Source organism: Staurois parvus, unplaced genomic scaffold, assembly GCF_062004578.1.
Source record: "Staurois parvus isolate SC_StPar_1 unplaced genomic scaffold, SC_StPar_1.0 ptg000086l, whole genome shotgun sequence".
Classification (NCBI taxonomy): Eukaryota; Metazoa; Chordata; class Amphibia; order Anura; family Ranidae; genus Staurois; species Staurois parvus.
This window is the reverse complement of record NW_028317882.1, coordinates 7,589,330-7,733,508: the sequence shown is the minus strand read 5'-3', so window position 1 is coordinate 7,733,508 and position 144,179 is coordinate 7,589,330. Positions and strand designations below refer to the sequence as shown.

The window sequence follows — 144,179 nt, the reverse complement described above, 5'->3', positions numbered from 1 at the left end:
ACTGCTTGATAGTATTTGCTGATGTCGGGTAAGCCTAGACCACCATTAAGCTTAGGACGGTACAGGGTGGAGCGTGGTATACGAGGACGGGTATTGCCCCATACATAGGAAAAAACAGTGCAGTGTGCGGAGGTAGTGAGGGGGGACTGGGACTGGGAGGACTCTGAATAGATATAGGATTTTTGGGAGGATTGACATCTTGACAACTGTTATTCTGCCTAGCCATGTGAGGGGTAAGGAGGACCATTTGGTCAGGAGGGCAGAGAGGTGGTTTAGCATCGGAAGATAGTTAGCTGCATAAAGGTCTGATAACTTAGGGGTCAGTTTGATTCCCAAGAAAGGGATATGACACTGTGATCAAGGAAATGGTAAAATCTGCTTTAGATGCGTCAACTCTACCGGGGGGAGAGAGTTGTTGAGTGCTGTTGATTTATTGGGGTTTATTACTAGACCAGACAGCAAGCCAAATGCCTCAAAAAGCCGGAGTAAGGAGGGAGAGGAAATCAATGGAGATGTGAGAGAGAGCAAGACGTCATCCGCGAAGAGACATAATTTATGATGTGTGCCTCCTATCTCCAGTCCCCTGACATCCGGATTAGCTCTGATTAAGAGGGCCAAGGGTTCTATAGCCAGGGCAAATAGCAAAGGGGACAGAGGGCAGCCCTGTCTCGTGCCTCTGGAGATCGGGAACTGAGCTGACCTATGTCCCAGGTACCTAATTCTGGCCGAAGGCTCCCGATATAGCGAGAAGACCCAAGTTAAAAAATGTGGGCCGAAACCCCAACGGTGCAATATATATCTAAGGTAAGGCCATAAGACTGTATCGAATGCCTTCCAGATATCCAGGGACAGGAAACAGGCTGGAATATTGCGAGACCTGGCTAAATTAGCCAAAAGAGATGCACGCCTAATGTTATCTCCCGCTTGCCTAGTTGGGATAAAGCCCACTTGATCATTATGAATTAGAGAGCCAATACACAGATTAAGACAGGAAGAGAGAATCTTGGCTAACAGTTTGATGTCAATATTGAGGAGAGAGATTGGCCTATAATTGGACCACTGCATGTCGTCAGAATTCGGCTTTGGGATCATTGATATGTTCGCTTGCACTGTCTCATGGTTGAAGGTTTGGCCAGACAATAAAGCATTAAAAGCATTAGTGAGGATAGGTGTAAGGAGATGAGCAAATTTTTTATAATAAGTGGTCGAGAAGCCACCTGGTCCTGGACGTTTACGTAGTTTTAGATTTTTAATGGCGTCTAAAGTTTCGGCTGGAGAAATGGGTCGCTCCAGTGCCACTAACTGGCACTGTGAAAGTTTCGGGAAGGAAATGGAAGTTAAAAGGGCATCCGCTTCTGTGGGGTCAAAAGGTGTGGAAGAGGAGTAAAGCTGTGATAGGTGTTTATGGAAAGTCTGTAGAATGTGTTCTGGGTTGCTAGTGAGGTTGCCAGAAGAAGTGCGTATCCGGATAGGTCTTGTGAGTTGGTCAAGCCTGCGGAGAGAGAGGGCCAGGAATGTATTGGGTTTATTTGCCCTAGTGTAATATTTATGCCTAGATCTACGGATGGAGAGTTCCGCTTGATCAGTGAGAAAGAGATCTAGAGCCAATCTAGATCTCTCCGGGGCCTCACGGTTGGCAGGTGTGGGAGCCGCCTGGAAGGCTTGATGGGAGCGATCGTAGGCCTGCTCCAGGGAGAGACGTTGTTGCCTTTTGGTTTTATTCAGGAAGGATGCTTTGCTAATGCAAAACCCTCGCAATACCGGTTTATGCGCTTCCCATAATAGGAGAGGAGAAATATCAGGCGATTGGTTAAGAGAGAAATAGTCTTTAAGGGCTGCTTCGATTTCTAGACAGTGAGCTGGGTTTGCAAGCAAGTTGTCATTAATAATTATCCAAGAGGGTTCAGTGGGGGAAGGGGCTAGCGAGGTCATAGCTGTGATTACGGCGCAATGGTCTGACCAGGGGATTGGAATTATTTCAGAGGTCAGGAGCTGGGGGGTAGAGGCGGTTGTAATGAAAATATGATCTATCCTAGAGAATGACTGGTGGGGATGAGAATAAAAGGTGTATTGGCGTTTAGCCGGGTTGAGTTCCCGCCATGTATCTATCAAAGAATAGCGGTGTAGAATGGCTTGAAAAGTTTGTTTAGAGGGAGGGACAGGGGATGGTTGAGGGGATTTGTCGAGAAAGGGATATATTACACTGTTGGAGTCTCCGCTAACAATTAAAGTTCCGCGCTTATGGTGATCTATAACCGAGAGTATGTGGGAAAGGAATGGTAGAGGGTCTTCGTTTGGGGCATAGTATGCAACAACGGTGACATCTACGTCCAGGAGTTGCCCTACTAACAGGAGGTAACGACCCTCTGGATCTTTGATTTCAGTGCATAGCGTGAAAGGCGTTGTGCGGTGGAAGGCAATCAGTACCCCCCTGCGTTTGGTGGCGGCAGAGGCTGTATAGACCTGAGGATATCGAGGACCAAAAAACTTAGGAGTGGAGTTGGGAGTGAAGTGCGTTTCCTGTAAGCAGACCACGTGAGCTTTAAGTGTAGCAAAGGTTCGGAAAGCCTTATTCCGTTTCTGTGGAATATTGAGACCCTGTACATTCAGGGTAAGTATATTTAACGAGCCCATGGATAAAGTGCATAGTGGTTTAAATAGCATGGCACTCCCGCTTGGGATGTAGCCTGGCGATTACTGCAGGGGATGAGAGCATTGCACAGTGTGTTGCGCGGAGTCATGGAGTCATGTTGGAAGGAAGGAGGAGGGGTACAGTATGAGGCTGGTAACAGGAAAGAAGGGGTGTGGAAGGCCATTAGTGGCCTAAGAAGTGGGTTCCCAGGGACACCCTGAATCAGGGTGGGCCAGGGAAAAATAGTAGTGTTAATAAATAACCAATAACACAAGGGCTAGGGTGGAGTGTGCAGGTACGCGGACCGCGAGGGTGACAGCAATATGATGAACAAACGGTGGCGAGGTCCCGGTAAAAAAAAGAAAACCACAGGTACATAAAAAGAACATTCAAGAAAATCAAGGATCCTAGACTCAGGCGGCACTAATAGTGCTGGTAAGACAACACCGGCGCAGGGATGTGGCTTCCCATATCGCCAAAGTCCAGGATCCCAAATATAAACTACAATGTGGCCCAGGAGGGGGGGTGCAGAGCAATCCCCAGGTAGTGGGGCAGCCAAAATTCAACAGGTAGAGGGAGAAAAGATAACAACAGAATTAACTGCCCTGATAACCAAACGAGTACACCGTACGGTGTGTGTGGCAAAAAAGAAAAGGGGAGAAGAGGAAGAATATATGTAGGACAGTGTTCAGTCCATGGTATCTTGTGAAGTTAGTCCTGGAGACGAAAAACACCCCCTCTTGTGAAAATTGGATTGACCTTCGGTTGCACGTGCAGGTAGGGATTTCCGTGGCGAGCAGGATGTGGACCTCCGCTTGGCGCTTTCTGAAGGCGTTGCTGGGGGATGCAGTTGTAGGACCCGTAGGGTATCCAAAAGATCCTCTGGAGTTTTGCAGGTGAAATCTTGGGATTGGTATCGGAATCGCACTGCAAAAGGGAAGCTCCACCTATATTGGATAGCAAGTTGTTGAAGTACTAGTAGGTGGGGTTTCATAGCCCTGCGCTTGGAGATAGTTGTGGGGCATAGGTCTTGGAATAATTGGTAGGGATGACCTTGGAACTGTAGAGATTCTGCATTACGGGCAGCTTGTAGGAGTTGCTCCTTGGTACGGAAAAAGTGTAGCTTGGCTATAATGTTGCGTGGTGGACCATCTGCGCGTCGTGGCGCTAACGCCCTGTGAACTCTATCCAATTCCAATCTGTCGATGGGGATAGCTGGGGCAAGCTCTTGGAACAGAGCTGTTATCGTTGATTGAACATGTTGATTGAACATCAGCGATAGTTTCCGGAAGGCCACGGATACGTAGGTTTGAGCGCCGCGCTCGGTTTTCAAAGTCCTCCAGTCGTGTCAATAGTGTTGCGTTTTCGTCACGCAGAAGATCAAGGTCATCCGTGTGCATCTGAAGCGAGGCGTCAAGACCATCTACCCTCTGTTCTAGGTCTGCAGTGCGCTGTCCTAGTTCACGGATTTCCCTAGATAGCGTGGCAGTGATGCGGTCTGAGGTTTGCTTCAGAGCTTTGTGTAGCATTTTTTCAAAATGTGATAATAGATCAGGAGGTGTAAGGTCAGGCGTCAGGGCTTGTGTAGGGACATCTGTTTCAGTGTCAGACTCACCATCAGACGTGCAGGGATGGCTGGGCTGCGGATCCTGCAGGGCTGCATACGCCCCTGCTGTTTGCTTGCTTCCACTTACTGGGGCGGTGGCCATTTTGGTGGAGGCCTTTGCCTCTTTGATGGTTTTAGTTGATGGGGGGACCTGGTGCCGGGGTGCCCCTCTAACCATTCTTGTCAAGGATGGGGGGCTGTTATAGTGAACTCAGCCCCCCCTGCTCTCTCTCTCTTCAGCCTCGGTGAGCTGTGTGCAGTGGTGAGCTGTGTGCTGTTTGCAGCGGTGGGTGGGCCTGTGCACAGTTCACTGCGGGGATCGAGTCCCCAGTCTGAGTTCTCTGGCCTGTTGTGGAGGATCCGCCACAGACCCGGGAGGATCAGACTCAGGGATGGTTGCCCAGGGGATCGGATCCCCTCTGAGTGTATCACGGGCCGGGACCCGCAGCTTCTGGGTGCCGTCACCCGACGGGAGAGCAGAGCCTCATCGGGACATGTCCGTCCCGCCGGCTGCGCATGCGCACTCCTAGTCCCACTTTAACTTCTAAATTTACTTCTGGACTTTGATATGCTTTAGTACGTCTATGAAACATATAACCTACTGGTTATTTCTTATTTTTATACCCCGTTCCCTACCTGATTAAATAGATTTACATCGCTACCCGTATCACAGCCCAAACAAATTCCTTTTTATATGCTTTGAAAGATATGTTTATTATTTGTATAATTCTTATTTGTATACTTGTGAGATTTGTACTGGATTGGTAATGTTATTTATTGTGGGGAGATGAATTATTTCCGTCCTGACTCCCTGATCAACTCTTAAGCACTGATCCTTTTATTTTGTTATTGTCTTTGTAAGTTTTCATTATAATCTAATAAAATATATTGTTTAACGAAGATCTCACACTGATCCATAAAGATCTCGATGTACATATTGATTTCTTACAAGTGATGGCTGCATTAGTTTTTTTTTAGGCTTTCTTTCTTTTATTTTCACCTGATAATCCTGCCAGGAAGTCTATTTCTTTTGAACAGAGCAAGCTCTCTTACAGATGAAGTAGTTAGAGGGATGAGATTTACCACTGATGAGGGATTTACCACTGACAGGGGTGCTTGCAATGATCAGCTTTTATTTATTCAAGGAAAACATTTCTCCTAAAAGGAAAAAAAAATTGCTGTAACTGCTTGTGTAACTGCAGTGTGAGCTGGAGTTTAGCTTCAATTCGTTAGTGTATCTAAATCTGCTAGTGTATCTAACACTCCCCCCTCCCCCAGACTGATAATGCTGCTGTCTGCTGTGACCCTGTGCTCCTTCATCTAACATGTTGGCACTTTAATACAGGAGATGTTTTACTGGCCAGATCACCAGGTAAAAGCAGAAGGAAAAAAAAGTCTAAAAAAGAAAACTAATGCAGCAACCACACCCAAGAATTGGTAAGCTGCATTACTTTACATTTTTTTACTTTGTTTAATATCTCTTTAAGAGAAGTACTGAGGCAGGGTACCATGATATTTTCAGGAAGCTGTGTACAGCACTCTGCTATACCAGTCATGATCTACCTGCATTGAACAGAGGAGCACGGATATCCAATGATGATATCACTGGATCGGAAATAAGGTATATAGTGAAACAAAAAGGTTTTCTTTTAAATTTTCAATAGCATATTGATGAGGTATGGGAAGGCAGACAAAAAATAAGCAGTTAGACTAAAAAGTAACTAAACTTTATAAACCAAATTATTATGCAAATTCTATTTAAGTGTCACAAAGATTAAATATTTTGTTTTTCAGTTTAACTCATGGATGGCATTGTGTGTCAGGGCTCTTTTGATCACTGAAAACAATCTCAGACACCTCTGATTATTAGATTGGCCGGTGACCCCAATTTAAGGAAAAACTACTAAAGGAGGGTGTTCCACATTATTAAGCAGAGCACCATTTTCAAGCAATGTGGGGAAGAAAAAGGATCTCTCTGCTGCCGAAAAGAGTGAAATAGTTCAATGCCTTGGACGAGGTATGAAAACATTAGATATTTCACGAAAACTTAAGCGTGATCATCGCACTATTAAGAGATTAGTGGCTGATTCAGAGCACAGACGGGTTTGTGCAGATAAAGGCACATTGAGGAAGATTTCTGCCAGATCCATGCATCGGATCAAGAGAGCAGCTGCTAAAATACCATTACATAGCAGCAAACAGATATTTGAAGCTGCTGGTGCCTCTGCAGTCCCACGGACATCAAGGTGTAGAGTCCTCCAGAGTCTTGCAACTGTGCATAAACCTTCTATTCGGCCACCACTAACCAATGCTCACAAGCAGAAACGGCTGCATTGGGCAAAAAAATACATGAAGACTAATTTTCAAACAGTCCTGTTCACTGATGAGTGCCGTGCAACCCTGGATGGTCCAGATGGATAGAGTAGTGGATGGTTGGTGGACGGCCACCCTGTTCCAACAAGGCTGTGATGTCAGCAAGGCGGTGGAGGAGTCATGTTTTGGGCCAGAATCATGGGAACAGAGCTGGTCGGCCCCTTTAGGGTCCCCGAAGGTGTAAAGATGACCTCTGCAAAGTATGTGGAGTTTATGACTGACCACTTTCTTCCCTGGTACAGAAAGAAGAACTATGCTTTCCGTAATAAAATCATCTTCATGCATGACAATGCACCATCTCATGCTGCAAAGAATACCTCTGCATCAATGGCTGTTATGGGGATAAAAGGAGAGAAAGTCATGGTGTGGCCTCCATCCTCCCCTGACCTCAATCCTATTGAGAACCTTTGGAGGATCCTCAAGCAAAAGATCTATGAGGGTGGGAGGGAGTTTACATCCAAACAGCAGCTCTGGGAGGCTATTCTGACATCTTGCTAACAAATTCAAGCAGAAACTGTCCAAAAACTCACAAGTTCAATGGATGCAAGACTTGTGAAGCTGCTATCAAATAAGGGGCCCTATGTTCAAATGTAACCTGACCTGTTAAAATGTTTAAAAAGTTAAAATGTTGTTAAAAGTTTGATTGAAATACCTTTTGATTTCAGTAAATATGCTGCAAACATAACAAATGACAATTTTCAGTTCTTTACAACCTATAAAGTGTTTTGAAACTTACTGTGCGTAATAATATGGAACAGTGCATTGTAAGTTTTTTATGTTTAAAAAAAATACTGTTATCATTAGGAGGTTTGTTCAATAAAATTTGAATTGTACTCTTAATAGTTGATAACATGAGAATTATGCTGACTGTTATTTACATCAATTATTTAGGTAAATGAGAAAAATATAATTTGCATAATAATTTGGAACAGGGTGTAGATCATAAAAACACCATGATAATCATATGCAGTGCCACCCCCGTAAGAGCCGCTGGATAAAATGGGTCCTCTGTTCTTTGCCTCAACCTTCTTAAGAACCTCAGCCCCTCTGACATACCAGGCTGAGTGTACAAACATATTCACTGAATATGAATTCAATGAAAGTAATGCTTAATACTCATTAGTAGTGTTACATCAAAGAAAACAGGCACCAAACCAGGTAGTAAAGACATACTTAATATATTGTCAACCAATATTGTGGGTAACTAGGCAAGCATAAAATGGATCAATAATGGTAATAACACAATTTGGTATACAAAGTGATTAACAGTAAGGACTAGGCAAAAGATATTTGGTATCCAGATCAGTATACACAGTAGCAAGGCCACCTGAAGTGCAGCAGTAATCAGTTTAATCTGCCAAGTGTGGAAGTATACTGCTAGAGTGCATTTATGGCGGCGATGCTTGTGCTAGACAGGTGGGGTGTACACTGTCCTGGAGGAAAAGAGGATGTAGTGAAGGTGGCAGGGGAACAAAGGGGCTTGCAGAATAATTATTACATAAATATTATTATTTATTATTATTGTTATTATACAGTATTTATAAAGCGCCAATAGTTCGCTCAGCGCTGTACATTACAAAGGGGGACAGAACATGTGACAGAACAACAACAATACAATGCAAAACATCGAGGGTTCTGCTCTTTCGAGCTTACAATCTAGGAGGGAGGGGATGGTGGCACAGGAGGAGATAGCTGTGGGGGGATGGGGTGGTAGGAAGAGTGGAGGAGGTTGGCAAGTTAGCAGGGGGTGGAGTAGGCTTCTCTGAAGAGGTGGGTTTTCAGGGTGTGCCTAAAGGAGAGGAGAGTAGGTGATAATCTGATGGGTTGGGGCAGGGAGTTCCAGAGGATGGGTGACACCCTGGAGAAGTCCTGGAGGCGGGCATGGGAGGAGGAGACCAGGGAACTAGAGAGAAGGAGGTCTTGTGAGGAGCGGAGTGTGCGTGCTGGGTGGTACTTGGATATTAGGTCAGTGATGTAGTTCGGGGCAGTATGGTTGACGGCTTTGTATGTCAGTGTTAGGATTTTGAATTTGATCCGTTGCGCAATCGGAAGCCAGTGGAGGGATTGGCAGAGGGGGGTGGCGGAAATGGAGCGGTTGGAAAGGTGAATGAGTCTGGCAGCCGTATTCAGGATCGACTGAAGCAGGGATAGCCAGCGGTGAGGCAGGCCAGTAAAGAGGGAGTTGCAGTAGTCGAGTCGTGATATGATGAGGGAGTGGATGAGCTGTTTAGTGGTTGCTGGGGTTAGGAACGTGCGTATTTTGGTGATGTTGGAGGTGGAGTCTGCACGAGCTTGTTAAAGATTGGACTTGGGGCTGGAAGGATAGGTTGGAGTCCAGAATGACACCAAGTACTCTGGCCTGCGGGGCGGGTTTGATGGTGGCGTTGTTGGATGTGATGGAGAAGTCAATGGGGGGTGGTGTCCGGGCTGGGGGGAAGACAAGAAACTCGGTTTTGGAGAGGTTCAGTTTAAGGAAGTGGAGCGACATCCAGTCTGATATGGTGGGGTAGTTCTTTGGTCTGGTCTTCTGATGGCTATCCTTGGGGCCTGTTAGGAGTGTTGGTGCACTTAACAACAGTCCCAGTTAACCTACATGCAGTATAGGTAACTATGTATAAAAATCCATAACTAAATTTCAGCATTAAAATTACAACTTTAGGGCACAAGCACACAAATGTAGAACTGCCTCTACGGAGATGCAGGTTGAGGTCTGTTGTAATCTATAGCTCCGAAGAACACTTTAGCATGTAGTAACAAACTGGGTGTTTGTTAGCATTTCAGTACTGCATTCCTTTATCACTTTCCAGGCATTGCATTGCACTTGGCTTAATGGATTTATTAGGTTATAACAAGCAAGAATAGATGTTGTATAAATGATGTGCATAAATATTGACACACATTTTCTGATGGAGAAATACACAAAGTGGTTTTGATGATAAATATATTTTATATATCCACTAACGTGCCAGATCCTTACTTCCAGAATCCAAATCCAAAAAATAGCAAAAACTCATCGGACTTTACTGGCACAAATTAGGAATATAGGATATAAACCAATTTTTATTACAAAATCATTTGATAAAATCACAAAAAGAGTGTTTTTATAGGTCATAAAAACAAGACTTACATGCAATCATAAGTTCAGAGACCAACTGTGACTCGTTCACCACAGTGTCATATTGCAGAAATATATATGGTTTTCTGCCCAATTGCTACAGTAGAATATTTTGTGGAAATGAACCGTCATGGGTCAACACGTTTTTCATTTATGCTTCTTCTGGACGCATGGAGGGAAATAGCAGTGGTACCTAAACAAAAAAATTGGAAGGTCATTACCATTATACATAAAAATAATGAAATATAATACATAACCAATTCAACATAATTAATGATCCACACCTCGAACATCTGTGTATGGCTAATGTGCAGGAAACTCCCTGGGCGAGCACCGGGACAACAGGTAGGACCAAAGGTTGGGTCGCAACCAGAACCAAATCAATTTAAATTGAAAATATATAAAATATTTCAACAGAATAAACTATAATAAGTATTCCTGATACAGCTATTTTTTTTTAAGTGTCATCAACCCGGGTCCTTGCGACTTGATGAATGAGAATTCTAAAAAGAAGTCAGTTTTTGTGGTAGTTGGGAGAGATCTTCCAGTGTCATCCCCAGAGCTGTAGTCAATGTATCCAACCATCTAGTAGCTGGTCTCCCTCTGGTGCCTTCGATCTTCCCAAACATTATTTCCCTCTCCAGTTGTCTCTCTCTTCTAACAGTTTGAACAAAATAGGACGATTGTAACGTCATAATTTGGGCTTCTAGTGAGATAGATCAAATGATCTCTCTCTGAAATATCCGTTCTATGGACTATCCATGGCATGCAGAAAATCCTTCTCCAGCACCAAAGCTCAGCTATACTGCTCCCTAAGTATTATTATTATTATTATTATTATATTATTATTATTATACAGGATTTATATAGCATCAACAGTTTTCTCAGCGCTTTACAATATAATGAGAGACAATGCAGCAACAATACAGTTCAATACAAGAGGGTTAGGAGGGCCTGATCCTGGGAGCTTATAATCTAAGTACTCACAATGAAATTGACGCAAGGGTACCTGGTCAATGATATATAGCTGACAAGTGTAGGACAACAGAAGGTACCCAACACAGACATAGTGGCTCATAATATATACACCTAATTAAATAAACATACAGATCATCACTTCAAATTTTAAATAAGTAGATTCAATGCATAATTCAGGGAATCATACTCTGCAGCTTATCTTAAGAATGGGCTTTCAAGCTTCCAGCTAAATGAATTACTGTTGCCTCCCGGGAGAAACTTCTTTACAACTGTAAGATGTACACAACAAAGACCACATTACTCATTACATCCAGTAGATGGCAATATGCCCATTTGCCTATATATCTAACAAATGGGAGCTGCTTACCAATAAGGTATTCCCAAAAAAGCAAACAAGTCCCATAGCCACAATGCATTAGAGGGGTATGCCTTTGTCTCATTTAAAAATGAAAACAACAGAGTTTTGAAGATTGTCAAAACATTTTTCCTTGATTTGGGCAGAGTGGGGAAGGCCTTCCTTATGTTTTTTTGCTATCTGTGTTCAGAGTGAGAGCAAATTTCATCATTAGGGAACATAAAGCAAAAAAAAAAACACTTTGCTTTTATGAGATTGTGGAAGGGCCATTTGTCAGGTCATGGAGATTCTGCTCGATTCCTGTTCTAATTGCAGTAGTCACTGGGATAGGAAATGAGGGAAAATCTAAAGACTCGGTTATGATGCTTTCTTGCCTATCCTCCTCCAAGCTGCCTCTATTCCTCTTGGTATATACCGTATAAGTCGCACTTTTTTCCCCCAAAAAAGGGGGGAAAATGTCAGTGCGTCTTACAGAGCGAATATAAAGCGGCCGGTCCGGTATTTCCGCCGCCACCATGTCAGAATACCGGGCCGGCCGCTCAGCTGTTCTCTGCGACAGGAACTCACCTGTTCCTCGCTCCAGCGCTGTAGTCTTCCCGCGCAGGCTTCTTCCCGCCCCGGCATCTGTGACAGCCGGGTGCCCACTGCGCATGTGTGAGAAGCGCTGCGCTTTGTGAATGGTCCGGTGTCTTCTGGGACACATGACAGGTCCCAAAAGACGTGGGGCCATTCACAAAGCGCAGCGCTTCTCGCACATGTGCAGTGGGCACCCGGCTGTCAAAGTCGGGTGCCCACAGTATAGGAAGGAGAACTCCGCGGAAGTGGGAGCGGGTACCTGTCAAATTCTGGTCCTTCTCCTGTACTATGTCCGCATTCTCTGGTCATCTCTTGCACTGTCTGCAGTCTCTGGTCATCTCCTGTACTGTACCTGCAGTCTCTGGTCATCTCCTGTACTGTGTCCGCAGTCTCTGGTCATCTCCTGTACTGTGTCCGCAGTCTCTGGTCATCTCCTGTACTGTGTCCGCAGTCTCTGGTCATCTCCTGTACTGTGTCCGCAGTCTCTGGTCATCTCCTGTACTATGTCCGCAGTCTCTGGTCATCTCCTGTACTGTGTCTGCAGTCTCTGGTCATCTCCTGTACTGTGTCCGCAGTCTCTGGTCATCTCCTGTACTATGTCCGCAGTCTCTGGTCATCTCCTGTACTGTGTCCGCAGTCTCTGGTCATCTCCTGTACTATGTCTGCAGTCTCTGGTCATCTCCTGTACTATGTCTGCAGTCTCTGGTCATCTCTTGTACTATGTCCACAGTCTCTGGTCATCTCCTGTACTATGTCTGCAGTCCATTGGTTCAGAATATTTTTTTTCTTGGTTTTCTCCTCTAAAACCTAGGCGCGTCTTATGGTCAGGTGCGTCTTATGGAGCAAGAAATACGGTAATACCTATACACATACAGTCCATGCAAGGGTGTTGTCCTGCATTTCTTGGTTATGTTTGGTTAAATACGATTGCAAGATGACAGATTTCCAAGTTAAATGTGTTAAATTATGTTTTTTTACTGCAACAATCAAAATGAAGAACTGCTTTGTATTTATGCCAAGCTATATGTAAAACAAAAAAAAATCAAAACCACAGGTTAATATCCATTGCCAGAGTACTCTGTCGCTGAGGCTGTTCATGAAAATCATACCATCCTGTAACAGCACATATAGCATTAAAGCATTACCCAACCATGTAATGAGAAAGGATTTGTACATTTTCAATGTTGCCCTTGAAGTCCCTTTAACCACTTGCCCTCCTGAGGATTTACCCCCTCTTCCTGACCAGGCCATTTTTTGCATTACGGCACTGCGTTACTTTAACTGACAATTGCACAGTCATGCAACGCTGCACCCAAATGAAATGTACTTCCTTTTTTCCCATGAATTGAGCTTTCTTTCAGTGGTATTTGATCGCCTGTGCATTTATTATTTTTTGCGCTATAAAAAAAAGACAGACAATTTTGAGAAAAAAAGTCTTTGACTTTTTGCTACTAAACATGTCCAGTAAAAAAAATCAAATTTCATCATAAATTTAGGCCAAAATGTATTCTGCTGTGTCTTTGCTAAAAAAATATCCCAATATGTGTAAATTAATTGGTTTACGTGAAAGTTATAGCGTTTACAAATGGCGGTATAGTTACTGGAATTTTTTGTATTTTTACTAGTACTGGCGGCGATCAGCAACTTATAGTGGGACTGCAGGACTGCGGAGGGCATTCTGAAACTGGAGGGAACTGACTTGGTATCACTGACATCCCCAGTGACACCAATACAGTGATCAGTGCTAAAAAAAAGCACTGACACTGTACTAATGGTACTAGACAGGAAGGGGTTAACATGAGGGGCAATCAAAGAGTTAACTGTGTGCTGTGTGCTGTTTTACATAGTGCTGTGACCCTGTGCTTCACTGTAAGCACACTGCTTTGCATGGCTGTGCTGTGCATAGCCATCCAAAGCAGTGTGCACGATCTGACGGGGGAGAGCTGTTTTGTTTACAAGCATTTCTCCTCCCCATCGGAGATAGTCGGCAATCACCGGGCGCCACCGGGTAATCACCGCCTGGTGACTGAATCAAATGGCAGCGCGGGTAGGGCACATGCGCGCCCCCTACCCGGAAATGCTAAATCATGTATATATACGTGATTTTACACACCCGTGCCACCCTGTAGCAGTATATCTGCTATAGGGTGGTTGGGAAGCAGTTAAAATTATTCTCTACCAATTATGCAGTATTGTTTTTTGCATTGGTGCATGGTCCCCCTGGCAGTGTTCAGCTTCACACACCTTTCTTTGACAATAACTTGCCTATTAGCCCTGAAATAGCCGGAATTTCTAAACAGGATTGGCTTCCATTAAATTCAGTTGGATTTGCCACTATGCATAGGTTTGCCAAATTTTAACCAGAATTTGACAAACACTTGGCGAATCAAAACTGAGCAGATTCATATATTCCTAATCTTGAATTTGCTTACTGCTCTGTATTGGTAGAAATAAATGAAAGAACTACTCTGAAAATGTGTCAATCCTTATATTCTATCTAGCTGGACAGCATGGACTAGTTTGCAATGCAGGTGTTTCCCTGCTCAGCCTTCATAGGCTTACCCAGTAATTCCACCCTCCCAAAAAGAACACCTAAAATATCATATTACCTTAGTTTGTAGACTTAGCAATTGATATGGTATGTATATGCTGGTCTCGGGAGATTTTTTTGCTGGATTTACGTATATTATCAGGAGAGGGAAACAACAGTTGTCTGAGGAAGTCACAAAAGATGACCTGCCAACTCATCCTTTTAATTACGGACACATATGGACTATACAGTTATTGTGGCTGTTTAAATGCAAGTAAGGTGCTCAATGAACCTTAAAGTGTCAATTAAACCCAGACTATGAAAAACTCTCATTACATGCTATATAACAGAGTGTGGGTGCTCACAAAGCCACTAAAGTCATTTTGTGTAGAATTAAATATACCTGGCTGAACCTGCTTTTAGCTGCCCCTCTCATCTTCTCTGTGTCCCCATTACAGCCCGAGATTGTGTAGACTAGCTGTTGTCATCTACTGAGCATGCTCCAGTTTCAGTTGCCTTCTAAGCAGTTCATTTCCTCGTTTTTCTTATCTGTGCAACCCATGTGACTATGGTAATTACTATGGTAATTAACACTTCTCTGTTTAGTCTCACTTTAATAATCACATACCCTTCTAACTTAAATAGACCTTCTCAGGTTCCCTTGTCACCTTTTGTCTCATTTACAAAATACTCTCACTCCCTTGTTTCCTTCTTCCTAACTCAATATACTACCTGGTTTTAGCTTACCTGCACTCTTTTCCCCTCACTCTTTTCTTTGCCTTTGGGGGGAATTTACTAAAACGGAGGAATCTGAAATCTGGAGCAGCTGTGCACAATAGTAACCAATCAGCTTCTAACTTCAGCTTGTTCAGTTAAAGTGTCACTAAACCCAGGACCCTGCATTCACTATATCTGGTCTCCCACAGTACACAAAACATGGAAATGCAGTTATTTTAGTAAATATAAAGTGCTAAATACCTTTTCTCATCAGCAGTTAGAGCAGTCTAGTGACTTCAGCAGAGCACTGGTTAAAGCTTGTAGGAGGAGTTTTCTTTCTGCTGTAGGAGGTTGCAGAACCCCTGACCTGCTGATTGACCCTGTGCTGATCACATGCACTCTCCCTAGAAAAAAAATATCTCTAGCAATACACACTAAACTGAGCATGTGCAGAGTGTCTCCACATGATATGTCTTATCAGGAGATAAGAGGGGGGCACTGGAAGAAGGAGAGTATCAGAGAAGTCAGGATCAAACAGCATTTTTACACAATGCAGAGGATTATCCCCTCAGATTCAACAGTGAGTATAACAAACATGTTTTACTGCATATACAGATTGATTTTACTGTTGTGGGTTTAGTAACAATTTGTAAAAACAACATTTCATATTCCTGATTTGTGCCTGCTGTACTTGTATGAAAAAGTATCCTGTTCTCTTTGTATTTCTTTCTTGTATTGTGTGAAATCCCTGGTATTCCTGCCAGTCCCTTTGTTTTCCTATTAAAACTGACCACACTAGGCATGAGAGCACACCGTGGTCAGTTTTCTAGCTATGCTGGGAACTCAGCCCACTCTCCTCCAATGATCAGAGTTCTGCTGACATGCCCCCCCCCCCCCATCCTGCACAGTGTGTCACTGAGAAGATCAGTGTGCTCCTGTTTCTCCTCCCCCAGCTCTCTGAGCACAGAGGGTATATAATAACACAAATGTGTTGCCTTTAATTTCTGTTATAAACTAAATTGGCTGTTTTACAAGGTGAGGGTTTAAAATAATTTTAAGCTCTGGAAATAAAAGCTAGAAGCTGATTGGTTGCTGTGCACAGCTGCTCCAGATCCTCTCTGCTCCAATTATAGTAAATTCCACTTAATATTACTAAGACAGAATAGTGTGATTACTGTAATGAAATGACATGACTGCATTATATTGTTAACAGTAGGTATACCTATGACCTGTCTTCTCATTGGTCACAAGAATACAATACAATTATGTTAAATGGTATTTCCAAACGAACTCACATTTAAGCTTGTGTAATGCCGATTCTGACCACAAGAGGGGGGAGTTCATGAGAGAAGATGCCAGATGAAAGTAAATTTGTCATCACTAATTATACAATATGTTTATTCGACCCTATCCATCTATGCCCAGCTTGCTACATTTTCCCTTTCATGTTGCTCACAGCTTCTTATTTTTGAATATCACAATTTGACAGCAGTTAATATCTGTGATAAGGAGCCCTGTGATTCATTATATAAAGCCTGAAAATATAACTTTGCAGAAGGTATTTATTTAATATACTGGAAAGTCATCCTCTTTTAACAGTAGCTAAAGATATTACACTTTATTTTTGAGAAACTCCAGTGCTAGTTTACATAGCATATAAACTAACTGTTCACATGATTGCAGTGTGTTCCAGATATACAGACAAGCAGGAGAACATGCAATGGAAACATCTCCCCAGAACAGTAAATTGATTTCCACCTTATTCTGAAAGGAAAGTATGCGACTCTCAGACACATCCATCTTGTGTAGCCTAGCAAGATTGATCACCCATAGCATGTCCATAGTTACAGTCATATCCTTAGGAAGGTAGCACCTACATTTCCTCAAAGAAGCCTCGTTAGAAAAGTTTACTTTATTCTCCAGGCTTTTACAATGTAGTATTAAAGCTGAGTAATGGACAGAATGTCAGTAATGGACCCTTTTAAATACTCGGATGCGGTAAGATACCACTTAGTGAATTGTGTCTACAGTGCTAAAAACGTCATAAGTTTTTTCAAAAGGCACATTTCCTTATTGTTGTTGGCTGCAATTGTTTTTTTTACATTACCTTTTTTTTTTTTTTTTTTTTTTTTTAAACCAGGACTTGAAAATAAAGGATCCACACTTTTGAAATCTCCTTACCCCACCAAAGCCTGCAAAGGTGAAAATAAAGCTTCTTCTGATAAAAAAAATATTACATTAAAAATTATTTAAAAAAGAATACTTGTAGGCCTTCCCCTTGGTACATTTCCATGCAGGGATTGTGGATACTGCACATTTACTGATAATACTACACCATATATTCTACATAATGGGGAGACTCTAAAAATGCTGCATTTTGTTTCCTGTCAGACCGTTGGCATTGTATACCTGCTAAGATGCCCATGTAGCTCCTTTTGTGTTGGCAAAACGAGGCATAGAGTTTGAAAAGTATTCATGACCATGTGAAAGATCTAGGGAATGGCGTTCTGGCGAGTACAGTTGCTCGCCATTTCACCAGAAGTCGCAGCTACAGTTTTAGTGGTCTCCGCTTTGTTGCATTGGAAAAAATACATCTCCACCTGAGAGGAGGGTATTTTCACAGGAGCATATTACAAGAAGAAAGTCACTGGATTTACTGTATTCCTTAACCACTAGCCTAGAGGGCACTTATACCCCCTTCCTGCCCAGGCCAATTTCCAGCTTTCAGCGCTCTCACACTTTGAATGACAATTGAGCGGTCATGCAACACTGTACCCATATTAAATTTTTATCATTTTTTTGTGACATATAGAGCTTTATTTTGGTGGTGTTTAATCACCTCTGGGTTTTTTATTTTTTCTTAAACAAACCAAAAACCACTGAAAATTTAAAAAAAAAATGTTTCTTCTTAGTTCTTGTTATAAAATTTTGTAAATACGTGATTTTTCTCCTTCACTGATGTGAGCTAATGAGGCTGTAGTGATGGGCACTGATAGGCTGCACTGATGGACACTGATAGGTGGCACTGATGGGCACCGATGAGGAGGCACTGGTAGGTGGCACTGATGGGCATTGACAGGAATCACTGATGGGCACTGAAAGGCAGCACTCATATATGGCACTGATAGGAGGCACTGATAGGTGGCACTGACTGGCAGTGATAGTTGGCACTGATTTGCAGCACTGATAGGTGGCACTGATTGGCATTGATAGGTGGCACTGACTGGCACTAATGGGTGACACTGAAAGGCAGCTCAGATGGGCACTGATATGTGGCATTAATGTGCACTGGTAGGCACTGAAATGTGGCATTGATGGGCACTGGCAGGTGGCATGGATGAGCACTGACAGCTGGCACTGATGGACACTGACAGGTGGCACTGCTGGGGCTACACACATCATCAGGGCACACTGATCATCAGTGCCCTGATGATCTGTGTACATGTCCCCTCCGAGGAATGCGTGACAGCTCGTGAGGAGAGAAATGCCGATAACCAGCATTTCCCTGTTTACATGTGATCAGCTGTGATTGGACACAGCTGATCACATGACCGAGCCGACATCTTCGGCTCTTTCCATGGATCGGTGATCTGCTGTGTCTGAGGGACACAGCGTATCGCCGATCGCCACGCTGTTCGCTCCCGGAGCCACGCATGCGCAGTTAGAATGGGAGGATGTCATATAACGTCCTCCCAGAATGAGAGAACCGCCTTGCGCCCATCATTGTACTATAAGGCGGGCGGGAGGCGGTTAAAGCATGTAAAAAAATGGGACTGCATGAACAATTAATCCCTTCCTGCCGACCATCCACATATCTGCAGCCTCACAGAACTGGGTTTATTTCCTGTGAGACCGTATATATGCATATCTGTCTTTGGGCTGGAATTCAAAATTGTTTGAATTCACTAAAAAATACTACTAAAATACTGCATGAGTTATTTTATCAAGTCATGTGGTATTTTAGTAGTGAATACCAGGCGTTGTTTCAGCTGTCAGTGGAGTTTCACGCTGACAGCTGAATGTAAAAGAAAGAATTGCCGGCAATTAAAAAATAATTAAAAAAACTGTGTGGGGTCCCCCCTCCATCTGTACCAAGCCATTCGGGCCTGGTAAGGATTGAGGGGAACCCCCACGTCAAAATTTTTAAAAAAATGGCGTGGGGGTCCCCCCTAAAATCCATACCAGACCCTTATCCGAGCATGCAGCGGTAGGTCAGGAAAGGGGGGGGGGATGAGCGAGCGCCCACCTCCTGAACCATACCAGGCCACATGCCCTCAACATGGGAGGGTGCTTTGTGGGGGTGCTCCCCCCCAAAGCACCTTGCCTCCAATGTTGATGGGGATAAGGGCCTCTTCCCCATAACCCTGGCCAGTGATTGTGGGGGTCTGCGGACAGGGGGCTTTCAGAATCTGGAAGCCCCCTTTCACAAGGTAACCACAAGATCCCCCCCATGTGAATGAGTATGGAGTACATGGCACCACTACCCATTCACAAAAAAAAACCTGTAGTGTGAAAAAAGACAGGAGACAGGTGTTGACAAGTCCTTTATTAAAAGAAGGAAAATAAAAGAATGTTCCCCGAAGTAGATCCAACGGCAATCACGATGCCCGCCGCCAACCCAAAAAAGAAAAAAAAAGGCTCTGCTCCCAACGCTGGCTCCCGGCCATCTGACTGCTCCGCTGGCTTGACAGTTCTTAAATATGTAAGGAGCAAGGTCACCCAGTGATCACCCATGTGACCCCGTACCCATGTGACATCATCAACCAGAGTATGCTGGGTCGATGATGTCACACAGGGCGGGGTCACATGAGTGATGTCAACCACAGCCCAGGGTTGTGGGTAAGAGGCCCTTGTCCCCATCAACATGGGGATAAGGTGCTTTGGGGCTTTTAAGCCCCCCTGCCCCAAGGCATCCCCCCCATGTTCTGGTATGGTTCGGGGGGGCGCTCGCTCATCCCCCCCCTTTCCTGACCTGCTGGGCTGCATGCTTGGATGAGGGTCTGGTATGGATTTTGGGGAGGACCCCACGCCATTTTTTTCTTAATTTTGGTGTGGGGGTTCCCCTCAAAATCCAAATCAGACCAGAAGGGCTTGGTATGGATGGAGGGGTGGAGGGGGGGGGGGACTCCACACTGTTTTATTAATTATTTTTTAATTGACGACAATTTTTTTTTTTAGATTCAGCTGTCAGTGATGACTTATAGGTTGTTAAGGACTCCGACGCCACCCATTCCATAACAACCCATGACAGTACTGACAGATACCAGTACATACCGCATGCCTGGACCACTAATTACCGCATGCATTTCATTATTTATTTCCTTTTGTGAATTAACTTTAAGGTCTTTTTATGCGGTATTTACAGAGTGTGTTTGCTATTTTTGGTAAATACCTCATACTAACAATAGTGAATTGACATTTTCAGTATCTCATGCGATATGTGGTCATGTGACTGACTTAACTCATGCAATAAGCTTTAGTGAATTGTGCCTTATATTGCATATGGACAGGGATAGAATGTAAAGAGGCTGCAGGACAACAGAGGATTAAAAAAAAGTAAAAATCCTCCCCTCCCCTACACCTAGGGGAGGGAATACAGCATTTTGCTACCTTCAAGATATTCAGTAAGGGTTACCATTTACTTTTAAAGCAGAACATCACTCTCTTAATCAATATTTACTATTGTTAATCCTTATGCAGCTAGCATTAGTAAACAGATGGCAAAGTATATAATATTGACACTATATAGACAAGAAAAATTGGTGTAGCGCTAGGATAAATACCACTAATAACACATTTCATATAAAATGAATAATTAAATAGTCATGCATAAAACATAACCCCTATCTGGGGCACGTGAATAGATACTAGTGATGGTGACACAAAAACACCATGCAAAGGGATTCATACAGGTGACAAAGGTGCATAGATTACAGTCCACTATACACAAAAACTGCAATCCTTGAACAAGCGTGAAAATGCACACTGGTGCCACTGGTGTCACAATCCAGAAATGGTAAGAGTGCCTCCTCACCTCCCCGCACTGACCACAAGGGCCAATACGCCTTTGCACCTTATAGGTGGAATCCTCAAGTACCAGCCGGTAGGGTCCACACTGGATGCTACCTCAGACGCTGTGCTCCCAAATGCCAAATCCAGCTGCTTTACACTGGTGGTATTAAGCCACCAGATGATGCTCAGAGAAAAAAGAGACTTGCCATAGCGTGATACCGTAATATTTAATAAAATAGTTTTTCTATATTTTTAATGTGGACATGTGAGTGGACATTTTAATTGCTTACTATTTTATTAAATATTACGGTATCACGCTATGGCAAGTCTCTTTTTTCTCTGAGCATCATCTGGTGGCTTAATACCACCAGTGTAAAGCAGCTGGATTTGGCATTTGGGAGCACAGCGTCTGAGGTAGCATCCAGTGTGGACCCTACCGGCTGGTACTTGAGGATTCCACCTATAAGGTGCAAAGGCGTATTGGCCCTTGTGGTCAGTGCGGGGAGGTGAGGAGGCACTCTTACCATTTCTGGATTGTGACACCAGTGGCACCAGTGTGCATTTTCACGCTTGTTCAAGGATTGCAGTTTTTGTGTATAGTGGACTGTAATCTATGCACCTTTGTCACCTGTATGAATCCCTTTGCATGGTGTTTTTGTGTCACCATCACTAGTATCTATTCACGTGCCCCAGATAGGGGTTATGTTTTATGCATGACTATTTAATTATTCATTTTATATGAAATGTGTTATTAGTGGTATTTATCCTAGCGCTACACCAATTTTTCTTGTCTATATATGCACTTTTTGGTTTAAAGGAGGGTGTTGGCAGCTTAGTGTAGGTTTTCTCTTCATCTTAAGCGCAGGAGGTATTAATAAATATTGACACTATATTGCCAAAAATATTGGGACACCTGCCTTTATACACATGAACTTTAATGGCATCCCAGTCTTAGTCTGTACTGTTCAATATTGAGTTGGTCCACCCTTTGCAGCTATAACAGCTTCAACTCTTCTGGGAAGGCTGTCCACAAGGTTTAGGAGTGTGTCTATGGGAATGTTTGACCATTCTTCCAGAAGTGTATTTGTGAGGTCAGGCACTGATGTCAGATGAGAAGGACTGGATCACAGTCTCCACTCTAATTCATCCCAAAGGTGTTCTATCGGGTTGAGGTGAGGACTTTGTGCAGGCCAGTCAAGTTCCTCCACCCCAAACTCTCTCATCCATGTCTTTATGGACCTTGCTTTGTGCATTGGTGCGCAATCATGTTGGCAGAGGAAGGGGCCATCCCCAAATTGTTCCCACAAAGTTGGGAGCATGAAATTGTGCAAAATGTCTTGGTATGCTGACACCTTAAAAGTTCCCTTCACTGGAACTAAGGGGCCAAGCCCAACCCCTGAAAAACAACCCCAGACCATAATCCCCCCTCCAACAAACTTTACACTTGGCACAATGCAGTCAGGCAATTACCGTTCTCCTGGCAACTGCCAAACCCAGGCACGTCCACTGGATTGCCAGACAGAGAAGCGTGATTTATCACTCCACAGAACACGTCTCCACTGCTCTAGAGTCCAGTGGCGGCGTGCTTTATACCACTGCATCTGCCGCTTTGCATTGCATTTGCTTTGCATTGCACACAAAGTTTGGAGGTCTTTAGCTATTGCCTCTGCAGACAGTTGGCGACTTCTGCGCATTTTGTGCTTCAGCATGTGCTGACCCCGCTCTGTAAGTTTACATGGCCTACCACTTCATGGCTGAGTTGCTGTTCCCAGTTGCTTCCACTTTGTTATAATATCACTAACAGTTGACCATGGAATATTTAGTAGCAAGGAAATTTCATGGATGGACTTATCACAACCTTATGCAACCTATCACAGTACCACCCTTGAATTCACTGAGCCCCCTGGAGCGACCCATTCTCTCACAAATGTTTGTAGAAGCAGTCTGCATGCCTAGGTGCTTGATTTTATACACATGTAGCCATGGAGGTGATTGGAACACCTGAATCCAATGATTTGGAGGGGTGTCCCAATACATTTGGCAATATAGTGTACTTGTTTTAAACCTTTTTTTTACATGTCTTAAGTTATTTCCTGGTTTCCAGGCCTAGGGCAAAATACATCATACATCCTAGGTGCCTTTTGGGGGAAGGGGTTTTCTCAGCTAACCACAACCTTCTTCTTGCATGCCTGAGCTAAAGGCAGGTGGATTCCAGGAAGTAAATGCTACATGAATTATCTTCTCTTACTCAAGATGGCCATGGCCAGAAATTCTAGGCGATGTTTTTCAAAGTGATTTCTCAGCAAAATAAAGGATGGATGAGTTTGCTTTGATTATCAAAGTGAATTGTATAGTGTTTTTGGTTTGTGTTGCTCAGGTGCAGTGTAGTTCCACTTTAACAGACCTGCCAATGTCAAGTACACAAGTCCTACACTAGTCTCTCCCTACATGCTTTATTAGCAGCACCCCTTATGCTTTCCTTATCACAGCTAAAGCATATTGTCAATATAGCTGCTGTGACCTGACTCCTTTATACAGAGGAGGTGGATTATCAAAAATCCCCCTTATTAGTCCTTCTAAGCCAGCTAACCTAAGCTCAAGGCAAGGCAAGGCATTTTGGTTACAAATACAGTAATGTGATCTGGTGAATTCCTGTATTCTTTTGCAGGGTTTGCAAACCTCAAACATGCAGGATTTGATGCAAACACATAGTAGCAGTTCTGTGAACCTGAACCTCATCCCTCAACCACTTGCCTACCTTGCACTTTTACCCCCTTCCTGTCCAGGCCAATTTTCAGCTTTCAGCACTGTTCCACTTTGAATGACAATTGCGTGGTCATGTAACACTGCACCCTTATGAAATTTTTAGCAATTTTTTCCCACAATTAGGGCTTTCTTTTGGTGGTATTTAATCACCACTGGGTGTTTTATTTTTTGCCAAACAAATACTGAAAATTTTGAAAAAAAAAAAGGTTTTCTTAGTTTCTATTATAAAATTTAGCAATCAGTAATTTTTTCTCCTTCACTGATGTGAGTTGATTAGGCTGCTATGATGAGGCACTGATAGACAGCACTGATGGGAACTGATGAGACGACACTGATAGGCAGCACTGATGGTCACTGATAGGCAGCACTGACTGGAACTGGATGAACTGGATAACCACGTTGTTGCCATCATTTGGCTATAGAGTAGTCAGGAAGTGGTTAAATAATGTACAAAGGTGGTTTGGAACACCCAAATTTATAGGAGGGTACAAATAGCATTAGGGGTACTACCTTCTGTTGGCATTAGGAAGTACAACTTTCTGTTGGGATCTCCTAGAGATATTTAAAATCAGCAAAATACTAGACCTGTGTGTTTTGTTTCATTACGATTGTATTTTCTGATGAAAAGTTCATTTTTGGAGATTTGGATGTATATGAATCTTTCATTGAACGTAGTAATGAATGTCAACGAATCGGAAAAAAGTTATAACGAAGTTAACAAATGCATTTGTTTCATTCGTCTCAATCGGATGTCATCACGTGTTGCGATAGTAGTTCGGGCACATGGGGAAATAAATTACATTTTCAAATTTGTTGATAATGCAGATAACAAATTGATCTGAATTTCATTCCATTCGTTAATTTGGATGCACATGACGCCAGTCAATATTGTCCAATCTTCTCATGCCATTTTTCTGTGTTGGAATAGCATCTGAAAATATTGAATCCTTCCAATTCGAATCCATCTGATTTGATAATGTATTGAATAATTGGCAGTCTTTCAGAAAATGATGTAGCGCTCAATAACATCAAATATATAAATAAGTGACCACACAGTGATGAACACACAAGTATCAGGTCCTAATATGGACCGAATATGGTGAGTAGTCTAAAATGGGTGACCCCCAATCCACATGGGGATAATATATCTGTGACCCCTTGGTACCCAATGAGGGACATAAACTAATATTAAACCAATATTGAGTGAATCCCTAAAGTGTGATCAGAGAAATATTACAGTGACAATGAAACAATAATACTGGCAAAAAAACAATAATATTAACAAAACAGTCCAGAGATCAGCTGATTTCACGTGCTGCAGCCTGAGGAGTAACAGGAGAGCGTACCAGATATTAAAGCGGTTTTACACTATGGAGAATGTGTTCTTCTCTTGTTTATGGGGAATTGAGCTATGATCCATCCATTTGATCTACTACCTACCGGTCCATAAGGAGATCTAGTAAAGGTGAATATTGATTCCTGGGAAGTCGTTTCAAGCTATCAGTCCTTGAGGAGTGCTGTTTGCTGAGGGGATAAAGTGGTGATACATATATGCTCTGTGGCCCTGCAGGGTCGCAGGGTGGAGGTGAGAGGCCATTGCAGCCATTTTTAGATCACATCCGGGGTGTGTCGGTTCACACACATTCCTCCCTTTATTCATGACCAGAAGGAATGCGACACTGATCACTGGACTGTTTTGTTAATATTATTGTTTTTTTGCCAGTATTATTGTTTCATTCTCACTGTAATATTTCTCTGATCCCACCTTAGGGATTCACTCAATATTGGTTTAATATTAGTTTATGTCCCTCATTGGGTACCAAGGGGGCACAGATACATTATCCCCATGTGGATTGGGGGTCACCCATTTTAGACTACTCACCATATACCGTCCATATTAGGACCTGATCCTTGTGTGTTCATCACTGTGTGGTCACTTATGTATATATTTGATGTTAATGAGCGCTACATCATTTTTATTGCATTTATGTTTTGGGGCCTAATGATATAGGATTAGATGTCAGCTGCTTTTTAGCTTTTTCATTTTTTCTGATATATTACATAAGAGCGCAGGAGGACTCCCTGATTTCAAGTCTTTCAGAAAGCTGCTAAAGTTTTTCAATCCACCCGGACCAACAAATATATGAATGCTGAAGGTACAAAAGAAATCAACATAACAAATATGACAAAACTCTTCAATGAACAAATGCAATGAAAACTAAACAAAAGGAACATTTCTGGCGGGCACATGTCTACAAAATACTTCCAGATTATAATATAACTGAAATAACATTTTGGGGTGACCTGACATTTTAAAGAAAAAAAAAATTGTAAGTTATTAAATGTCTCTTAATCAATATACAGGGATGCAAGACAGCTGTGTCCATTTCTTGTTTGGCAGAAGCAGACATCCAAAACAATGCCTGAAGGCTTTCGAACAACTTGGTGGCAACAGAAACTTATCTAAATTGTTACAGGTGGGCTGGAGATCAGTTGGCACCACATCTCATATAACAGATATCAATCAATATGCAGAGAAAAGGGGATTTTTAAGGTGGTCAAAAAATCTTTAACAATTTGGTGTTATATTAACCGCTTCCAGTCCACCCTATAGCAGAAGTACTGCTACAGGGTGGAACGGGTATATATACGTGATTTTGCATTCTGAGGTAGGGAGCACGCACGTAGCTGTCAATCACCGGGTTACTCGACGCAGCCTGGTTATTGCCGAGCATCTCCAACGGGGGGGGGGGTTTGAGAACAAAACAGTTCCTCTCCTGTCAGCTCCTGCACACTGCTTTGCATTGCTGTGCTTACAGTGAAGCATAAACACACAGCCCACAGTAAAACACACACAGCACACAGTTAACCCTTTGAACACCCCGCGTGTGCCCAGTTCCATTAGTATAGTGTCAGTGTTTTTTATGAGCACTGATCACTGTATTGGTGTCACTGGGGATGTTAGTGACACCAAAGAAGTTCCCCCCAGTATCAGAATTCCCGCCGCACTCCTGCTATAAGTCGCTAATCACCACCATTACTAGTAAAAATAAAAACATTAAAATTAAAAATCCTAATATCTATACCACCATTTGTAAATGCTATAACTTTCACGTAAACCAATTAATTTACACGTATTCTAATTTTTTTTGTATCAAGGACATGTAGCAGAATACATTTTGACCTAAATTTATGACGAAATTAGAGTTTTTAAAATTTTTTTACTGAGCATGTTTATTAGCAAAAAGTTATTTTTTTTCTCAAAATTGTCGGTCTTTTTTTTTTTTATAGCGCAAAAAATAAAAAACACACAGGCGATCAAATACCACCGAAAGAAAGCTCTAGTCATGGGGAACATCATTTTGGTGCAACGTTGCATGACTGCGCAATTGCCAGTTAAAGTAACGCAATAAATGGCCTGGTCAGGAAGAGGGGTAAATCCTCAGAAGGTCAAGTGGTTAAAGTTATAGATGAGCGAATTATTCAAAAATTCGATTCGGCTGATTCGCCGAATTTGCGGGAGAAATTCGATTCGATGCGAATTTATTCGCTGCGAATTTAACTTATTAAAAGGGTTTCTAGGCTTCAGAGAGCCTTTATATTAGTGCAGAACACTGTACCTTTAATTTAAATGCCCTTGGAGTCTGCTGGGGAAGAGAAATAATACTGTCAGTCAGTATGACATGCAGATGAGTGCCGTCGATCTTAGAATCACCGCACACTTCACTCATTTGGGCAGTCACGGGGCACGAAGAAGAAGAAGAAGAAGAATGAAAAGAAGAAGAATGAAAAGAAGAAGAAGAAGAATGAAAAGAAGAATGAAAAGAAGAAGAAGAAGAATGAAAAGAAGAATGAAAAGAAGAATGAGAAGCAGAAGAATGAAAAGAAGAAGAAGAAGAAGAATGAAAAGAAGAAGAAGAATGAAAAGAAGAATGAAAAGAAGAAGAAGAAGAATGAAAAGAAGAATGAAAAGAAGAAGAATGAAAAGAAGAAGAAGAAGAATAAGAAGAAGAATGAAAAGAAGAAGAATGAAAAGAAGAAGAAGCATGAAAAGAAGAAGAATTCCAGTACAGCAAAAAGTGTATCTGCAGAGAGCTCCGCTATTTCTGACAGTTCTCTGACAGTTCCTTCACATTTACAGCGGTTGAAACATTGTATCTATTTGTTTCCGAATAAAAACATCTGTATCCTAAATGGAAACAAATAGATACAATGTTTCAACCGCTGTAAATGTGAAGGAACTGTCAGAGAACTGTCAGAAATAGCGGAGCTCTCTGCAGGGACACTTTTTGCCGGCTGTAGAAGGGATGAAAATCGGCCGATCGGGAAAAATTTGATTCGCGCATCCGAAGTTTGCTAATATTCGGATTCGGTGCGAATCGAATTTTTCCTAATATTCGAAACGAATTCCACTTCGCCAAGTTCGATTCGCTCATCTCTAGTTAAAGTCATACAATATTATATTTATTAGAATATATCACGTAAAAAACTACATCACGTTCATAGGGCGCTCCATGTGGCTCAAATTCACAATGCAACAATTGCCACTCGACATGTTTCGCCATTTTTTTGTTTTCTTCAGGAGATTTACAGATTATTGTATATCATTGCCAGAGATGTATTTCCACTCAAAAGAAAGAATGTAAAAAAGCAAGCATCCACTCTATTATCCCCAGGAGGGTCCACAATGAGTCAAAAGAGGGAAAGGAAGCTGCAACCCACCAATACAGACCTCCCTGCTAACGATCACATTAAGTCCCCTATAAGATGAATAAATATTCATGAACTCATAGGCAACCCCACTTGCCTCAAACAATCCAAAGCTTGTATCACCAAATAAGTACACCGGTGGATACAGGGGAGGACAAGACCAAACAAACCCTTGTTGCTGCACCCAGCTCCCTCCATCAGGGTAATTTAATTGTTTGATACAAGCCTTGGATCGTTTGAGGCGAGTGGGGTCACCTATGAGTTCAGGAATATTTATTCATTCCTTGTTTACTTCTGCTGGCCACAGGCCCTGCTAATATTTGAAGGGCAGTAAACTGCCCTTTGTTTGAAAGTTTAGATCTAAAGCTAGCCATAAATTAATAGATGTATCTTGTTAAAGCGGAGTTCCAGTCGATTTAAAAAAAAAAACTGTAGCTGCTGACTTTTAAAATACAGACACTTATCTGCCCTCGGTCCTGTGGTGTCCTCACCACTGCTGGTTTCACCGGCCATCTTCTCTCCCCGGCGCCGGCATCTTCAGTGTGGGCACCCGGCTGTGACAGCTTACGGCTTCACAGCTGGGTGCCCACTGCGCTTTGTGAATGGTCCCATAGTCTTCTGGGACCTGTCTCGTGTGCCAGAGGACTACGGGGAGGGAGGACAACTTCCACTTCCGATCGCCTTAGGCTCCCCCTCCCTCCCAAAGGTGCCAATCCTTAACGGGGAGCAGGGGACATTGCACTAAAACGGAACTTCCCCTTTTGGGTGGAGCTCTGCTTTAAGCTGCAGACTGTGTGACGATTGTGCACAATAGAGACATGGACGCTGTATGTGACAGCCATCTTGTTAGGTCTCAGCCATGTTGCCTCTCCTCCCTCCTCCCTCTTGAATGGAATTTATAGTTGTAAGTTGAATGGAGGTCAAAAGGGCCTCTTATCCTAAATAAAACACAGCTACAGGACTGTAAACAGCTAATTAGTTTGGTTCAAGGGGTCTGCTTTGAAAACCACTTTCCTCTGCCCGATTATAAAACAATAACTCAGTCAGTCATGACCTGTTAGACCATTAAGGCCAGAGCATGCCATAAAATGTACATTCCACATGTGGACATTTTTCATACAATTCATAACATTCAGCAGGAACTGGGCACATTAATGTTAGGTATATATTTGGATATATCAATTTAATATGAGTCAAACAAGGCCTTACATGACTATATTAGCACCTAGAAGAGAGAAGAAGCAGTCTCCTCCCTCCTGGGTGACAAGGTTACGCTGTGTTTGGTATCCCTGAGTTTGAAATATAATTCTGAATATTTATCTGTCAGTTGCTAGGATTCTACCTGCACCTATTGGAGGTTATTAACATTAATATGAAATTGTAAGGCAACTTGGTCATAACCTTGGTTACCGCTTAACACCCATCCCCAAACTGGATGAGTGGTCATTTGTTCTCAGGCGATGCCCCTTTAATATGGTACAAAAAGACTGACAGGCCTGGAGAAGACAGCTCTCGTTTAACATCAATCAAGAAACATCTAACAGATTTGAGAGCCAAGGCAATCTTTTTGTTTGCACAATGCTTAAACCAGGACTTTTCAAGTATTCTGCCTTCTGAACTCCTTTCTTTTATTTCTCTGTTGTTTTATTGTTCTCTTTATATCTTTGTAACATCTTTTTCTGTAAATATTTTAATTGCACCATTTTGACCATTTTAATAATAAACCCTACTTTGAAAAGTGTTGAAACTGTCTCTAAAGCTTTTAATGCAAACTAAAGCATCCCTGTCTCTTAAAGAGTGCTACTGCATACATCAATCCTCTGAATATCCCTGTCAGTGGTGACAGTGTGCATTACAGACACTTATGCTAATATCATAGTGTTCCTGCTAGGATTTGTGAGTTTCCTCCTTCTCTGTACAAAGGTGGTGGTGGCAGTGTGAAGGGTTAATTGTGTAATTAACCTGACCCAGTAACATTTGCTCTCAAGCTGCTGGCACATAGATTGTGGTCCCGCGAGCTGGAAAATCTTTGTGCAGGGTGCAGCTGAGAGTGGCATTGTTATGCAAGTGACAGCTCAGTGCAAGATCGGCTGGTCCTTTGGTCATGAGTTGGTGAAAAGGGCAGGAGTCGGGTGCCGCATTCCGTCACAAGCTGAACTAAAGAAATCTCACAGATTCCCCCATCTATACAAACTGAGTAGATGGACAAATCCCCCATGGCGGGCTATTATATCCTGACACCTGCTAAAATTTGCTGTCCGAATACCCAAAGAGTGCTTGGAGCTTAGCTGCAGGAGTTGTTTGGATTACAACCCAAATCCTTTGACATACAGTAGATAGATGGAGTACTCAACTTCTTTTGAACCACTCACTGTTAGAATTTCAGCCAAGTCAACAAAATAATTTAGGATTTAGAAGTTTGAATTCATATGAATCGACAAAAAATCCAAAGACCATAGATTAATCAAAATTTGGTTTTGATACATCTTTGGCCATTCCTGTTCTAGAGGAGCTGATCATTAGATCTCGAAAGGAACTGTTGATACATTTTTGTCTGGTTGGCTGCAGCCCTGATCAGTGTATTCTAACAGCTGGACTTTAGAGCAGCAGGGAGGATTCCCCCATCCACTTCACTTGTGTGGATGGGGCTGATAGGAAAAACTGAGTTATCTCTGGCCAGCTTAACAGTGCATGGTCAACTTACTGTAACTTGCAATGATGTTTTATTGCAGGGTCATTACTAACAATTGTGTATTCGACACTACTACATGTTGAAAGTAAAACAAAGAAGTATTTGCTCATTATGGGCAGTCTAGACTTGAGCAATTTGTTTCATTACGAATTGAAATTTGGACAATATTTTCCTTATTTGGAGATTCTGATGTATCTAAATTTCTGAATCAAAATAGTAACAAATTTCTGAAATAAATTATAACAAAACAAATTATCCAAATTTGAATTTGAAAATTTATTTGAATTTGAAAATAAATTTGAATTCGAAATGGAAACACTTTGCATTAAATACAGAAATGTTTAAAAGTGAAATAAGATGATGATTTATAGAACAGAATAGAATACAACAGAATAGACAAGAATAGAATAGAAGAGTATAACACACAACAGAATAGAAAATAAAGGAATAGAATAGAATAAAAAAGAATAGAATAGAGTAGAATAAAACAGAACAGAATAGAATATAACAGAATTGAATAGAAAATAATAGAATATCATAGAAAAGAATAGAAAAAACAGGAAAAAAAAAGGATAGACAAAATAGAATAGAATAGACAAGAATAGATTACAATAGAATAAAATAAAATTAATATAGCCATCTTATTAAATTCGAATTTTAAAATTTGAATTTCAAATCAATTTAAAAATAATAAATATATGAAACGACTCTAAATATACAAAACTAATTCCGAAAATGAATTATTCTAACACAACAAATATGACTAAACAAATTTATTAACTTAACAAACGAATCTCAAACTAAACAAAAAAAAAATATTTTCCGCCATGCACATTTGCAGAGCAGTCCCTTTTTTCTATCCTCTGGTTCATTTTAATAAACATCTGCCATTTTTTAAACATGCTATTATATTATAGCTCAACCATCTAGCAAAGGATATACTATGCTAAAATATGACTTATTACTAAGATTAACAGCACTTGCTTGGTTTCACTGTTTTGCTAAACATTGAATACCATGCTATATTATTTTTGCTGTGTTCTCAATAACTTGATCTTTGAAAGCTACCAGATCACAAAATACCATTTCTTGTTTGGAGTCTGCTTTCTGAATATCAAAGGTAATTTTCTAGCCAAGTTCCTCAGTGACATTTTCCCTTTCTGTAGGCCGTGTCGTACTTGGAACTGTTTTAGCCTGTGTTCTGTTTTCAAGACACTTGTAATTTCCCCCAAGTATAGTTCTGGTTTTCTTCCTCGTACTGCTGTTCCTTTGTTTCATGCATCATATTAATATGTATTTGCATATCTTTAGATATCTGTATATATGTAACCACAATCTTATTTTTTATACATATATTCATTTTGACTGTGTATTTTTATATGCAAATTTCATACCAGCCTTTTCACCATCAGAATATATTAGCATCCCCATCCCAAGTGATTGCAGTCAAAATGTTTTTTTTTTATTTATCCAGAAATACCAAACAATTCTGCAAATATAAGGCTAGCCATACATTGTGCAGTGTTCTTTTCTTGAAAGAAAATAGCTTGATTCCTCCATCAGTGCAATGGGGGTTATTTACTAAAATTGGAGAATGCAAAATCTGGTGCATTTCTGCATAAAAACGAATCAGCTTCCAGGATTTATTGCTTTTTATTGAAGGATAGATTGATGTCAGTACAACCAGCCTGCCCATAGATGGATTGAAATTTTGAGCATTCCTGCTGAACCGGCTGAATTTAATCCGTCTATGGCTGTCTCCAGTTGCTTCTCTTGCTCTTTTCCTATCTGTAATTCACTAAAATGGTTAGTCAGGCTGAAAAAAAAAAAGTTAATTAACTGCTTCCCGACTGCCCTATAGCAGAAATACTGCTACAGGGTGGCACGGGTGAGCAAAATCACGTATATATACGTGTGATTTTGTATTTCCTGGTAGGGGGCACCATTCAAGGCCACGGCTGTCAATCCCCAGGTCCCGGCCGGTGATTACTTGTCAGCGCCCGGTGATGTCTGAGGATCGCCGACGGGGAGGAGAACTGTTTTGTTTACTAACAGTTCTCCTCCCTGTCAGCTTGGGCACACTGCTTTGGATAGCTGTGCACAGCACAGCCATCCAAAGCAGTATGATTACAGTGAAGCACACGTTTTTTTTAATTTTCCTTGCATGTAATTGGGTATTCTATCCAAAGTGAAATTTCAACACATTCGTTAAGCTGTGGAGAAAATTCCCTTGCAAAGTTCAAAGTCCTTGCAAAGTAAACAGCCTATTTCCCTATATAATCCAGATGTCTTCAGACCAAGAATAAGGCATGGCATAGATGATGCGATCACTGGATTCCCCCATCAAAACAGACAGTGTTGATGGGGGAATCCCTCCTGCAGAACTATTGCGTTCTCCCAGGGGGCGAAGGGAGCCATCCCTGCTGGGAGAACACAGTGATTATTGCTTGTGGTTAAAGTCTCTGGCTATAATCACTTGCCAGAAGTCGGACAGGCTGGTTGTACCCAAATTGATCGATGGATCGACTTAGGTACAATAAGCCTGTCATACATGGATCGAATCTCGGCCGGTCACTTCTGAACCTGCCGAGATTAGAACCATCTATGGCTGGCTAAAGTAATGCACCTAGTTGTCCACTCTGTTTTCCCAAAAGCCTGGCTGTAGTTAAATGGGATAGGGAAGGATTTAGATTTCCATACATGGGTGTCTCACTTTAAGTTCCAAGCACTTAAAATAATTTATTCCTCTGTGGGATTATTCTGGAGCGCAGAAAAAGATATATTTACAGTACTTCACACATTCATGTTCTTATTCTGTCTTCCAGCATCTGAATGTAAACCATGCACAGAATTCACTGCTATCCCAGATTCAAGAAGCGTGACTCCTGATGCAGATACAAGCCTCACTTCTCTGGAAACTGGAGACCCACTTTTTATGGTGGAGGAAAAGGTAAATGAAAGATTTCTTATTATATTTTGAACATTTTAGTTTACATCCTATTGTTCATATGACATGACAATGCAGACAACCCGAGTATTGTAGTTGGAGTTTTAAGATAAAAGTGACAGTTAAAGCAAAACATTTTTTCTGCCTACTTTTACATAGATTTCAGTATCATTTATCATGGTCAGGTGGTGTATAGGTACTTAATGATTGGTAATGAGAACGCACACCTATGTATTCAGACTAAAAAGAAATGTTTCTTTTCAGTAAATGGAAGCAAAAAATTTTACTAGACACCCAATAGACAGATATTGGATATTTCATTTTACTTTGCAAAAAGCAATCCTAGACACCCAATAGACAGATATTGGATATTTCATTTTACTTTGCAAAAAGCAATCTAAGGTATGGATGTCGTTATATGCCAGAGCAAAGACCATTGAGAAAAAGAGCAAAGAGCAAAGACCAGGAGAAAGAGAGAGACAGAAGGATTGTGAGTGTACTAATTCATACACAGCATCTCTGCATATAAATACTGGCACAGAGGCAATACACTTGAATGTAGCTTTTCTGCATGTTGTTAAAGAGAAAGTCCACATGTGTCAGGTCTGTAATTGAAGTACATTTTAACGTAGGCTCACTTGTTTATTGGTGCATAGTTTGAGGCCATCTCCTTTCTGTTACATGAATATTGCTATTCCCTACTGTACTTTATAAGATATTAAGATTCACAATTGGGCTTGTTTGATATAAGGATTAGATTATATAAGTGTTTGGTATCAACATTGTTACTAGAGCTTGCCAAATGCTCCATACATTTGCTAAGCCATTTCATTCTGTTGCAAATGCGCTAATACGGCTACAATTAGCTAAGCCATTTCAGAAATGACTGATCTGTGTGCATTAATTATACATTTGCCTAAATTGATCTAAATGTCTGACATTTGTATGCAAATCAGCATCTGGATTATACAGTATTGTCATTCCAAAGTTTGCTGTGTATACTTTGCACAATAAAGAAACCTAATAAAAACTATTGAACAAAGAAAATACTTCACAATCACTTAACAGGTATTTAGGAAGTAATCCAATTTACTTTTATTGGTGTCCACAGGTATCAACATCTGTAAAATGTTGCAGTATTCAAATTTAAGCACAGTAATGCAAAGCATATCTCGCTTAAAAATTTGTATTATTATTATAATTATTACTATAATACAGGATTTATAAAGTTCCAGTATAGTGTATAGCAGGGTTTTTCAACCAGGGTTTCGTGGAACCCCAGGTTTCCTCCAGAGGTTGCTAGGGGTTCCTTGAGCAATGAGCAATTTTTGCCTCTCAGGTAAGTTCCCACTGACACCATTGATCTTTTTAGCAATCAGTAAGGGGGTAATTCTTTCCAATGACCAGAAGTGTAAGGAGCATTCTTACCTCTGGCTATCACACTAGTGCATCATGAATTGTAGATAAAGTCATTTTTAGCAGGGGCTCCCTGAGACCGGAAAGTTATGTCAAGGGTCCATCTGCATTGAAAAGGTTGAGAAAGGCTGGCGTATAGTAACAGTTTGCGCAGAGCAAAATGAAAACAGTACTGTTACAATGCAATTCAAGCCAAGAAGGTTAGGAAAGTTTACAATATAAAATGGTAGGGGAAGTGAAAGAAAAAAGGAAAATTACTATGCTAGTATGAATTTCTAGAGAAAGTTAGTTTTTTGGGTAGAGGTGAGATAGATTTCCCTGAAGAGATGAGTTTTCATAGATGGCCTAAAAGCAGACAACGTAGGAAATAGCCAGACAGATTGGGGTAAGAAGTCCTGGAGGCAAGCATGTGGAAAAATGATGAGGTAGCTTGAGAGAAGGAGGTCTTTGGAGGTATGAAGAAGAGTACTGTTTAGGTAATGTTTTGAGTCGAGGTTAGAGATGTAGCTCAGGGCAGAGTTGTGGATGGTTTTGTATGTTGTTAGTATTCAGAATTTTATTTGTTTGGCAAAAGAAAGCCAGTGGAGTGATTGGCAAAAAGGGTTTTTTGGCACTGAACAGTGGGTAGGGTGGATGAACTTGGCAGCAGCATTCATTATAGACTGAAGGGGGGATAGCCTGTGTGGAGGTAGGTTAACAAGGGGGGGGGTGCAGTAGTGCAGTTGAGAGATATAAGGGAGTGAATGATTAGCTTGGAGGTGTCATTTTGTTTAAGAAGGGGCATATTTTGGAAATGTTATGAAGGGGATGGAGAAAAAATTTGGACTGTGATTGGATGTGGGGCTGAATGGAGAGATCACAGTACACCTAGTACTCTGGCATGAGGGGAGGAAATTATAGTCATGCTAATGATAATGATGAAAAATTTAGGGAGGGGGCACAGGGAAGAAATAAATTGAGCTCAGTTTTTGGAAAGATTGAGGTATAAGAGTAAGGTGACATCTATAGGGAAATGTCAGTTAGTAAATTAGTGGTACTCAAGGAGAGAAAAGTGTAAGCTGAGGAGTGGAGAGGTAAATTTGGGTATCCTTAACATAGAGATAGTATTGAATGCCATGAGAGGTTATTAACTGACTGAGAAAGGAGGTTTAGAAAAAAATTAGAAGTTGTCTGAAGAGAGAGCCTTAGGCGACACTGAAATAAAGAGGACAAGGAAAGGAGGAGACTTGTAGGTGACACTGAAGGAACGCTTAAATAGAGGAAGGAGAACCAGGTATGAAGAGAGTCTTAGAGGCCAACAGAGTGGAATTTGTTGAGGAAAAGCAGGTGGTCAAGTGTATCAAAGCAGCAGAAAGGTCTAATAGCATAAGTATGAAGTAGCAGCTGTTGATTGTAGCAGATATGTCTTTTGAAATCTCTGGTGCCATCTGTTTGCCAAAGGTTGTAGTGGTGGAGGCCTAATTCTGTATTCAATGACAGAAGCAAGTGTGTTCAGGGAGGATGAGAGGGAGTTGTAGACAGGTGAGGCAAAGTCAGGGCAGAATATGGATGAGATTTTGTTATAGAGGTATTCAGTGGCAGAATAGAGAAGAGAAAGATTAAAGTAGCAAATGTTTCTACTGGTGACTGTTTCCTGGTTGGAGAGATAGTGGGTTTGCAGATGATGAAGACAGGGAGAGTGTGAAACTGAAAAGGTTGTGATCAGAGAGAGAAAAAGGGATTTTGGAGAGGTTGTGAGGGGTGCAGAGGTAGAAGATGTTGCCACCAGAGCAAGTAAGAGTTTCTCCATTGTGTTAGGCCAAAATATGAGGTTTGGTTGTGAAGTTGAGAGGTTGACAGGGTGTTAGCAATAACAGGGAAGTTTATGTCACCAAAAAAGATATTATTTCAGAGAAGAGGAAGTAGGGTAGCCATGCACAAAAGTCATCAAGGCAGTGTGACACTGATCCAAGAGACCAATAAATCACAGCAATCCTCAGAGTAAATAGAGAAAAAGATGAACACAGTGAATACAGTGATTTGCAAAATAAGAGAGGGATAGAGAGAAAGATGAAGGAAGAACCTGAAAAGTGTTTTGTGGAGATAACAGGATTTTAACTCTATCTCCCTTTCATCCCCTGGATGTACTAAGACATTCCCTTACATTTGTAAGATTAAGCAGAGAATTGTGCATTTTAAATGCTTATCAAATACCTGCTAATAATGCCTGGAAATTCAAGGTGAGTGTTGATATCTTTGATAATATATCAAAGATGTCAAAAAGACTGATAGACACAACAACATATTTAAAAAATTGGGAGTGCGAAAAACTGGTGTAAAGGTATTGCAGTTTACTACAGCTAAGATTGCACAGTCATCCAGAGCAGTGTGCCCGAGCCAACAGGGAGGAGGGCTGTTAATAAACAAAGCAGTCCTCCTTCTGTTCAGAGATCCTTGGTAATCACTGGGTGCCGGCGGGTAATCACCGGCCGGGACTGGTGATTGACAGCCACAGCCGCGAATGCTGGTGCAGGTAAGGCGCATGCGTGGCTCAAATGCTTCTTGTAGCATCTGACAGGGAAAGCTTAGAGTCCAGACTACTGCATGATTGCGTAAATGCTGATCTTATGATCTTCTAAAACTGGTGAGGTGCAAAAGGTGAAGGGAGAGACAAAACATTTCTTCTCTATATATAATAATAATAAACTTTATTTTCTATAGTGCCTTTAAAGGTAGCTACTCAAAGCGCATTACAAAGAAAAACACAGGATACAATACATAATACATCAAAGTTTATCTAAAGAAAAAAGTTTTCAGATTTGATTTGAATGAATTTAGAGAAAATGGCTCTCTGATGTTCCTTGGAAATGAATTCCAGAGTTTTGGAGCATAGCAGGAGAAGGCTCTGTCTCCCATCAAGTTTAGGTGAGTAGGGGGGACACACAGAAGACCAGAATTTGAGAAGCAGAGGTTACGAAGGGGGGGAATAATTTGATAAACATTCAGAGAGATAATGGGCTGCCAAGCCATGAAGAGCTTTATAGGTGAGCAAGTGGATCTTAAAGTCTGTGCGAAAACTGATGGGTAGCCAGTGCAGGTACTCCAGAATGTGGTCACTTCTATCAGACCTAGTCAGGATTCTAGGTGCAAAATTGTGTACATATTGAAGATGATTAATAGTGGATTTAGGTACACCAGTGAGTAGAGCATTGCAATAGTCAAGTCAGAAGAACACAAATGTATGGATCAGCTTTTCAGCTACAATGTTTAATAGCATAGGACGCAGGCAAGCAATGTTTCTCAAGTGGAAAAAAGATGTTCTGACAAAATTTTGTACATGTGGATCTATATCTCTATAGGTCCAGGGGATGCAAGACACAAAAGAATGGTATTTAGGTGCAATCCTTTTACAATACCCATTAAATAGGGAGTATATGCCCATGTTAAAAAAAATCTAATTATTGTGGATTGCTACTTCTTTGCAAAATTTTAAAAACTTTTTTACTTAATAAATCAGATAGTATAACATAAAACAGGTTAGCAAATGTGAGCCTGTCATGGACGATCAAGGTTAATTGTTGCACAAGGGGGAGCAAAGGCTGACCAATCCAATGGAAGAGCTACTTAACTCAAATTGTTGTAAAAGTTAATGCTGCTTCTGATAGATAGCAGTTTGTTGCATATGTGACTGCGTAGCCACAGACCATTCAGGATGCCCATGCTGACTTGTGTCTAAAGTCAAAAGCATCTACAATGCGCACATGAACATCAGAACTGGACCATGGAGCAATAGAAGAAGGTGGACTGGTCTGATGAATTCAAGAATGGTTTGAGGAACTCCAAATTCTCCAGGTCTCAATCCAAACGAGCATCTGTGGGATAAGCTGGATAAACACGTCCAATCCATGGAGGCCCGACCATGCAAATTACTGGATTTAAATGATCTGTTACTGACGGATTAGTTCCAGACACCACAGCATGCCTTCAGATGTCTGGTGGAGTCCATGCCTCAATGGGTTATGGTGGGTGATCAAATTATGCCTAACTGGTGTATTCGGGTTAGTTCACTAAGATAGATGGGTTATCTTTAACTTCATTTACTATTTTATCCCATTATGACCTTCAAAGAATTCTCAATTCACAATCATAAATATTGTTTAAATGTAGACTTTTCTTTTTTTTCTTTTAACTGATAAAAGACTAATTTTCTCAAGAATCATTATCTTTCAAATCTTATCTCGCAAAGAGGCTAAATTAAATAAGTTATAACGCATGTGTTAGGGCTCATTCAGACAGATTAGTGCCATCCTCAATGCAGAGCCGCTGGCAGATGCATGCACATCCACCCAGAACTGTGTACAGGCCCCCCATAGAAGCAAATGCACGGACACAATTGCATGTCAAAGTTTGACCTGCAGCAAAGGAGCGGTGCATGGATCCAAACACAGAGCCTCTGCACACAGCTTTGAGATGGATGCACATGCATCTGCTAGTGGTTCTGCATGGAGGATGACACTAGCCTGTCGTCTGCATGAGCCCTTACTCATCATTAAGATGGTTATTTTCAGTAACAAGGCTGTAATTTTTAGGTCTAATTGCTGAAAATATTGGTCATTCTGTCATTATGGAAAATAAGGATCCTTATGGCTTAACCACTTGCCTACCAGGCAGTTTTACCCCCTTCTTGCCCAGGCCAATTTTCAGATTTCAGTGCTGTCGCATTTGAATGACAATTGTGCGGTCATGCAACACTGTGTACCCAAATGATTTTTTTATCATTTTTTTTTAGAGAAATAGAGCTTTCTTTTGGTGGCATTTATTCACCACTGGGTTTTCTATTTTTTGCTAAACAAACAAAAAAAGTTTTACTTAATTTCTATTAAAATGTTTTGTAAATAAGTGATTATTCTCCTTCACTGATGTGTGCTGATGAGGCTACACTGATGGGCACTGATAGGCTGCACTGATGGGCGCTGATGAGGCTGCACTGATTGGTGGCACTGATGGGCACTGATTGGCGGTACTGATGGGCATTTATAGGTGGCACTGATGAGCAGCACTGATAGGCGGCACTAATGGGCATTGATAGGTGGCACTGATGGGCACTGATAGGAGGCACTGATAGGAGGAACTGATGGGAACTGACAGACATCACTGATGTGCACTGACAGGTATCACTGAGGAGGCACTGATAGCCAGCACTGATAGCCAGTACAGAGTGGCACTGAAATCCCACACAGATGGGCATTGAAAGCCAGCACAGACGGGCACTGATGGGCACTATTGGACGCACTGATGGGGCTACACTGATCATCAGGGCACTGATGATCAGCGTAGATGTCCCCCTGGGAAATGCGTGAGGAGAGGACTGCCGATAACCAGCATTTCCTGTTTACATTGGATCAGCTGTGATTGGACACAGCTGATCATATGTAAAAAGCCAGCTTCCAGGGCCCCAGGGGGCACACAGGGGTTGTGGTTCTGGGAGGACGTCCATGGACGCCCTCCCAGAACTAGTTGACCAAACTGTAGCCATCTTTTGGCTATAGTTGGAAAGTGGTTAATGTGTGGAGGGTAAACATTGTTTCTGGACAAGTGCCCCTTCTTGATTATTTCATAACTGATTAAAAATATAAGATCATAAGTGGATGTAGAGAAATTTGGGTGTCTCCTTAAGTTTTCTTAAATTGGAACCTAACTGTATTTGAGCACCACAAACTGAAAACGCTATTTGTAATTATTTGTATTATTCAAAGTAAACTGGCCAATCAATCCATGTCTTAATGATTTACTTTATTGAGAAATTGCTTAGGAATCCCATGCCTCCCATCCCCTTCCCCAGCATATCTAGCTGAGACCACCTTGAGTAAGAGTGGATGAATCGTGTAGCATTTACTTTCTGGAATTCATCTGCCCTTAGCTAAGGCATGCATGCAGTAGGGTGTGCTTAGCTATGAAAACCCACTCTCCCTTCCTCTAGATGAACATAAAAACGCCTATAAAGACTCTTGGGGTAGGACATCGTTTTGACCTATACCAGAAAATCAAGAAGCAACTGAAGAATTGTAAAAAAAAAAGTTTAAAGCAAGTTAAAATATAATTTAACCTATTCACTAGTGCTAGCAGTATAAAGATTAAAAATAGTTCATGTTGATTGAGAAAGTTTAGTTCTGCTTTTAGAAAAAAGTGTAAAAAATGCACATGTCAGAAGAACACACAGTGCTGATGGAGTTCCAACATGAATGATGTGTCATCTGCTGTGACCAGACAGGGATACTTCTGCTATTTGGTTTATATACAAATGAATTAGTTGGTAAGACATTTTACACAGTGATAAAGAAACAGGCATGACTGCCTATAACAGATCATTTACAGACACATTACTCAATGTGATAATTTGTGATGGCTCACAATGACATTGTTTTTTGTGAGTCAAAATACAGATTAAATACAGTAATGTTTACTGGTGACCACTTTTTACAGTAATAGTAATCTGTTGGACAGTAGACATATGCTTTTGTTTTAATTACGATTCGTTTTTCTAATGAAAATGTAATTTTCAGAGATTCAGATGTGAATGAATCGCCAAATGGACATAGTAACGAATGTCAATGAATCTGAAAAAAAGTTATAACGAAATGAATAAATGCATTAATTTCATATGAATGACGTCACATGATACAATAGTAGTTTGGGCCTATGGGGTAATGAATTAAATTTTCAAACTGGTTTGATAATTCAGATTCTGATAATGAATGGATCCGAATATCGTTAATTCGGATGCACATGATGCCAGTCAATATTGTGCAATCATCTCAGCCCATTTCTTCTGATGGGCTGGACTACCATCCAAAAATATCAAATCCTTTTGATTCGATAATATATTCCAGAAAAACTGCAAAATTTTTTTTAATCCACCCAGACCAATGAATATATGAAACGAATGACAAAGATACAAAACAAATTCTGAAAACTAATCAGGTCAACATAATGAATATGACGCAATTAAATTCTTCAATGAACTAATGCACCCAAAGCATAAATTTCTAGTGTGCACATGTCTATAGGGCAGTCATTGGTAAATATGAAAAGTGCGTGGTTGGGAATGGATTATGTCACCAAAAATTGAGCAAGAGTTTGTTAAATAAATGTAGATTAAGTTAAACACTAGAGAATGAACAAATCCAAAAACAAAACAAAATTTTCTGTTGTGCACATAAGTTAATAAATAATCTTCAAATAGTGAAAAGTTTGTCTGAATTTTGTGTTGCACATGTCTATTAACCTCTTGCCGCCTGGCCAATGGCCATTTGGCAGCCGGCAAAAGCCCTCAGCGTTCCGGGTGGACGCCATATGGCGTCCTCCCGGGCATGTGTGCAGTTTGCACGCCTGCAGAGCCACGCAGCGGCTCGATCTGTCACCGGCCGTGTTCCTCGGACACGGCCGATGACAGATCTGAGTACCGGCCCCGTTGCCGGTATCAAGTGACCTGCTGTGACCAATCACAGCAGGTCACATGACAGTTGTATACAATGGATGGCTTCATTCAAAGACATGTAGTAAAATACATTTTGGACTAAATTTATGAAGAACAATTATTTATTTGCAAACTTTTATAACAGAAACAAAGAAAAACGTGTTTTTGTTTTCAAAATTTTCAGTCTTTTTTTGTTAATTTAGCAAAAAATAAAAACCCCAGTGGTGATTAAATACCACCAAAAAAAAGCTCTAGTTGTGTGAAGAAAATTATAAAATTTTAGTTTGGGTACAATGTTGTATGACCGCGCAATTGTCATTCAAAATGTTCTAACGATCAGGACCCGGGACTCCCGAATCCGGGCCACATGATCTTTATGATAGCCTCTGATTGGCTATCACAGTGATCAGTGTGATATGAATGGAGGAGAGAGATACATTGTATATCTCTAATGCCTGGCATAGAGGGGAAAAAAAAGATAAATAAATTTAAAATATTAAAAAATAAAATAAAATATAAGGAAAAAAAAGTTTTGATCTAGTTCAGTGCCAGGATAAGTGTTTGGGTCAAGGTCAGGGTCAAAGGTCAAGGTTCAAAGGTCAGGATTTGTTATTTTTTTAAATTGGTATTAGTGTCAGTTAGTGTGAGTGTGTTTTAGATAAACGAAAAACAAAATGCGCACTATTGTTACTGGGCTGTACTACGGGTACAAACAACAAATAACATACACATATATGGTATCGCTGTGATCGTCAAGAGCTGAAAAATGTATTTTGGGTTGTTCTTTGGTGGTAGGTTATGGTAGTAACAAGAAACACACAGCTACATTTTAAAAAAATATTTTTTTTACTATTTTGAGCCAGTTTTCCTTTGATAAAAATCAGGATATATGCATTACCATATACCACCAAATGAAAGCCCAATTTGTCCTATAAAAAACAAAAACAAGGTATAATTCACCTGGATGTACAAAGTAGTTGTGATGATACAGTCGTGTTCAAAATAATAGCAGTCAGACATCACTAACCTGATCAATCACTGTTTTTGGTAGAAATTATATTTCTACATGGCAAATAATTTACTAGCAGGTGTAGTAGAGTAATAGAAATCCAACAGACCCAACAGTCATGACATGCATGCTGCTGATTCTGTGTAATTGAATCACTAATTGAAAGGGGGATGTTCAAAATAATAGCAGTGTGGAGTTCTATTAGTGAGGTCATTCATTCTTTGAAAAACAGGTGGCAATTATTGCCCTTATTCAAGGAAGGAAGGCAGCAAATGTTGTACATGCTGGTTACAGTGCATTTATCTCTGAAATTCTGAGGAAAATGGGTTGTACCAGACATTGTTCAGAAGAACAGCGTACCTTGATTAAAAAGTTGATTGGAGAGGGGAAAACATATAAAGAAGTGCAGAAAATGATAGACTGCTGAGCTAAAATGATCGTAAATGCTTTAAAATGGCAACCAAAACCTGAAAGACGTGGAAGAAAGCGAAAAACTACCATTCGAATGGATAGAAGAATAGCCAAAATGGCAAGGACTCAGCCAACAATCAGCTCCAGGAAGATCAAATAAGGTCCAAAGTTACATGTGAGTACTGTTACAATTAGAAGACGCCTATGTGAAGCCAGGCTATCTGCAAAAAATCCCACTGCTGAAAAAAAGACATGTGCTGAAGAGGTTACAATTTGCCAAAGAGCACATTGACTGGCCTAAAGAGAAATGGCACAACATTTTGTGGACTGATGAAAGTAAGATTGTTCTTTTTGGGTCTAGTGGCCGGAGATAGTTTGTCAGACGACCCCCAAACACTGAATTCAAGCCACAGTACACTGTGAAGACAGTGAAGCATGGTTGCCCAAGCATCATGATATGGGGATGTTTCTCATACTACGGTGTTGGGACTATTTATCGCATACCAGGGATCATGGATCAGTTGAATACATCAGAATACTTGAAGAGGTCATGCTGCTTTATGCTGAAGAGGAAATGCCCTTGAAATGGGTGTTCCAACAAGACAACGACCCCAAACACACCAGTAAACGTGCAACATCTTGGTTCCAGACCAACAAGATTGACATTATGGAGTGGCCAGCCCAATCCCCGGATCTTAATCCAATAGAAAACTTGTGGGGTGACATCAAAAATGCAGTTTCTGAGGCAAAACCAAGAGATAGAGAAGAACTGTGGAATGTAGTCCAATCATCCTGGGCTGGAATACCTGTTCACAGGTGCCAGAAGTTGGTTGACTCCATGCAACACAGATGTACAGCAGTTCTCAGAAACAGTGCTTATACAACTAAATATTCATTAAGTGATTCAAAGGAAAGCAAAATCTTCAAACATTTTTCAGTTTATATAGTGAATGTTTGAGTTTGTAAAGAAGAATACAAACACTGCTATTTTTTTGAACAGTCTAATATTCACTTTTCTTCAATTTTTTTAGAGGAACAATACAAATTTGATATATTTGTCTTCATGTTTTGATTTGGAATAGAATGTGTAGTGTTCCCAATGCATTTGTGTGTATGGAAATAAAAGCTATTAGAAAGATTTTGAGCTTTATTCACTTTTTTCAACACACTGCTATTATTTTGAACACAACTGTATGTACGGTTTTACTAACACATGTCAGCATTGCAAAATGGTGCTTAGGCATTAAGATTGCTTTACCCTTAGGTGCGCATGCGCGGCCGGCGGGACGGACATGCCGCGATAGAGCTCCGTCTCCCCGTCGGGTGACAGGACAGTCTATCGGCGGATCCCGGCCGGCATGTCAGTTCGGGAGACACCCGTCCCCGAGGCAACCCCTCCCTGACCCGTTCCGGCTCGATCAGCGGCCGGTAAGACGGCTGCAGGGAGCTCCAGACCCGTCTCCATTGCAGACAGGGCGGAGGCCCGCCTACCATCCTCGGATCTGAGCCCGCATGAGACGCCCGAAACACAGGGCAATATAAGAGGGCTCTGCTCTCTGTAGCAACCCCCCCTGTCAAGATAAATATGGTTAGAGGGGTACCCCGCCACCAGGCTCCACCGCAAGGCAAAACAATAAAGGAGGCACTGGCAAAGGCCTCCTCCAAGATGGCCACCGCTCCAACATGTGGCAAGAAGCAGAATGCAAATCCCTATGAGGCCCTGCAGGACACGCAGCCTAGCCATCCCGGTGCATCGGAGGGTGAGTGCGAGTCTGACATTGACCCAGACACCCCTGCTTACGCTTCGGCACCAGACCTAACGCCCCCCGACCTCTTAACACATTTTGAAAGGATGCTACATAAAGCTCTGAAGCAGACCTCTGACCGTATCACTGCCGCACTGTCCAGAGAAATACGCGAACTGGGACGACGTACTGCCGACCTAGAACAGAGAGTAGATGATCTTGACGCCTCAATTCAGACACACACCAACGACCTTGACCTCCTGTGCGACGAAAACGCAACGCTACTAACGCGCCTAGAGGACTTTGAAAATCAGGCAAGGCGCTCAAACTTACGAATCCGTGGCCTTCCAGAATCGATTATTGATGTCCAATCGACTGTCACGGCGCTGTTCCAGGAGCTTGCCCCAGCTATCCCAATTGAACGACTGGAAATGGACAGGGTACATAGAGCATTAGCCCCACGGCGCCCTGAGGGTCCACCGCGTGACATCATAGCCAAATTTCACTTCTTCCGCACTAAAGAGCAACTCCTACAAGCGGCCCGCAACGCGGAATCCCTACTAAATGAAGGTCACACCTACCAACTGTTTCAAGACCTATGCCCTACAACTATCGCCAAACGCAGGGCTATGAAGCCTCTCCTGCAAACGCTCCAACAACATGCAATTCCATATAAATGGGGCTTCCCTTTCGCCATACGCTTCCGATATCAATCCCGAGACTATACTTGCAAAACCCATGATGACCTTCTGGACACCCTGCGGAACCTCCGGCTACACTCTTCTACTATACCATCAGAGAGTTCCAAACGGAGATCTACATCCTACTCGCCACAGAAATCCCACCCTCCACGCTCCACCGATGGTCAGCTCAGTATGCACAAACGAGGGCGTTTTTCATCACCTTGCCCATCCTCACAAGATACCATGGACTGAACCATGTCTCCTAACTTCCACCTTGCCAAGTACACCAGCCTGCGTATCACTTAACCAGCGCTGAAGTTGCCATCTATGGAACATACTTTTCCTGCTCATGCTCTAAAGCAGTCGCTTTATACCACTATGCAAGCCTCTTGGAAGTTGATGATTACCTTAATTTTCTATCTCTCCTGTACTTCCGAGAGCCTTTTCAACCATGCTTATGGAACTATGTTTATTGTGTTTGGCGTTGTCTTGCCTAGGTTGTTCCTCGGGCTATGGTTGGAGGCCTCAGCTCCGGCGGCATAGGATACTGCTTCTCCATATTTTTATTGGTTCGCCTTCGCAACCGATGCCGCCTGAGCTCAGGCCCTCTCGAACCGTCAGAGAATGTATTTATCCACTCTTTTCTGGGATCCTAATATCATACATTTATTTAAACGCTGTCATCCCTACGGTCCGCGCACCTGTGCACTCTCTATTAGCCCCTGTGCTACTGTTTACTTTTTAGCACTCGGGCTATTACTGCTCCCCAGACCGCCCTGAATTTGGGTACCTCCGGGGACCACCAGGCCTAGAATGGCCACTTCTACCCCTTTCCTGGCACCCTTCCTCAATTATACCCCCCCTCCCTTCCCTGCATATGGCTCCATGACCCCACCCAACCCCCTATGCATTCAGAACACCCTACACAGTGACTACCAGACTCTCTCTCAGCTGACAATTCTCTATTCAACGCACCATACACCCTCTTTATGGGCTCGTTAAATTTTCTTACCCTGAATGTTCAGGGCCTCAACATACCGCAGAAACGTAACAAAGCCTTTCGCTCTTTTGCATCACTTAAAGCCCATGTAGCATGCTTGCAAGAAACGCACTACACTCCACACTCTACACCCAAGTTCTTCGGCCCCCGTTATCCACAGGTCTACACAGCCTCAGCTACAACCAAGTGCAGAGGGGTCCTAATCGCTTTCCATCGCACAACACCCTTTACACTATGTCATGAAATCAAAGACCCAGAGGGTCGCTATCTTTTGCTAATCGGACAACTTTTAGATGTAGACGTCACCATAGCCACATATTATGCCCCAAACCAAGGCTCCTTACCATTCTTATCCCACCTGTTATCAGTTATAGATCACCACAAGCGAGGCACTCTGTTTGTATGCGGAGACTCAAACTGTACCTTATATCCCTTCCTTGACAAATCTCCCCAACCTTTCCCCCTCCCTACCTCTAAGCAAACCCTCCAAGCTATACTACAGCGTCACTCCCTGATAGACACCTGGAGGGAACTTAACCCAACTAAGCGCCAATACACTTTCTACTCTCACCCCCATAAGACCTTCTCCAGGATAGATCACATTCTTATAACCGCCAGCTCCTCTTCCCGGCTCTTGACCTCTGAAATCCTCCCAATCCCCTGGTCAGATCATAGTGCTGTAGTCGCCTCCATGGCCTCCCTGGCCCCATCCCCCGCTAATGCCTCCTGGATCATTAATGACAACTTACTAGCAAACCCAACTCACTGCTCAGAAATTGAAGCCGCCCTCAAGGAGTACTTATCGCTAAACCAAACGCCTGATATTTCTCCTCTCCTTCTATGGGAAGCGCATAAACCAGTTCTACGAGGCTTCTGTATTAGCAAAGCGTCCTTTGTAAACAAAGTGAAAAGACAGCAGTGTCTCTCTCTAGAACAAACTTACAATCAATCCCATCAAGCCTTCCAAGCAACCCCTACGCCGGCCAATCGCGAAGCCCTAGAGCGAGCTCAATTAGCTCTGGATCTTTTTCTCACGGACCAGGCGGAGTTTTCACTTCGCAGAGCTCGGCATAAATACTACACAAAAGCGAATAAACCCAATTCTTTTTTAGCTCTATCGCTTCGCAGGCTTGATCTGATTGCTAAACCTATCCGATTACGCACCTGCTCTGGCAACCTCACTAGTAACCCGGAACGCATCCTTCAAACCTTTCACAAACACCTCTCACGACTTTACTCTCACTCCACACCTTTTGACCCCATCCAAGCTGACACTCTCCTGGCCTCCATCACCTTCCCGACACTGTCCGAACAGCACCTGGCAACATTAGAAATGCCCATCACCCCAACCGAAACCATAAATGCAATTACAAATTTAAAGCTTCGTAAGCGCCCAGGACCAGATGGGTTTTCCGCCACTTATTATAAAAAATTTGCCCATCTTTTAACGCCCATCCTCACTAATGCTTTTAATGCCATACTATCGGGCCATACCTTCAACCCAGAAACAGTCCAAGCCAACATCTCAATGATCCCAAAACCCAGCTCGGATGACACACAATGGTCCAATTACAGGCCGATTTCTCTCCTCAACATTGACATTAAAATACTAGCCAAAATCCTTTCCACACGCCTAAACATGTGTATAGGTTCTCTAATCCACAATGATCAAGTGGGCTTTATTCCAACTCGACAAGCCGGTGATAACATCAGACGCGCAACTCTATTGGCACACATTGCTAAGTCCCGCAACATTCCTGCCTGTTTCCTGTCCTTAGACATCCGGAAGGCATTCGACACGGTATCATGGCCATATCTACACTACATCTTGGGCCGCTGGGGTTTCGGACCTCACTTTTTAACCTGGATCTTCTCACTGTATCGAGAACCCTCAGCCAGAGTTAGATACCTAGGACACGGATCCGCCCGCTTCCCAATTTCCCGCGGCACGAGACAGGGCTGTCCTCTTTCCCCCTTACTCTTCGCTTTGGCCATAGAACCGCTAGCCCTCCTAATCAGAGCTAATCCGGAAGTCCGGGAACTTGAATTAGGTGGCTCACACCACAAATTGTGCCTCTTTGCTGATGACGTTCTACTTTTTCTCACTTCTCCCTTGACTTCCTCTCCCTCCCTCCTCCGACTTCTCGAGAGGTTTGGCTCACTTTCTGGCCTTGTAATAAATTCCCACAAATCTACGGCACTTAATATTTCCCTTCCCCCTGAAGAGTTAGCGCACTTGAAACAGATTCTCCCATTTTCTTGGTCACAGCATCATATTCCTTTTCTGGGAATCAAATTGACCCCTAATATATCGGACCTTTATGCAGCTAACTATACTCCTATGCTAACTCACCTAACTGCTCTTATGAGAAAATGGTCCTCCTTACCACTCACGTGGCTGGGTAGAATAGCAGTCATAAAGATGTCAATCCTTCCAAAAATTTTATATTTATTCAGAGTTCTCCCGATCCCAGTACCATCCCACTACCTCCGCATACTACAACGTCGTTTTTTCTCCTACGTGTGGGGCACAGTACGCCCCCGCGTACCCCGTTCCACCCTATACCGTTCCAAGCTCAATGGCGGTCTTGGTCTTCCCGATATCAGTAAATATTACCAGGCGGCACATTTAGCACAGTTGCCGAAGTATCATGCGACCTATGAAATTCCACAATGGGTTATCCTTGAATCTATAGAATGTGACCCCCTGTCCACAGCCAATTTACTTTGGCTGAGACCAACTGACCGCTGCTCAATAACAAATCCCATCACCTCTCACTTTCTATCATTGTGGGACAGATTGAAGACTCGCTATCTCCTTCAGTCACTACATAACCCCTTACTCTCATATTTCAAGAACCCAGCTTTTCCCCCAGCATGGTCGTCGCCAATCTCATTCAAAGAATGGACCACTGCACATCTCCTCCGCACCCATCATTTCCTACAGAGGAACAAATTCAAATCCTTTGCCTCACTACAAGAAACATATAACCTTCCTGCATCTGAAATATTCAGATATTTACAATTAAAACACTTCTACAGCCCCTATACTATAGCATCTAGCCAAACTAATACCATGTCTCCCTTCAAGCGGACCTGCTATAAAGACCCCCATGGACGCGGTCTCATCTCCTATCTATATTACCTTCTCACAACCTCGGCTGCCACATCCCCCCCTCATATACCCAAAGGTGGGAAACAGATCTAAACAGACAATTAGACACATCTGACTGGGACCACATTTGGGCCAACACGAAATCATCTTCACAGAATGTTGTAGCTTTGGAAACTAACTATAAAGTCCTAACTCGTTGGTACTTGGTTCCAGCAAAAATCGCAAAATACACCCCTAACTACCCCCCTAATTGCTTTAGAGGCTGTGCTGACCTGGGAACACACTATCACATATGGTGGGACTGCTCAATAGCCCAAACTTTCTGGACAGAAGTCTTTAGAATGGTATCCAAATTTTGCGCAAACCCGCTTCAACCTACCCCGACAACGGCTCTTCTTAACCTACGCCCCCCCGGCGTAACCACTCCGCAATTCAAACTCATCCTGCAAATAACCACAGCGGCCAAACAAGTTATAGCAAAATCTTGGAAATCCCCCACTTTAAGCATAGCCGCAGTTAACACTAGGGTTACTCAAGCTATGATACACGCCAAGGTGGAAGCCACTATCCTTGATACAATCCCTAAGTTCCTGAGTGTTTGGAACCCTTGGGTAGAACATTTCCTCCCGCAAAATTTTGACGAATCACTCCTCCTTCCCTAATATGCATAGTGTGAAAGTGCGCATTTTCAACACTAACCTGGTACCACTATTAACCAAACACACAAAGGATTATGTCCTCCCCTGTTATCCATGGAGTCATCTCTATCACCCTTCCCCCCGCCCCCCCCCCCCCCCCCAGTCTATCCTTAGCTCCACATGCAGCACTGGAGAGTCATTACTTACGCTGATTGAACTCATTATGGTTTGTTGTTGTTTCTTTCTACTACTAAATTTTTATTTACTCAATACCATAAGTTATGCTGCACTGTTTCTTTGAGCCTCTCTCTCTCCCTCTATATAAGAACATTGAAACTGTGCATTTTTTTTACCCCTGTATTTTGCTGTCAATGTACTGTCCAATGCCTACTGTTAATGTCCCCCTCCCCATGTTATAATACCAATAAAAAGTTTGAACAAGATTGTTTTACCCTCAGGCGTGAAGGGGTTAAGTAGCTCATTAAGGATTCCTTTCCAATTATTATGCAGGCCATAGATGGGTCGAAAATCGGCCGATTCTTCGGCCGAAAATAAAATCGGCAGATTTTTGGATCGTTAGTGGGCTAAATGTTTGGCCGTTTTTCGGTATTTTGTCAAATTTTTTTTATCGGTAAAGTTGGAAAAAAATCGTCCGATTTTGCCGATCGGCCGATTTTCGCGGCAATGATGGGCAAATCGGCCGATCTTTTTACCGATAAAAAAATCTGCGCATGAGCAGTGACCTGCAAGAGGAAGACAAAAAGAAGAAGAAAAAGAAGAAGAGGATGAAGAAGAAGAAGAGGATGAAGAAGAAGAGGATGAAGAAGAAGAGGATGAAGAAGAAGAAGAAGAAGATGAAGAAGAAGAGGAAGAAGAAGAAGAAGAGGATGAAGAAGAAGAATAGGAAGAAGAAGAGGATGAAGAAGAAGAGGATGAAGAAGAGGATGAAGAAGAGGATTAAAAAGAGGAAGAAGAAGAGGAAGAGGATGAAGAAGAAGAGGATGAAGAAGAGGAAGAGGAAGAAGAGGAGGAAGAAGAAGAATAGGAAGAAGAAGAGGATGAAGAAGAGGATGAAGAAGAAGAAGAGGATGAAGAAGAGGAAGAAGAAGAAGAGGAGGAAGAAGAAGAATAGGAAGAAGAAGAAGAGGAAGAAGAGGATGAAGAAGAGGATGAAGAAGAAGAAGAAGAAGAGGATGAAGAAGAAGAAGAGGATGAAGAAGAGGAAGAAGAAGAGGATGAAGAAGAAGAGGAATTCCAGTCCGGCAAAAAGTGTCCCTGCAGAGAGCTCCGCTATTTCTTTGACAGTTCCTTGACATTTATAGCGGCTGCAACAATGTATCTATTTGTTTCAGAATAAAAACATCTGTATCCTAAATGGATACAAATACATTGTTGCAACCGCTATAAATGTCAAGGAACTGTCAAAGAAATAGCGGAGCTCTCTGCAGGGACGCTTTTTGCCGGCTGTAGACGGGATGAAAATCGGCCGATTTTTTTTACCGTTGCTGGTAACGTCGGCCACTTGAACGACCGATTTTTCGTTTTTTTTAAAGAAAAATCGGCCGATTTTTGACCCATCTATGGCCTGCAATAATGTTGCGGCTAAAGTACACACAACCATAATGTCTTAGCAGCTCACTATGCTGTATTTTTGAGCCGAGGCGTGTGACTCACACGCAAAAATTCCAAATCTTTTTTCTAGTATGAACCTAATATCAAAAGAAATCAGAGCCAGCTACAATATGAAAACCCTCAAACCATCATACTGTATGCATGTGGTCAGTAAGCAATAACTAACCATGAAAAAAAAAATTATAGCAACTGTCACTGATTAAAGAAACCTAAAAAAGACACACACTGCAAGAGAATCAAGAGAATACTGTTTATATTTGCCTGTCCCACCACCCATTCCTCAAATCTTCCCACTCTCAAACTTCTGGCAAAATCTTTAATATGCTAAACAATTTGGGAAATGTTAGTTGCCAGGTCCAAACCCAACCAAACATGTGGTTCCATCAATCAACCCATACAACACTACAGGACGTAGTACTGATCTAAGAACTGTTGAGTGGATCCACAACATACAGTGGTAGGTCAGGTGTCTGACACATCTGGAAGTATTTTGGATGTTAAAGATTTGTCAGCAGTTTTGCTCTGAAAGAGAGAAGAAAAAAAGAAGAAAGATTCAAGGAATGGGCAGAGGACGAGTAAGTGTAAACAGTCTTCTTTTAGCGTCCATGCACACTGGGCTTAAAAAAATGCCAATCCTTTTGCCTAAAAAATGCACATATATAGAGCTCTCAAAAAAGCAAAGCAGAATTTTTCTTTTCTGCCTCTAAACGCTTAGCTTAAAATATGTCTCTAAATTCCCTAATGTGCATGGACACATCGGATAACATTGAGCTGCTTCTACAGGCAAAATGCAAAACTCCTGTAGAAACAGTGTTTTGTTAAGCCCAGTGTGCATTTACCCTTAGAGTGTGTGTTTTTAATGTCTTTTTTAACCAGAGAAAGGGTCATTTTAATGTACAGGGGCTTTCCTGCCTGTGTTCCATGTTACATAGTTAGTCTGGCTGAAGAAAGACAAAAGTCTATCCAGTTCAACCATTAAAAAAAAAAAAAAAGTTATAATTCTACACACACAGTTGATCCAGAGTAAGGCAAAAAAAAACCCAGCAAAGCATGATCCACTTTGCTCCTGCTGGGAAAAAAATTCCTTCCTGATCCCCTGAGAGGCAGTCGAATATTCCCTGGATCAACTTTACCTATAAATGTTAGTATCCAGTTATATTCTGTGTATCCAAGAAAGAACCCAGGCCTTTTATAAATTAATCCACTGAGCTGGCCAGAACCAACTCTTGAGGGAGTCTATTCACAGCTCCTACTGTGAAGAAACCTTTCCGTGTTTGGAGATTACATTTCTTTTCCTCCAGACCTAAAGAGTGCCCCCTTGTCCTCTGTGATGACCTCAGGGTTGCCTAGTATCAGTAATTGTGATACAGCTAATGGCACAGGTGTATATAGATGTAGCATGGCTCCTAAAGACCTTAATGTGAACCTGTGTTTTGCTGGTTTTTAACACCGTCCCCTCATACCCCTGCATATACTTTACTTCCCTTTGCTCCCCACCATTACATCCATTATGGTATCTAAGAGAAATACCTTATACTTCAGGTTATTGGAATAATGTGGCATTCAATTACTTAGTTGATTAGTTGAACCCTGTCACATGGGGGCAGAAAGAAAGTTGTTGGCCCTGTATAGGCTCCGACAATGATATGACTTGTACAGGGCTTCCTTTCCTCACTCCTGGCAAAGAACAGAAAGACAGAGGAACAAAGGGAATGCAACTGTAGGATGCTGCAGGACTCTGCTTCAATCCCTTCCCGTCCAGCCTATGGTAATATGCCGGATCGTGCCTTCTGCATCACATGGGCCACACTCCGGCACAATCTGTCACCCTCTTTGTCCATCGGACACAGTCGATGACAGATCACTGTACCGGCCCACTGCTGGTACCATGTGATCGTTGTGGCCAATCACAGCAGATTACATGACAATTGTACACAATGAAAGGCTTTGATTTATGCCTTTCATTCTGTACTATTGTGATGAGTCAGAGTGATCACATGGTACAGACAGGGCCAATCATAGCCCACCTTTACCATGTGATTAGCTGTGGCCAATCACAGCTAATAACAATAGTAAACACTGAATGAATAGTTTTCATGCAGAAAAAATATGGTTGCTTATAACTGTAAAATTCAGTTATAAGCAATCATAGTGTGAAAAAAATATCTGATCACCTCCTCAAAGTAGTATAGTGTTACTATTGTAACACTGTACGTAAAAAAAAAAAAATTTAAAAAAAAAGAAAAAAAATTATTTTTATTTCTTTTACATGCTGCCACCAGTCAGTGCCCCTACACCGCCACACCAGTTATATGATGACTTTGTACTGCACTGGTGACAGTGTGTAAAACATTTTTAAAAATTGTGAAAAACATTTTTTTTTAATTATTTATTCATTTTCCAAAAATTTGTGACAGAAAAATGACAACTTCAAAAAACTCGCCATGGCCCTTACTAAATACCTTGGACTGTCTACTTTCCAAAAAGCAGTCATTAGGGATGGGAGGGAAATTGCACTGTCCTGGCATTTTCAGGCCTCAAGAAATGAGGCCGTCAGCACATTAGGACTGATCGATTTTCAGATATATACCATAGTTTGTGAACTAAATAATACACACTGATTTTGGTTATTTTCACCAAAGAAATGTAGCAGTATACATTTTGACCTAAATGTATGAGGAACGATTAATAATTTGCAAAATGTTACGAAACAAAGAAAAACGTGCACAGTTTCACTCTGAAGCAGTACAGGCAAAGATAACCTGCTTTAGGTGACTGATTTTAGAAATCAGCAATTTTGAATTAGCAGCCCTCCCCAATTTATAAAACATTGATTCATTTCAAATCTAAGAAAATGTTTTTGGAAACAATTAAAAAGTTTTTGTTTCATTTTTTCTTTCTATTGAGTGGTTAAATGAGAAATAAACAGAAACTATGCAATACTGAGAAAATGAAAAAGAGGAACCATCATAACCTTACAAAACAAAATCTGAATATTACATTCTCTTCTCACTATCTGCACTACATATAAGGAACTGCAAAACCTTTCAGGCGGACAGATGATCTGCTGCATATCTTATCTTTTCTTTGGTTCTGAACATTGAACTTCAAAAAGGTAAATCATGCTATCCTTACATACTACTTGTACACTATGCATTATCAGAAGGTCTATAAAATAACAAGAACTGACAAAACAGACCTTGACATGGTATCTGCAATGATAATGTCTTAGTGTTAGTGTTGTATTTCTATATTCATAGTTTACAGGTATTTGTTGCTGAATGTTTTGCCATTAGATTGTAAGCTCTAACGATCAGGGCCCTCTGTTCCCTCTTGTAACAAATTGTATTGTAACTGTAATGTCTACCTTCATTTTGTAAAGTGCTGCACAAACTGTTGGCGCTATATAAATCCTGTATAATAATAATTTAAATATGCCTTAGGTCAGTGTTTCTCAACTTTTTTTCATTTAAGGCACCCTCTAAAATTATGGACAGTCCGAAGGCACCCTTTAAAATTATAGACAGTCCCAAAGCACCCTTTAAAATTTTGGACAGCCTATCCTATCCACACATGTAGGACACCCAACATTAGAGGTGATTTATTCTTCCAAAGCAAATACACTTTTGCACACTGGTACTGACTAGTATACCATTGTTTCTCCTCTCCCTCAGTTTTTCTGTATTACTGAGCTAATGTGACCCCAGAACTGATGGAAAGGGGCTGGGGAGGGTGATACTAGGATGCTGTGCAGGCAGCTGACATCCTCCTTATCAACTGACGATGCCATTGGTTGTCAGGATGCTCGTGGCTAGAGGGTTGTAATGGTGCATGGTGAAAACTGGTGGCTTTGTGTAACTAAAAGGCAGGTTTGTTCCACCCGATGGCTTTTATACAAGTTTTCATGCAATTATTAGACATTTTGCCAAGGCACCCCTGAAGAATCCTCAAGGCACCCCAGGGTGCCTGGGCACCCTGGTTGAGAAAGGCTGCCTTATGTAATGCAGCTGGATGCATAACGTGAAACTGATGTTGCTCAAGTTGCCAGTCTAAAACGTTATAGTTTAACCTCTTGGAGCCGGCCGAACGCAAATGTGTAGCCTCCCGGCGTCTGGGCCTAGACGCTGAGTGGCCGCACATTTGCGTTCTATTAAAAAAACCATATGTGCTGAGAGCGCGCGCCCTGTGCACTCCCAGCACACATGTCCAGTACTCACGGAAAGGACTCGATCTCCTCTTTCGATCAGGACCTTTCCCGATCATGTGACCGCCGTGACGGCATGTCACGACGGTCACATGACCCTAAACCCTGCCCCGCCTCCCGGCTTCTGAAACCCTTAAAGGGCCGGGAGGCTCCAGTGCCAAGGGGATATCAACGTAAACTAAACAGCATATCATCTTGCTGTAGGACTTGTCATTTGCAAATGAAGAAAAACAGAACTGTCTTAGGAAATAAGAAAAGCAACAATTTTATGTATACTAACAAAATTGCTTTATGTTAACTATTCTTAAATACAGTATATACAGTCTATATACTGTATAATGCAACATAACTCAGAAACACCTCCTCTCTCCTCATTACAATTTTTGCTGAAAGGGTTTTGGCTGCATTCACTCTATAGCGTTTTGTAAATGCAAGCAAAAATATGCAATTTTGGGTGTATTTACAAAATGCACAAACAACTTGTGTTGCGCTTGTAGTGCCATTAATTTTTAATGACACCCCAACTGCAGCGAAAACACAAGACAAACATGGCAAACGTGCAGTTAGGCCGCATCTACACTGCTTCCCCTAAACGTGAGTTTGGGAACTTTTGTCGTTTTTTTGCCAAAGCCCCTGAACTTAACTCAGTAAGAGCCTATGTGCACTTTTACCGGAGTTTAGGAACAGCAGAGTTTAGGGGCAGTTAACAGTTCTTCTCCTGAAGGCAGAAGAATCACATTCAGAAAAGGAACATTTTGGCCAAAAAACACTAAATGCGGCAAAAATGTGTAAATGCGTGTAAATGCATCTACATGCTAGCAGTGTTTAGCACTTCATGTCAATGGACAATAATCTGGCCAATCAAATGAATAAACGTCCAAGCACTAAATGTGGGTAAACCGCGTTTACACGTTTTTTGCCGCGTTTTAGTGTTTTTCTGCTGCCAGGAGAGCTAAACAGCTAGGGGAGTTCATATGCACATGGAACCTGAAAAAGTGCTCTTTAGACTGCTCAAGCCAAGTGACACAGCAACAATTTCACAGTGTAATTGTACTCACAAAAGGATATAACATAAATGCCTGCTTAACATTAGTGACTTTAGTTCCCTTGACCGATATGTAATTACATACCTCCCAACTTTTGAACTTGACAAAGAGGAACATAATTTAAAGAGGCAGAATGTGATGCTCATTGTGGCAAAAGTGGGTAAAAAGTGGATATGACCAATTGGATGTGGTTCAAAAATACACCTACAGCAGCTTTGATAATAAATCCCACCTGGAAATGAAAGATTTAGGCTGAATGCATACTAGCATTTTTGTATAAACTCAAATAACGCTAGAAAAAAAGCTGGATGTAAAACACTGATAACAGCATTTTGTGCCAGCTTGTAGTGACGTTTTAGTAGCCTTTAGAAGCATTTGTGAACATTCACATTTTTTCAGTAAATGTAGAAAAAAATGCTAGAAAAAAGCTGTTAGGAGAGTTTTAGCAATGTTTAGTAGCATTTAGTAGCGTTTAGGAGTGTTCAGCGGAAAAACACTCCCAAAAATTCTACAAAAACAATTTTTTTTTTCTACTGCTAAATGCTGAAGCTTGAAAAATGATGCCAACCTAAAATAGTGTACATGGACACATAGGATACCACAAAAAACAGCTTCTAGGAGCTTAACCTCTTCCTGTCCGGCCCATGTCGAAACGGCCGGACGGAAGCGTTTCCGATGCAGGTAGACTTTTCTAAATGTCCCCCCGCATCCATTGCCTTTGCGTGCTCCCTGGGAGCGCACGGCACCACAATCGCTGCCCGCTGTGTCCGGAGTGAACACAGATCACTGTATGGGACCTCTGTGTGAGGTCCTGATTCATGTGATCACTGATTGGCCAATCAGTGATCACATGCATAGTAGTAAGCAAGATGTCACTTCTGACATCATTTCTTACTACGTGTGAAATCTGTGAATGATCACAGAGGTCCCATGGTACAAGGCTATTCACAACAGCCTTGTACCATGTGACAAGCTGTGATCAATCACAGCGCGCACAGTATTTCTCAATGGCTACAGGAATGCATCCAGAGAGGAAAAATTATTGCTTTTACAGCCTTTATGGCTGTAAAATCAATCAGTGTAAAAAAAGAAAAAAAAATCGTCATCTCCCCCCACAAGTAGTACAGTGTCATTATGGTGACACTGTACTGCTAGGGTGACAGTTTGCTAAAAAAAACAAAAACAAAACATAAATAATAATATTAAAAAAAAGAAAAATGTAAAAAAAAATTTTGAAAAATTATAATTTTTGTTTATAAACTAATTTGGGTTATTTTTTTACTAAAAAACAGATGAATACAATTTGGCCAAGATTTATGAGAAAAGATTATTTTTTTTCAAAAATTTATAAAATAAACACTTTTTTTCAAAATGTTTGGACTTTCATTTATATAGCTAAAAAATAAAAACCCCAGTGGTGAATAAATACCACAAAAATAAAGTTTTATCTGTCTCAAAAAAATGCTAAAAAATTCATATGGGTACAGTGTTGCATGACCGCACAATTGTCATTCAAAGTGTGATAGCACTGAAAGCTGAAAATTGGCCTGGACTGGAAGGGGGTGAAAGTATCCGGACTTGAAGTGGTTAAAAAAATGCTAGTGTGCATGGAGTCTCATTATAACAGGGACAATAACACCTCCTAAGAGACAGAAACACATCCAATTATTTACGCATTTTTTTGTCTAGCTACAACCTTTTAGAGTTTATATTAGTGTAACAACCCAACAGCTCTTGGAGAGAATACAGTTATAAACACCATTTCCACGGTAAGCACAATATTTAGAAAACATCATAAGACACTAACATTTCTGTTGAGTACTGTGATACCTGATGAGCCTACTCACTGTATACACAGCACACATATGCCACATTCTTTTTACCTGCAAAATATGCTTTAGTGACTGTAGCAAGCTAGTATCTAACCAGGGGTGGACTGACAACTCATGGGGCCCCTGGGCAATAGGGGATCATGGGGCCCCTGTGTCCTTTCCCAAACTCAAAAAAGCCTATGAAAAAGGTACCAGGGGCATCTCATGGGGCCCCCTACTGACCCCGGGCCCTCGGGCAGTGCCCGAGTTTCCAAATGGTCAGTCTGCCCCTGTATCTAACAGACATGTACATACCTCAGCATACTCATTTTTACAAAATGAAACAGTTCCATTATACAGTATATGGTTCTCTGCATACAGCCTATCTTGAAGAAGAACTTAGGAGGTATATAATGTACTTAGAGTGCAGTGGTCAGGAGTAAGTCATGTAAAGCTGAACGTACAGAATTGGGTGGCCAAGTGCAGCAGTGTATATTAGGGGGGATATGGAGGTCCAAACCCTTCCAGAGCATTCTGGCTGGCAGCCACTTTAGTGTGCTTGAGTCCCATAGCCTAGGTGTTCTCTTGTGTCCTTGCCTCATTGCCATGTCAGCAGCGGGCAGAATACATCCATACACTATTCATGGGTTTACACAACTACCAGCATATTGTATAGAGAAGATTGTACCTCCTGCTCAAGTTCCTCTATTTTTAAGGCTCCAAATGATATTTATTTATTGCTGTATATACATATATGGGAAATACAGTGTTCGCCCTCACTGCATTCCACTTTCCATAGAGTTTTTCTCTGCTTATATAGCCTTTCTTATCAAATAGCAACAGATCACATTAAAGGACCAAGGCAGACACTCCCCATAAAATGTTACACAAGCCTGCTGGCACAATTACAATCTAGATATGTGTGTGTCATTTGCAGTAAACAACTTGAAGCATCTCTAATGAGACTAAATGGAGTATACATAGCCATCTTATAATACTCTATATATGTGACTCAGTAAGGATCATAGTTATCCCTATATCACTCCCTCCTTTGATCATTACTGATCACAAGCATTCATTCCTTATACACAGATGTGTTAATGAAGGCACAAACTCTTCAGCGTTGCATAAATTATGACTTTCATTTATATACATGAAAGTCTTGACTATATGAACTAAGCAATCATAAGTTTCACTCTTATGAATATCATTTTTCCAAACAAATACAATATAAATGTGGATGTTTCAGTGATCTTAACCATGATCATCAGGAGGGCAACAGAAAGAGAGATTCCCTTCATGCCACTCTTCTCCCCTTCATGCCACTCATCCCTTATTTCATCTTCTTTTAGGGAAATAACGTAGCATGATTGCTGGAAGCGGTGGTCCCTGAGATGCTCCTTTCACCTCCGACTCACTTCACATCACAGGCATGGTCCTTCACTACTCTACATTCACTACATCTCTTTGCTTACTTTGTTCCCCAGAAGTAGATGGTACAAAAGCTTCCTTACTTACTTGCTTATTGGTGGATAATGTCCCATTCATGTCTTTTACCGGGACGTATAAGTAAGGTAAGCCTCACTTACATGTCTGAGGAATGCCTCCCACCAGGGCAGGAATACAAGGGACAGGGACATTGGCCCTGTGCATGCACTCAGCTTTATTGTTGACCTATATTCCCCACTTTACCATATGCAAGCATTCACACTCTAGCTAAAGAATCACAATTTCTACTTCATGTGTCACCCTTGAGCCACTCTACTAATGCATGATGCAATTATTTCCCGTAGATCCCCCAAAAAGTTGTCACAAAATTTGTCACTTAGATGCACCTTGTCTTTCCTAAATAGCCTCGGGTCATAGCATATCACATAATGGTGATACACAAATCCATTGGCCCCATATAAAACCTTTCCAACTTCTTGACTAAAATGTTCTGCATCCTTGACTCTGCCTTTTCTCTACATAGGCCTGTTCATGATGTGGGAAAAGACTATTTGTGTGTTAGTGAATTGTTCTATTCTCCTAACATCCACTGCATATCCCATTGCATCCTTTCTATTAGCCCTGCCATTCTTTCCCTCCTTAGGTCATTGCCTCCTAAATGAATGATGATAGCGAAGGGTTGTGGACAATTATTATTATTATTATTATTATTATACAGTATTTATAAAGCGCCAATAGTTCGCTCAGCGCTGTACATTACAAAGGGGGACAGAACATGTGACAGAACAATACCAATACAATGCAAAACATGAGGGGATCGAGGGCCCTGCTCTTTCAAGCTTACAATCTAGGAGATGATTAAGGGCAGTCTTATCGCAAAGAGCCAGACCCAATTGTCACCAGACCATCCCTCTACGGCCTAACTACAAAACCCGGGCCTCTTGTTCAGAGAAGCCTACATTTTCCATATTCAACCAGCATGCCCTAGATTGTGCCCAAAACACATAAGAATGTCCCACAATTACAATGTTTTTTGCAGTCTCATTTGGTTTTGAGGCAAATCCTGATGCTTCAGTAGCATAATAGGGGTCATTTTCTGTTGGTTTGAGGCCGATGTGCGGCAGATTGATCAATTACTGACATGGTGTAGTCACGAGCCTAGTCCATAGTTCTTCAACTGATGGTGGAAGAGAACTTGTAGATATGGCCTCTTCCTTCATAATCTGGACTTTCACATCATCATCTGGTTTTTCTTGCCCAGAGGTAATTAATTCTCTCACAGAGTCATCTGATATGGGTAGTAGACAAGGCATTGCTGGTTCGGCTTCATTAGGAGACATCACAAAGGGTGCATCTCAAACTCAGTTTAAAGCACAGAAACAATCCTATTATGACACTCAGAACAATTCCTAATCTTTTTAACAACCCTATCAGGAAAATCTTAAATACTTCACCAATTCCCCTGAACCAATTCAGTGGGTTCAACCAAGACACCCAAGATAGAGCTCCTCCTCCCTAGTCAGACAAATCCAACGTATGGTTAATAATATCATGTACATTCCCCTGTAACCCTTCTGCTATAGCTAAGTGTTCATTTATATTACAGCTATTGTCAACCATATAGGTGCAACATTCTTGGTCTATCACAGCACACAGTCCCCCTTGGGAGGCAAATAGAATATATAGACTCATATGATTGGCAATCACCTGTCACTGTAGTTCTGCCATGAACATGACCCATCATTATATTAGTTATATTTGCATAATTATTTAGTCTATTTACCATTTCATGTCCCCATCCTGTAAATGAGGGAGCATAAGTCCATGCTTTAAACGCTTCCCCAAACAAAGACAGGTATAGTTCTGTGCAATTTGAGTCATTGTATCTGAAGCAGCCCTGATGGATTGCACTTTACTGTCTACAGTGGTTGCATAAGTGTGCACACCATTTTATAACTGGGTTCAGAATTAAGCAATCACATTCAAAATCATGTTAAATAGGAGTCAGAACACACATGCCATCATTTAAAGTGCCTCTTATTAACCCCAAATAAAGTTCAGCTGTTCTAGTAGGTCTTTCCTGACATTTTCTTAGTCGAATCTTACAGCAAAAGCCATGGTCCGCAGAGAGCTTCCAAAGCATCAGAGGGATCTCATTGTTAAAAGGTATCAGTCAGGAGAAGGGTACAAAAGAATTTTCAAGCCATTAGATATACCTTGGAACACAGTGAAGACAGTCATCATCAAGAGGAGAAAATATGGTGCAACAGCGACATTACCAAGAAGTGGACATTCCACCAAAATTGATGAAAAGATGAGAAAAATACTGGTCTGGGAGACTGCCAAGAGGCCTACATTAACATTAAAGGAGCTGCAGGAATATCTGGCAAGTACTGACTGTGCGGTACATGTGACAACAATCTCCCGTATTCTTCATATGTCTGGGCTATGGGCTATGGGGTAGAGTGGCAAGACTGAAGCCTTTTCTTACAAAGAAAAACATCCAAGCCCGGCTAAATTTTGCAAAAAAACAACTGAAGTCCCCTAAAAGCATGTGGGAAAATGTGTTATGGTCCAAAAGATATGTTTGGCACAAAAACAACACTGCACATCACCAAAAGAACACCATACCTACAGTGAAGCATGGTGGTGGCAGCATCATGCTGTGGGACTGTTTTTCTTCAGCTGGAACTGGGGCCTTAGTCAAGGTAGAGAAAACAGTTCCAAATACTAGTCAATATTGACACAAAATCTTCAGGCTTCTGCTAGAATGCTGAACTTCATCTTTCAGCATGACAACAAATGGAGGAATTGCTTCATCAGAAGAAGATTAAAGTTTTGGAATAGCCCAGCCAGAGCCCAGACCTGAATCCGATCAAAAATCTGTGGGGTGATCTGAAGAAGGCTGTGCACAGGAGATGCTCTCGCAATCTGACAGATTTGGAGTGTTTTTACAAGGAAGAGTGGGCAAATATTGCCAAGTCAAGATGTGCCATGCTGATAGACTCATACCCAAAAAAACTGAGTGCTGGAATAAAATCAAAAGGTGCTTCAACAAAGCATTAGTTTAAGGGTGTGCACACTTATGCAACCATATTATGTTAGTTTTTTATTTTTACTTCCCTCCACCTAAAAGATTTCAGTTTGTTGTTCAACTGAGTTGTACAGTTTATAGGTTACATTAAAAAGGTGGAAAAAGTTCGGAAATGATTCAGCACAGAAACCTGACATTTTAATAGGGGTGTGTAGACTTTTTATATCAACTGTACCCTGAATTAGCAACCCATGCTCTCTTATTTGTTTTCCTGACTGTGAAGCTAGCACACTATTTATGGACAGATTTACCAATAGCGCATGATATAAATCTGGGCTTGTCACTGCCATAGCAATTATAGGCTTGTGACGTACACTAGGGGAAATCAGAGTACATATCCAACAATCAGAGAGATTGAGTTGAGTACTGATCACTTCATGCATTTGGATCATCCAATTCAGGAAGGTCTGACTTCCCAAAAACACTGGCCCCATGATAATCAACATCAGAACACCCTTCCACGCTTCCATGTTCCCTCATTCGGCTATGCACCACACTCTTCTTCACAGATGACTCAGATGATTAATTCTGGAAAATAGAGGGACACAATTAATAATTACATCTTTCCCAAGCACCGCCTGCCGACATTGGGGGCCCCCTCTGAAGCTACTGTCCCCACAGCTAGCCTGATTGCTTAGGCATCACTGCTTCATGCACTTGCTTACAATGAGATGCATGTACCCAGGCATGTACCCACCTGATGTGGGCCTAGCCACCGGGGCTTCCCCTCGGGTGCTTCTTTAGCATCACCCAATCTCCCAGCTGTAGTTTATGTGTCCCTTGAAGATCATCTAGATCCAGACGTGAGGCAAAGATTTTGTTGTGTAACTGCTTAAGGAGTTTGTGCAATCCTACAACAAACTCAGTAAGTGTACCATAAGACCTAGTTGAGGCCGGTGGGTAGTATAAACCTGTTTTTGGCACTGATCGAAATAGAATTTCATAGGAAGAAAGTTTCCTTTTCCGCTTTGGGGTGGTTCTTAAGGCAAATAATGCTATAGGTAATCCTTGTAACCACTCCTAATATTGCTTTCAACAACCCATTGTATTTTTCTATCTTTCCACTAGCAGTAGGATTATATGGTGTATGCAGATACTGTTCAATGTGAAAGGTTGTCAACACTTCTTTCACTATTTGACCTGTGATATGTTTTCCCATATCACTTTTTATACATTCTGAGACCCCATGTCTCCACAGTACTTCCTGTATTACTTTTTTAGCCGTAGCTATAGCTGTGGCTTTTTGTAATGGCCATGCCTCTAACCAGCCGGTGAAGCAGTCCACATGTCAGTACATATTCATACAATCCTATCTTTGGCAACTGTATGTAATTTATCTGTAGCCTTTGAAATGGGTATAAAGGCCTTGGAATATGGCCAGATAATGTTTGTACCTTCTTCCCTAGATTATATTGTGCACAAATTAAACAGGCCTGACAGAATTGTTTTACCGCAGTTTCAATGCCTGGTGCAAATCACATTTTCAAAATTGTATCTACCATGGCCCTTTTGGCTGTATGACTAGGGAGATGTGCCATGGAGCATAAGGAAAGATACATAGAAATGGGGGCACAAGGTCTCTCATCCTCATGGAACCAAACACTTTTTTCATTCTGATAACACCAGGACTTCTTCCATCTACTCATTTCCTTTTGGGATGCTGCAGCTTGCAGTTTTCTTAGAGTTTCTTTATCAGAACCTTGTAGGAAACACACTCTTTCATTTTCCTCTGTTTCTGTCAACCCAAGGGGAAACAATGTAGCTTCTTCAGCAGCTTCATCTGCTGTCTGGTTTCCGGCAATGATAGGGTCAATCCCTCTAGTGTGGGCTTTCGCCTTCATTACAGCAATAGCAGCTGGTAAAGTAATGGCATCTAACAGCGCTTTTACCTGAGCAGAGTGTTTTATAGGTTTCCCCTGAGATGTCAAGAAGTTCCTGCTTTTCCATAGAGCTCCAAAGTCATGTACAAGACCATAGGCATAATGAGAGTCGGTATATATATATATATATACAGTATATATTTACAGACTTATTTTCTGCCATGTGACATGCTTTTGTCAATGCATCCAATTCTGCCACTTGGGCTGAACATTGACCAGGTAGAGCTCTCTGGAACACAATTTTATCCTGATCTACTATAGCCATTCCTGTGACAGGTGAGCCCTTGTCAGTATAGTATCGTGAGCCATCCACCCACAATTCCATATCTGGATTTTCAAGAACATCATCTGTACCTGTCACTGGAAGCTCAAAATATGCTTCTATAATACTGTAACAATCATGTTCCCACCCATCCGGAGGGTCAGGCATGATAGCAGCAGAGTGGCAGGGTTTGATACATTACACCTTTTGATAATAATATTGCTAGGTGTGAGTAAAGCCAGTTCATATTGATTAGTCTGGCAGCAGAGAGATGCTTAGTATTAATGTGATTAAGTACCAGCGCATGAGGAACCATAAGAATTAAAGTATTTCCCAACACTATATCTGCAGTTTTTTTCACCATAATGGCTGCCGCAGCTGTAGCCTTACCATGAGGTGCTACTATTCTGATGACAGGATCTAAAGGTTGAGAATAATACCCCACAGGCTTGTATTTATCTGCATGCTTCTCCGTCAACACTCCTGAGGCCTGATTGTTTGCCTCATGACAAAACAGGTAGAAATCCTTTTTGTTCTCAGGCAAGGCTAAACATGGGCTTGTCATTATAGCCTCTGTTAACGTTTCTGCAGCCTGTTTCTGTTGATCTGTTAGTTCAAAATGTGTAACCTTGCGTAACCAATCTGTGACATGTTTGGGATCCAAGTTCCACAATAGCCTACAAGGCCCAAGAAAAGCCCTCAGTGTCTTTTGATTTTGATCAGGGGGTATGACTTTATCACAGTCTTTCACTCTGTTGTAAGATGTTTACCCCCCTTAAGGATGCAATGTCCCAGGAAAATCACCTTTTCCTGGCACCATTGTAGCTTTTCTTTTGAGATCTTACATCCCTGTTCTTCCACTCAATCTCGCAGCTGCACAGTAATGACATTATACAGTAATGACAGATGTTACAATTCCTCCCCACACAGGACTCCGGTAAAATGGCACCAAACTCCTCCCATTTGCGTCATTTCTGGTTTCGAAGCAACACGATAGTCAGCAACTAGGAACCCAAAGGACTCCTGGGATACAGGACCCGACATCCCAGGAGACTTTGCGGATCGCCTTAACACGTCATCGCCTAGGCGGCCGGGACCGGAAGTGCAGTCTTTAAACATGATTTTAAGGTATTTATAATACGGGGAAAAAAATGATTATCCAAATCGTGCTGGACAACACAGGAACATTCTGAACAGAGGCACATTTAAAAAAGGGTGGAAATCCGCTTTAAAGACAGTAGGTGACATAGGCAGGCCCTTGCGGGAGCCTTTCCCAGTTGCATTGGGAATTTTCAAACTGGAAAACAAAAAGGTCACGGCTTCACAGCCGGGTGCCCACTGCGCATGCGCGAGAAGCTCTGTGCTTTGTGAATGGCCCCATAGTCTTCTGGGACCTGTCACGTGTCCCAGAAGACTACAGGGGAGGATGACCTCCGCTTCTGATCGCCTAGGCAATTGCAGCGGAAGTGGGAGCGGATACCTGTCAAATTAGGGTACCCGCTCCCCAAAGGTGCCAATCCTTAATGGGGAGCAGGGGACAAAGGCTTAAAGCGGAACTTCCCCTTTTGGGTGGAACTCCACTTTAAGATCACAAATGGCAAAGCCTCTTTTCTGTCTCTCCAGACTTTAAACACCACAATCAGAGAAAATAAAACAAAATAGCAGATAAAGAAGGTGTCAACTATTACTTCAAATTTTTTATTATGTCACCAGAGGATAGCATGACCTGGTTGCATTGTCTGGATACATCAGCAAACCTTGTAGTCTTACATACTCTCCTCCTTTTGTCTCATAAGCACTGTCTGTGACATGAGCCCGGGAGGGGGTTTGTCTCTGCTTTAACACAATTATTACCAATAGTATCCATGCAATGACTCCCAGCACTATTACAAAATGTCAAATATGAATACAAATGTAGCACATTTACTATATGTGTTATTCATTAACTACTTCTCTTAAAACTCTATACAGAACTGCAGCTGCTATACGTACCTTCCTGTTTCTAATGTATGATAGTATTGACAGACTGAGAATTATACATATCAGAAAGCTTACAACTATTACATCAATTATCATCGACAACTATATTAACATGTAGTTCATCTTATTAATATTGGGGCATAGGTCCATTAAGCACACAGAGCTTATAAGTGCGTGCATACAGTCTAGGCAAGCTGCCAACATTTTCAGCATCAACATGTACATGTATCAAATAACACGTGACCTCATCCTGGCAATGAACCAGGGCTCTCCAGTTTACAGCGTGGATCTGCAGGTTAATGTAATCAATTATGGAAGAGGAAAAGGGAAGTCAGATTAGGATAGAACAGGTAAGTACACCAAGAGATGATATAGTAGTGAGACAGTGCAGGTGTGAAAGGAATAGTGAGAATTTAAATTCTCAAGCTAGCCTCTCGAACGGGTGGCATCCCAGGTCCAGGTAGTGCTACATGATGAAATTAGAGGTTACTTTGAATCAATTTTCTGCAAAGGTCAAATTAGTAATTCCACAGAGAAGTCAAATTCAGCAAAATAAAGTGTTAATTATTAATTGTGACTTGGGAGCATGAAAGGAGATATAGTACACATAAGGTAAAATTATACAAAATGTAAGAACTTTGCCAGATAAAGAAGCTCGAAATTGGCTGTTATGAAGAGACTGTGGCAACTTTAGCACATAACATGTTCAGACAACTCAGGAGTATCCTGGGACCCAAACTATTTTGGTACCGGCAAGACAATAAAAAACCTAATAAAAAATGTTTTAATGTATACATTCAGAATACCTTTTTTTAAAAAAACCTGTATTAGACATGTGCAGTTTGTTTCATTCTGAAGCAAAATTCAGATGAATTTTCCGTTACCCTGAGATTCAGATGTATACGAATTCCGAATTAAAATAGTAACAAATCTAAATGAATCTGTAAAAATGAAACAAAATTAGTCTGAAATTTTAATCGATTCGAATTTTAAAACACATTTAAAAAAATTCAAATTCAAAAACAAATTAGAAAACCAATTGGAATTTTAAAACAAGAATAGAATAAAATAGAACAGAAAATAAAGAAATAGAAAAGAATAGAAAATAAACGAATAGTATAGAACAGAAAAGAATAGAGGAAAAAAATAGAGGAAAAAAATAACAATAGAAATTAAAAGAATAGTACAGAATACAGTAGAAAATAATAAAGTAAAAAAGAACAAACTGGAACAAAATACAACAGAAAATAAAGGAATAGAAAATAATATAATCTATTAGAATAGAACAGAAAATCAAAGAATAAAATAGAAAAGAATAGAAAAGATTAGAATAGAAAATCATAGAATGAAAAATAATAGAATCAATTAGAATAGAATAGAAAAGATTAGAATAGAAAATCAAAGAATAGAATAGAAAATAATAGAGTAAAACAGAGCAAAATAGAACAGAAAATAAAGGAATAGAATAGAATCAATTATAACAGAATAGAACAGAAAAGATTAGAACAGAGTAGAAAAACAAAGAATAGAATAGAAAAGAATAGAAAAGATTAGAATTGAGAATTAAAGAATAGAATAGAGTAGTATAGAAAAACAATAGAATAGAATAAAATAGAAAGAATATAACTTCCTTCCGAAATTCTAATTTTGAATAGAATTTGAATTCAAACAGAATAAATTAGAATAAAATATAAAATAATAGAAAAGAATAGAATAGATTAGAAAAATCTAAAATACTTTACAAAAAATTATGAGCTGCGCTATGGTGGCGTGAGTAGTGATCAACAAAGGCACTGTGTCATATAGCCCATATACCATCAAAAACACATATGGATTGTGGATTATGGACTGTAACGTTAGAATTTTTATCAAATCCATTCAAATTATTTTTTTATCTGTTACTGTTGAATTCGGTTGAATTCGAATAAACAAAACATATTCCGAAAAACGAATTAAACTAATTCAACTAATCAAACGAAACAAAATTAGTCAAATGATGAATCAAAACCAAATGAAACAAAACAAATGTTTTCATTTTGCACATGTCTAACCTGTATTTTTGAAAACTTAGAGACACCAGGGGATAGTGAGGGGCAGCGCAAAGCACTGTTAAAATACATCACACTGTTTACTCTTTTTCTCAGGTTTTTTTTTTGTTTTGTTTTTTACTTTTGTGAAGTGTCACAAAACAAAACTTCATTTAAGTCTATGCAATGCAGTGCATTGTGACATGCAGCAGTGCTGGGGCATGTAATGCTGCTTAGAATACAGACATGCTGCATTTTAATTAGCAATAAGCTTCTTATTGTTTGAGATTAACAGGCCAAGCAGAGCATCATTTCTAGCTGGGGCTTCTATAAACTGTGCCGTAACATTTTCTTGTAACAGGCTTATAAATGTGGGTTTATAAATGTCTGCCCTTTCCCTGTTCCAGCAGTGCCATTACTCCTGGAAGTAGTTAAAATTTCCCATTATTACCACTGTTCCAGCCCTTGCAAGCTCTTTTAATGTGTGTAAGGAGCCTAGTCTCCATCTCCAAATTAACACTGGGTGGCCTGTAACAAACTCCAACAATTAAAGCAGAGTTCCACTCACTCTGTAAAAAAATAAAAGTCAGCAGCTACAAAAACTGTAGCTGCTGACCTTTAAAATACAGACACGATCCCGTGTTGCCCCCGCCGCAGCTTGTTTCACCGGCCATGCTGTATTCCAGGCACCGGCAATTTCAGTGTGGGCACCTGGCTGTGACTGCTTGTGGCTTCACAGTGCCCACTGAGCATGCGCCACTAGCGCTGCACTTCCTGAATGGCCCCGTCTTCTTCTGGGACCTGTCACGTGTCCCACAAGACTTCGGGGGAGGCAAGGCGATCACAGTGGAAGCGGGAGCGGGTACCTGTCAAATTCGGGTACCCGTTCCCGCTCCCCAAAGGTGCCAATCCTTAATGGGGAGCAGAGACCAATCTTTAAAGCGGAACTTCCCCTTTTGGGTGGAACTCCGCTTTAACTTGAAAGCACAGACACCCTTATTTAACTCCATCCATAATGCTTCAGCACCATCACACTCTCCTTCAACAAGGTCCTCTTTCACATTTTTTAAATCACTGTTATGAAAAGTAAAACAGGAAATACAGTCATTCAGCCAAATGAAAACAGAACCAAGTCAAGAAACTTTTGTTTTACTGGAAAGCAGATGATCTGTGTGCACTAATTAGGTGTTATTTATGACCTTTAAAGCACTGTACACTTGATTACAGACTGAATGCAAAATATATGTTCATTTTTGATAGATGTGCGGGAGCTGAATCATCTTTTCAGAAGTAACTTTTTTTTCTTTTTTTTTCCATAACATTTTTGTTGAGTTCAACAGCATAAAACAAGTGCCAGCAGTAGGCGCAGTAGCATAAGGTACAGAAAAAGAAAAAAAGGGAATAAATGACATTTAGCAGGTATGGCAATACCAAAAAACAGGCCTATCAAGGAACAAGGAATGTTTCATATACAAAATATAAATAAAAGAGAAGGGAGAGAGTATCAGCACGTCCTAGTTCAAAGGCCGGGAGATGGGTTAGGAGTAGCTGTAGAACCAGCTCAATAGCAACTGAAAAGGAGGCTATCTCCTTAAAATCTGGTTCCATCTGCTTAGACGCAAGGAACATTGCCTAACTAAGAACCGATAATCGTGAAAAAGAGAAGCAAAAACATAGTTAGAGGACAAAGTAGTAAAAAAGAAGGAAAAGAGAGGGAGGAGAGAAGGAAGAAAGAGAGGGAAAAAAGGGGAGGGGGGGGATTTCTTTTTTATCCCTTATAGATTAAGGTGCTAAATTATCACAGGATCCCATATCTACACAGCTTTTGCAGCCCATGTGACAGGATACTACTTTCAATAATGTATTTTTGATAATATATATATATATATATATATATATATACTGTATACAGTATATATATATTGTATATATATATCACATACTATCTAGAATACAATGGTATGAATGGGAAAGCCCCTGTCCCGGCAGAGGCAGCGGAAACCAATACAAAAAAATCAAATGCATTTTAGTTTGCACTAACATGCTCACAATGCTGATCTTCATTATAGAGATGTCGCTACCGGCATTCCTAGAAGACTAAAGTAATTAGCGCATTCTTCAATTTTACCATGTCTCACCCATATCTTTTTGAATAGACTATGAAATCTTCACAGATTGGATTTCATGATACAGTTCTTCAGTAGTTACATAAATACCTTCACATGCTGACAACTTTACTTATATCACTGTACTAGCAGAACAGATAAATCATCATTTTAAAAAAATGCTAGTTACTTGTAAATCAGTATTTAAATTGAAAAGAATAAACAAATTCTATATGAATACATTAGGTTGTATTTATATTTTGTGCTGCGTTACCAGGTATTTACTTGTACTTATCATGTTTGTATATCCTGCACTCATTATGTGCAAACCATGCGGTGAAACTTACAGATGAAAAACAAAAGTGCCTGTTTTACCTGTAGTCATCTATTACTTTCGTTTTGTGAGATTTCTAAATGATAGAAACAATTGAGTACTGTCTGTGATACTTTTTTTATTTGCACTAACATACAAATTTTCAGGACAAGCTGTCAGGATTTACCCCCTTCTTCAAAGTCCAAGTAGTACTTAGTACTGCTTGGACCTTGAAGAAGGGGATACACCCCAAAAACTTGTTCTGAAAAACTATATGTTAGTGCAAATAAAAAAAAGTATCGCAGACAGTACTCAATTGTTTCTGTCACAAATGCACTAATACGGCTACAATCACCTCATAAGGGTACTTTCACACTGATCCGCCACAAAAAGACAGCAAAAATGCATAGACGTTTTTGCCGTGCTTTTGCCGTACTTTCTGAGCATTTTTAAAGGACACATGACTTAAAAACTGCACCAAAAATGGTTCTCAGAGACATTTTTCAGGCATTTTCCATTTATTTCAATAGCATGAGGTGTTTTTGGGGTGTTTTTTTAACTCCCCAAACATGCCCCAAAGATGCTGCAAGCAGGAGTTTTTACACTGCATCGCAAGCGCAACGCCTCAGTGTGAAAACATACATAGATATACATTCACATACTTAGAGAAGCGTTTTTCTTGAGCTTTTCAGGTGCTTTTTTTTAACACAAAAATGCTTCAAAAACTCCTCAGTGTGAAAGTAGCCTAAGAGATAGACAGATTTTTCCTCCAGTTCCCAGTGTGGCAGCACCCAGATATTGCAGAGATCCCTTTTAAACTCTAACACTTCTAGCAGCCTCTGCTTGCAAAAGCAAGGTGGCCAGCTCACTTTCCACCTCACTTTTTCCTGTGAAGTAATGTGTTCCAGCTTGTAGCTGGTATCCTTATCTGTATCTGGCATTTAAGGCCATATACTGCACAGTTTAGAAAGCCTTTGAATGTACAGAAAGTGAAAGAGGAAAAATATGCATTGTGACATAATTGTTAATATGTATACTCTGTGAGATGTTTTTGAAGCCACTTAGCCACTTAGCCTTGCAGACAAGTCTCAACCAGCTCTGGTTAAATAAAAGGTTTGTTTTCCTCAAGTTTGAGTTTACCTGGTATCCCCAAAGTTGCCCCTACAACAGTACATAGTATACTTTTATCACAATTCATTCAGTTTTAAAAAAAAATAAAAAGTACATAATATACTTTTATCACAATTCATTCACTTTGTCTGGATTTATATAGCGCCAACAATTTGAGCAGCACTTTACAATATAAGGGAGACAGTACAATTACAATACATTTCAGTACAGAAGGAATGTGAGGGCCCAGCTCGTGGAGCTTACAATCTAAAGGAAGGGGGAGGTGATACAAAAGGTGATAGCTGCGGGGGATGATCTGGTGGAGGTGATTCAAGTACAGATCTTAGGTGGAGGTGGGGTAGGCTTCCCTGAATAAGTGAGTTTTCAAAGATTGCCTAAAGGCAGACAGGGTGGGGGCTGACCGGACATTCTGTGGTAGGGAGTTCCAGAGGATGGGAGAGGCCCTGGAGAAGTCCTGTACATTCTAATTTGAACTTCAGTGGCACATTGTAAGGATGTCTTAAAAAAATATCTTATTGACACAGTTCTTTCTTAATAATTGTGACTTGTGCATCTGGGAATCTGAATTGATGGTTTTTCGTCTCTTTAGGATGACGAGTCAGTTGACCTGGATATTTGCTGTAGTGATACAATGAGTAGCAGTGAAGATCTGCCTTCATTGGACTCATCTCTTCAAGGAACTGAGTACTACAAGGATCTGGTAATGATGGAAGATAAGAATACTGATCAGGAAACCCCAAAGTCTCCTTCCCCTGCTTTCTGTGTTTCTGGTGGACCCAACATTAGCTTTGATAATGGAGAGGTTGTGATAACTTGTGCCAAGCCATTCCTCTGCCCTTCGTCTTTTGAAGCTGGAAGCCCTTCAGAATCTCAAATATATAAGGACAGTAGACGTCAAGAAGAAGTGTCCTTGGAAACTATTCCTATCTTAGTAAGGTCATTGTCAACTTCTAGGAGACACAGCTGGGATGATGCAATATCACCAACAGATACTGTGCGCAGGTAAGATGGTTCACACTTTGGTTAAGCAACCTGTAGCAGTAAACAGTAATGCTTTAAGTATTTCATGTTTATTTACCATTGCTTGGTTTAAAACAGCTAAAAATTCAACGAAAACATTATAAATGCAATTTTGTATACAACACTATGTTCCAATTGTTATGTGTACCATATACATACATACATGGCTGATTGGCCTGGGTAGGGGCAAGAAGGGCATTTGCTTCAGGCTGACCAAGATACAAGGTTAATTTTTACATTTTTCACTAAAGGAGTACAAGTGCCATTCCTTCTTATGTTAGAGCTGAAGTCCAGGCACATATAAAATCTACCAATTCATGCAGTTATATTTTTATTACTATAACATAGTGTTTTATTTTAATACAACTAGTGTTAGCATCTCAATTTGTCCTGATACTAGTCCCCTATAATCCCCTGCACAGCAGCACTCCGATTGGGAAATGGATAGCACTTGGAACCAGGGGCGGACTGACAACTCATTGGGCCCCGTGCAAAAGGGGATCATGGGGCCCCTGTGTCCTTGCCCAAACTCAAAAAAGCCTATGAGAAAGGTACCAGGGGCATCTCATGGGGCCCCCTACTGACCCCGGGCCCTCGGGCAGTGCCCAAGTTTCCAAATGGTCAGTGCGCCCCTGCTTGGAACTAATCAGGCATGCAGCCCCTCTGCTTTCATTGCTCAGTTAGTAGGTTGTGTGTTCTTGCCTAAACTGTTCTGCCATCAAAATGGAGGTCAAGGGCCTGGCTGTGCTGTCACAAACCTGGATAAGGAGCCCGAGATGACATGAAGGTGAGATGAAATGAAGTCCAAACACCAGTTCAAACACCCCTGAGCAAGAGAACATGGAACATAAGAGTGAAGGAGGGGCATAGGTGATGTTCAGGTCACTGGAATTTAGAAGTACTGTTGTCAAATGGTTTGAAGTTAGAGGAGATGTGGTTACCAATGAATGAGCTCAGGAAGCAAGCCAGGGTCAGTAATGGATCTGTACCACATAGCAAGGATAAAAACCGAGTCAGGAACAGGCTGAGTCAGTAACTCACAGGCAGTGAGGTACCAGAGCATCAGAAATTATAGTTAGCGAAAACTAGAGTTGACACAGTAGCAAGAGTAATAGGCAGGTGGAGGCACAAGCCAGGTTAGTAATGAGAAGTTGGTCATGGATATACTGCTGAAAACCCTTCAGCAATGAGGCATAGCAAGAAAGCACTTGAAATAGCCTGTTTAGCTCCACTGTGAATAGTACACCCATGTGCACACTGCAAAACATGTGCATGGCCATACATGATATATGTAGAACCATGGACACACATGTACAAGTGCCAAAATCCAGAAATGCTGGGAGGCTGGTACAGTGTTCCTGACAGGTTCCCAGAGAACCAAGGTGGCTGCACAGAATTACAAGAACATCACTTTTATTCATAACTTTACAAAAATGTGTTATTAATAAAATTAATATAGCAGACGTATGCAGTGTCAGCTTTTGTATAACATTTCTATCAACTTCCATATTGACATCTACCCATAACTGGTGAGCAGAAGAAATTCTCAGTGATTCAGTGATTCAATGGTAAAATGCTGGCATGCATTGCTATGTGTTTCACAGATGAGTTGTGCTTCTTCTAAGGGTTATTGTGTGATGTATGACATATTGACAGCTCAAAGTTCCCTTATTCCATAGTCTTTCAATAAGTGGTAACTCTAAATCTATAATTTAACAGCTATATTGCTAAAACAGGCATGATTATGTATTTACCAATCTTAAAACATATTTAATCGTTATACTGTTTCCTTTTCTTCAAGTTAAAAAAAAACTGATTTATGAAGCTAATTTTCCAGTTACATGTTGTATTACAGAAATGGTGTTGAGAAGCATTTACCAGTTTCTCTGCACTATAAATCCTGTTGCCCGGCTAAGAAAAATGAAACAAATGCTCCCTGTAAAAAAAAACTTCTTACCTGTCTGACAGGTTTTTAATTCAGTCTTTGCTCTTTTGCAGAGCTATGGGTGCTGCTAATACAGTATCTGACACTTCTGGGTGTGTCAAATATCATGCCCCATGATGTGCACACAGTCAGTACATTAAATACTATACAAGTATCCAACAGATAGGAAATGGGGAAACATAGGACCATTCCTGAATAAATTACCAATCTCACTAACGGCTAGTATTTAACAAAATATAACCGTCATCATAATATCACAGACATACAGTTCCGAAGCGGGTTACATACTCCGGCATCAGAAACGTTAATAAGGATTCATGTCCAGTGGTGTGCTAAAATAGGAGGTCACTTCACTGTTTAAGAGTAAAAGGAGGAGTGAATGAAAGGAGGGGAGAAAAAAAGGTTTGGGGGGGGGGCAACAGGAGAGGGGAAGCATAGGTGAGGTATAAGAAAGAGGGGGTGTATTTTATTTACAACTTGAATCTAATGAATGCTTTGTTGCTTGCTCTATTACCGTTTTTAGATTCTTTTCTTTAGTTGCAATATATTTCAGTTTTGTAGGAAAGGCATAATAGTTCCTTTTTTCTATCCATATGTGGAAGTGTTTCAGGACTTTAGTTAGAATGAATCCCAGTGGTTAGATTTCTATCAGTATGTATTTTGACACCATCCTCTATTGATCCAGGCTATTTTTATCAGTCCCCTCCTTTTAAGGTGTGCTTCTGCTTTATCCAGATACAGCCTTGTCATATTCAAACCCTTGAGCTACAGTTTATTCCAAGTAATGGGACCCTGAAGAAAAACAGAAATTAGAAGGGCCTCAACACAGAAACAGCATAGTTTAAATGTTTTAGTGTAAACCCATGGAAGACATAAGGAATAGCAGTGACAAGATTAAGGCATCCATTTTAGTGGTTCCTCAACCTAGAAAAGAAAAAAAATTAAAAATCAGCAGCTACAAATTCTGTAGCTGCTCACGTTTACCAAAAGAACACTCACCTGTCCAAGGATTCAGTCCATTCTCACCCAGGCCGGTTGTTCGACGGTCTCCGGGTCCCCGGCGTCGGCATCTTTGTGGAAAGTCGGCTGTGACAGCTTGTGGTACCATAGCTGGCTTCCCATTGTGCATGCATTAGCTGTGCTGCACTTTGTGAATGGTTCAGTAGAGGGGAGATCGCTGTACTAACACCGCTTGTGTTAGTACAACAATTTGTCAGGTTTTTTTCGTTCAGCCTGAAAAAAAACTGATAGATCCTCTCACCAATTCTCCTGCTTTTTCCCCCAATACATATGCCGCTCTTGTAGTCTATGCACTCACTTTTCTTCTTCAGATAAAGAGGGGACATTTGGGCCTCCCAAAAGTCCAAAACCCAGCTTCCAAGACACTCTGGGTGTACACCCCCAGCACCACAGTTCACCCCTGCACCACTTTTTCAACATTGCTCACATCTGCAATGTACTTGAAACACTGCTCAGTTCTGCACTTTTTGACACCCTCTTCCAACACTGCTCACCTCTGCATCCCTTTGCTGACACTACTTACACTGCTCATCTCTGCATTTCAATACTGCTCACATTTGCATCCTCTGCAACCCTATTCCAATGCCCCTCACCTACATATAACATTGCACCCTGTTCCAATGCTGCTCACCTCTGCATCCCCTGCAACCTCTCTTCCAAAACAGTTCACCTCTGCATCCCTTGCCACCATATTTCAAAGCTGCTCACCTTTGCATTTCCTGCCACCCTTTTCCAACACTGCTCGCCTCTGCTTCCCTCTTGCACTACTACTCACCTCTACACCCCCTCTTTCAATAATTCTCACCTCTGCATCCCTTGCAACTCTCTTCCAATGCTGTTCACCTCTGCCCCCCTGCAACGCCTGTTGCAAAACTGCTCACCCCTGCATCCCCTGCCACCCTATCCCAATGTTGCTAACCTTGGTATGCCCTGCTACCCTTTTCCAACAATGCTCACATCTGCCATCATCTTCCAAAGCTGCTTATCTTTGCATCACCTGCAACCCTCTTTCAACACTGCTCACCTCTTCATCCCCTGTAACTCTTTTCTAACAATGCACACCTCTGCCACCCTTTTCCAAAACGGATCACTTTTGCTCTCCATGCAACCCTCTTCCAACACTGCTCACCTCTGGAACCCCTGCCACCCTATTCAGTGCTGCTCACCTTTGCATAACCTGGCACCTTTTTCTAGCAATGCTCATCTCTGCATCCCCTGCAACCCTTTGCTAACAGTACTTACCTCCTCATCCATTGCAACCCTCTTTCAACACTGCTCACCTCTGTGCCACCCTCTTCCAACAATGCTCACCTCTGTTTTCCCTGCCACCCTCTGTCAATATTTCTCACTTCTGCATCCCCTGCAACCCTCTTCCAACGCTGTTCACCTCCCCCCCTTGCAACCCCTGTTGCAAAACTGCTCACCCCTGCATCCCCTGCCACCCTATCCCAATGCTGCTAACCTTGGCATGCCCTGCTACCCTTTTCCAACAATGCTCACATCTGCCATCATCTTCCAAAGCTGCTTATCTTTGCATCACCTGCAATCCTCTTTCAACACTGCTCACCTCTTCATCCCCTGTCACTCTTTTCTAACAATGCGCACCTCTGCCACCCTTTTCCAAAACGGCTCACTTTTGCTCTCCATGCAACCCTCTTCCAACACTGCTCACCTCTGGAACCCCTGCCACCCTATTCAGTGCTGCTCACCTTTGCATAACCTGGCACCCTTTTCTAGCAATGCTCATCTCTGCATCCCCTGCAACCCTTTGCTAACAGTACTCACCTCCTCATCAATTGCAACCCTCTTCCAATACTGCTCACCTCTGTGTTCCCTGCCACCCTCTTCCAACACTGCTCACCTCTGTGTTCCCTGCCACCCTCTTCCAACACTGCTCACCTCTGTGTTCTCTGCCATCCTTTTCCAAAGCTGCTCACCTTTGCATCCCCTGCAACCCTCTTCCAACAATGCTCACTTCTGCCAGACCTCTGAACAAGAGTTCTGGCGCTTAGCTTTGGAACACAACCTGGATCCATGCAATGCCCAAATTTTGGTGAAGTCCCAGAACAGCCCTGGAATCTGGGATGGTTGGGATGTATGAAAATGTCTAAATCTGATTTGCAAATGAAAAGTTGTAAGTATATGGATGAGACATGTTCCTTATAGTAAGCAAGGTAGTTCTAGCTTACAACTTTAGGACTTTGCACATGATCATAACTTCATAGGACTAGTATTATGGAATATTATCCAACTGATCTAACAGTCCATGGAGCTGATTGCCCCCAGTTATAGATTCATCACTGTGGAATGTCTCCTTTTTTGTATGTTCAGCATACTGTTTTGGTTTTGAACATGTGATTGTTTTATATTATACTTTGCTATTGTGCAGTTTTACTTCTGTATGTTTATGTATCCATAACATTTAGAAAAATAATGCAACAATTATGTTTTCATATAGTTTAGTAGCTCTGAATTCTTCCAGCAACTTTCCTTTCAATGTTTTATAAAGCTAGGTTCACACTATTGCGGCTCCGCAAGCCGCGTTTTTCAAGCATTTTTTACTTTCTGCTATAAAACATCCAATAAAACATTTTTTAAAAATAAAATTTCTTCATAAATGTAGGCCAAACTGTATTCTGCTATGTTTTTGATTTAAAAAATCCCTATAAGTGTATATTTATTGTTTTGTGTGAAAGTTATAGCGCCTACAAACTATGGTATATATGCTGAAATGTTTCTTTTTTTCATACTACTAATGGCGGCGATTTATAATGGGACTGCGATAGTGCGGTGGGCAATCTGGCACTAACTGATGCTGGGGGAAACTAACTGCCACTGACATCACCAGTGACATTAATACAGTGATCAGTGATAATACTATACACTGTCACTGTACCAATGACACTGGCTGGGAAGGTGTTAAAATCGAGGGCAGTCAAGGGTTGAAATATGTTCCTAAGTATGTGTAATGTGTGTACAGTGTGCTGCTTTTACTAAGAGATCTCTCAATTTCTCATTCAACTGACAGATCGCTCACTCTGTACAGAGCTCTGTGTTGTTTACCAAGACAGAGCTCTGGGCTGTGATTGTGCGCAGCCGATCAGCAGGTCCTGGCTGTGAATCATTGGGTGGAATTTTCTGACAGGCTCCCGCTGTATACAATCACAGCAGGTGCCAGCCAGGGGGTGTGCATGTGAGTGCGCCCGAAACCCAGAAGTAGGCAGCGACGTATGGATACATCGCTTTGCCTTCAATAGTAGCCCATCCACAGTACATTGCGGGTGGGTGGACGCCAAGTCGTTAAACATGCTGGCAAGATATGTGAACTTTGTTTCAACATATATTGCAATTTTAGTTGTAGCAATTTTTCTTATCTCTCTTAAGGGTTCATTCTTACTACTGTGGTTTAATTTTTCCTGCTGTTTGGGTACTATAGTAATACTTATACCTTATATTTTCCTATAAACCTATTCATACTGCACATTTCAGAGCAAAATGACTCTTCTCAGTGAAATTGTATTAGCAAATGGCAGATTTGCATGTTGATATTACTATTATGTCTTGGAAGATTTAGCCTTGATGCTTCAGAAATGGATAGCGATGGAGAAAGGGAGCTGCAGGCTAGCAGCAAAATCACCATTCAGGAAGTTCCACAACTCTCAGAACCTTGGGCAGCAAAAGCCAGCCTGAAAATCGAAGTAGATACTGGAGACCTTGATCTGGTGGAAGCTGCAACACTGCACAAGGTACACATATTTTCAGAATTCATAGAAGCATTTCAATTAAAGACCTTTCAAAAAAATCATTTTATTTTAGCAATAAAGCAAATCAATAAAGATAATGCTAAAAGTGAATTTTAAGTGTAACCATATTGGATTTAATTTATTATCTTCCCTAGCTTTCGGAGGCAATATCTAGATTCATATAATAATATATAAAGAAGTAAATGAGTATTTATAAATTGACAAGTGTTTTCTATAACATGGCCACTAAATTAAAGATGAACAAAATCCATTTTAAAAACAGTTAATCTATTTCACCAAGAAAGGGCAATAATAATAATTGCTTACATTGTAGCACAGCAGATAAGCAATAAACCTTTCTGTTGCAGATCAAAAGAGTCGAAATATAGAAAGCTACCAAACTAGTACTGTTGAACTATGCTAGTAGCATAAATGTTGCAAAAATTGTTTACAAGTTATTTGAAAAAAAAAAAAAACAAATTAGTTATCAGTGTTTTCTTTTACTACCTGCTTTAAAAGAGAAGTATGAGTTAGCAAAAAAAAAATATACTCACCTAGCTGGATGCAGTATCTAGCCGAAGCTGCAGCTATCCCTGCCAGCTCTAAGGGCTCATGTACAATGCAGCTGCTAAACTGACGTTCAGAAGCTGTTGAACATTTTTTTCAGCAGCCCCTGAACTCTCCCTATTGTTTTCCTATGTGTCCATGTACACATAGTCGTTTACAGTCGTTTACCGGCAGTTGAGTTTACAGTTGTTTTCTTGAACGCATCAAAAATGCATTCAGCAGTAGATTTTATCAGCTTTTCAAATGCCAAATGCTTGTAAATGCGTGTAAATGCTTTTAAACGTTCTTAACCGCGTTTACAAGCGTTTACGTTTAGACGTGTTTTTTTGACAGGTCCGTATCCAGATGCTGTCCAGTGCCTTTTTTCATCATCAAAAATGCATGCAAAGCATTTTCCATGTATTCAAATGGACCTAGTACACCAGTGCAGTCAGTTCCAGGTTTCGCGTGAAGCAACAAATAGTAGAATGTGCCGCATTATGCTCATTATGGGATCCATAGTGAATACAACCAGAAAAGACAGGTCATCTCAACACATACTGCTCTCTCTCTCTGCTTCTGCTTTCTCTTTTTCTCTCAAAATGTCTGAAATAGTTAATTCTTTACTATTTTTCAGTGCATTCTGGGCATTTGAGAGGGTCTCCTGAGGTTATATTTAAAAACACTTCTAAACGCAAACCGGCATAAACGCGGCCAAACATGCATAAATGCGATATGCAAATGCAGCTAAACTGACATTTTTTAACCTACATTTTCTAGCAGTCAGTTTCCAGCAGTCAGAAGAGTTTTCCAAACGTCCCATGCAGGTTCGGACTGACAACTCATGGGGCCCCCGGGCAATAGGGGATCATGGGGCCCCTGTGTCCTTGCCCAAACTCAAAAAAGCCTATGAAAAAGGTACCAGGGGCATCTCATGGGGCCCCCTACTGACCCCGGGCCCTCGGGCAGTGCCCAAGTTTCCAAATGGTCAGACCGCCCCTGGTCCCATGTACATGAGCCCTAAGACTGGTAACTGAGCGATCCCTCGGGTTCTCAGTGTTCCATGAGTAGAGAGCCGGTGACTGTCAGTCACCGGCTCTCTGCTCTGCCCCTTCAGCGCTCACCAGAGCTCCTGGCTGTGTAGGAGTGGGGGCGAGAGTGGCTGGCTCAGGCTCTCAGCAGATCACTGAGAGACTGAGTCAGGTGCCTGTCCAGACTTCTGGGTTGGATCCCAACCACATGTGTGGGCTTCAGCCTGCTGTCAGCCAAAAAATGGGTCACAGGAGTGCAAAACAAACTGCACTCCTGTGACCCTGAGGAGAATATAGCCAAAAGATCTTTGACTACACTTCTCCTTTAAAATAGAAGGTTCAATATCTAGCAACCAAGCAAAAGTAGCAATACATCTCTGTAATGTGCTGTATACGTAGTGACTCTGGCATCTCCTCATCTAACCTATAGCAATCATATGCACAAGCCTTTAGGAAATGTGTAAATAGTAAATGGAGATGACACCCTGAATGCTCAAGGGCCATATTTATATTGAATACTACTGTTTTATAAAAACTGACACCAGCTTCAAGAACAGTACATCGTTTTATTATAATGGCTCATAGAATTTATTGAATGTTTAATATTCACATAACTATATAAGATAAACACGCCAGCAAGAAAACTTCTACCATCTTATATTATCTTTGTGGTTTTCTTGAATTTACTGCAAGAAAACCTGAATTTTGTCCATTATCATTCCAGTTTTGCTGTTTTTTAAAAAATATTAATTTAATGACTGAAATTTTGCCAGGATGAAGACAGCTCTGGCAAGAGACTACGTTCAAAGTCTATGCCTTCCACATTAGACAAGATTTCAAGCCCAAGAATCTCCCGTAGTCTGGAATCATCCTGCCCAGTGATTGAAGGTATGTCAGACAATTATCATTACACTGCTTTACTTCCTAACTTAGTTTTGTAGATTTGAAATATGTACTGTTAAAGATAATGATACTAAACTGGACAGTGTGAATGATGTCCTCTGATGTATGATGTTGTCTCCCATCGGCCCTGTGCTCCATGGAGTCCCCTTGACTTCTTGGTTACTTTTTTCTTGCTTCACATGACTCGGCCATATTGACTCTTGGCCTGGATCGGTGTGCATCTCTTAGGGAAACAGGCTGACACTTTATTACATATTCCTTTTCCTACCATGTGTGAGTTGCCATTTGTCTTTTGATGCACTAAAGGTGTTTATATGCTACACTTAGGCTGGGACCCTCTGGTGGTCTTGTACATTAATGCAGATATTTTCTTAGTCTGCATAAAGAGCTGCAGCAAGTGTTTTAAGATGAAATCCTTAAGAATTTAACCCTTGATGGACTATTATGGATTTATATGAACTTCTGTTTACATCTTTTTTTATGTTCAACCATTTATAATTAGTGTCTATTGATGTATTATCTTTCGATCATAACCATTTTGGCTCCAGAAGGTTTTAACCCCTTTATGACCAGGCCATTTTTTTATATATAGCACTGCGCTAATTTAACGGATAATTATGCAGTCATCTGTACCCAAATTGAATTTATATAATTTTTTTTCACACAAATAGAGCTTACTTTTAGCGGTATTTGATCATCACTGGGTTTTTAATTTTTTATTATATAAACCATGACACTAATACAGTGATCAGTGATAATACCATACATCGTCACTGTACTAATGACCCCAGCTGCGAAGAGGTTAACATCTAGGGGCAATCAAAGGGTTAACTGTGTGCCTAACAATGTGTAATGTGTGCTGCTTTTACTTTCACTTAACCACTTGCCCTCCTGAGGATGTACCCCCCTTTCTGACCAGGCCATTTTTTGCATTACTGCGCTGTGTTACTTTAACTCACAATTGTGCGGTCATGCAACACTGCACCCAAATGAAATTTATGTCCTTTTTTTCCCACAAATTGAGCTTTCGGTTGTATTTGATCGCCTGTGCATTTTTTTATTTTTTGCGCTATAAGCAAAAAAAGACAGACAATTTGGAGAAAAAAACAATATTTTGGACTTTTTGCTATTAAACATGTCCAGTAAAAAAATGTAAAGAATCAAATTTCGGCATAAATTTAGGCCAAAATGTATTCTGTGATATATCTTTGCTAAAAAAAAATCTATATACGTGTAAATTAATATATTTACGTGAAAGTTATAGCGTTTGCAAATGGCAGTATATATACTGGGATTTTTTTTCTCTACTAGTAATGGCAGCAATCAGCGACTTTTAGCGGGACTGTGGGACATTCTGGGGGGAACTAACTTGGTGTCACTGACATCCCCAGTGACACCAATACCGTGATCAGTGCTAAAAAAAAAAAAGCACTGACACTGTACTAATGGCACTGGCCAGGAAAGGGTTAATGTGAGGGCCGATTAAAGGGGTAACTATGTGCTGGGAGTGTTTTACTAGGGGCGGGGAGTATGTGCTTTACTGTAAGCACACTGATCGGGATGGCTGTGCTGATCAGTGTGCTCGAGCTGACAGGGAGGAAAACTGTTTGTAAATGAAAACAGTCTTCCTCCCCGTCGGTGATTGTTGGTAATCACCGGGCACCAGAGGGTAATTACCAACCAGGACCCGGTGATTGACATCCGCGGCTGTGGCACTAAAGAACTGAGGGAAGTCCTGGGCTCCTCCTGGGTTTTGATAAGTCAAATGACAATATTGAGGGTAGAGGAGGACCTTCGTCATTATATCGGGTGCTGCAGCACCTGAGGTAGGAGTAAAATCCAGGAAGGGGAGGGGAATGTTCTGCTGGGGGAAATTTTAGCTGTGGGGTAAGATGTTTGTGATGGAAGGAGGGTTTTTGCTTGTGAAGGCAGACGTGTTACACACAACTGACCTCTGTACTCTATATTACTTACTACTGACCCTTGATCTCTGGGTTAAACACAAATGACCTCTGCACTGTGCAGCATTACACGCTGCTGACCCCTGCATACTGAGTGACCACCTGTGTTACCTATTCTTGACCGCCAAACTCTGTTACATACTATTTTCCCCTGCATTTTACATACTCTTGACCTCTGAACTTTGTGTTACTTATTCCTGACCCCTGCAGTCTGTGTTACATACTAGTGACCCCTGGCCTCTGCATTAAATGCTACTGACCTCTGAATACTGTGTTACATACTACTGAGCTCTGAACTCTTCCTTTCTTACTCTTGATCCAGCACTCTGTGTTACTTACTGCTAACCCCTGCACTGTCCTGACCAAAATGCATACTGCTGTGACAGACCAAACCCAGCCGTTAAAAGCCAAACCTAGTCATGGCCAAATCTCAGTCCAGCCTGTAAGGGCAGCCAACCAACTTGGCCAGGGCAGAACTCAAGCCAGCCAGCCAGGCCCAGACTCATCCCAACGTGCCAGATGCAAGTCTAGCCAGGCATAAAATTAATTGAGCAATTCAGCCTGCAGTGCCAAGTAAACACAAAGCAAAAATACCTGTTATTTTCATAGTGAATGGGAACATGATTACTCTTGTACTGAAGTAAATGGGAAGTGTGCGTTTGTTGTGCAGAGCTTTCATCACTTTAGCCAAGAAAAAAAGAGTTGAGATACACTTTAGAACATTTTAAAACACAGCAAAGACTGTTTACTAGACCTGTAGAGAAAAGCAGAGCCATATCGAGTGTCTCATCTAACAGCAAAGAGGAAAAAAACATTTGAGGATGGTGAGATGATTAAAGAAGGCTATTTAGAAGCTGATGATTCACTCTTTAATAACATAAAATAAGAACAGAAATAATATCTGCAATAGATTTCCTTCAGCTGATGAGGAGTTGAAGTCATGGCAGCTGATACAGATTTGGATTTCTACAGCTATTTTTCCTCTTCAACTTGACATATTGATTGATGTGGCAGGTAATTCACACTTAGATATGCTTGTTAAAAAGGTTTTCATTGACTAAGGGAAGTGAAAAAAAAAAGTTATTAAAATCTTTCATTTTGAAAGTACACACTAGGGATGAAGCTGCCTAATCAAAATTGAAAGAATATTTCATAACTGAATACTATATGTTCAAATACAAAAGCTTGCCATCATTACTGCAGATGGGGCTCCTGCTTTTGCTGGCAGGACAGACAGATTTTTAGTTCTGAGAAGTTTTTTTATTGTAAATGATATAAATAAAATAGTGATTAAGACTGTAAAATTCAAAGACAGTAGTTTGCAGAGTTAATTGGAGAACTTGAAATGGAGCATGGTGAACTTCCCTCACATACTAAGGTGTGTTGGCTTAGCAAAGGAAAGGTTCTCTATCACTTCAGTCAGCTTTGTGACTTTTGCTAGTCATAGTTCCATTTCTAAAAGAGAGTATTAAAGAAGCATTTGTAGTTGGGTTGCGCCAATACCGGTAATGGTGCTGATAATAAGCATTTGCATGAGTATCAGTACTCAGGCAAATGCTCTGATACTTGAAACCAATACCTTTAGGCTTGGTTATTTCAGCTGTCAGCTGAAATGTAAATGAAAAAAAAAGGCAGCAATTATCGGTTGTTAAGGAGTGGGGCCACCATGTCCTTAACAACAAATAACTAAACAAGTCCTGCAAAAAAAAAAAAAAAAGCAGCCTGACAATCTTTATCAACATTGCTCAGCTAAAACAGAAAGAAAAAAAGAAACCTTGTTTCATTTTGTATCTTTCTGTTTGTTCATCTATAGATCAAAGGGATGAACTTCATCTGCAGATAAAGTCAGTTAAAGGCAACCTGTCAAGTAAAAAAAGTTGTTTTTGTTTTTTGTTATTAAATGTTCCTCTGTTTAACCCCTTAATATACCTCAGTTTACTTTATTCAGTCCTAATTAACTCCTTATTCTCCTTCACCATTTAATTATTATTTTCTGACTGATTTTTTTTTTGTTCATTTGTATTTTATAAACTGTTAATAAATAAAACTTTTTTTTTGTTTTTGTTTTGTGCATTGATATTTTTACAGCTTTAACATATATTTACACAATTCACTTTGAAAATAAAAGTGCAAAATCTAAAAAAAAAAACCTTTCAATGCTTTCTACCAGAATTATAATTTTAGTGTCATTTTAAACAAGACAAATTACAGAATAAATTGTGCACTTTTTATGTGCCGTAACACTATTTATTTTTAAACGCACACTGCTCAAGAAAAGAAAATGTGTGGGTTTTTTTAGTTTTTTTCATTTAATTGCCTAAGTATTGTGAAAAAAAATGTAAAAATGTAAGGGTTGTAAAGCAATATTCAGGAAAAGAAAGACTTGTTTTTCCTTAAAAATAATATATATATAATAAATGTATATATATATATATATATATATATACTGTGTATATATTACATTGTTATCTTAAGTAATGACAAAGTTATCATTGAAAAGAACAGATCCATATCAGATTTAAAAATTGCTCTGGTCCATAGGGGTTGAACAGGTGTGAGAGCCGAAGTGGTTAAGGAGTGGGCCTGCACATCCTTAAAATGGATCTCCACCCAAAAGGGGAAGTTCCGCTTTAAGCCTTTGTCCCTTGATCCCCATTAAGGATTGGCACCTTTGGGGAGTGGGTACCCGAATTTGACAGGTACCTGCTCCCACTTCCGCTGCAATCGCCTAGGCAGTTGGAAGTGGAAGTTGTCCTCCTACCCTCCCTCCCGTAGTCTTGTGGGACACGTGACAGGTCCCAGAAGACTAGGGGGCCATTCACAAAGCGCAGCGCTTCTCTCGCATGCGTAGTGGGCACCCGGCTATGAAGCTGCAAACTGTTACAGCCGGGTGCCCACACTGAAGATGCCGGCGCCAGGGAGAGAATACAGCTGGTGAAACTAGCGGTTGTGAGGACACTGCTGGACTGAGGGATAGGTAAGTGTCTGTATTTTCAAAGTCAGCAGCTACAGTTTTTGTAGCTACTGACTTTTATTTTATTTTTTCCAGATGGAACTCCGCTTTAACAAGCAATCACTCATTCAACTGTCAAAAACAAAACTGTTGCCGACAGGTATCGGTATTTGGTATTGGCGAGTACAAAAAAAGTATAGACACTCTTACTTGCTGTAAAAAAATGCTATTGGCGCATCCATAATGTGTAGTGATGCTGGACAATTCTATCCACCTTCAAGACCTTGCCTTAATTTCAGAAATTTCTTTGACTTTTTTCATGTTGTTCAGGTAGACCTCCACTTCTCCTGGGTTTCCTACCCTTGGCCTCTGAGTTAAGAAAGCTTCCAGTTGAAATTACTTTTCAAGTTTCTTCTTCTTTCTGTGGTCCATTTAATAACACCATATTGTCCTTGCAATGGTACAGCAGCACAAAAAAACAAACAAAAATTGAGTTATATACTTTAGGTACCATTGCCTAAAAATTATACCTTTCTTTCAATGGCCAATGTTGCTAAAAGAGCTACGTAAAGTCTAGAAAGATAACACAAGGTAATATAGATATCCTTGGTTATGTACAAGGATATGTTTCAAAACTGAAGTGTTTCCTCTTTTACATAATATGCAAGAAAATAATATACTACATCTTACACTAAGATTTGAAATTAGTTGTAATTTTTCCTACACACGCAACATAACACTAAGAAAAAGCTCTCATACTGTACATTTGTAAAGCTACTGCTCCTGCCCAATTACACTGTTCAACAAATTTTTTTTTTTGCCAGTTTTGGAAACAAAAGGATCAATTTCTTAATGAATTTCACATTCTGAGTTCAAATATAACAATGAAATTTGTCAATTGGCTCTAGTTTTTCTGTAAACGGAAAGTTTTCTACTATAGGCGTAATGACTACATAATGCACAATAATTATATAGATAGATGTCTTTCCACAAATATAAAGCAAGTGATATTGACTACATAACAAAGCCTAAATGGCATAATATATTGCATAGGATTACCAAGAAAAATTATAGCCATAAGCTAAGTTGAATCATTTTAATACTTAGGATTCTCACTAGTTTTGTCTTCAGTTTGTGTCGGTTTTGCTTCTCTTGGCTTTTCTCTTGTATTCGAGGAAAGGGCTATCTCTTACAACTGCACGTGACTACACGCTTCAGGTTCTTCCTCACTTGACTCAACCACGAAGGATTCTGGTGCTTTAGGAATTGGTAGCCCCTCTCCATGAGGAACTGGACGTATTGCCGATGGAATATTTGGATAGTGCACAGATAACTTTTTCTTCTTATTTAGCCCTTTTACAATTGGAGGCACCATACAAAAGTAACAATTACTAACATGATCTGTTGGCTCTCTCCAAATCATTGGCACAGCGAAAGGCATAGATGCCTTTTTTCCATTCAACCATTGCTCCAGTGCCTTCCCACAAGAATTGCAGCATATATGTGGTGCCCAGCTCTTGTCCTGGTCTCCTATCTTGCAGCCAAAATACAAGTTGTAGGCTTTCTTAATCATTCCTGTTATCCTCCTTTTTTGTGAGATAAAAGTTATTTCACCGCAGATATAGCAGAAATTATCTGCTTTATTCACACAAGTTCGAGGCATTACTGAGTAGCCTATATAAGCATAAAACGAAATGTAAAGACGCTGTCGAACTACAATCAGCTACAGATACTGCAGCTTTTATGCAGTGAAGTGATGCAATTAAAGGCTAATATTGCATCATCTCAGTATACATGCAATTTTCTATTGGTCACCAGTATCAATTGCGCAATATGCAGCTGAAGTTGCATCATAATTTTGAATGGCTTACGTCATTAGATGGGTGAATATATCATGGAAACTAGAGCCAATCAACATTTTTTAGGGTCATTTTCGTTTTCAGCACCCCAAAATTATGTAAGATTAGCTAATTTTATGCCCAAAACTTTTTACCTGTTGAACAGTGTTATTTGTGCATTTCAGGATGTTTTGAGTATTTTATTCTAGAGTTCTAGAGTTAATGGTGCACATTTTGACTTTCAAGGTGCATATTTTCACCATTACTTTTTGACATCATACTGTATTTTTCATGAGGGGAGAGCAATCTGGCAGAAATATAGACCCCCTTCTTCTGTCAGATACAGTCATTGTTTTGGGGAATTAGACAGCCGTGGATGCTGTAGCTGTCTGAATATAATAGTTAGCGGTTCAGACTCTGTTGATTTCTCTCATTTAACCAATAGGGATTAACAGGAGAACAGTAAGAGCTGTGAAAATGTGGAATAGACTCCCTCAAGAGTTGGTTCTGGCCAGCTCAGTGGATTGCTTTAAAAAAGGCCTGGATTCTTTCCTAGATACACAGTTGATCCAGGGAATATTCTCTTGGGGGATCTGGAAGGAATTTATTCCCCTGCAGGAGCAAATTGGATCATACTTTGCTGGGTTTTTTGCCTTCCTCTGGATCAATTGTGGGTATAGGATTATAACTTGTGTTTTTGTTTTTTATGGTTGAACTGGATGGACTTTAGTCTTTTTTTAAGCCAAACTAACTATGTAACTATACATGTGTATAGCTAGCCTAAAGCTGGCCATACAATGATCGAAATATGGCCAGTTCAGCAGTGTGTTACCATTCCTATTTGACAGATTTTGACCATTTGGCTACAGTGTATTGGCTACAGCGATAAAGGAGGATCATGTAATGCAAGGCTCAGCCGGAGGTTGGGGTATAGTTACAAAAATGTGCCTGCCTTTACATGCACATAAACTTTAATGGCATCCCAGTCTTATAAGGTTCAATATTGAGTTGGCCCCGTCCTTTTCAGCTATAACAGCTTCAACTCTTCTGGGAAGAAGGTTTAGGAGTGTGTCTATGGGAATGTTTGACCATTCTTCCAGAAGCACATTTGTGAGGTCAGGCACTGATGTTGGACGAGAAAGCCCGGTCACAGTCTCAGCTTTAATTCATCCCTAAGGTGTTCTATAGCAGAGGTCAGGATTCCTCCACCCCAAACTTACTCATATATGTCTTTATAGACCTTGCTTTGTGCACTGGTGCACAGTCATGTTGGAAGAGGAAGGGGCCATTCCCCAAAATGTTCCCACAAAGTTGGGAGCATGAAATTGTCCAAAATGTCTTGGTATGCTGACGTCTTAATAGTTCCCTTCACTGGAACTAAGGGGCCAAGCCCAACCACTGAAAAACAACCGCACACCATAATTCCCCTCCACCTCTAGTGGTGTCCATGTCTCAATGGGTCAGGGTTGTTTTGGCAGCAAAGGGGGGGCCTACTAAATATTAGGTGGGTGGCCATAAAGTTATGGTTGTTTGATGTATAAGCAGAGCTTGCACTGTATTGCAAGGGCCACCTCAACAGTAAGCTGCTCTACATCTTAATAATTAACTGGCTTTAATCTTATTAATTACCTTTCCTATCATAGTCTACTATCGTGGTGTCCCAGTTTTCTGTCTATGATGCTTTTATTCCATCATCTTGCACTTAAAAATGTTGTAAGTATGCTATTGTATATGTTTTTTTCTCTTCCTGTGTTATATAAAGTGGATCATTCTTGACATGTTGTGAAGTTAAGCAGTGCCACCAGGCTATTACAAACACAAGTGGAACAAAAATAAATCCTGAGCTTACTAAACCCAGCAGCTGTATATAATACAAATCTTAGGGATTATAAATCACCATTTCAGTGCCACTGTCTGTCATGACTAGAGAGGAGTGGTAATCCAGTGTATAAGTCACTAACAAATTAATTGAATTAATAGTTAATATTTAGAGGTAACTAGCAACAAGCAACCGTGGATGCCACTAAAGTTTAGCATACATCCTTTCCTAGCACCTCATCATGGCAACACTGATGGATACAGGGCAGGAGTTACATCTCAGGATCCTATAGGCAGAGTAGACAGAGAATTCTGAAGAAACCCCCCCCCCCCCCAAGAGAAAAAGGCAGTAATACAGACTTTTTGTTTCTTGATAAAATATTTTTATTTAAATATTTTTATATATGTAAAGAGGAACACTGTGGACTGTGATGTAAAGGGGAACACTGTGGACTGTGATGTAAACGGGGACACTGTGGTCTGTGATGTAAAGGGGAACTGTGTTGTAAGGGGGTCTCTGGTCACCAGAGCCCCCATTACACATAAGTCCCTAGAGTTCCACTGAGTCCTCAGAGTTCTCCTTTACATGACAATCTACACGGTCCCCCCTAACAGTGCAAGGGGGGACCTTTTCAGGCCTTGATGTAAAAGGGAACTCTTGTGTAAGGGGGATACTGTGGAATGTGATGTAAAGGGGAACTCTGATGTAAGGTGGTCTCTGGTCACCAAAGCCCCCCCCCCCTTTACATCACAGTCAGCAGCATTCCCCTTTACATCATTCCCCTTTACATCAGGGTCTGCAAAGGTCTCCTTGCACTGTGTGTGGGGGGAGCTCTGGTGACCACAGCCCCCCTCACATCTCTGTGGAGGGGGTGATGCTGCATTTTTTCAGTGTAATCCACCCTCCCTCCTCCCCACCCAGCCTCTTCTGTGTGCTGGACAGCTCTGCAGAGACTCCTCCACTCTAATCACTGACAGGGACTCACTGCCTGTTCTCTCTCTGCTCCACCTAGAGATATCTTGACTGTCCCCAGCCCAGACTCCTCCACTCACTTCCCTCCCCCAGCGCTTACCGGAGAGGAGATAGCTTGGTTCACAGTGTCTGCAGCCCAACTGAGCCTGTCACACCTGCACCACTTCCAAGGCGACCACACCCCCTCCTGAGTCCTGCCCAATCACTGCAAGCTTCGATTCGCCAATAGAGCCGCTTGATCAGCTGCTGGGGGCCAGGAGCCGGAGGAGGTAGGGGGAGAGATCTGCGTGTCACAAATAACTAAGCATGGAGAAAAAAACATTTTTTATTGTTATAGATTAGTTTAGGAGTTAGGTTAGTGTAAGGGTCAGTTATAAGGGTAGATTTTTCATTTTGGCTATAACGTGAAAGGTTTAGAACCTTTGCTAGGTTTCTACGGCTGTGGGTAGCTATGTTGGGAATATTCTCTTTCACTTCCTGTCCCAGTGACTACACTGGGACTGAAACAGATGCAGTAAGTTGGAATGCATTAGCAGTTCGTTCATTTCACTTTGTGCCTGGAATTACCATTAGAAAGAATGTTCATTTTGGGAAATTCCCTGTTCACCATACTGATACTCATTGTCGAATAAAATTACCAGGTTGAATTGTATAATTCTATCGTTTCTCAAGTTACCTGTTTTAAGGCCTACGTTGTCTGGCCTACTAGTTATTACAGTTTCCATTCACACAGACCTACAGCACCATCTGCCATCTGCAAGCCCAGATTATTGCTCCCATTACAGTCTGCCAAGAAGCTCCTGCATTGTCACAGTTTTCCACTGTGGCCTAAGAAAGAACCCAACGCTACAGAAGTGCATTTTGCCCACTGCTATATGCTGCCAAGTTTTACACCTCCTCCTGTGTGTGCCAAAGGGATACTATTTAAATGCAACATTACCTATGAAGGCAGCTTCTTCCCTTTGTGTTCGCCCTCTGTTAAGGAACTTGTACCCTTTTGTCTCAAGGAGGATTTGAATCCTTATGTGCACCAACTAGAGCCCCAAGTACGCAGAAGATCAGATACTGCAGTTAAAAGGACATTAGTCTATTTAATAGAAAAGCTCTTCTTTCCTTCAGAATTGGACTCAGCCACTGACAGCCCAAAGTGAGTTAGCATCTCTGCTTGGTAGTTCTTTTTGTTACTCACTGAGGAAGAAACCGCTTAGAACTGAGGTTTTAGTTTAAATTCTGAATTGGAAGACCTCTAGAACTGATTGAGATTGTGCTATTTTGTGACCTTTACTTGAAGTTACTAGAGTGCCAACTGTTATCTGATGCACAGATTTTCCTGTTGCTTTACTGCGTTGTCAATAGATTCTTCAGATTTTTTTTCTTCATATATTCTTCAGATTTTTTAATCTGAAGAATATATTCTTCAGATTTTTTTTAACATATAAAAAAGTCATTTTTACATATATTTGTAAATGCATTCCAAAAATTTAGATTTGTAATTTTAAAAACATACAGTATATTTGAAATGTATTTTTAAAAATATGTTTCATATACTTTGTAATAAAAAGGCATTTCAACATACAGTATATATATATATATATATACATATACATATACAGTTGCAAGAAAAAGTATGTGAACCCCTTGGGATTACGTAGAGTTTTGCATGAATTGGGCATAAAATGTGCTCTGAACGTCATCTAATTCACAACAATAGAAGAACACAGTCTGCTGAACATAATACTACACAAACATTAGATGTTGCCATGGTTTAATTGCACATAACATGTAAATGTTCACAGTGCAGGGAGGAAAAAGTATGTGAACCTTTGGACTTAATAACTGGTTGATCCTCCTTTGGCAGCAATAACCTCAACCAAACGTTTCCTGTAGTTGCAGATCAGACCTGCACAACGATCTGGAGTCATTTTGGACCACTCCTCTTCACAAAACTGTTTCAGTGTAGCAATATTCTTGGGATGTCTGGTGTGAATCGCTCTCTTAAGGTCATGCCACAGCATTTCAATCGGGTTGAGGTCAGGACTCTGACTGGGCCACTCCAGAAGGCGTATTCTGTGCTGTTGCAGCCATTGTTTTGTTGAAGTACTTGTATGCTTTGGCTCATTGTCCTGTTGCATCACCCATCCTCTGCGGAGCTTCAGTTGGCGGACAGATGGTCGTACGTTTTCCTGCAAAATGTCTTGATAAACTCTGGAATTCATTTTCCCATCAATGACAACAATCCGCCCAGGCCCTGAGGCAGCAAAGCAGCCCCAAACCATGATGCTCCCTCTGCCATGTTTCACAGTGGGGATGAGGTTTTGATGTTGGTGTGCTGTGCCTTTTTTTCTCCACACATAGTGTTGTGTGTTCTTCCCAAACAACTCAATCTTGGTTTCATCTGTCCACAGTATATTTTGCCAGTAGTGCTGTGGAACATCCAGGTGCTCTTTTGCAAACTTCAAACGTGCTGCAATATTCTTTTTGGACAGCAATGGCTTCCTCCGTGGTGTCCTCCCATGTACTCCATTCTTGTTTAATGTTTTCCTTATTGTAGATGTGTCAACACAAATGTTAGCATGTGCCAGAGATTTCTGTAGGTCTTTAGCTGACACTCTGGGATTCTTCTTTACCTCATGCAGCATTCTGCGCTGTGCTCTTGCAGTCATTTTTACAGGACGACCACGCCTAGGGAGAGTAGCAACAGTGCTAAACTTTCTCCATTTGTAGACAGTCTGTCTTACCGTGGACACATGAACATCAAGGCTTTTGGAGATACTTTTGTAACCATTTCCAGCTTCATGCAAGTCAACAATTCTTGATGGTAGGTCTTCTGAGAGCTCTTTTCTGCGAGGCATGGTTCACATCAGACAGTGCTTCTTGAAACCAGTAAACCCAAAACAGGTGTGTGTTTTTTAAGGGCAGGACAGCTGTCAGCAACACATCCAATATCATCACACTGATTGGAGTCAAGGTTGGCTCACTCCTGGCTCCAGTTAGCTCTGGGAGAAGTCATTAAGCTAGGGCCTCACATACTTTTTCCTCCCTGCACTGTGAATGTTTACATGATATGTGCAATTAAACCATGGCAACATCTAATGTTTGTGTAGTATTATGTTCAGCAGACTGTGTTCTTCTATTGTTGTGACTTAGATGACGTTCAGAGCACATTTTATGCCCAATTCATGCAAAACTCCACGTAATCCCAAGGGGTTCACATACTTTTTCTTGCAACTGTATATATATAAATATATTTTGAAATATATTGAATATGGCCAAAATTGTAGCATTTCAAATATATGTCAATTGATTTAGGAAGAATATTTTTAAAATATATTTCAAGTATATTTTTCTTCCATGTGGGTCATAATATAAATTCTCAGAAGACAGGAAGTCATTCCATATGAGCTGACAAGAAATAACTTATATTACAAAATGTCCGTTGTAAGAAACTAATGAGGAGAGACAACAGAAGGACAGACCATAAAATGCAAAAGGAAATACATTTCTGCTATAGACAGTGTAACTGTTTTTTTGTTTTTAATGTAGTTGTTGATGAGAGAGAGATATAAAAAAAAAATCATACAGAGGGGTGTCCCTTTAGGAAGGGCGCCTGTAGGCACATGCCTATTGGGAAATCTGGCCCTGGATTTATATGGTTCCTCTCTCTTGACCCCTGGATACCCTTCCATTACTTTTTTTCATCATCTAAGAAGATCCAGGATGCTCCAGTTTTTTTTTCAGTAATAACTGCCTTTCATCTGGGTTTAACCTCTCCATTGGTAAAGGGGCAGATGTGGTGTGTACATTATGGTAGCATAAAATACTGCTTATCTAATGGGCTTTGCAGACTGGGCTTCTGTTTCAATTTCTTTGCTGTTTCCCTATTCCAACCTTTATTTCCTCCCCCCATTAGTCCACCATTTTCTTGCTGCCAGGCATCCTCTTGAGTTTGGTCCAGAAATACATAACTAATGAGGAGGTGCTTTTACTTTTTGATGCACACATTTAAAAGCATGCTGAGCATTATGGAGCTAACTGCAGTGCATTTTGGGTTACTTTTCTCTGTTCCCTCCTCTGCTGCCTTGGGTGAGTGTTACAAGGTTTTGGGATCATTTACTTGTTTCATTGTGTTACCTCTCCGCATCTTTTTTACCTTTAGGGAATGATGATTGTTAATTTTGCTTGTGTCTATATATAATGTATGCATTGCATCTATTTTAGAATAATTTTCCTGATTTGCCTTTTTCATCACCCCTTTGGTGGGTGAATTTGAGGAGAATGTATTTCTTACACTCCTGTGTGCTTATTACTGTATCCAGCCTGCTTTCTGGCTTTCCTGATACACTGACCATAAGTCAGCCCATGCCTCAGTGACACCAACAAGAGAGAATAGCCCTTTTTGGTGTCTTATTTTCCCATGTGCTGTTTCAGTCCTCTGAGGGGGGAAGTTTAGGAGTCCTACTCTCAGAGATTCTCCACTTCATGGGGCTTCAAGTTGTTCCCAATACAATTAATACTCCTCTGCCCATAGACATCATTCTAATACATCCTATATTGGTCTACTTGGCATCACTAATCTAATGAAGAGAGAGGTTATATTGGTCATATCTGACTCCAGCAATGCAAGGGAAGAAGATCAGTGGAGCATACTTTAGCTGCTCCTCCTATTGAATAACCTCAGAATGTAAAAGATTACACAAAGGAAGCTGTTGCAGAAACCATGAAAGAATATATGATTCAGAATAAGCCTGCTGCCCCTGTGTCTTACCCTCTATCTAGACACCCGACTGTCAGCTGCAGCCAAATGTTTCCAGCCCCCTCTCACATCACCCTGGTCATTGGGCATCCTGTTTTCCAGCTCAGACTGACTGACACCATCTTCCACCAATGACTGACAGAACCCAAATTCAGAACTACTTATCCCATTCAATCTGGCCAATGGGACAATGGCATTTTGGCAGGAATTTCAACTTTCAAGGTTCCTAGCCTCCGTTCCACCTCAGACTTTTTTTTATGTGCCAATTGATGAGATTTAACCCTTTCTGAATCCTATGCTATTTTTCCTGACCAAGACCCAGACTCCCCCCCCCCCACTTTATTTTTGAAAATGGGAAGAAGAGTTGAATATTTCCTTCACTCAAGTAAACAAATAGCCAATTAAGTGGCACAAATAGACCATACCATATACTTTTCCCATTAAGAGTTTACAGCCAACAGGTATAAAAAAACTAACTACAAATTCTTAACCTTGTTGGTACAGAACACCTACAACCTTACATAAAATTTTCTAAATGGTCCTTATGCCTGATGGAGATATCAAGAGGCAGAAAAGACACTCTTTCACATTTATTGGCCCCAAGCATACTCCTGTCTGACCCACGGTAACCCAGATTACTGACCAACTTTCAGGACTTTCCCTTCACAACAATACCCTAGCACTTCTTTTCACTTTAATGGCATCCAGTCCTATTCCGTAGGGTTCAATATTGAGTTGGCCCACCCTTTGCAGCTATAATAGCTTCAACTCTTCTGGGAAGGCTGTCCACAAGGTTTAGGAGTGTGTGTATGAGAATGTTTGACCTTTCTTCCAGAAGTGTATTTGTGAGGCCAGGCACTGATGTCAGACGAGAAAGGCTGGCTCGCAGTCTCCCCTCTAATACAGCCCAAAGGTGTTCAGGTTGAGGTCAGGACTCGGTGCAGGCCAGACAAGTTCCTCCACCCCAAACTTGCTCATCCATGTCTTTATGGACCTTGCTTTGTGCACTGGTGTGCAGTCATGTTGGAACAGGAATGGCCATCCTCAAACTGTTCCCACAAAGTTGGGAGCATGAAATTGTCCAAAATGTCTTGGTATGCTGATGCCTTAAGAGCTCCCTTCACTGAAACTAAGGGGCCAAGCCCAACCATTGAAACACAAGCCCACACCATAATCCCCCCTCTACCAAACTTTACAATTGGCACAGCACAGTCAGGCAAGTACTGTTCTCCTGGGCAAATGCCAAACCCAGACCTGCCCATCAGATTTCCAGACAGAGAAGCGTGATTCATCACTCCAGAGAACATGTCCTCTGCTCTAGAGTCCAGTGGCAGCGTACTTTACACCACTGCATCCAAAGCTTTGCATTGCACTTGGTGATGTAAGGCTTGGATGCAGCTGCTTGGTCATGGAAACCCATTCCATGAAGTTCTCACACATTGTTTTTGTGCTAATCATCTGAAGGCCACATGAAGTTTGGTGGTCTTTAACTATTGACTGTGCAGACAGTTAGTGACATCTGCGCACTGTGCACTTCAGCATACGCTGACCCTGCTCTGTCATTTTTATGTGGACTACCACTTCGTGGCTGAGTTGCTGTTGTTCCCGGTTGCTTCCACTTTGTTACATTACCACTAACAGTTGACTGTGGAATATTTAGTAGCAAGGAAATTTCATTGATGGACTTATTGCACAGGTGACAACCTATCACGGTACCACGCTTGAATTCACTGAGCTCCTGAGAGCGACCCATTCTTTCACAAATGTTTGTAGAAGCAGTCTGCATGCCTAGGTGCTTGATTTTATACACCTGTGGTCATGGAGGTGATTGGAATACCTGAATCCAATGATTTGGAGGGTTGTCCCAATACTTTTGGCAATATAGTGTATATTAAACATAAACTGTGTAATATATATAATACACGTTAATATATTATATGCATTATATACACACAAGTCGCAAACAATAAAATGCTTTGCAGTCATATAGCTTTGCAATGGATAGTAGTGCAAGTAGTGCCTAAAACTGAAAAAAAAAACACAAATGCAAAATGTTTTTCACACACTGTGATGACAAGAGTCACAAGGATCTCTAATAGGTCAACATTGATGCAGTTTGTGCACAGAAATGTGTGTTGTATGTGTGTACAACTGTAAATTTTAATTTAAATTTGGTGCAAAAACTGTGTAAATATGTTGCTCAAATTCTGACATTTCACTTTCTGGCATGACCGTCACACCTGCAAATGTAAAATCAGAAAGAAGCATGATAAGATGCTTTAGCCAGTCTTTCCATGTTTCCTGCATGACAATTTCGGTGCAAATACAATGATACATTCCCCCCTAAAGTGTTCTGTCTGCTTTTATCTCACAACCTTTTCCTATTGATGTATGCTGAACAGTGGCGGACTGACAACTCATGGGGCCCCCGGGCAATAGGGGATCATGGGGCCCCTGTTTTCTTGCCCAAACTCAAAAAAGCCTATGAAAAAGGTACCAGGGGCATCTCATGGGGCCCCCTACTGACCCCGGCCCTCAGGCAGTGCCCGAGTTTCCAACTGGTCAGTCCGCCCCTGATGCTGAGATTCCTAGATGAATCAACTCTGAGCAGAAGGGATGCAACCCTTCTCTGCTTCCATGTACCAGTTTCAGAAAGAGAAATTTTGAGGAGGCACCAAAGGAAGTGGAAGGTCCTTATTATGTCTCATGTTAGATTAAACCTCCTGGCAAAGAAAGTATTATTAAAGCATAATGGCCCCCAGCACATATAATGGTTACCTGAAATGGCAGTCCCCAGCAGTCTTTATGTACACAGCTTTGCACAGCCTCTCTTGGGAATCTTGTCAGTCCTCCACACATTTGTGTCCTGAATTTCATTGACTTCAAGAGAAAACCTGTCTGCAGCTTATCTGCCTGGGAAGATTGGAATATAGCCAGAGAGCTGTATTTCAGATAAGTATTTAATTTCAATAGGCATACTAAAGATGCATTATCCTTAAAGAACTGTGGGACTAAAAATCATTTAAGATAGTCATGTGGGCAGCACCGTGGCTAAATGGTTAGCACTTCCGCCTGGCAGCACTAGGGTTGCTGGTTCAAATCCCAACCAAGGCCTGGAGTTTGCATGATCTCCCTGTGCCTACATGGGTTTCTTCCCACACTCCAAAGACATGCTGGTAGGTTACTTGGATCATGTCTAAATTGGCCCTAGTATGTGTATGAATGTAAGTTAGGGACCTTACATTGTACACCCCTTGAGGGTTAGGGAGGGTTAGGGACTGATGTGAATGTACAATATATATTTAGGCGCTCAGGGGCGGACTGACCATTTGGAAACTCGGGCAATGCCCAAGGGCCCGGGGTCAGTAGGGGGCCACATGAGATGCCCCTGGTATCTTTTTTCATAGGCTTTTTGAGTTTGGGCAAAGATACAGGGGCCCCATGATCCCCTATTGAGGGCCCATTGTCAGTAGAGGGCCCCATGAGATGCCCCTGGTACCTTTTTCATAGGCTTTTTGAGTTTGGGCAAGGACACAGGGGCCCATGATCCCCTATTGCCCGGGGGCCCTAATGAGTTGTCAGTCCGCCCCTGTAAGTGTTGCATAAATGGAGAGCGCTGTAAAAGTACCTGAATAAAATAAATACATTAACTGAATGAGGGAATAAGAATAATAATGAAGGGAACCAAAACATGCAACTATTAACACTTACAGTATATCCAAGACACATGTAATACAATAAATTTGTGTTGTAATATAACTACTAAATATAGATTTTTTTTTTTTTCTATCTAGTGATTCAACCACCTGCAATGGAAACCACTGAGAAGGACCACGTGGAGCCAACACATGTGTAAGATAATACAAGCCAATATCTTAACCCTTCAAAATTCTCAGTGTTCAACAGAGACCAGAGTTATTAAATGGTATTATACACTACAGAGCTTTGGAATTATGCCTTACAAAAAGTGTGACATGTCAATACCATACAGAGCCTCAGATCATCCCGTACCAGAGTTTACTCAACAATGGCTAGAGTTGCCAAATAAACATTTTTAAACTTCCTAGAGCTATCTATTTGCATGCATCATGGATCTATCAGTAGTTAAGATTGGCATTTTGCTCCTCAGCTAGCGAGGGAGTATTGTTAAGAGCAAAAATACAAACTAAATGTGGGCCTATTAAATACAGTATATCTAAAGGAAAAGTGGTGCATATTGCTCACTGGATAGTTTGGAAATGTTGTAAACAATAAAAGTAAAAACTAATTGTGGTCCTATTTTTATATTCTTAAAGGTCTAGGAAATGCATCATTAAAGTATTTCTAAAGCAAAAACTGTTTTTTTTAAATTTTGGATAGAATAGAGGATGTAAACCCCTGTCAGTTTTTCCCTCAACTTTGTCTCATTATGTGGATTTCTGTTCACTGTGTGTCCTGTAGACTCAACAAGAAGTGAGAGGCTATCTTTGCAATTTGGGAGAAATGTATTCTTAAGATAGTTGTAAGGGGAACAAGTGTCTCATTGGAAGATTTCCCCTCTGTTTTTGTTCAGGTGGCAACTGGAAATTTTGTATTTACACCCACTATAGTTCCCATTGACAGTGGTGGTCAGGACAATTAGACAGTAAAGCTTGGTATGTAATGGGAGTTTTTTTCTTTATTCAACCAGCAGGTTGAAAAAAAAAAAACAGATCTTTGCATTCACTAAAGTGATGTTGATTCAGGGATCTCCGCCACTGCGCTATTGTATTCTGACATGAGTAGTCCCTCTTTTATCAGAATACACTGATAAGCCCTGCAGCCATTGGTTACAGTGATTGATCAAATGCTGCTTTTCCAGCAGGACCACTCAACAGATGATGGTCTAATGATCAGCTTCTGTTGAACATAGAGGGGTACACAGTTCAGTTCCTGACGAATTTCAATACATGTTTACCCAGCTTAGATCTCCCTAATGGGGACACAGATAGCATTAAAGTCTGACAGAGGATTTAACCCTTCACTGCTCTATCCAAATCTAAAAGAAATGTTTTGTCTTTAGTTTACATTAACAAATGAAGCTAGTAAATACTCAAAATACCGTAGAGGTAGCTATGCGTTGACACTTTACTTTTTGCAGCTTACCACTATCTGACTTTATCTCTGCCAGAATAAAAGTTTCTTCTCCATAATTATTCTGGGACTAAATTTAATGCATACATAAATCAACCTAAAATGATTGTAAAGCCATTTTTTAAAATAACAAACAGGTATCCTTGCTCTGTGCAATGGTTTTGCAGCCCCAGACCTTCACTTCTGGGGTCCTCCCGCCGGCGCTCTTGCCTCCTCTTCTTCTGTGAGTGCCCTCATAGCAAGCCATTTGCTATGGGGAAACACATGCGGGCTTACTCCCGAGCGCCTATAGATACACACAGCACTATATGGCCGTGTCCCGGCTCCCTTCTCACAGGATTTGACTGACAGCAGCTGCTCTCAGCCAAGCTTGTGAGAGCAGGGAGAGGGGAGAGAAGACCTGCAGCCAGGTGCAGTGCAGGATTTATACAGGAGTCACGTAAGTCTTAGGGAAGGGGGCTAGAGGACACTGCTATTGTAAGGTATTTTTTTTTCTTAAATGCAGAGAATTCATTAAGGTAAAAAAATCCTTTACAACTACTTTAATACCAAAAACTGCTAAATACACAGTTGAAATACGAGTGAACTGTTGTCTAAACTGACAAAAGATTTTCAGTGCTGGTCAGCCAGTCCTCTAATTCAGCCTTTCTCAACCAGGGTGCCCAGGCACCCTGGGGTACCTTGAGGTTTCTTCAGGGGTGCCTTGGCAAAATGTCTAAAAAAGACAGTGGGTGTAAAAAGACTGCCTTTTAGTTACACAAAGCCACAGGTTTTCATTGTGCACCATTACGACCTTCTAGGCGCTGGTGTCCTGACAACATCATCAATTGATAAGGAGGATGGCAGCTGCCTGCACAGTATCCTAGTTTGACCCTCCCCTGCCCCTCTCCATCAGTGCTGGGGTCACATTAGCTCAGTGATGGAGAAACACTCAGGGAAAAGAGAAACAATGGAATACTAGTCAGTACCAGTGTGCAGAAGTGTATTTGCTTTGGAAGAATAAATTGCCTCTAATGTTGGGTGTCCTACATGTGTGGATGTTGCTGCGTTACATAAAACTTAGAACAGTTTTTCACATTGTAGAATGGGGTGCCTCGGGACTGTCCATAATATTAAAGGGTGCCTCGGGACTGTCCATAATTTTAAAGGGTGCCTTGACTGAAAAAAGGTTGAGAAACACTGGTCTAATCCAAATACGCCTGACAGGCAGCTCAGTCAAGAGGTGGTCCTTCAGTGCAGTTAACTGGATAGCTTGGTCCTGGACACACTGATATGCCTGCTGATTGGACAATTACAGAGCAGCAACACAGTAAGGCCAGCCATACATGGGTCGAAAATCGACTGACGGACCTAAGAATAATCGGTCGATTTTTGCTCTGTTAGTGGGTCAATGGCACTGGACGATTTTCGTGGTTCCTCCCCTTTTCGGTGATCGGGCATGTTGGAAAATTTGTGAAAAAAGACCAATTTTCGACTCAATGATGATCAAATCGTACGATCGTTTTTCCAAAAATATGTGTATGAGCCGTGACCTGGAAGGAACAGAAGTTTTGCATGTTATATGGGGTGAACTTTATGACTTGGTCGGCCGAATTTCGAAATCAATGATGGCACCATCAGATTACCGAGCTAACGACGTTTCCGATTTTCAGATGAAAAATTATTCGGAATTCGAACCATGTATGGCCTCCAACGTAAGTCTGACAGTGCTGCATAGTGCACCAAGGTCTGATTGGCTCCTGTCAGGCTCCATTCGCACCAATGCTTTTTTTAGTGCTTTTTGCTTTTTTCAGAAACGCACTACAGTCCATTTAACATGGTTTCCTATGGAACATGTTCATATCTATGCTTTTTTGAGCTGCTGCATTTTTGGAAAGGGTCAGGGACATTTTTAAAAGCAAAAAGCAGCATTTTTGCTGCAACAGACTTCAATGGAGAAGCTGCTGAAATATATGGTAGTGCGTTTTTGCCGCGTTTTCCATTTTTATTTTGCCCAGCAACAAAAAAAAATTCCACTTTAACAGAAAAAAAAGAGCAGAACAAATTGCAAAACGCAGTAAAAACTCAAAAATGCATCAAAAACACGTCAAAAAAAGCGTGTAGGAAACGCAAAATGAACTGCAGAAAAAACTGAAAAACAGACAAAAACAGACAGGTGTGAACAGAGCCTAAAGACAAATTCTGGTACTTGTACTAATAACAATTAAAAAATACACTTATTTTCTATTACATTAACAATAGTATTACATCTTATTACACAATAGTATTGTCTGTAGTTCAACCTGAAATTCAAATATTACCTTTCATGTGTATTAATTTCCAGGATTAATATGAAATAATGTCCATCTCTTCCTGTAAAGCAAAGGAAGTGTAAGAGGGCAGTCACATGAAGGAGTCAGAAGCAGGGATCACATTCAATTCAAGAGGAAAAAGCCCTCTAAAGTGCAAATCTAGATTTCAAAATTTTGTGATTTTTGGTTATTATTTAGAAACAATTCAGTACTGTCCGTGATACTTCTTTTCTTTGCACTAACATACAATTTTGAGGACAAGCTTTCGGGAAGTGTCCCCTTCTTCAAAGTCCAAGCAGTACTATACAAATCACAAAGTTTTAGCAGAATGTTAGAAGAGAAAAAAAAAAAAAAGAGGCTAGAGATAAGACACAGCAAAAGCAAAGGGGTGGAGAGGGGGGGGGAAGACAACACTCATTCACACAGAGGGAGTCAAGCTTGAGCTGATAGTCACAAAACTGTTGGATAATGATTGAGGAATCCCATGTCCAAATTCAGGCCGTTATCTCTTGTGTCAAATAGAATTATCATTCTTAGTTTTTTGTTTCCCATTCATGGCAAGTTTTTGTGTTTGACACATTCTATTTGACACAAGAGATAACGGCCTGAATTTGGACATGGGATTCCTCTCTCATTATCCAACAGTTTTATGACTATCAGCTCAAGCTTGACTCCCTCTGTGTGAGTAAGTGTTGTTTCCCCCCCCCCCCTTTGCTTTTGCTGTGTCTTATCTCTAGTCTCTTTATTTTATTTTTTTTTCATCTCTTCTAACGTTCTGCTAAAACTTTGTGATTTGTATAGTACTGCTTGGACTTTGAAGAAGGGGACACTCCCCGAAAGCTTGTCCTCAAAATTGTATGTTAGCGCAAATAAAAAAAGTATCACAGACAGTACTCAATTGTTTCTGTCACAAATGCACTAATACGGCTACAATCACCTCAAGCAGTGGTTATTATTTACATATTTGAAAGCATTCTACAATTTCTAAAAGTTGAGCTATTTAGCTGTATAACATTTTTTTCAACTGATGTATGACTGTAAGGATGCGTGTTTCAGGTATAAAATTCTCACTAGGTATTCTTTCTATAAGACATGTGAGTATAAGCGCTTCTCTATTAATAAAAACGCAAGAAAATTCTAGTAGTAATGTGTTTGGACCAGTTATCACAGCGTATGGTGCGCCCCAGTGTGCCTACACAATACACTACAGTGCACTTGTATTGTAATGAATGTGGGCCACCTGTGCATTGTGGTGGGCTGTGGGTAAAATAATGTTGCATGTCTGTTTTTGTTTTTTTTAATTGCAGTGCTTTAGCAGTACATTCAAAATGGATGAGCTACTTCACGCAACTCATGTTATAATGCGCAAATACCACACATTTACCATGCATGCATTACCACAGTGCACTGGTTTGCATAGCTTTAAAAAAAATTCCATCAAGGATTGCACATATTTTAACACCTGTTGGACATTTTGTAAAATGTTCAAACATGTTGAAGAGACAATACTTTTTTAGGCTAGGTTCACATTAGCGCAGTTCATTTGAATAGGCTGCTGTGTCTGCATTTTCCTGCAAGAAAAAGGTTCCTGCACCTTTTCTGGCACCAAGCAATATTGTGTGCAGGAAACCGCACCATGTTTTTCAGTGTCTGGGGTTGCTATTAAAGTGTTACTAAACCCACAACAGTAAAATCAGCCTGTATATGCAGTAAAGCATGTTTGTTTTACTCACTGTGGAACCTAAGGGGTTAATCAACTGCATTGAGTAAAAAGGCTGTTTGATCCTGACTTCTCTTATCCTCCCCTTCTTCCAGTGCCCCCCTCTTATCTCCTGATAAGACATATCGTGTGGAGTCACTCTGCACATACTCAGTTTGGTGTGTATTGCTAGAGAGGTTTTTTTTTCTCTTGGGAGAGTGCATGTGATCAGCTCAGGGTCAATCAGCACTGTCCAGACAGAGGTCAGGGGTTCTGCATCCTCCTAGAGCAAAATTAAAACTCCTCCTACAAGCTTTAACATGTGCTCTGCTGGACACTAAAATAATTGCACTTCCATGTTGTGTGTACTGTGGGAGACCAGATATAGCGAATGCAGGGTCCTGGGTTTAGTAACACTTTAAGAGTTAATGGTACCCCACTAGTTTTTTTTAAAGCACTGCGTTTTGTGTGCAGTTGCATGTGGGTGCAGAAATATGTGTGATTTATAGGCTTTCCTGCCAATGCACTAATGGGAATCTAGCCCCTTTAGATTGTAAGCGCCACAAGCCCAGCCCTCCTATTCCTTCTGTACTGAAATTTATTGTAATTGTCTCCCTTTATATTTTGAAGCGCTGCGCAAACTATTGGCGTTATATAAATCCTGTATAATAATAATATTCTAGCCTAAACTAGACCCAGTAAAAAAAGTTTTTTGGTTAATTAAATTTTGATATATTAATGTTATTATAAAGTCTATGGGGCATACCCAATTGGAGGAATCCCCTCTGCTAGCTATTGTATGCCGATAGCCATCATCCTGGCGCTGTCAAAATACCTGAACTATGCATCTGACTGGATGCAACCATTAATCAACTGACAGTTTTCTGCCCTGCTCCTCCGATTTTTAGGAGCAGACAGAAGGGTACTGAAAGGGTCACCCATGGCTTCAGTTTCATTAGGATATGCCCAAAATTCTCTTTATGTATGGCCAGCTGTGAATCATATCAATTTATACTAAGTAATCAAAGGCAACAGTAACAGCGACTATATGGCACCTGGTACACATATAATGCTCTTTTCCCATGGGATGGAATCCATTGCTCAGTGGGAGATCTGTCCGCTGATCCCCCGCTGAGCAGAGGGGGCTGGGCAGATCACAAGTCCGTGACACGGACACAGCCCGCTCTGGTCTGTGGGCAGTCAGATTTAAATGGACCGGCTGTCCATTTACACCCGACTGTCCTCTGATCTGATCCACCCAGACAGAGGGGAAAGGATCCCCTTCTCTTTGTTTTTCGTGGATCAGATCGGATTGGAGGTTGGTGGGTGTAAACAGACACAAGTCCGTTTACATCTTCCACTCCATAGAGGAGAATGGAGGGTCCAATTATGTCTGCCTGAAAAACGGGCAGGTGGACCCAATTGTACCACTGGTTTGAAAGAGCCCTAAAGGAACTGATGAAAGTAGAAGTTGCAGTGTGCTATTGAGAAGTGGATGGAAATATGTATAGGGGTGTAGCAGCAGTCTCAGGGATATTGAGTACTGGATGGTTACTATATAGAGGAAATAGTAACCAAATCAGTTACATAGACAACAAGCTGTTGAGCAGTGCCAGCTACATTTGTAAGAAGTAACGGGACAATAGTGTAAGGTGGTTCTGAGCAGTACGGGTTTCATATGATTAGGAAGAAGTGACAATAGTAGTAACAGGGATAACATGTGCCTATTCAGTGGATGATACACACACAGTATATGTATGGGGAGTGTTGGCAGTGGTAAAAGGAACAGAGCAGTGGATAATACCTATGCAAATGTAGCACCCTCCTAGTTTAGCTATGGGGAGCTAGACCCTAATGGCTAGTGAGGAGCTGATTAGCAGCTCAGGTGAGATAGTCAGAGGGGTCAGATTCTGTTCAGGACTGAGAGACTCAGCAGGCCAGCCCCTCTGGATTTTCCCCCTGCTCTGAAACTTTCGGAGGAGGGCCTTGGAAGCAGTGGGTGGATCTGAGGAGTGGTTGACTGCACTTTTGAAGGACATCAGCCAATCCCCAACAGGCGGCTTGGCAGGGGGCTGAAAGAAAGAGAGAGGAAAATGTGAGGCAGGAGGAGGAGGGCTGACAGGAGGCCTAATGGGATGGGGCCTGCCTGCGACCCCGGAGCTAGAAAGGAGGAAAACCCAGGACTCACTGGCCCCCTGAGAGAGGATCGCCTGTATGGCAGGAAAGGAAAAGTCCAGCTATAGGCTGGGTAGCAGCACCCATTCTGCAAGCAGTATAGGAGAGGATCTGAGTGAGTACACCTGCACCCCCTGGGTGGATAGGGGAAGGAGCACTCTGGTGAAAAACCAGATTAGCCCTCTGCTAGTGACTGTTACACCTTTAAAGGAACAGAAGCCAGATCCTCTGCTCAGGAAGAAAGTCTCCAGATTGCTGGGTGAAATGGAGTTCATCTAGGGTCTGGGGTAGTACAACTGGAGCTGCTGGCTAGCACTCCAACAGAGACTGTATCAGAGAAGAGAAGCTGTGAATAGTTCAGGAAGTTGTCCCTTGTGTAGACTATACACCCCTTACCCCATCTAAGTATAATCCCTTCAACAAACTAACTAAACCAACGCTTAAGGACTGATTTCTGACTCCAACTGAAATCTTGTGTGAAAAATGCTGATTGGCTGTGCAGGACTAAAGGGGGACCCAAATTCATAAGCAACCCCTAAGGGGGTAGTGCAACACAAATATTTTGTTGAAGTGAATGGTTTAAATGTATAGTGGATATAAAATGTCTACACTACCTACTAGAACAGCTGAACTTTATCTGGGGTTAACCAGAGGCACTAAATGATGGCAGGTGTGTACTGACTCCTATTTAACGTGGTTTTGAATGTGATTGCTTAATTCTGAACAATGACTAAATTCTTCTTATAAGAGGGTGTGCACACTTATGCAACCACATTATTTTAGTTTTTTATGTTTACTCCCCCCTAAAAGATTTTAGTTTATTGTTCAACTGAGTTGTACAGTTTATAGTTCACATAAAAGGTGGAAAAAGTTCTGAAATTATTTATCTTTGTCTCATTTTTTTACATCACAGAAACCTGACATTTTAACAGGGGTGTGTAGATTTTTATATCCACTGTATAAGTAGTGTATAGACAGTACTGGTGGGTACATTTTGTTGCTGAGAAGTGGATATTATGCATATATAGCATGTGTTGAGAGAGCTGGGCACTGGATGCCTTAGTAGGGACATACATCATTGACAGGGACATTCTGTTGTCCAATTTATGGTACATTTTTAGGAGTGTTGCTAAACAGCAGTCGTGGGGACATTAAAACTCTTGACAGAAAGATTGTAAGAGACAAAAAAATGAAAAATTCAGCCAAAATCCAGTTTTAATATATTTGCCACATTGTGCTGTTAGAAAATGGATAGCGCATACATTAGAAGATTAGCTAGTCATGCACACCAAACATCTAGCCAAAGATCTTTCTAACGACCATTCTACTATTATTCTCATTTGCATAACGCAAATGTGCATAATTGCGCCTAAAAAGGCATAACATTGCTGGAAAACTGTACTAAGAAAGATGTTTTACTGACAACATAACATTTTCTCTATGCAGATTATTTGTGCAGCAAGTGCTCCAAGAACTGAAACAATATCATAGGTAGGTGGGTTTATTAATTACACATACAGTTCGTAGGTAACCCAGAAAAAAAAATCCTGGTGCTCTTCCAGGCATCAAGTTAAATGGTAAATTAAAAGGGATTTCTGAGATATAGAACCTTGACCCAACAGATCTTGACATCTCCATGTTACTCTTTTCTTAAAACTAGTATACAGTAACTTTTTCATGTCTAGCTGCACAAAAGCAATGGTTTACTGATTAGGTAGGTTGCAGTCCTCCCATGTCATATTGAGGTCATAGACCCTAATTTTCTGGCAGTTTTGAGATGCTAGGCTCCATATATGTTCTCAGAGTGGTATTTTTAATTCATCTAATTTGCAGAAATTCACTTTAAGACAAACAAAAAAACATTTCTCCTTCAATTGTTCCTAAAAGATGATCTGATCTTGATCTAAGTCATAATATCAGTCAGATAACCTTAGTTGAGTAAAGATTGTTCAAGCTGTATTGTGCATTTTTTCTGCATTTCCCAGCACAGTAAACATGGATAAGTATTTTTAATAGGGTCTGTTCAGATTTCCCTTGTACTGTACTTCCTTTTTAGTGTTTTTCCAGCACAGAGGTGGGGAATCTTACCCAATAATCACCTGTACCCTCTACAGGTAAATAAAAACAGGACCTCAATGGGATCCCTTTCCCGTCACAGGCTGGGGATGAGTGGTTAGGGCCCAAGCTCCCTGCAGTGGGTTGACATATTTTTTCTATGCTGGGCACATTTTTTATTTCTGTCAGTGAAATGTTTTTGTCTGTTCATCTGAATCAGGTGGATATAAATTGTCAAGTTTTGGCATATTTATAGTTATAAAGATCTTTTCACATGGGCTTCCAACCAGGTCCACCTGTCAGTTTTTTTAGGTGGAGTGATCAGAGGCTCTATGCAAGTCTAGGGGCAAGCAGGTGTAAATAGATGTGTGTCTGTTTACATCAGCCTACCTTTAAGTCCAGGTCTAGAAAAAGATGGACTGCATCCTTTTCTGTTTTTCCAGACCCTAATGTGGTGGATCAGAAGTAAAAGCAAGTACATTTTCATTTGGCTGCCCATAAATCCAACACTGGTTTGCAAACATCAGAATGCATGTATCTCCCCGCCATTTACTTTTACCTGAGCCGTCATTTGATCATGCGCTGTGCATGTCTGCAGCTTTTCTCTCCCTTTAGATCTCACATGCTTTGCTGAGACAGCGGGAGCCATTGGCTCCTGCTGCTGTCAATCAAAACCAGTGACAAGGGAGCCGGGGGGGCAGAGTCCCACTGTCTATGTCGATGGATGCAGACAGCAGAGCTTGTGAATGAGCACGCACAAGTGCCCCCATAGGAAGCAGCTTCCTATGGGGGCACTGGACAATGTGGAGGTGCCAGGAGTGCCAGCAGGGGACCCGAGAAGAGGAGGTTCACAGGAACCTGCACAGGGCAGGTAAGTATGAACCTGTTTGTTTTTTGTTTTTTTTAAAAGAACATTCACAACCACTTTAACTACCATCCAAAGCAAAGTCTTTTCGAATAAATAGTAAAAAATGTTAAAACAATACTTGCAGGTATTTGGCAGGACAATGGTCTACACTCCAGTTGCCCAGTGAAAGGTGAGAGCTTATTTGTTTATAGCAGTGGACAGACATGCTAAAGTCATTAGCTATAAATTGAATTATGAAGTAAATATAACAGATTTGATGTACACCTCTGATGTCAAGAGCAGCCACATTAATAGTTGGTTGACCATTTTATATTGCTTGCAAACTTGATTATATTAACAGGCCTGGCAATATTTTTCTTTCAATAAATTTTTATTAAAGATTTCAAACAAGAGAAAAATTCGACATGGAGTTTCAGTTACAATAATTACAAAAATGCTCTGGTCAAACATGAGTAAAAAGGACTATGAATGGTCCAATATCAAATTATATAAAACTTTCCAAAATGCCAAAATGAGACATTATACTAACAACATGTTAGCTATCTTCACTGAATGTCATGATTAAACCAAGTCAATACAGCCAGATCCCGAAACCAGGTTGATAGATTGGTAGAGAGTAGAAAGAAAGAACGACAAAATTAAAGAGTATAAAGGTAGAAAAGGTAGAGAAAGAGCAGATCCCAAGGAGAATAAAAGACACTTGCTGAGCACTCCACTGTCCCATGACCCTCATAGTTCAATGTGCATATAACATGCCCAGGAGCACTGGCAACATTTTATGTTGAAATTCATGTAAGGCTGCTTTCTAAGTACTGTCCATGTCAGCAGTGTAAGAGGATCCAATAACTATACTTATAAGCAGTTAAATCCTAGCCAACTGTTTGCTTGGTTGCTGTCAGTGATGCATGATAGGGGAGGGTATAAATATTTGGTTGAAGTTCTCTTGCCTCTCAGATTCTGCCTGGGGAGAACATGTATAGCAGCTCTCCTGATCTCCCAAAGCTGTTGTCTGAAGAGAACATGTGTGCTTAAAAAGTAGCCATTGAACGCGAGCACTTATAGCATGCTGGTTTTCCAGCATATTACTTCGACAAAAGCCAGTCCTTACACTGGCTTCTGTCAGAAGGACAGCAGTAAACACTGTCCGAATGTTCAGCAGGAAGCGCAATGTCTGTAATGTTGAATGCTACCTTATGCTCGTATTCTATTGGTAACATGCTGAGGAATTTTATGCTGCATCATTAATTGTTTGTTGCACGAGCACTCCCCATTCTGTTCCTGCCTTTTCCTTCAGATAGCAATAGGTAGCCCCTAATTGCAAGTGGCATGGGGTTTGTGTGCATGATCTGGTCACTTCTGATCATCTTATTTTAACATTTGCTAGCCTTTAATTTATTGGTCAAAACCTTTGCATAGGTTGTCTCTCAAGTAGCTCATCCTGTACAGCCTTACGTGACCCTGTGGAATCTCAGTTTGGTTCTGTTGGCTCTTCAAAAACCACCTTTTAAACCTGTTATACCAGGGCCCGACAAATCCCAGGTGCCATGTTGCCATGGTGACTAGAAATTGTGCCCTGGCACCTGGGTTTTTGTTAGCCGTCCACTGTCAGGCACCAGGATGCTGCTTCACTGATCTATCCGTACCTCTCAGGCCACGGATGTTCTCATTTCTTTCTTTTTCTCTTTTCTTTCTTTCTTTCTTTCTTTCTTTCTTTCTTTCTGCCGCTTCACTGATCTATCCGTACCTCTCAGGTCATGGATGTTCTAATTTCCTTTTTCTCTTTCCTTTTTATTTTTTCTTTCTTTCTTTCTGCCGCTTCACTAATCTATCTGTACCTGTCAGGTCATGGATGTTCTAATTTCTTTCTTTTTATCTTTTCTTTCTTTTTCTTTCTTTCTTTCTGCCGCTTCACTAATCTATCTGTACCTGTCAGGTCATGGATGTTCTAATTTCTTTCTTTTTATCTTTTCTTTCTTTTTCTTTCTTTCTTTCTGCCGCTTCACTAATCTACCTGTACCTCTCAGGTCACAGATGTTCTAATTTCTTTCTTTTTCTTTCTTTCTTTCTTTCTTTCTTTCTTTCTTTCTTTCTTTCTTTCTTTCTTTCTTTCTTTCTTTCTTTCTTTCTTTCTTTCTTTCTTTCCCTGTAAAGAACCCTTTTTAATCTTTAACCATAAAGTAGTATTAAGGTCTAAAGCCCTCTTCCATCCTAAGGTGGTTTCGACTTTTCAGCTCAGCCAGGACACCATTCTTTCATGACTTTATCTGGCTCCAGTCCATTACAAGTAGATTTTCCTTTGTTCTAGATTTTATCAGGTAGATGTTTAATCCACTCTGATGCCAGCTTTGGCTATAAGGTCCTTCAAGCTGCCCCCAGTTTTATCCTGTTTATTAGTGGGCCTATTAGTGTTTTGTGTTGCCCACCATCTCAGTCAGACCACTTTTAGATATCCCAGTTGTCTCAGGTTAACTGAATCCTGTGTCCCTATATGAACAATAAAGCACACATGATTTTTTTACTTACTGTAAAGTCTTTTTCTTGAAATTATTAGGTGTGTTCTCTGGTTGTCATTTACTCCTCTGTACAGCTTTTCTACAAAATTGAAGCATGGTGGTTGTGGAAGGAGCTATTACCTAGTCAGCTCATATATTTTTGTTTGCCAGTGTCCAAATTCTCCTGTAGGTGGCAGTATAGCCGAGTTGTCACAGATTAAAGGCATTAAAAACTTTCCTTGTGTGATTCACCTGCATGAATCTTGTAGTTTCGTTGTTTTGTTTGTTGCCCCCTACACACAGTCTAGAGAAGAGTGAAGCTTCATATTGATGTGTCAGAAGTTATGTTTGTGTTCAAACATGAGGCATGCTGCATGACATTAACACATCACCTTTGTCTGTTGTCTGAGAACCAACATTTCCTGTGAAGAAACTACATATCTCACAATCCCTGGGTCTCTCAGTCTAGTGATCATCAAGTAAGATCTGAACAATTAGATCTGAAGCAAACACCATTAGGCAGAGCAATTAATAGAGAATTAACACATGCTGCAAGATATTGGTTTAATCACATCAGCACTCCCACATTTGTGATGCAACACAGAGGAAAAAGCAAGGCATGCACTGAACTCTGTGTGACCCCAAACAAGAAGTTGCCTGTTCCTAGCGACAAGCTAGGTTAATTATTACATGGACATAGGGGAAATGATCAGCCATGACACTACAAACTGTAGCCACAACATGTGAGCTCCTAATTACAGGTAAAGCAAGGTAATACCTAGTTAAAACAATGGGTTGGATTTCCTAAAGGCAAACAGACTGCATTTTGCAAGAGCAGTTGCTCCAGAGCTTAGTAAACAATGGGAAACTCTGCTTACTTCCATCTTCCAATCATGTGCCAACACAAATGCATTTTTTAAATTTTCCTTGCATGTGATTGGGTATTCTTTGCAAAGTGAAGCTTCCCCTAATGTACTAAGCTCTGGAGCAATTGCACTTGCAAAGTGCATGGTCTATTTGTCTTTAGTAAACCCACCCCCTGAAAACATCTAGAAGTGTACAATGCTTTTAACTAAATCCTGAAGGCATTATTGAAGCTCAAGAAACAGATGTTACAGTAAGTACAAAAATTCAGTTTTTTTGAAGGAAAGAAAATGGCATAATCTATGGTTTGCCTTAGGTTGGCCATAGGTGGTTTGAATTCCAGCCAGTTCAGCAGGGACCGAACGAGATTCGATCCATCTATGGGCAGGCTGATTGTACCCAAGTCGATCCATTGCTCAACTTGAGTACAACCAGCATGTCGGATTTCTAGCATGCGATTACTGCCAGCGGCTATAGCCACTAGTAATAATCATGGTGTTCTCCCGGCAGGGGGTGTGGGATACCCTCTTCAGCACAGGCTGTGTTGATAGGGGAATCAAGCAATTTTCTTTCCTGCAACCTGTGGTTGCAGAAAAGAAAATTGCATTGAATATGTCCTGCCTTACGGTTTTACTGTCTTCCCAGGTTCTGGTTACACCCAAAGCCATTGTATCCTTCTCTTGCTATGCCTTTGAAGATATAGGTGGAAAGGAATTATGCCCATAATCTAAATGAAGGAAAGGCTCCTTGTTTTTTGGATTTCAGGAAGAAGTAACAGTACCTTCTGTTTATGTTTAATGGACTTTTTGTAGGAGATCAGAAAGCTATACAGTTTTTCCAAGGTTCTGCCTGGTAATTGCCAGAGGAGCCTTCGTGCAGGTTACCTGAATGCGAATAATTTTTTTAAAATATCATTGTTAATTTTACTCCAATAGGAGCAAAAGCAAACAAGATGCAAGCAGTGAATCGAAGCAAAATCTGACCTGGTATGAGTTCCTGTCAAACGAGTGGGTAATTTAAACAAACTGCATACATTTTTGTAAATGTACAGTATAAAGAGAACTAAGGATAAATGCATCCCATCTCTTGAGACCATTTTTAATATTGTTTCCATGGTATATTATGAATACATTTATTTGCAGCTATAGCCCAGGGCCCAATTCATAAAGATTTTTTAATTTAAACACAAAACAGCGACATGTAACATACTGCCGATGCATGGCATATAATATGTCCTTGAACATGCATGACGCCAATCACAGCAGTAGCCTGAAAGTGGTAATGCAAACTGACACAAAAAGTATTTATGCAAGGCTACATGAAAAGCAATTTGCATGTCACCATAAGCCTTGTTTAAAAGAGTTTTTGAGTAAAGCTGAACTCCAAGCAAGTTTAAAATGCACAATAAACTGCAGCTCTGTAGTCATTAAAGCGGATCTTGCACTGAAATGTAGGATACGCTTATGAGGCTGCTCCCTACCACATGCTGTTAAACCCTATATTATGGACATAAAAAAAACTTTGGGGAGGAAATCGTAACTAAGACCTTACTTGCAGCCTTCTGTTAGGCTTGCATAGGTAAGGTGACATGTGTGTGTCTTTTTGAGGGATCCTCCTGTTGAGGATCTCAAATCCTACAATAACACGCTCCTGTATGGTGCAGTAGTGTCATTTTGCAAAAACTGGGATCTTGAGTTTTCTCAAGACCCTCTGTGAGTTCCAGGGATGTCAGCGATAGGAAGCGGCCAGAACACAGAAGCTAGGTTAATATTTTAATACATTTTTTTTACATCTTTGTTCTGGTAATGCAGTCTTTTGTCAATGGGGCAGAGGAGCAGCCATGTCTGCAGACCTTGCGTTTAAGGGCAAGGTTCTCACTGATACACCATCAGGGGTGGACTGACCATTTGGAAACTCGGGCACTGCCCGAGGGCCTGGGGTCAGTAGGGGGCCCCATGAGATGCCCCTGGTACCTTTTTCATAGGCTTTTTTGAGTTTGGGCAAGAACACAGGGGCCCCATGATCCCCTATTGCCCGGGGGCTCCATGAGTTGTCAGTCCGCCCCTGTACACCATCATGACATTTATTTTTTTTAAGCAGCATAAGTACCTGACTTTAACCTTGTATAGCTTTCTTTGCCATTCCCTCTACAGAAAAACTCAAACTGGTAGAGGGAGAAGCAGTACAGGGAGTTTGTCAGTTGTTCAAGTGTTAATGCAGTGCTCAAGGTCTAATGAGAAGCATGCTGAAAGGAGGAGAAAGCAGAATGACAGAGGAATTAGCTCATCAGTATGCTGCTTTTCCTTTCATTGTTCAGTCAAAGGCTGGGCGGAGTAACAGCTTAACTGAAGCAGAGTGTAATTGTGCAACTTAACTGTGTAACTTAAAGGAAACAGAGAAATCAGACCAATTGACTCCTGCCTAAAATAGCCTTAGTATGTGTATGTATGAATGCGAGTTAGGGACCTTAGATTGTAAGTTCCCAGGGTCTGATGAATGTGCAATATATATATATATATATATATATATATATATGTACACACACACTATATTGCCATTAGTATTGGGATGTGTGCCTTTATACACACATGAACTAATGGCATCCCAGTTTTGGTCCGTATGGTTCAATATTGAGTTGGCCCACCCTTTGCAGCTATAACAGCTTCAACTCTTCTGGGAAGGCTGTCCACAAGTTTTAGGAGTGTGTCTATGGGAATGTTTGACCATTCTTCCAGAAGAGCATTTGTAAGGTCAGGCAATGATGTCAGATGTCTGGCTCACAGTCTCCGCTCTAATGCATCCCAAAGGTGTTCTGTGCAGGCCAGTCAAGTTCCTCCACCTCAAACTCACTCATCCATGTCTTTAGGACCTTGCTTTGTGCACTGGGGTGCAGTCATGTTTGAATAGGAAGGGACCATCCCCAAACTGTTCCCACAAAGTTGGGAGCATGAAGTTGTCCAAAATGTCTTGGTATGCTGAAACCTTAAGAGTTCCCTTCACTGGAACTAACGGGCCAAGCCCAACCCCTGAAAAACAACCCCACACCATAATCCCCCTTCCACCAAACTTTACACTTGGCACAATGCAATCAGGCAAGTACCGTTCTCCTGGCAACTTGGATGCAGTTGCTCGGCCATAGAACCCCATTCCATGAAGCTCTCTATGCACTGTTGTTGTGATAATCTGAAGGCCACACGCAGTTTAGAGGTCTTTAGCTATTAACTCTGCAGACAGTTAGCGACTTCTGTGCACTGTGTGCTTTAGCATGTGCTGACCCCGCTCTGTCATTTTACTTGGCCTACCACTTCATGGCTGAGTTGCTGTTGTTCCCAGTTGCTTCCACTTTGCTATAATACCAAAATTAAGAAAATGCATTTCTATTTATCTACCCTTAAGATTTAGGATCGGTTCACACTATAGAAACGCAATCCAGACGTGTTCTGGATGCGTTTCTGCATGCATGTTTTTGACACATTTTTGGTGCATTCCAGTTTGTTTTTGATGCGTTCTAGTGCATTTTTGATGAGTTCCAGTTCCCCCTCTCTTTTTCTTCAATTTACATAGGGACCTGTGCGTTCCAGTGCATTTTTTATGCATTTTGGTGTGTTCTGGTGCATTTTGTATGTGTTTTACTGTGAAAAATGCAGCCTGTTCTACTTTTTTTTCTGCAACCAACACGCACTGGAACTGCAATCACTGATGTGAACTATGACATAGAAAATTATATAACATACTTTCTGTGCATTTTAGATGCAGAAAAGAAGCGCACTGAAATGCATGAAGTGTGAACTGGCCCTCATATAGTCTTTGAAGATAACATAGCCAGGCTGATGACCTGACTTTTCTATACTACAATTATGCAATACAATCTGGTCACCTGACTTTCCAAAATCTGTGAATGGACAGTGAAAAATTAGCAGTAGACTAATCAGCTAAGCAGACTGCTCTCTCCTCCTATTAACACATTCTTTGTCTGTATATTTTACATTCAGCACACCTGGTTGTTTCCTAGTGCTGCCCCTCCCTCACTAAAGCTGGCCATAGATGGATCAAAATTCGTTCTCTTCAGCAAGGATCAGCTGAATTTTGATCCATTGACGGCCATTCCGATTCCAGAGAAGCCAGTCTAATGATTGCTTTCTTTCAAACTGGCTCATTAGAAACATTCCCATTGATCAACACTTCATCCAATAGGCTGCAGTGCTGATCAGTGTATTCTGATATTGGAGGAGTCCCCACTGTCAGAATACAATAGCACAGCACATTCACCCCAGTTGTGTGGATTAGGGTATCTGTTGATTTTTTTTTTTCTAATTGGCTTGCTGACTGATCGGGAAAAAAAACATGTATGGCCAGCCTTATTCTGAATTCCACTGTGAAGGGAGGTAAAAAATGCTGATAAAGTTGAATTCTGGTATTTACATTTTTTAATGAACATACCCATACCATAATTGATGTTGTTTTTATAGCCGTATGGAGTTCAGCTCTAACTTTATATTTCCACTGGAAAAATGAAAAAAAAAACCTAATTGGTAGCTTTTGGCAATGTCTTTCAGTTACTTTAAAATGTTTCCACTGTTTGCTATTATACATATATAAAGGATAATTGCACTTAAAGGAAACCATGGTCCCCCCCTAATCCTCCTAAATACAACTAAACACACCCAAAAAAACATATCAAATTAGCGATCATCAGCTTCTGATACTGTAACCTACAGTATGCTTTGTGCCATTTCACACTGGGTAGTACTATGCATGTGCTAGCTCCTTGCTAATGTGTCAATATCAACTAACTACCTGTATTTTCCTGCAAACCTACAGGGAAGCAGGGAAGCAGACTGCCTATTATATTCTATGCCATGGAGCCAGCGCATGTGCAGTAGTGAGCAGCCTGGTTCCCAGGGTAGCAAAATGCCACCTGATGTAGTTGTTAATAATTTAGGGCGAGGTCTGCATTTTGTGTATGTATTTGTGATAATCAGGGAGTAATGAACATTGGGCCATGGTTACACCAAAGTGAACTTATCCTTTAAAGATGTCTTATTGTCTTAAATTTTTCCTTGCATGAACCCTTAAAGTGTATCTAAAGCCAACACTTTTTTGTTTCCATTTTGAGAGAGCAGGAAAAACCCCCGTTGTGGTTTTTTCTATCTTTGTCCCATAGGAACATTTCACTTTCATTGCCAGAGGCAAAATTAAATGAACAAAATGAAGATTTATATTCTATTTTTTTTTTGTATTTAGACCAAAAAAGGACTGGGTACACAATCAATCGATCACGAGTCATCATATAACAGTATCACTATACATAACAGATAAATTGGTACAGTCTAGTGGCAATTGCACAAAAACATAGCAGACCTATGCGTAAGGGGATAGGGGGATAAACCCCTCGCTAGGGAGGGGAGGATTGGGCTAAAAATACGGACTGGGGCATAGCTATAGGGAAGAATGTGGAGAATGGGGAAAAAGGGGGGGGGGAGAAAGCGAAGACACCTCTCTCTAATAAATGAGGCTATAGGCTCCCAACCCAAGTCTGAGAGTTGGACGCTATGGAATTTTTATATAGGATTCAAGATGTCCCAATAAGAAATTGTTTTTCAGATTGGTCCTTTAGAGTTGCCCTATTAATTTGATATCTAAAATTCTGGCATGCCACCATTCTGTGCAGGGTGGGCCCTGTTTTTTTCACAGATGGAATACAAGCTTGTGCAGCGTTCAAGAGGTGTTTAAGAAGACAATTGTATCATTTGAATAAGAGTGGTATATCATTTAGTAAGAAAGTAGCTGGCTTATCCACAAGAGACACCCTATTTCTTTTTACTTTTTATGGAGTTTTTGACCTCGGACCACAGTTTCTCCATTAACGGGCAGTCCAAAAAAAATGAAGTATTGAACTGTCAACTTTTTAGCATCAGTCAGAATTTTCTTCCCATTATCTTGGTACATGTGTACCATGGAGGCCTTGTGTGCAAAGAGGACTATTCTGTCTTTTTAAGCTTGAGAGCATGTATCTAGTTGTTGTTCCCACTTCTTTAAGAAGCTGCAGTCTATTCCATTTCACAACTCAAGATTTTAGGATTTCCTTCACTTTCCATCCTGCTTACAATGGTCATCAGGTCGAAAAGACAGGGTAAATCTCCCTAGTAGAGCCCCAGAAAACAATAAAACTTGACAGAGGTGCTAACTCACCCCTCTATTTAAAATTTAAAAAATGGCTTTAGGTACATTTTACGTTTTTGGCATTACGTAGGCAAAATTCCTAAAGCATGAGGACTGCTGCACATATTACAATAAAAATGTAACTGTTTTGGGGAATATTAAATTATGAGTAATCTAGTGACTGAAAAATCAGGAAACCTGCAGTATATAAGTGAACCCAACTCTCATGGACTGATCAGACCCTAAGGGACATTTTTTTTAGATATCTGAAACAATCCCATGCATTTATTAAGCCAAGGTTTTATACAAAGGTTTGTGTAGCTATCCACTAGGAGCGGAAATAAATTGACCTCCATTGTTTTACACGTTTATTACCGTTTCCCCCACTTAAAGGACAGAAGACACAGGGAAACCTGAGAAGGTGGAAAGAGGAACTAAAGTGAAAAGAAGACTAAGCTCACTAAAGAATAGAGTTACTGGATCCTGGCAAAAAGATAAGGTACAAAAAAACAATTACCTAAAATTAATTGCCATTTCATGCAATCTGTTTTAAATAAAAAGCACCAGTCACTGTTTGTAAGTAGCAAAGTGTTAAAAAAAAATGTAATCAGAGAATTTGTTAAAGGTAAAGTTTAGCTCTTTTCCTTGCATACAGCACCATACACATTAGTTATGTGTGATGGTGTGTATCCCATTAGCAACTGGCGACTGCTTCTGTTCAAAATCCTCCATGCTGTGTCCCCCTCACAGACACCATATACTGCTCTGAGCGGCTGTCTTCTGATGCTGTGAAGGTTAACAGCAGAGCCTCCTAATCAGGATAGTTTCTCTGCTCACCTGCCTCTTCTGCTATTCATGGAGCTTATGTTACTGCACGCCCAAGATGCATCGAGTTCAGTGAATGGGCGATGTTGTCCTTCAACTCCTCCTCACCCATTTATAGAAAAAAAATAAATAAATTAAAATGTGTGGTGCCCGTGGTGCACCTCCATCTCTAATATATACAGTGGGGCAAAAAAGTATTTAGTCAGCCACCAATTGTGCAAGTTCTCCCACTTAAAAAGATGAGAGAGGCCTGTAATTGGCATCATAGGTAGACCTCAACTATGAGAGACAAAATGAGAAAAAAAATCCAGAAAATCACATTGGCTGATTTGGAAAGAATTTATTTGCAAATTATGGTGGAAAATAAGTATTTGGTCAATATCAAAAGTTCATCTCAATACTTTGTTATATATCCTTTGTTGGCAATGACAGAGGTCAAACGTTTCCTGTAAGTCTTCACAAGGTTGGCACACACTGTTGCTGGTATGTTGGCCCATTCCTCCATGCAGATCTCCTCTAGAGCATTGATGTTTTGGGGCTGTCGCTGGGCAACACGGACTTTCAACTCCCTCCAAAGGTTTTCTATGGGGTTGAGATCTGGAGACTGGCCAGGCCACTCCAGGACCTTGAAATGCTTCTTACAAAGCCACTCCTTCGTTGCCCGGGCGGTATGTTTGGGATCATTGTCATGTTGGAAGACCCAGCCACGTTTCATCTTCAATACCCTTGCTGATGGAAGGAGGTTTGCACTCAAAATCTCACGATACATGGCCTCATTCATTCTGTCCTGTACATGGATCAGTCGTCCTGGTCCCTTTGCGGAGAAACAGCCCCAAAGCATGATGTTGCCACCCCCATGCTTCACAGTAGGTATGGTGTTCTTTGGATGCAACTCAGCATTCTCTCTCCTCCAAACACGACGAGTTGTGTTTCTACCAAACAGTTCTATTTTGGTTTCATCTGACCATATGACATTCTCCCAATCCTCTTCTGGATCATCCAAATGCTCTCTAGCAAACTTCAGACTGGCCCGGACATGTACTGGCTTAAGAAGGGGGACACGTCTGGCACTGCAGGATCTGAGTCCCTGGCGGTGTAGTGTGTTACTGACAGTAGCCTTTGTTACGTTGGTCCCAGCTCTCTGCAGGTCATTCACTAGGTCCCCCCGTGTGGTCCTGGGATTTTTGCTCACCGTTCTTGTGATCATTTTGACCCCATGGGGTGAGATCTTGCGTGGAGGCCCAGATCGAGGGAGATTATCAGTGGTCTTGTATGTCTTCCATTTTCTAATTATTGCTCCCACAGTTGATTTGTTCACACCAAGCTGCTTGCCTATTGCAGTTTTAGTCTTCCATAGTGGAGTTTGGAGTGTGACTGTTTGAGGTTGTGGACAGGTGTCTTTTATACTGAAAACAAGTTCAAACAGGTGCCATTGATACAGGTAATGAGTGCAGGACAGAGGGGCCTCTTAAAGAAGAAGGTACAGGTCTGTGAGAGCCAGAAATCTTGCTTGTTTGTAGGTGACCAAATACTTATTTTCCACCATAATTTGCAAATAAATTCTTTTCAAATCTGCCAATGTGATTGTCTGGATTTTTTTTCTCATTTTGTCTCTCATAGTTGAGGTCTACCTATGATGCCAATTACAGGCTTCTCTCATCTTTTTATGTGGGAGAACTTACACAATTGGTGGCTGACTAAATACTTTTTTGCCCCACTGTATCTGTAGCACTACCCATTTAAGAGTTGTAAGAGATTTGGGTCTCCCTATATTCCTGCACAGCCAGGCAATATGCATTTCCTTTACTCAGACTTGCATTAAGAGACAATAACCTTGAGCTTTGTTTTGAAGTTTTATTATGGGATATAGAATTTGGATAGGGTAAGGTGTGTATGGGATGACCAAGGGATTAGCAAATGAGGACAAACTCCTTATCAACTTTGTACAAGTCTCTACAGCAAAGTTTCTCTTTTGGATTGCTAGCCAGCATCTCTTGTAGTACCACCCCAGACCCCAGATGCCTCCTCTCCCCATCCAGCTGTACTGGGTGAATCCCTGGCAGGGGATCCATTGCCTGCCACTGCAGTATGAAACAGTCCCGGGTAAGATAGTAAATCCACTTCCCCAGTAGAGTGCTCTTTTCCTTTTACTGACCCAGAAGGGGCAGGTTTACTCAATTGGTCCCTCTCCTGTGCTGCCAGTTGGTCGGTGGCTGCTACCAGGCTTTCTAGCTGGGCCGCTCCTTCCCTGCCACACAGGTGGTCCTCTCTCAGGGGGCTGGTGAAATCCCAAGTTTTCAGCCTTCCAAGGTCCTCTGCAGGTGAATCCCTCTCCATCTGGGCCCCCTCACAGGCTCCTGCCTCCAGCCTCACGTCCTTCTCTCTATCTTCCACCCGAACTCCACCTCTGCTGGGCAGGCTCAGCTACTCTTAAAAGTTATCCTGGCCCCTTGCCAAGCCTCCAGTTGGAGATTGGCCAGGATCCCATAAGAGTACAAACCAGCCACTCCTCAGATGCACCCGCTCTTTCTAGACCTTTCTCCAAATTTCTAGAGCAGAGGGAATTTACAGAGGGGCTGGTCTGCAGAGCCTCTCAGCCCTGACCACAATTGACCTTCTTTCTGACGTTTGCACCAGGCTGCTACTCAGTATATGACTAACAATTAGGATCTAGCTCCCCATAGCTATCTAGGAGGGTGCTAAATATCCATAAAAAAACATAAGTTTGCCGTGGGACTTTAAATGAGGTGCAACACACGCGGCTATCTAATACATGGTGGACAAGGTTCACAATGTATTGATGAATAAATACAATTCTGGTCACATTACATAGAACACATAGAAACACAGATATAAAGATGAATTGTAAAAATACATATCATACATAATTAAACTTTAATGTATAAAGACATACTTGGATGAAAATTTGCATTCTTAAAAACTCAGTTATTAAGTATTTCGTAAGTCAGTGCTCACTTCCTCAGGAGTAAATGAACATAATGAATGTCTGTAAAGTAGAACTTCAGTATAAGATATATAGCACAATAGAAAATAAATAATGCCATTCAAACTTCTGAGGCCACCAAAGGGGAGCCCATACTTACAGGTCAGCTAAAATTAGATTCGCATGGCAATATTTCCAATAAGTTACCGCCAGGGATGTCGGGCTGGGAGCCGTTGAAATAGGACCCACGAAAACCCAAGGTGGCAAACAGAAGGCGGATGCAGCATGGGTGAAATGAAAGTGTGTCTATTGAATTATATTGCCCAGTATGGTTTCTATAGAAAAACAGTGTGCCTAATTATAGTATAAGTCTGAGTCCAATTACAATAAAACAAAAATACAACGATGACTCTAGGGTAAAGGAGAACAGAAGAAACCAAAGAACTTGGTGCATCATAGGAGTGCAGTAAGTCGAGTTCTATGATGGAGAAAGCAGGAGGGGTGGAAGAGTGTCACTGCTTTCCTAAATAGAAGCCTTCACTGTTAAGCACCCTCCACAAACAGCTCAACTCTCCAATAAGACATGGCAGTTTAATCTAATGGAGATTTACTTTTTAAAATGCAGTACATGGGATGTTCAATGGCCATTTGAAGTGTAAAGACACAATAATCTTCTGAGCCTTGTGCCGGCTATGAGGGATAATAGTTTATTGAAAGAACATTACGAAGAAGGGAGGGGTCTGTCTAAGGATGAAACTAACTAGCCCCAACAGGTCCAAAAAACGGCTAACATTTTGGTTTTGAGGAAAGGGGCTCAACCCTCGAAGCGCGTTAGCAGTTTTTTGGACTCTATGAGGTCTTCCCATACCACTCACTGATTTTGATGGATTTAGAGGTGATCTCATCTGTATTTATAACTATGCTTGGGCATGACATGAATGTGTGAGTATATACTTGTTATATACTTTTAATAAAATTGAGTTATGGTAATGCACTAGGTCAGTGCATTCTCTCCTTTTTTTGTTTTGAACAGAAGCTACGTAGGGGCAGTTTCCCACTAAGGGAACTAGGTAGCAGCACAGTACAGAATAACAGATTTCTATTGAATGAAGCATATGGAAGAATCACTGTGACATAAACAGTACAGAACAGTTCAGCCAAGCATAAATGCAGTTACTTGTGGTTCCCTTGGAGGAACATCTCTCTCACAAGGAGGCCTGTTACAATTGGTAGCCCAGGTTTTAGCCGCAGGTTTTTCTAAACAGGCTGCACAGAGAAAGGGCAGGAGTCATCAGGAGGCTGAAAAGGATATAGGAATGCATATACTGTACAAGAAGACAGCTGAAGAAGCAGGTCTACCCCACTGGACAGGCAGCACTCCAGATCCAGCTAGCACAGTGTCTACCATAGTGGCTGAGACTTTAGGTGAAGCTGTGTGCTCTTGTATTTACACACGGCAATCCTTAAAGTGGAACTGCACTGCATGTGAGCACCACAAACCAAAAATGTTATTTGATTCATTTTTAATATTCAAAGCAAACTCACCCATCCATCAATGTCTCCATGCTTTATTTTGCTGAGAAATCATTTTGAAAAACACCCCCTGGCATTTCTGGCAGTGGCTATCTTGAGTAAGGGCAGATGATTCATGTTGCATTTACTTCCTGGAATCCATCTGTCCTTAGCTCAGGCACAGGCTGAGATGAGAACCCTCCCCTCCTGAACACTGGTAGACTATATGACATAATTTGCTTAGGTATGGAAACCAGAAAGTAACTGAATAAATTGAAAAAAAAGTTCAAAACAAGTAAATATGATATACTTTTCTATCTATTTACTAATGCTAGCAACATAAGGATTAAAAATAGTCCATATTGATTGAGAGCGTGAAGTTCCACTTTAAGCCTGGAACAATTATGGAGGACCCAACAACCTGATAACAGTTCACATGCTCAGACACTGCTGTCCTATGAGACACAGCCTCTCTGAGTAGATGATTGGGGGAAGAGCCATGGTTTATATTCCCCTGGGTGAGTCTGGGAACCCAGGAGATGATGGGAGCCCAGAGGATTATGGGGAATGGAGTTTTTAACAGGTAAACGTTTTACTAAATGCAGTGCAGCATACAAAGTAGCATACAACAGATGAGCAATTCAATATGATGCAGACAAAGATACGGAGAGTGGAGTTAAATGACCATGTGCCTGTTGCTGAGTAAGGTGGACCGGGAGAGCACCAATGCATCAGTTGAAGACAATTTGCAAAATGTAAAAAATATTTTTAGTTTTGACGTATTCCTGATTAATATATTACAGTAAGAAAATAATTCTATGACTTTTGACACCATGGGATTGATCTACTAAAACTGGAGAGTGCAAAATCTGGTGCAGGACTTTTGTCAAAGCTCAACTGAACAAGCTGAAGTTAGAAGCTGATTGGGCACCATGCACAGGTGCACTAGATTTTCCGGTTTTAGCAAATTAACCCCCACATGAATTAATGAGTATCTAATACAATCATGAGCTCACTTTTCTTACTTTCTGATTTTACATAACTAATAAATCAAGATACAAATATTTCTATATTGTCCTTAAGCAATTATAACTGTACATACCTTCAACTGTAAGACAAGCACTTAGTCTTATCGCACATTCCCTTTTTTGTTTTGTTATTACTACATCATGCAGTTCAACTGCTGCTTGGCAAAGTGTTACTAAACCTACAACAGTCTGTATATGCAGTAAAGCATGCTTGATACACTCACTGTGGAACCTAAGGGGTTAATCCTCTGCATTGTGTAAAAATGCTGTTTAACCCTGACTTTTCTAATCCTCCCCTTCTTCCAGTGTCCAATTCTAACGGGAATTTTTAATGTTTTGTACAATAAATATTAAACGTTATATATAACTGAGACAGATTTTTGTGCCTTTAAAATCCCACCAAAATAAGAGGGTTTTTTTTCTACTTTTGCTTAAAGTGGAGTTCCACCCATTTTTCATACTTTACCTGATTAAGTTGTCCCTGTGAAAAAAAAGAAAAAGTTGGATTTTTTTTTTTTTTTATATACATACCTTTAAATTCACTGCAAGCTTGCAGTTCTGTTCCCGGCCGCCTAGGCGATGATGTCGTAAGTCGATTTGCAAGGTCTCCTGGGATGTCGTTTCCTGTATCCCAGGAGTCCTTTGGTTTCCTGTAATCGAGGGACTTGGAAACCGTAAATAACGCGAATGGGAGGAGTAAATGTAATATGCCTTCCTATCTATTCATTAATGCTAGCAGCACCAGGATTAAAAATAGTCAATGTTGAGAGAGTGAAGATCCACCTTAATACCTGTCAGTATTCTTAAAGTGACAGAGTCTCTTTAAATTTGCCCTATCAGTATAGGGTCTCTATCCTACTGAGTTTTAAAATTCTGCATAATATTGTGCCATCTGGAAAATTTGCAACTATACTTTTTTCTGTTCTATCTGCTAGGTCATCCTGATACATTCTCCTCTAGGCTTTGCATCCACAGTGTCTCTACCCTGAAAACTTTTGGATTGTGGAAGATCCATTTTATCATAGATCCACAAGAGGCCTGCAACTGGCTGAATCCAATGGGGCAGGCATAGCACCTCCCTACCTGCTTCCCTTGCTGTTGTGACTCTCTGATTCTAAAACACTTAATAGCACATCTAGGAGACCAAGTAATTAACCTGAATGTGTTTGCAGCGCTGCATTTCAACCTGACCTCTAAAGTGGCCTAGCCCCACTGTCTTGGTTGTGCCACTGAATGATAAATACATAAATACAGTGCGCAGCATAAATGAGTACACCCCTTTTGAAAAGTAAGATTTTAATCAATATCTCAATGAACACAAGAACAAAACTGAGTTTTATAGAACATTTGTTTAGCTCATTACATGAAAGTAAGGTTAGTAATATAACTTAGATTACAATATCTTCAGTTTTACTCAAATTAGTTGATGCAGCAATGAATATACCCCACAGCAAAAACAATTCCATCTAGTCTTTTGAATGACCTCCATGATTTGTAAGGACAGCATTAAGTCTTCTAGGCAAAGAATGAACACGTTGTCGACATATTGCAACATCTAATTTTCAACTCTTCAAGAATGCTCTTTTAGGGCCTGGATGGAGAGTGATGCTCAACTTGTCTCTTCAGAATTCCCCATAGGTGTTCGATTGGGTTAAAATCAGGAGACATAGTACTTGACCACTGAATCACTTTCACCCTGTTCTTCTTCAGAAATGCAACAGTGGCCTTAGATGTGTTTTTTGGATCAATGTCATGTTGGAAAAGTGCATGACAGCCAAGGGCACGGAGTTATGGTAGCATCTTCTCTTTCAATATAGAGCAGTACATCTGTGAATTCAAGATCCTATTGTCAGGGCTGGGCTCTTGCTGCTTAAGGAGCAGCTCTTTTCTTTCAGTGCTCAGAAGCTTCTCAGCTGTCGGTTAATTACCAGCCACTCATCGTCTTCACAGTGACTCACCTGGATACCATTAGTCCAGCCTACAGCCAGCCCTTTTTGCTATTTTAGCAGCTTAGCTCATTTCCTTGCCCTTGCGTGGTCTTTGGTCTCCAATGTGTTCCTGCCTGTGTTCCTGTGTACATCTTGGTCTGGCTGACTTCTCTTCTGATTCCTGTTCCTGATTTTTGGCTCATGACTATGCTGACTTCTGGTTTCCTGACTCTGACTCATCTGATAACCTGCTCTGGCATCCAAACCCAGGCTTCTGTTTTGACTACATTCCTGACCTATGTTATATTTGCTATTTCATTAAAGGTGTGATTTTAACTGCACTATCTGTCTCTGCCTGATTCATGGTTCCTGACAACCATCAATGAAGTGCAGCTCCCTGGCACCAGAAGCACTAGCCCCACAGGAGGACACTGCCACCACCATGTTTCACTGTAGGCACCATGCATTTTTATTTGTATTCCTCACTTTTGCAATGTCATATAGTTTTGAAGCGATCAGTTCCAAAAATATTTATCTTGTTCTCATCACTCCAGAGTACAGAGTCCTAGTAGTCTTCTTCTTTTTCAGAATGGGCCCTGCAAATTCTAGGCAGGCTTTTTGTGCTTGTAGAAGAGGCTTTCTTTGTGGATGACACCCCTCCATGCCATTCCTCTGCAGTGTGCGCCGTATTGTGTCACGGGAAACAATCACCCCAGTTTCGCTTTCTAATTCTTTAGCTAACTGTAGTGAACTTGCATGGTGATTTTCTTCAGCCCTTCTCATCAGAAGATGCTCCTGTTGAAGTTTTAACTTCCGTGGACGACCTGGACATCTTTGTAAGATGGTTGCTGTTCCATCTTTGTTACATTTTTGTATCTCTTTTGCTACAGTATTCTGACTGATAAGTAAAGCTTTGCTGATCTTCTTGTAGCCTTCACCTTTCTTGTATAAAGAAATTATTTTCTTTCTCAGGCCTTGTGACATTTCTCTTCCATGTGGTGCCATTGCTGACAGCATGACATGGGAAGGGGTTTTCTTTATTAAGTAACGCCCTTTTACAATCAACTGTCTGCTGAACACCTGTTTAATGAATAATTAGATTCACCTGTAGTTGAATTCTTGTTAATTAAGATTTTGTTTTCTAAAACTTAGCTCTGCTCGTAAGAGTTTCATTGGGGTGTAATAATTTTTTCAACATGATCTTGAATTAATTTGTTAAGAAAAATACTTTTGTGTGTGAAAATTAACAAATCTTGTTTGCAACCAATGGCCCGCATTTGTGGGAATATTTTGTAGTACAGTGTCCCATAGAAAATGTTGAAAGGTTTTCTGAAAAATCTGTTGGGGTATACTCATTTATGCTGAGCACTGTACATAACTGGATCTGCTGGTGTTATGCCTAGCCCAAAAGCATATTGAATCGTTTAATTTGACCTTTATATCTATATTCCTAATTTATCTCTTGCAGAGTGTAATGTATTATCAGTTTCCCTTTTCATATAGTTTATATTCTTTTAAATTAATTTAAAAAGCATTAGCAATCTTTTTCAGCTTCAATCTTTGCTAAGTTATTTTTTAATTTTTATTAAGTCTATATTACAATATAACATTTTCAGTACTCTCAACATCAATATTTAAATGTTTGTTTTTATTCCTCATTATATATTGATTCTGTTTGAAGTTAACTACACAGTTTGTCTCTACACCTTTTCATCACAAGGAACTGAAAATATGGGGTAAAGCCACTGCATTGGGAGTAAATGGAGTATACCAACCCATCATGAACTGCGACAGTATAAACCTTTCAGAGGAACAGTAAAGTTAGAGGAACAAAAGTATTAGTATTGTATTTTGGGATAGAGCAAATGGCAATGATATATACAAAAGAGCAGACATATATGCAAACAAAAGCAAGTAATGTTTTTTACAAAAGATACAATAATTGTGCAATGCTAAAAGCAAACCCATATTTTGACACATACACATTGTACATGAGAGTGCAAAGTGTGATGCTGGGTACACATGGGCTGTATATAGGCTGGAATCAGACAGTAGAATCCATCCAAATTTTGGTCCGTGTACAGAGGCCGATCTCACGGTCAACTGAGCATGCTTGAAAACCAGCAGCTGACTAGCATCCGATCAGCGCTGGCAGGCAATGGCTGCGAGAGCTGACCAGTGTGTTCTGGCAGGGTCTGGTCCCTCTGTCAGAACACAATTGTGCAGCAGGAAAGATCACTGCACTAACATTGTTTACATCAATAAAGCTATCTGTCAGGTTTTTTTTGTTCAGTCCACTGGGTTGTACCAGGGGTTGGAACCAGTTGATCAGCTTGTGACAGAAATTCAATCAAAGACTTGGCTTCCACTGATGTGAAACAAACTGATTACCTAAGCATTGAAAATTTATATAGTCAATATAAATGAAAACTCATTGGCTGAAGCATGAAGCTGATTTTCCCCTCTAATAGGTAGGCCTCAATTGAGAGGCAGATGTTCTGCACATGGACATAGTAGGGGTCAAGCAGGGTTAGCTGGACAAAGCAGTGTTCAGGCCACAACATCTAAAGGCAGAGAGTGTCTGCCTTTACAGTTTCAGAGTGTCCATGGTAAACAGCCACTGTTCCACAGGAGGTAGTTGAGTGGTTGAAAAAGCCTTCCTCTTCCTTCCAGATACAAAGCAGCCAGTCTGAAACTGCTGCTAATGAGTCCTTTTCCTCCTCCTTTGCTAATCCTAGCATAGTCCTGCAAACTAACTATGGGGAGTCGAGGATAAGGAACATAGCACCATGACCATAGAGGGAGGGTACAACAGGTAGGGAGTTGCATGAGGCAGTGATGTTCCAGCAGCTGGAGCTTACTGCAAAGGTAGGTTCCAATGATAAGGGAGGGGGTGGATGATGAGGTAGATCAATGGGTACCACCAAATGGATAGAAGGAAAATTCTGAGGGAGAGGCAGAACAGAAGAAAGGTTGGATTAGAAAACTACAATCCTTGTGTTAAAGTATACATGTATTTGAAAAAAGTCATATAAGAAAGCTACCTTCAATGGCAAAACCAACAGAAGCTTCTGTGTATATAACTACTTTCTGTACATTGGTACATACATAGGCTTAGGAACCCCTGCTCACCTCAGTTGACAATGCTCAGGCTTGTAGGTATATTGCTGCGCTGCCATGTCGGGAAGGAGCACCTACCCTAGGAATTTTAGGAAGTGCTGATGTAACTGACCTCCTTAGCACTTAACAGCGGGGTCATTTTGAAACAGGCAAAAACTCAATGAGGCATTGGGATGCTTTTTTCTCTGTGCTCCTTGCACAATATAGCAGTCAGGGTGGGTATAGACACAATTTTTCCAAGGGTGTTAGGTACTTGGCAGAAAAGTAGCTGTATAGCAGTGCCAAGGAAAATGGTGATTACTGATTGTATTTTAAACAGGATCTTTGTCTAAAATAATATGGTGTGTAATAAATGCTAAATGTAACATTATGAATAATGTGTGATGCATCTACAAAAGTGTTAAAATGATGGTAACAATTTGATTTTGATCTTTATGTTGTCTTCTAGGGTAAGATAAAAGAGCAGATGAAAGAAAAGGGCAGAGAATCAAAGGACAAGTGGATGAATGACAATGGGCATGAGCTGGTGCCAGGCTGCTTCTCAAGTCACGCCAAATGCACTTTATGCACCAAGGCACTTGTAAATTGGCGTGGACTGCAATGCATGCGTGAGTAGGCACTGCTTCTTTGGTTGGAGGGGATGCCACTTTCACATTGCCTTATTTTCTTTAGTCTCTGTTCTTAATGCTTCATAGCATGAAAGCAAGATTATTACTAAACTCGCTACCTCACCACAGGAGAAGATTTAGGAAAAACTGTTTAATCAGCATGAGCCATCACTTGAGTGATAAAACACTATTTATAAAGCTGAGATGTTTTGTGAAGCTGTCGATGAAACATGTCAAAAGATTTTCTGCTTCACAGTAAACACGTGTACTGGTAATCTGTGTAGAAAGAAGGGATATTAGTCAAACTTATAGAAAAGTTCAAGATTTATGACTGTCCGTTAGCTTAACTTGTCTGCAATACAATTAAAAAAAAGTAACTTGTTTTTGTTCAGCTGATAGCATAAGATAGGCTAGAGATGAGTAAAAAACTGAACGTTCTGTTGATCAAAAAACAAATATGGTGCATAAGATTGTGCTATCATTTGTTTCATTTTTCTAAATGAAGTCCAGCATGTTGGATCAGGCACTTTTGACTGCGACACGAAAATCGTGTGTCATCCCTGGGAACGAGAGTCAGGCTCTACATACACCATCAAGCAGCCTTTCTCAGATCCCACCTGGTTCCAATGGCGCGCATGTCCCTTCTTCCATCTCTTCTTCTGGAGGGAGGTGCCGCCCTAGGCAAGTGCCTTGTTTGTCTTGTGGTAAATACACCCCTGTTCAGGAGTGAAAGGGGGCACATCTTCATCCCCCCTTTCCTGGTCAGCCAGGCTTCATGCTTAGATTAAGGGTCTGAAATGTCATTTGCCGGCAATTTTACATTTTTTTTCTTTTGTAAATGTCAGTACTGCTGCAGCATTTACTGTACATTTTTAAAGTTTAATAAATCACTACTCTTGGCCAAATGGAATTAAAAAAAAAAAATGTTTTGCATTGGTACATGTTCCCCAGGGCGTAGCCCACCACCCAAGCACATTTTTGAGATTCCCTTGTCTATTAGACCAGAAAATGGGCATTTTGGATTTGACAGATTTGACTCCCTTTGATTTCAATAGATTTCCGCATCTGAACTTCCTTGAAGCTTTCTGAACCCTGCTCATCACTAGTGCTAGTTAGTATTTGGTTTAATAGAGTCCTTTAAACAAAATGCTGCATGTAACACTGTGTTATATTTAGGCTTGGCCATGGAATGGCATGAGTTTTGGCAGAATCCTGCTGAAACTTAAGTTGCAGCTGACTCAGCAAGTACCACCTGGCTTGACAAAAGTCAATATAAAAATCAACTTAGTGAGTAGAAAATTATTGGCAGAACTGTATCCTATCAGAATCAGTCACTGTCTGGCATTGCCATTGTATTCAGACAGTCTTGCATGCTGCAACTGCCTAAATATACACTATATTGTCAAACGTATTGGGCCACCCCTCCAAATCATTGGATTCAGGTGTTCCAATCACCTCCATGGTCACAGGTGTATAAAATCAATCACCTAGGCATGCAGACTGCTTCTACAAACATTTGTGAAAGACTGGGTCACTCTCAGAAGCTCAGTGAATTCAAACGTGGTACCGTGATAGGTTGTTGTGCAATAAGTCCATTCATAAAATTTCCTTGCTACAAAATATTCCACGATTAACAGTTAGCAGTATTATAACAAAGTGGAAGCAACTGGGAACAACAGCAACTCAGCCACGAAGTGGTAGGCCACGTAAAATGACAGAGCAGAATCAGCGCATTCTGAAGTGCACAGTACGCAGAAGTCGCCGACTGTTTACAGAGTCAATAGCTAAAGACCTCCAAATTTGGTGTGGCCTTTAGATTAGCACAACAGTGAGTTTCATAGAATGGGTTTCCATGGCCGAGCAGCTGCATCCAAGCCTTACATCATCAAGTGCAATGCAAAGTGTCAGATGCAGTGGTGTAAAGCACGTCGCCACTGGACTCTAAAATCAAGCACCTAGGCATGCAGAATGATTCTACAAACATTTGTGTAAGAGTGGGTTTCTCTCAGGAGCTCAGTGAATTCAAGTGTGGTACCGTGATAGGTTTCCACCTGTGCAACGAGTCCAACCATGAAATTTCCTTGCTACTAAATATTCCACAGTCAACTGTTAGTGTATTATAACAAAGTGGAAGCAACTGGGAACAGCAGCAACTGTCATGTCAAGACCATGTAAAATGATAGAGCAAGGTCAGCGCATGCTGAAGCGCACAGTGCGCAGAAGTCGCCAACTGTCTGCAGAGTCAATAGCCAAGGACCTCCAAACTTCATGTGGCCTTCAGATTAGCACAACAGCAGTGCATAGAGAGCTTCATGGAATGGGTTTCCATGACCGAGCAACTGCATCCAAGCGTTACATCACCAAGTGCAATGCAAAGACTTTGATGCGGTGGTGTAAAGCATGCCATCACTGGACTCTAGAGCCCTGGAGACGTGTTCTCTGGAGTGAATCATGCTTCTCTCTTTGGCAATCTGATGGACGGGTCTGGGTTTGGCAGTTGCCTGGAGAACGGTACTTGCCTAACTGCATTGTGCCAAGTGTAATGTTTGGTGGAGGGGGGATTATGGTGTGGGGTTGTTTTTCAGGGGTTGGACTTGGCCCCTTAGTTACAGTGAAGGAAACTCTTAAGGCGTCAGCATACCAAGACGTTTCGGATAATTTCATGCTCCCAACTTTGTGGGAACAGTTTGGGGATGGCCCCTTCCTGTTCCAACATGACTGCACACCAGTGCACAAAGCAAGGTCCATAAAGACATGGATGAGCGAGTTTGGGGTGGAGGAACTTTACTGGCCTGCACAGTCCTGACCTCAACCCGATAGAACATCTTTGGGATGAATTAGAGCGCAGGCCTTTTCATCCGACATCAGTGCCTCACCTCACAAATGCGCTTCTGGAAAATGGTCAAACATTCCCATACAGACACTCTTCTAAACCTTGTGGACAGCCTTCCCAGAGGAGTTGAAGCTGTTAAAACTCAATATTGAACTGTCGAACAGGCATGGTCACACATGGATCGAAATTTGGTCAGTCCCTGCTAAACTGGTTGAATTCTGATCCTTCTATGGGCAGCTTTAGTGTGGATGGGAGAATAGATTGACTTCCCCTTGCTCAGTCTTCAGGCTGAACTAGAAAAAAAAAAATCAAGCCATGTATGACTTTCTTTAGAGTGCATGCTCAATTTAAAGTGTAAGAATGGTCAAAATTAAAAGGTTACTAAAGGTAAAATTTCCTTTTATTAAAATAATAAACATGTTATACTCACTTGCTCTGTCAAGTGGCTTTGCAGAAAGTGGTCTCAAACCTCTGCCTGTGTTCTTGGCTCATCCTCTTCTTCATGTGCCCCAATAGCAAGCTGCTAGGGGGCACATGGTGTGTTCTTGCTCCTGAGCTGTGTGTGTCTATGGATCCACATTCCATTGACACACACAGTAGGGCTTAGCCCCGCACCTGCTTCCTCCTTTCTGTGTAAGATTGAAAGCAACAGGAGCCAATGGCTCCTGCTGGTGTCGAGTCCCTGTGTTAAGAGGGAGAGGAAGAGAGGGGAGAAGAGATGCAGCCGTGCACAGCGCTGGATCTATTCTCCATTCTCTTCCTCTTCACACAAAAGAAGCCTTTAAAATGTTTTTGTACTTTAATGCAGGGAATACATTAAGGAAAAAAACATTTTGGCTTTAGAATCACTTTAAAAGTTTCATATATTATTGCATATTATACAGTCTGTGAATAACATTATTAATTTTTGTGAGTCCTTTCCCTGTACATCTGATTCAGTCTAGGCCCAAAAAAAAATTAACGTTTGTGTCCTTTTCTGGTTTTTTGGTCCTAAACACGACAGATTGGAGGTAAAAGAGTGTAAACGGATGCATGTCCATTTAAAGCCACCTAACCACAGACCTTACAGGGGTCTGTTAAAGGAAATCTATAGTCACATCATACACTTTAATTTAGCAACATCAGCATTGTAATAACAAAACAAACATTCAATATTTTTGATCATCCAATATAAGATTAATTTACAAATCTCTACTCATGTTGTAAGTTCTGCCTGTCTGCCATCTTTTTCAACAACTTCCTGGATTTCCTGCATGCTTTGCAGGTTTCCTTCTCTTTTTATTTTCAATTCCTAAGGACTACATATCCCATGGTACTTTGCTGAATGCAAGCAGTGATTCTTGTACTGACTCCGCCTCTTGAAACTCCTCCTCTCAGCATCTCTGTAGTTCAGAAGGCAGGCTCTGTGAAATGTGTGACACAGCAGAGCATACGCACAGGGCATAGTGAATATGTGTCTCAGAATTCAAGAAGTAAATGTGTGGGTATCTTCACAAAGTAAATTTACAATCTGCAAGACTATTCAGATTAAGCCCCAGTTCACACTGGTGCGACTTATGAGATTTGTGACACATAAGTCAAAGCACATTCATTTCAGTTGGTGCCGTCCTAATGCAACTCAAATTGCAGCGACAAAAAAAAGGTTCCTGCGCTACATTTTTGCAACTTTGATGCGACTTGAGTGCCATAGACTGCAATGTTAAATCACAAGAGTCGCAAGCAAGTCGCACAACTTTGGAGTCATAGCAGTGTGAACCGAACCTAATAGCAGTAGGCTAGAAAAAAATAAAATCCAACGTGGAAATGAATATATGAGCTTACATTTTGACCATATATAATCATTAAGCTCTGGTTTCAGGCTGGAGGAAAACTTAAATGGACATAAATGTCATAAAAGTAATATTCATTCCATTCTGCTCTGAATTTTCAGGAGATTCATTATTATTATTATTATACAGGATTTATATAGCGCCAACACTTTGCTCAGTGCTGTACATAATAATAAGAGACAGTACATGAGACAGTACAGTAACAATACGATTCAATACACGAGGGGTTCGAGTGCCCTGCTCCTTGGAGCTTATCATCTAGGAGGGAGGGGATAGTGGTACAGGAGGAAATAGCTGTGGGGGATGGAGTGGTAAGAAGAGTGGAGGAGTTCAGTAATTAGCTGAGGGCGGGGTAGGCTTCCCTGAAGAGATAGGTTTTCAGAGTGCGTCTAAAGGTGTGGAGAGTAGGTGATAGTCTGATGGATTGGGGTAGGGAGTTCCAGAGGATGGGGGAAGCCCTGGAGAAGTCCTGGAGACATGCATGGGAGGAGGAGACCAGGGAACTAGAGAGTAGGAGGTCTTGTGAGGAGCAGAGAGTACGGTTTGGGTGGTATTTGGATACCAGATCGGTGATGTAGTTTGGGGCAGTATTATGAACAGCTTTATACGTCAATGTTAGCATTTTGAATTTTATCCATTGGGCAATCGGAAGCCAGTGGAGGGATTAGCAGAGAGGGGTGGCGGATACGGAGTGGTTAGTAAAGTGGATGAGTCTGGCCGCAGCATTCAAGATAGACTGCAGCGGGGATAGCCTGTGGTGAGGTCAACCGATAAGGAGGGAGTTACAGTAGTTGAGGCGTGATATAATGAGGGAGTGAATGAGTTGCTTGGTGGTTTCCGGGGTTAGGACGTATTTTGGAGATGTTGCGGAGGTGAAGTCTACATGAGTTTGTCAGCGAATAAACCTGGGGCTGGAAGGACAGATTGGAGTCTAGGATGATACCTAGTACTCTGGCTTGAGGGGAGGGACTGATGGTGGTGTTGTTGGTCTTGACTGAGAAGTCGGGGGGTGGCGCGGGCTGGGGGGAAAACTAGGAGCTCAGTTTTGGAAAGATTTAGTTTGAGGAAGTGGAGTGACATCCAATCCGATATGTCGCTCAGTAGGCTTGTGATACGGGCGGAGACTGAAGGGGTGAGGTGAGGGGTAGAGAGACAGATTTGCGTGTCGTCGGCATAGAGATGGTAGTTGAAGCCATGAGAGTGTATCAATTGACCAAGGGAGGAGGTGTAGATGGAGAAGAGAAGGGGCCCGAGGACAGAACCTTGAGGGAACCCAACAGAGAGGGGAAGTGAAGAGGAGCGTTATAGGTAACACTGAAGGAGCGCTGTGATAGATAGGAAGAGAGCCAGGAGAGAGCGGAGTCTCTGAGGCCAAGAGAGTGTAGTTTTTTGAGGAGGAGGGGTGGTCAACCGTGTCAAAAGTCGCAGAGAGGTCGAGGAGTAGGAGCACTGAATAGTGGCCATTAGCTTTGGCGGTTAGCAGGTCGTTGGTGAGTTTGAGTAGGGCGGTTTCGGTGGAGTGTAGGGGGCGGAAGCCAGACTAGGGGATCAAGGAGGTTGTTGTCAGTGAGGTGGGAACTGAGGCGATTATAGACTATGCGCTCTAGGAGTTTGGATGTAAATGGCAGCAGGGAGATGGGTCTAAGGTTGTTCAGGTTGGTGGGATCCGGGGAGGGTTTTTTAAGTATGGGAGTGATGTGCGCGTGTTTTAGAGGGGAGGGGAATGTGCCAGTAGAGAGGGAAAGATTAAAGATGTGTGTAAGGGAGCATAGGATGGAGGAAGAGGGTGATAGTAGGAGTTGTGAGGGGACAGGGTCAAGGGGGCAGGTGGTGAGGTGGGCTTCAGAGAAGACCTTAGTGACCTCTTCAGTGGTAGCAAGGTCGAAGGAGTGGAGTGTTGAGGGGGTTTTAGTGCGAGGGATGGTAGGTGGGGTTGAAGTCTGGGCAGTGGCAAGGTCGATGGAGTGGAGTGTAGAGGGGGTTTTAGTGTGAGGGATGCTAGGTGGGGTGGAAGTCTGAGCAGTGGCGATGTCCCTACGAATTGCGTCGATCTTGTTTTTGAAGTGGTTAGCAATCTCGTGGGCAGTGAGTGAGGTACTGGGTGGAGGTGGGGGCGGGGAGAGTAGAGAGATAAAAGTAGAGAAGAGCTGGTGAGGACTGGAGGAAAAGGTATTAATGAGGGTAACAAAGTAGGCTTGCTTGGCAGCGTGGAGGGAGGAAGTGTAGGTTAGGAAGGCAGATTTATATCGGGTGAACGCTTGTTAGGATCTGGTTTTGCGCCATAATCGCTCCAGCGCACGACTGCGTCATTTAAGATTTTTTGTATGGTCAGTCTGCCAGGGTTGTAGCGGTCGGGGTCTAATGCTTCATGTTGTTGGGGGTGCTAGCGAGTCTAGAGTTGCTGCTAGCGAATTTTAATAAGCAGTAGTGGCCAAGTCAGGGCAGGACAGGGGAAGGATGCTGTCGTAAAGTTGGTCAGCAGCAGAGTGGAAAGGGGCAGGGTTCAAGTTGCTGAGGTTTCTGCTGGTGATAGTTTGACATTTGGGGGGATAGATGTTTGAGGACGAGGAGACTGTGAAGGTGATGAGATTGTGATTAGAGAGGGGAAATGGGGTGTTTGAGAGGTTATAGGGAGTACAGTGGTGGGAGAAGACAAGGTCTAAGCTATTTCCATCGGAATGAGTGGGGGACTGAATACACTGCATTAATCCCTTGCTGACTGGAACAGATGCTGCTTGTGTGAAAGGGGCCTCAACCCTTTCTCTACCTCTGACACAGAAACTACATTGGAAGCAGCAGGGGGTTTTACACACACACACACACCCGGGGGCTGCAGTCACCGGGAGTGTGTGCATATCTAACAAGCTGTCTGCTGGCCGTCAGATGGAAGTGATCCAGCTCAGTAATGCGCCCCCCCATGTATGCACCCCCTCCATGTATCCCAGTGCTGTACCTGGGACCCGCATGGCGGGTCCGCCAGGTAGAGGGGAGGGAACAGAGCAGATATCTGTCCTTTCTCCTCCCCTTCTTGCTGACCTGGAAGTGACATGTAAAACATCACTTCTGGTTCCCCTTTTCATTTTCCCCAACCTGTATGGGCAGAAGCTGATGGAATGAGATCTGCATTCCATCAGACTCATTGGAGGACAGGTGAGAGATTCAGAGTCTTTCAGACCCCTGGTGTCTTATGAGAACCTGTCACTAAAAGCCATCACGAGGACATTTGTCCCCTATGTGAATAAAAAAAAAAGTCAAAAAAAGGTTCAAAAATTGTAAAAAAAATATAGTTACACCTAAGCACTTAAAGTACCATGTAATCTGCTGTGACCAATCACAGCAGGTCACATGACAGTTGTATACAATGGATGGCTTCCTTTCATGTCATCCATTGTATACAAGTGTGTCTAGCTGTGAATGGTCGCAGCGATCACATGCACAGGCTGGGCCAATCACAGCCCATCTGTGTCATGTACTTAGCCATGGTCAATCACAGCTAATCACAACAAAAAAAAAACCTTAATGAATCGATTTCATTCAATTAAATTCTTGCTTATAGCAAATAAATTCTTTGTTATAAACAAATTGTGAAAAAAAAATAAAAAATACTGATCACTTCCCCAAAGTAGTAAAATGTTACTATGGTAACATTATACTACTTTGGTCATAGTTCAATATGAAAAACAAATCTTAAAAAAAGAGAAAAAATTTAATAAAAAATAATAAAAAATGTTTAAAAAATTGAAAATAAATTATCCTTTTTCGTACGGTCATCAGTCAGTGTCCCTGATCACCGCCACGCCAGTTATATGATGATGCTGTTGTGAAAATTGTGAAATTCTTTTTTTAATTTCTTCAGTTTCCGAAAAATTATGACAAAAATATTACAACTTCAAAAAACTTGCCATGCCTCTTATGAAATACGTCGGACTGTCTACTTTGCAAAAAGGGATCATTTAGGGGATATCTGTACTGACATTTTTGGGCCTCATGAAATTAGATTGGCCGTCAGTCCTTCAGGATTGGTCAATTTTCAGATAAAGCCCATAGTTTGTGAACTCTATAACTTTCCTACAGACTAAATAATAAATACTGATTTGGGTTATTTTCACCAAAAAAATGTAGCAGAATACATCTTGGTCTATATTTATAAAGAACAATTATTTATTTGCAAACTTTTATAACAGGAACAAAGAAAAACGTGCTTTTTTTTCAACATTTTCAGACTCTTTTTGTTAATTTAGTAAAAAATAAAAACCCTGAGGTGATTAAAAACCACCAAAAGAAAGCTCTAGTTGTGTGAACAAAATGATAAAAATTTAGTTTGGGTACAGTGTTGCATGGCCGCGAAGGGGGTAAAAGTGCCAGTATTGAAGTGGTTAACATAAAAATGGGATCTATCACAATTTTCTCTACTATTTTTTCTTGGACCTGCGATCCATTCACAAAGTGCAGCATGCTTTGTGCATGCGCAGTAGGAGACTGGCTGTGAAGCTGCAAGGCTTCACTGCTGGTTTCCCTTAGTCAAGATGGCACCGCCAGCAGCCTATTGAAGAATCAGCTTTGGGGTGAGGACAAGTAAGTGCCCTAATATTAAAACTCCATGCACACCAGCATTTTTTTAAGCTAAAAAAAAGCTGGATAAAAATGCTGGTAATAGCGGTTTTTAGTAGCGTTCAAAAGCGTTTAGGAGTGTTCGCGTTTTCACAGTACATATAGAGGAAAAACAAAAGCTAGAAAAAAGTTGTTAGGAGTGTTTTAGGCTCCATGCACACTAGTGTGTTTTAAGCTTCTAGAACTGCTATCAGCATTTTTTTCTTTGAAGAATAAAACAGGTTTTTGTTTCTATTATAAAAGTTTGCAAACAGGTAATATTTCTCCTTCATTGATGTGCATTGATGAGGCTGCACTGATAGG

At 41.2% G+C, this 144,179-nt stretch overlaps 1 protein-coding gene across 1 annotated transcript; it reads left to right on the top strand.

Annotated features, from left to right (window-relative positions):
* Window positions 1-69,151: 69,151 nt before the first annotated feature.
* On the top strand, window positions 69,152-134,863 carry LOC149468501 (rho guanine nucleotide exchange factor 18-like). Its single transcript, XM_089670122.1, has 9 exons — window positions 69,152-69,190; window positions 75,006-75,418; window positions 81,970-82,147; window positions 84,495-84,609; window positions 102,715-102,772; window positions 111,644-111,688; window positions 117,412-117,483; window positions 123,032-123,137; window positions 134,444-134,863. Exons 1-9 carry the CDS (start codon window positions 69,152-69,154, stop codon window positions 134,609-134,611), a joined length of 1,194 nt encoding a protein of 397 aa, XP_089526248.1. The 3' UTR covers window positions 134,612-134,863.
* Window positions 134,864-144,179: the final 9,316 nt, after the last annotated feature.

Coding starts and splice junctions, on each gene's coding strand:
- LOC149468501 (XM_089670122.1), top strand. CDS start 69,152: ATGGAAGAGGAAAAGGGAAGTCAGATTAGGATAGAACAG. Junction 111,689..117,411: donor GAACTGAAACAATATCATAG/GTAGGTGGGTTT, acceptor TTACTCCAATAG/GAGCAAAAGCAAACAAGATG. Junction 117,484..123,031: donor TATGAGTTCCTGTCAAACGA/GTGGGTAATTTA, acceptor CCCCACTTAAAG/GACAGAAGACACAGGGAAAC.